This window comes from Vanacampus margaritifer, chromosome 15 (assembly GCF_051991255.1).
Source record: "Vanacampus margaritifer isolate UIUO_Vmar chromosome 15, RoL_Vmar_1.0, whole genome shotgun sequence".
Classification (NCBI taxonomy): Eukaryota; Metazoa; Chordata; class Actinopteri; order Syngnathiformes; family Syngnathidae; genus Vanacampus; species Vanacampus margaritifer.
Window position 1 is genome coordinate 3,830,316 of NC_135446.1, and position 144,179 is coordinate 3,974,494.

General features: G+C 40.0%; 3 protein-coding genes across 8 annotated transcripts; 2 read left to right on the forward strand and 1 right to left on the reverse strand.

The window, feature by feature from the left end:
* The first annotated feature begins 1,607 nt into the window (after nt 1-1,607).
* etv6 (ETS variant transcription factor 6) lies at nt 1,608-19,651 on the forward strand. Of its 2 annotated transcripts, none has more exons than XM_077544176.1 (8): nt 1,608-1,961; nt 4,340-4,499; nt 11,187-11,351; nt 14,573-14,707; nt 17,431-18,000; nt 18,800-18,942; nt 19,012-19,112; nt 19,199-19,651. In XM_077544176.1, exons 1-8 carry the CDS (start codon nt 1,932-1,934, stop codon nt 19,299-19,301), a joined length of 1,407 nt encoding a protein of 468 aa, XP_077400302.1. In that variant the 5' UTR covers nt 1,608-1,931; the 3' UTR covers nt 19,302-19,651. The 2 variants fall into 2 exon arrangements, with proteins under 2 accessions (XP_077400302.1, XP_077400303.1); XM_077544177.1 differs by having other exon boundaries at nt 1,610-1,961; nt 4,343-4,499.
* A 401-nt stretch (nt 19,652-20,052) lies between these two features.
* Nucleotides 20,053-68,334, forward strand: LOC144035528 (chemokine-like protein TAFA-2). 3 transcript variants are annotated; one of them, XM_077545285.1, is made up of 6 exons: nt 20,053-20,363; nt 54,533-54,627; nt 60,596-60,751; nt 63,339-63,463; nt 63,976-64,023; nt 67,624-68,334. In XM_077545285.1, exons 2-5 carry the CDS (start codon nt 54,534-54,536, stop codon nt 64,003-64,005), a joined length of 405 nt encoding a protein of 134 aa, XP_077401411.1. In that variant the 5' UTR covers nt 20,053-20,363; nt 54,533; the 3' UTR covers nt 64,006-64,023; nt 67,624-68,334. The 3 variants fall into 3 exon arrangements, 1 of the variants encoding a protein (XP_077401411.1); XR_013288453.1 differs by having other exon boundaries at nt 63,339-64,023; XR_013288454.1 differs by having other exon boundaries at nt 60,599-60,751; nt 63,339-64,023.
* Nucleotides 68,335-111,407: 43,073 nt separating this feature from the next.
* On the reverse strand, nt 111,408-134,531 carry LOC144034769 (monocarboxylate transporter 2). Of its 3 annotated transcripts, XM_077543808.1 has the most exons (8): nt 134,159-134,531; nt 132,312-132,403; nt 126,699-126,939; nt 122,981-123,124; nt 119,770-120,558; nt 117,882-118,152; nt 112,248-112,513; nt 111,408-112,142 (listed from the first exon to the last, which is right to left on the reverse strand). In XM_077543808.1, exons 3-7 carry the CDS (start codon nt 126,913-126,915, stop codon nt 112,465-112,467), a joined length of 1,470 nt encoding a protein of 489 aa, XP_077399934.1. In that variant the 5' UTR covers nt 126,916-126,939; nt 132,312-132,403; nt 134,159-134,531; the 3' UTR covers nt 111,408-112,142; nt 112,248-112,464. The 3 variants fall into 3 exon arrangements, with proteins under 3 accessions (XP_077399934.1, XP_077399936.1, XP_077399935.1); XM_077543810.1 differs by lacking the exons at nt 126,699-126,939; nt 132,312-132,403; nt 134,159-134,531 and adding an exon at nt 125,252-126,657; XM_077543809.1 differs by lacking the exons at nt 111,408-112,142; nt 112,248-112,513; nt 134,159-134,531 and having other exon boundaries at nt 115,479-118,152; nt 132,312-134,054.
* Nucleotides 134,532-144,179: the final 9,648 nt, after the last annotated feature.

The window sequence follows — 144,179 nt, forward strand, 5'->3', positions numbered from 1 at the left end:
TGTTGATCGCTGTCACTATATTATTTGTGTGTGTGTCTGTGTGTGTGTATATATATATATATATATATATATATATATTAAAAAATATGTTTGTGGGTGGGTGTATGCCGTACTTGCTTCTGGCTTGCTTTTTATTTTGCACCCTTCCTTCCTTGGCTTAAAGCTGCTTTTCTCCTTTCCTTTGGTATCTGTCCAATACTGCTTGAAAATTTATATTTTTGACTCAAATTGACATATTCACCAAGCCACATATTTAAATGTGAACCTATAATTGGGTTTTTGCTGAAAAGTGCCCAAAGTTGAATGTAAAAATTTTGTTTTGGCGCCATCTGGAGGCATCCTGATGTCATGAAACTATGTTGCTCAGGGGAGGGGCTTCATCTAGTCAGACCCTATTCTTGTATAATAGAAAAAAATGCTTTGCTAACATCTTGTAGGCAATATGACCGTTTTAGGGTGGGTGTCAATTATTTGCCTATCCCATGTGCATAGAAGGGCTTTGCTGCACTTCTTTCCTATTTAGACAGGGCTTTCACACCATCTTATAGAATCTTAGGGCATTTCAGAGAGAGCAAAAACTTTTTTGATTTGTTTTTTGGGGTGGGTAAATGTGTAAACAGTGTAGTGTAAATATGCAGAGATGACTGTATATAGCTTTTGACCTAAATAAAATACATTAGGAAGCAAATAATTGTATCTTTCTAACTACATTCATATATATAAATGTTTCCTCCACTTAGGTAAGTGAATAATGTAGTGTATGGTATAGCATATAAGGAAGAGTAATGTGTGGAGCTATTTCAGCTCCAAACACCCAGATGTTGTTTGTGGGAAAATGTAGGTAAGGAGTTATGACAAAGCAACAAACCTTGTATAACACAACAGGCTAAACAAGGCATTTATGAGCAGGCAGAGTCACGGACAGAAGAGGAGAGCATAGATTTGATGCTTCGGTGCTGCAGGGAGAAAATATAAACACTGTTGCTGATGGAGATGTTCAATTTTATAAATATGATTATGCAATAAGTAACAAAAACAAAAATATATATGGCTTTAACTTCAGCTACACTACTCTATGACTATTAAAGTATACATGACTATTAAAAGGATACTTGATTCTTTTAGGCATTTCAGCAGAAGGAAGTTAATATTTTGTCTCCAATCACTTTCATAACTTCATTATTTTTTAGGTACAAAACACATTTCCCACTTGCTGTCGACTGAAAATGACATCACAGGTGCTCGGGTAACAACCAATCATGTCTCAGTTTGTGAACGTCACATGACGAACCCAGAAAACAGGTGAGTTACCCGAGCTTTGACTCTGCACCATGTGATGTCATTTTCAGTCTACAGCAATTAACTGGCAGAATGTGTTTTTAAAGGTATTAATTGGAGCCTAAAGTTAAAATTAATTCTAGACATATAAATGGCTAAATGAGTCAAGTATCCCTTTAAAGTTTCTATGTAAAACATTTGCTATTACTGCACTGCAAATGTTCATCCTGGTGTACAAATGTGCGCTTGTTGTTTCCCTTTAAAAGGGGGCAAGGCTCATTGCTGGGAATCGACGTCATTTCGCCGTTTTACACACGTCCGGATCAATGAGAGCGAGCGATCGTGCGTGCGTGCGCGCGCGTGCGTCGCTCTTCCAGGAAGGGATTATTTACGTGCGCGCCGCCGACACGTGAAAGGGAAACGCACGACAAGACAAAAGAAGTTTGTCTATTTTCCGGGCTGAGGAATGGAGCGTTGAGGCAGCAGCAGAAGAAGCAAAAGAGGCGGCGGCAGTATTGCAACGGCGGGGCTTGCGTGACCACAACGTGTCCACGCCACCCACGACATATAGAAAGAATAAACACTTTTTGCAACAAGACAAAAAACAAAAAGAGGGAGAATTTCAAGAGGAGAAGTTCACGAAACGGGAGATCATGTCTGAATCCCCCACGGCTGCACCCAAGGTAACGACGCGCACCATCGTGAGAGTCCATTGAGGGTCTCGCGTTTGTTGGGTTTGTTTTTGTTTTGGCCGCGCTCATCTGTTGCTCGCACACGCGTCGACTGCGCTTCATTGCATCTGCGCGTAAAGTCGTGACTGGCAACGAAACGGCGAGCTGTGCACTCGCTTCACATCACAACCACCTTTGACTTCTTTCCCAAAACAGAACATGAAATGAAAACTCAAAAAATGGATGGAATCCACGTGTTGCCCACGTTAACAGCTGGACTGTATCAACGGTCCACGCGTGTTGCCCACGGCATCGTGACAGAGTAGGAAAAAACAACATAGGGCAGTTTTGTTTACTATCATTTTATAATATCGAACCCGTCCTTGTATGGTCAAGGTTAACACAGGCGCTAATCCATTTTTGACTGACTTCAGCCAACGTTTAAGCTTAAATGTCACTCAAAACCATTACAATTTTTTTTGTCACTTACATAGGAAGCACTGCAAACATCGATCTTTATCCATTTTAGGTCATTTATAGCTCAGTGTCCTCCTCAATAGTCTTCAAGAATCCGCACTGAATTTCTACAAATTATGCAAATACAGAAAGTGACCCTTTCTGAGGTGGGCAAGCCGGTGTAACGTGTGATTGGTTTGGGCCGAGTACAGCCATGGATAGGTGCTACATGGATAGCCAAGCAGGCAGCAAAAATGGGCTGAATGTCCACATGTACTCACTTTATTAAAAGACACACACAACAAAATTATCGGTGCTATCGCGCGTCACAATAAAGCGTAATTCTGCACACAACCACTCACGTCCATGGCAAAAATACTCTGAAAGGCAAAACGTGACCCATTGGCATGGCAAAACAAAGGGGCGACACAATGTGGCGCGGTGCCACACTACGGATTGTTACACCGGTCTAGGCCTTTCCAACATGTCCATTAATACCATAACCTAAATGATAATGCATGTAAAGACAGCTTCCCGCCCCGTTAAGTGTTTCTGTATGTGAGTAATGACGAGTCATTAGGGAGTATGATGTCATTGTGAGGAATAATTGTCTGACAGCCCACAGCCCAGTTCTGTCACAAGCTCGGTGACCCCAAAAGTCCCAGCTGCCTGAAAAGGAAGACTTCCCCTTTTTTTCATCCCCCTTTGGATAGAAAAGTTATGAATTGTCTGTAAAGGTCTGTTTGAATGTCTAGCATGAAAGAGGAAATGGAAGACTGAAAGATTGCTTCTTGGGTTCCACAGGAAATTCCTGCTACATTCAGTTGGTACGCACACAGACAAAAATAAATAAATTAATAAATAACGTGAGTGGGTGCTGACAGCAGGCGGAGGAAAGAAGCAACAAATGAGCTTCATTTCCTCTAAAAACATTGGCTTCTTGTTCTGCTCTCACTCCGAAACGGAAGCACACGCTGGATCAGCTTAAGTTTGAGCCAATGCGATGCTGCTTGATAGCCACATCTTTCCTACGTTGTGCAACAAAACAGTCAAAAGAGAAATATACACAATTTGTGACGTGTCTTCTTCACGGTGGTCTTGGTTGTCTTGTCCACATGGGAAAATAACTGCAAGAAAAAGCGCTAAGGACTTGTAAACATTTTGCTGAGAGCGTCCAGTTGAAGCGTTTGGAACGAAGCCTTTTCTATGACAAGGCTTAGAGCGGCCCTGTCGTGTCATGACGACAACCTGAAGCAGTTCAAGACTGTGAAGAAGATGCCTGCTGTCACAATAGCAAGTGATGATAATGATAATGATGATGATGATGAAGGCTTATCATCCATAAATCCATTAAACATCCACAGCAATCTGCAAAAAAATTTGCATTGTTTATCTTCATTGGGCCACAACATTAGGTAAATTAGGAATGAGATCCAAAACGGCAGCTGCTGCCTTTCCAATGATATTACTCAGTTATGACATTGCTACAGAGTTGTTATTGCAGTGTGGTCAATTCCAGTATTGTATTAGACGCCGACAGCCTGACATATGATTTCCGGGCAGGTATAGGAGCCATGTCAGCCGTGTGGCGATACTTTAAGGTAAACACCAAACTTCGCTAGCTGACCGACTGCTAATTATGCTCTGCAAATTGGATGGCCATTTTAGAACTTGAGGTCTTGGATTTCTTTGTACCTACTTGACAGTATTTGTACATTTTTGGAGCCACAGTGCATTTCTTTTAGCGTAAAAGCATGTGTGGCATAACAAGCCCATCTATCAGTCATTGCCTTACTGACTGCTATGGTGGCTTCATGACAGGCAAGGCGAAGCAATCCTGTTTGTGTGGAAAGGGGAGGGTGGGTGCTGTTTGGGTTTAGGTCCGGTGGTGGGCTTGGCACGTTTCATGAGCTGTCATGTCTGTCTATTCATAGCAGGAGAGGCGTTCTTTCAGTCCTTCCTCGAACCCGCTGCCAAACTCCACTTCCTCCCCTGTCCATGCTCCCACCCCTGTCCATGCCGTCCATGCCCCCGCCGCCGCCAGGCCAGCAAGCCGAATGGAGGACAAGCCTGCCAGGCTGCCCGCGCACCTGCGTGAGTATCACACACACACACACACACACACACACACACACGCACACGCACACGCACACACACACACACACACACACACCGGGAGGTGTCAAAGCAGATGTTAGCTGCAGACATCCTCGAAATGTCACCGGGTCAGAACTGATAGCGCTGGCTGACCCACAACAGTCTCACACAGTTAATTTGTCACACGAAAACAACAACACAAAAAAATGAAAGCAGAGGTGTTTTTTTAAGTGCTAAAACTAGGTTATGTAATTTGAAAAATTCAATGTTATGGACAGGGTCTGTCATCGCCATGAGTGACTAAGGTAGACAAACCTGAAAAGAATTGTCAATACGATGAACGAATTAAAAAAATTACCGGCAAATGAATGGCTGGGACCAAGCGCTTCATTGTGGCTAATGCTTTCTCTTTTTTTTTTGCCATTGGAGATATTGAAGTTCCGTATTTATTGATAAGTGAACTGCAGGTAAACAATAGGAAAGCAGGTGTGCTTGGTGGGCTGCCAACAGAGAGTAGGCCCAACGCTCAATGAGTAACAAAATGTCCAAAACTGCCGTTAATGTTTAACTTTTTTTTTTTTTTGAGCTGAGGACATTTGTCAGGGTGTTGACTGACGTTGACAGGAAACTCTTCAGACATTGTTTTAGAAAAAAGGAAGAAGTGCTTTTGCTTCTCTTTCCTGTCACGTGAAGGAGCTGGGTCACTTCCACATGCTTTGGCGGAAGTTTGCCGTTGTCACATTTGAAACACGCTTCGTCACGTGGACCGTGCAGGAAATGAGCACTTCCGCTCATCCTTCCTATGCAAACATCCGTGTGGTGGGAAACCAGGCGTCCGCGAGAGTGAAGGAAGAGAGGAGGGCTTAAAAAAACGACAGAGAGAGCAAGAATGAGGGAGGAAATTGCAGTGCGGGCAGAAATCCGCCTTTTCCATTTCCTGGAGAGGAAGTGGATTAGATGAGGGAGGGGGGAGGGGGTGTTAGTCACCAACTGTTCCCCACACTAAAGAATGCTAGTATAGCATTATGAACTCAGAACAAAAAAAAAGATTTAAAAATTCCCATCTGATGATGGGAAGTGACGTCCATGGCAACAAGACTGCCTGTTGCCTTAGTATGTGTGTGTACTCAATACATGCGTGTCTTTTTGTGTAAAGCGTGTGTAGGTGTAAGCTGTGAGTAACCGCATTACAGTACATGATTAAATGAATGCCCTTTTGCTATTTTTTTGTTTTGTAGATCACACATTGGAGCTAATAAGTGTGTGTTAGTGCGTGTGTTTGTGAGGGGAAATTTCCTGCCCCTGGAAGCAGCTCTTGTCCTCAGGAATTTCCTGAGTGGGCAGACAGAGCTTCCTGAATAAATGTTGTTGTTGTTGTGTGTGTGTTTTAACTCGCTCGCTCGTCTCCTGTGAAAGGGAAACTGTTCTCACATGCCAGAGTGCGAGCTGAATGCAGTCCCCTTCTCTTCCTGCTCGCGACACACTCCGCATGGGAGGGGTGGGGGCCGAGTTGGGGGTTGACGCTGAATTTTCCATTGAACACCCTCGCACCACAATGTGATCAAGCCGATCTTTGCAACAAACAACAACAACAACAAAACACACACACACGCACACACGCATACACACACACACACACACACACACACACACACACACACACACGCACACACACACGCACACAAAAATAGCTTTTTGAATGAAAAGTGCACCGTGGCCTGTCTCATCCTTACCGGATAGCTGAAGAGATTTTTGTATTGCTGGTAAAGCATGACAGTAAATAAGCAGACTGCGCTCACTTGTCATATTTCATGTCAAGTGAACAGGATTTGCAGGAAGTTTCCTGACACTGGCAACGGCACCAAAGAAAAAATTGTAGAGTGCCACTCAAATGATCGAGTGTTTTGCTTGATTTATTTTCCATGACCTGAAAAAGGCTTTTTTTAAATAAGCAATAGACTTAATTAATAGGCAAATTGCATTTTTTTTATGAGCTGGGTTAAATTAACAATCGTAACCATCCACTTTAAAAAAACACACAAAACACACTGGCATCTTTTTCTTCCTTCCCTACCTCAGTTATTTATTTATGTATTTATTTGATTATTTATTCTTGCATCCTTCCTCAGCTTTTGCCATCTTTCCTTTGTTCCTAGCTTCCCTCTTTATGGACACTTTCCTGCCATTCTTCCCCTCCCTCCCCTTTGCTTATCAGCTTTTCTTTCTGACCTCCTTCCTCTCTTTCTTTCCTCTTTCCTGCATCCTTACATCTTTCCTTCCTTTGCTGAAAGCTACTTTTCTGTTTTCTTTCCTTCCGTGCCAACCTAATACGGCTTTAGGATTGGCCTCTTGACATTATGTATGGAAGAATGCTAGTCAGTCAATTGAAGTGCTGCATATGAAATTGGAGGCTGGTGTCAATCTTACACAAGTTGCGCCAAGCTAATAGTCTCACTAAAGTGTAGTTGGAATGACATCAAATAGGGCTGCACGATATTGGAAACACATGTGATATGCGATATAGCTGCTGAATAGTGATATAGATATTATTGCAATATTTAACATGTAGGCCTACCTAAATAAATGACATTTTTATTATCTAATGAAAGAATTACATTTTTTCATGTTGCAAAATAAGCATACTCAATGTATTCTTAGTTAATTAATTGTAATTACCTCTCGATAATGTTCAACTATTGTATGGCGGTGCACATTGTAGTCAAATTCAGATAAAAGCATTAAATTCCATATGAAACTTATTGCATGTCTTTGCGACATGCATATTGCATGGGCCAATATGGCAATATCGATATTTTTTCCATACATTGTGCAGCCCTAACATCAAATGCGAAATTAAGTGCGTGAAAGATTTTGAGGAATAGACGCACATTCGGACCTTCTTGCTGTTGTCGATGTTTGCGTTTAATGTGATTGTAGAAAATACTGACTGGGCTTTAAATATGTGTAAAAGGGAGGTGAAAAAGGACAAAAGTAAGCATATCAAGCATGGAAAAAAAGAAAAGTGAATAAGAGGAAGAGTTGCAAGGAGCCAACAAGAGCTGGCTTGCTCTTGTTTCTTGACAACAAACGATCAGGAACAGGTCGTGCTACTTCCTGACCATAAAAGCTGCACGTGATTGATGATGTGTTTTATGTTTGTTTGGACTGGTTGCAGTCCAGCTCTGCTGGATGGGGACATGCACATGCCTGCTGGCTTAGGAAGCAGAGGATGACGCTGTAAAGATGACAAGAGTGGCTAAGGGAAGAAGAGGGAAAGTAAAAGTGTGCGTCTGTCATTGGGACGGAACGAGTAGAGCGGATGTACGCCGGCCGGTGAGGAAATGAGCACATGTTCCTGAGTCAGGGTGTCAGAGGGTCACAGCTAGACCTCCTTATTTCGTCCTTCCGCCTTCTCGGTTCAGAAAGAAAAAAGTCTCTCGTCTCCTGAGATAGCGACGCTAACGTCCGCCTACTTGTGGCAAACATTTACCAGAGTTTGAAGCAAAGTCCCAGCAGCTCGATTGATAGAGGCGTGTTTGTTTGTCTTTTGTCAGCCGAAGCCGATTGACTGTGTGACGGCCAAGGCACATACTGCACATCAAGTATAAGCGCGCGTATTTATGCAATGTTCCACTGATTAAAGCCAACGGGAGATACTTCCCATTCAGAAATGACAGCAAATTTGTGTTGGAATTGAAATGTTTCAGAACAATCAAAGAAATGGGCAGTGATTATTTCACATACAAGTAGCACACTTTGAAAATGTTATTATTCTACTTACTCTAATTACTCTGTGTCAGATGAGAGAACAACGGATGAAAAGCAACACGCTATTTTTCAGGCGAAAATTTGAAGGGATACTTGACTCGATGAACCATTTTCAGCAGTAAAAAGTTAAAATTTTGTCCAGAATTAATTGAACTTCATTATTTTTATGTACAATTAATACCTTTAAAAGCAATTTTTTCCACTTGCTGTCGACTCAAGATGACATCACCTGTGCTGAGGAACAACCAATTACGGCTCACCATGGGTTTGGTCAGCAAACTGAGCCATGATTGGTCATTACCTACTTCCTCAGCACAGGTGATGTCATCTTCAGTCAACAGCAAGTGGAAAAAAATGTTTTTAAATGTATTAATTGTACATGAAAAATAATGAAGTTATCAAATAAATTCTGGGCAAAATATTACCTTTATACTGCTGAAAATGGCTCAATGAGTCAAGTATCCCGTTCAGCTTCTCGGTAAGATGAACCTCATTAACCCGTCTGGCTGCCAGCGGAAAGTGGAGGGCTTCCGTATGCCGACAACGAAATGAGATAGCGGTGATCTCATCACGCCCGTTCATCCCCCGAGCGCTGAGGCGTTGCCTCGGCAACAAGCGCGCTTCTGCATCCGTATGCGTCGTCAGCGCGGGGGCCTGAGACACCACTGAGAGAAACTTGCGTGTGTCATCGCAAGGGGATGGGGAGCCCACGCTTTAGTCGAGGGTTTCACGTCCTGCTGCCATCGCGCTTTGGTGAGTCAGTCAGTGGAAGCACACATTATACGTGCATGTTCTTTAGTAGGGCTCGACCCCTTAATTGGTTAAAAATCAGGAAAAAAAAGTCAGACCCCACTCCTGCGTATTGTTAACTTGTAAAAAAAATACTGGTGACAAGGCACCAGAAGTGGAAAATCAGAACACAACCTGTGGCGTAAGTCTCAATTCTTACATTTGCATGGATTTGCATGCATTCTGTGCAAGAAGTATTTTGTCCATTAAAGCATCAACTGTCATCAAATTAAATTCAAATGACTTTGCATTCACTCATTCGGTGACCCTCTTCTGCATGCCCACCACTTTTCTGTGGGTTAGATCCCAGAATAGATACGACGATGCCCCCACTCTGGACTCCATCACACGCTCGAGCCTCGTATTGGTTTCCTTTTCTGTTTGTCTTTCTCTTCCCATTGAATGTCTTTTTTTCCCCTTCTTTTCCCTTTCATCAATCAACATCCATCTTTCTGACTTCACAAGCCTTCTACTGTTGCTCTTGAACCTTTGTGTGGTGAAACCAAGCTCGGGCTGGATTACTTCCTGCAAGCGTGTTGCGGAACGCATTATTTTGTAACTGCCCCCTTTTTCCTCTTCTGCCCTCGCCTGTGCTCTCCTCGTACTTCCTCCTTTGGGCTCTGCGCAGATGGCCGAGACCGACATACCGGATCTAAGAGGGCTTTTTTGGCAGAGCCAACAGCGCCGCTCGGTCTTTGGCCTGCTGCGGCCTGACCTTGTGACCCGCTGCCGCCTACCGGGCTTTGCTGCTCAAGCAAGTTGCCGTGAGAGACTCACATGCAGCTCACTTGGCAGTAGTCTTGAAAAAGAAGTTAATTGAAACTTTTTTTCCCCCTCAATATTGTGATTTAATATGTGATTCTTTTTCTCCAAGGTCTTCTTTTGATTTTTTTTTTAACAAACAAAAGCAATGAATTAATCTGTATTACAAATAACAATATTATATATAAAAGTTTTGGTCGATTATTTTTATATTTATATTTTTATTTTTGTTTAGATAGCTTTTTAAAATGTGTCCAAATCCTCAGAATTTCAGCTTGTCAAGAGTATGTATTCTCTGATTTATGTTGTCCTGCATGAAAGCGGACTGATTATCTTTGTTTTGAACCAAAATAATACAATAGCTTTTATTTTGCAATACAGTGATTTCTGCCCATGTTCCTCCCATTACAGAGCAAACCATTAACTGAATCATAATTAAATATTTATTTTGCACACTGTTGACTTGAAATATCCTGTTTTTGAAAAAAAGGGATGTAAATTAAATTTTTGTTAAATTACTAGAATGAGCTCCAGCATAATAGCGAATGTGTTTAGTGTCATTCATCAAAATGTTAGTTTCACATCTTGGGGTTGTTCAGCAAAAACTTTCAGAATTCAGTTGCAATCTAGATGTGCTTTCATGTCATATTGAAGACTCGCTGTGAAAACTGCGTTTGTGATGGCTGGCCTGAGTGTTCCATTTACTGACGTGGACAACAGCTGTCTGACGCCCAGAAAGAACGTTTGAGAGGGAGGGAGAAGTGCGAGATGACGAGATGAGAAGGTCAGCCTGAGTCACAATGCCAATCATTGAATTACGCACAGGTCGAAAAAATGATGAGATGGCAGGAAAGGGTCGAGAATAAATGAGGGTGAAAAGAAGAAGAAAAAAATGAGTGAGTGAAGTGAGTACAAGACGGCAGAGGCTTACATGGTTTTGATATCCCCTCACCCTCACCTGCACCACCCCCACCGTGTGACTTTTTCCATGAGCTGATCTCTTTCTTTTTTTCAAGCTTCTCCTCTTGGAATCTTTTCTTCCAACCTCTTCTGTCTGTCTGAGTGACTTTTCTTCATCATTCCCGTAATCACTCCCTCCTTTTATCTCCACTTCCTCAATTTCCTCTTTACTGCCTTAGCCTCCTTCCTTCCTGCCCCCACCCCCCTGCACCCCTGCCCCCGTCCCACTCACCCCTCCCCTCCATCCGGCCTTTCCACCTTCCTTCCTTCCTTCCGTTCACCCCCTCTTCCCCGCTGCGCTGATTTCACTCAGCCTTTTTTTTCTTTTTGTCAGCTTTGCTGCTTGTTCCCCTTTTTCCTAACTTGCGCGTGTGTCCCCCCCCCCCCCCAAACCACACCCCCCAGGTTTGCAGCCGGTCTTCTGGAGCAGAGAGGACGTGGCCCAGTGGCTGCGATGGGCCGAGAAGGAGTTTGCACTGCGGCCAATCACCAGCGGCTCCTTCCAGATGAACGGAAAAGCTCTGCTGCTGCTCACCAAGGAGGACTTCCGCTACCGCTTGCCTCACTCTGGTACCATTCCCCCCACCCTACTTTCCTTTCTCACTCTTTACTAATTTAAATGGAGCCCATATTTTCAAGTCATGGCTGGAAGATTAATCGAAATTTAAGCAGAATTTCGATTTTGGCTTCTCTTGATCTTTACAACAATTTGATGAATGGATGAGAAATAATTCATGTGCAAAGTTCCCTACGTTGTGAAAGTACCCTGAATGCAACATGTTGCTCCATGCACTGCAAGCATGGCGCGTATGCCATTCTGCCATCCCTAAGCATCCTTTAATTCATGATATCCCTGGTGGAGTTTACTGTCATGACACTATGCTAATGATAAAGTCAATGAAGGATCCCATTCAAATGCTAACAGGAAATTAGCATCGACTTCAGGAGTGATGTTCCTTCAAACAATGAAAATTCACACAAACGCATACACACAGGGAAGATAACACTACTCACAGGCACAAACTGTAAAAAATGAATAGAGCTGAAATGCAACTTTCTTCTATCTCTTTGTGAGTGTGTTTTCCATGCATACACGACCCCACACTGCCCCTAAAACGCCAACATGTGCAGGAATAGCCATTATTTCAGTATATTCTTACAAATTTAATTTCCCAATGTCCTATGAAGTTATATTTCCAGTTCAGTTTTTAAGGATTCAAGGAATTTTCCTTTCCGCAAAAGTCAAGGATGCAAATATCTGTTTTTGTCATGCCAACACACATTTGCACATAATATGGCACAAAAATACAATCCCTGAGGTCTCAGGTTCGCAGACTAAGTCTTGAGAGATTTGTGAAAAACATAAATATGATAAAGAGATAAGGGCCATGTAATGCTTAAGAATGAAAATTGCAAGAGGCTTGTATTTTTATGCTACAAGGTGATTTTGTACTTGACAAGTAATACAATAAAATGTTCACCCTGCAAGGATAAATGAGCATGAGACTATAGGTGGATTTCCATCCACCTATTTTTATTAGAATTTTCAAGAATTGCAAAAAAGAAACTGAATGGAAATGCCAAAAATAAATTTAAAAAAAAAGGCCCAAAATTCCCAAAAAGGTTTTTACGCTTGGAGGGGGTGGTTTTTGAAGCGTATTGAAAAAAGGAAAATGTGCATTTTGGCGATGGAAACAACAAGACCGGTTTGTAGTCACAATAAATGGTGGATGATAAAGTAAGAAATGTTTGGGGAGACGAAAAAACACGATTCTTTTTTATAATTAATTAAAGAAAATAATAACATTAATACAATTTTAGATGGCTTTATTAACATCAGCTCTTAATGTAACGACACACTTCACTTACATACGGGAGGGAAGCCAACAAGACAAACTACTTCCATTCAGTCCGTCAAAACCAACATTCCCACCTGGAACTCCCCAGTGTCCCAAAGTTCCGTCACTACAACGTCATCTCGTGACGCATATTCGCAAAAGAAGAGCAGATGGGGGCTACAGGTGGCGGAGTGGTACCGTCACTTGCCTACGATGCAGGTTGCCATGGGTTTGCTTTCCCGCCTTGTAGACCGTGTTTGTATGTATGTGTGCGTGTTTGTGTGAGTGAGGGCAAAAAAAAAAAGAAGAGAAACGGGCATAAGTCGCATGTCCGTTTTGCGCATTTTCACAAAATTCACATAAACATTAGAAACATTTGGATGGAAACCTGACTTCTGATGATAGTTTTAATTGTTGAATAAACTCTTAAGTTTTAAAATGAATAACTAATTATTTTTTCAGCATGATTTCAATCTCAATCAAAAATAATCATGATGATGATTTTTTCCCATCATCGTCCAGCCCTAATTATCATACAATACACCACTTATAATAAATTGGACTATTATGTCAAGAAACAAATGTGAAGGTCAAATGAATATGGTGAGAGCAAGGCTGCAAAAGGGGGCTTGGAGGAAGTAGCGCACTGTTGATCAGGAAGTACCAACCTTAACTGTTGCCCCCGGCAACATTGGCAGCCGGTCGGGTTCAAGCAGAGAGCTGTTTGTTTGTTGTCCCCCCCAAGCAGACTGCTGGATTTCTTTTCAATATGAAAGCGGAATTGAGAATACAGTAGATGACGCGTGTTTGGTCACGTCAAAATTTTGATGCATACAGATAAAACCTTCCACATTGAAATAAATGTTTTGCTTCATTTGATAAACATAAATTACACTTCCACTTCTTTTGGGTAATTTATGATTCCACTCTTTTTTATGGAGTGAGATTCTGCCAAGAAAATGTGATTTATTTATTTTCACAGCTTTTATCAGTCATTTCCTGTTCCTTTGCTTCATGTAATCTGCCACTGCCTTTTCAATGTTTCCCTAAACTAAAATATGAGGTTGTCTACAGATAAACCGATGATTGATTAGTGCTTTATTTTCCTTCAGCAGCAGGGCAGCTGCCATATTTGACTACAACACATGAGTTTTATTTGTTTAATGTTGCATTTCCCAAATGGCAAATTGACATTTGAAGGGATCCAAATCATCCTCAATCAGGAAGAAGCAATTTTACGGGCACTGCGCTTAAAAGTGAGAACTGAAAGTAGTGTGTGTGTGTGTGTGTGTGTGTGTGTGTGTGTGTGTGTGTGTGTGTGTGTGTGTGTGTGTGTGTGTGTGCGTGTGTGTGTGTGTGTGTGTGTGTGTGTGTGTGTGTGTGCGTGTGTGTGTGTGTGTACATCCACCATAATTTCCTTTACAAGACTCATTTCCTTGTGATGGTAAATGTATTTTTTTTCTTTTCTTTTTTTTCCAGAGTCGTCAAACATTATGTGTGTGTTCCTTTTTCTTTATGTGAAGTTATTTGTTAAGCTTGTTTGGATCCCATTTGTCCGCCATCATAAGTAAACACAACGCTGTTAATCATTGAGTGAACTTCCTGTTCGAGCTTTGTCCCGTACTGTATGGCCAATCAAAGGAAAGTGTCAGGCTTGTATGTTTTATTTAGTTTTGTCAACATCAATTGAATGCATGCGACTTGTGCCAGCTCAATTTGTCCCAATAAATCCTCAACTGCACCAACATAGACTACTGTAGAAAAACTAAAAGCCACTTTTCCCCCTTCAAGAGGGAGTAAGTTGTGATTTTTCCATTATTACTCAAGCTTGGCGCTGCCTAGAAATGATAGAGAAGTTGTCATCTTCCTGAGAAATCTGCAATATTGACTTCCCCTTTTGTAGAATTCCATCTTGTACAGCGAGTGATTTTTATTTATTTTTTTTCACTGCAGGTGACGTCTTATATGAGCTGCTTCAGCACACCCTGAAGCAGAGGAAGAGCCACGTTTTCTACCCCTCGGCCTACTTTGCGGGAAATTCCTTCCACCTGCCGCCCGAGAGCCCTGCGCAGCACCTTAAGCTCGAAGGTCAGTTGACATTCTTGATGCTGATCACTGATGCTGTTTTCCGTCACTGATGTGAAGCCAACAAAGTTAGCAATAAAAACTGACTTGGTCATTGTAAAACCTGTTCCACAAGGAAATGTTGCCGTATTTAAACACGCTACAGTCAAGTGTAAAGTCTTAATTTTAGCTGAGGTTTGCGTCTGGCTGTCGTCGGAGAATACCTGCCAGGTTACTCATTTAAAGATGGTGATTTATTGTAATGCATGGTGTGCACAAACAGTACAAATCAAATGTAACCTTGGCACCACAGAGGTATTTACGGTAAATGCAGCAAACGACTTAAAACGATAATAGTGACACCTAGTGGTCAGTTGTCATCACATGACACACTCAGTAGACTGCAAGGCAATGTTTGACATTATTGATGTTTGTGTATTGTGATTTTCCCCACTCCCCCATCTTCTAAATTATTCAACTTCCATTCAGATCTGGACCTAATTCAAATTTAATCCCATTTAACTCAGGTTTAACAATTCATCAAATTCAGATCTCAAAGTAACAGAAAACAATTGTCAAATAGTTTTGGGGAAAAAACAAACCAAACCAAACCTGTGCTTCATCTTGGTCTTTACTTTTTGGAGAGTGGGCTAAGTAGTGCCATTTTTTACTTAAAGTGTCTTTTACGCAAGGGGATTACAGGAAGGCCTCCAACTAAATATGTTTCTCTAGTTTAGGATGTTGTGCATCCCTGGGAGCAATCATTTTGGATCTTCAATAAACTGTTTAAGAAATATAGATAAGCTTTAGGAAAAAAAAGTAGTTTTGTGGCACAACTTGCCCCCAGTGCTGGGTAGGTTGTGCCATTAGTCAGACATTCAGTGGAGTAAATTGTGCAATTGATAACGGAAGTAAAAAAAATATATTTTAATCTCACAAATGATAATGCTATATAAAATGAAGACAAATTCAATACAAAACTTTGCAGGTTTCAGAGGCCTTTTCTTCTTTCATTCTTTTGCTTTTCCAGTTCAGCCTTTTTATATTCTCTTTCTCCATCTTCTCAGGTGTGTTAGTCACAATTCTAGTTTTATTTTAATTTTTAATTTTTTTACAATTCTGTTCTTTCTTTCTGTGTATTTTGGCAAGGGAAAAATAACTTGTGAAAACACATAACCCAAGTGAGCAGAACAACCAGATTTGTCACTTGGTGAGTGCTAAACCTGAGCCTATTTTTTTCTTATCCCTATATTATTTTTATGGCCATCATGCAGATTTTTATCTCCTTTCCAACCTGACTTATGGTCTTCCCCTACTTCCAACCCTGCTTTCCTTTTGTATCTGGTGACAGGATGAATTTTGGTCAAAAATTAAGAATGACTTTAGTGATTAAATGTAAGAATACATTTTACAACAACAATAAAGTAATATAGAGTAAATAATCCTAATGCCATTGGCACAACTTAACCCAGGTCCTCTACCCCAAGCCCACCATTTTTGAAAAAAATGCATCCCCCATCTGTTTTGAGCCAGCATCATGCTAACCATATTAGACTCATGATGTAGCTTACTTACTAAAGCACTAAAACATGTGTGAACTGTTTTCAAAGTTGTCTATAATTGTTCAAACACACCAATCAAAAAACCTTAATCATAAAAATGTTACTTTCGAGGGTAGAAAAATGTTTTTTTAACTTATATGTGCTTACCTCTCAAGTCACGTGTCTCCGTTTTTTTTTTACCGGATGAGCAAAATGAATGTCCCTTCAAAAATATGTGGTCACATGACCGACTTCTTGTATGGGTTACTAAATAACAGGGGTGGAACTACTTGCCCCTTGGCACAAATTACCTCTCTCTCCCCTATATGTCATTTACGTATTCATCTATATATAGTCTTGACCAGTAGTTCTGGGTCCAATGCGAACCCCAGGCTTTCAGTGAGTCAGTCGCAGGAGTTCGGCAAAGGTCCAGACGCACATCTGTGCACACACATGTACAATATAACTTGACCTGTATAACGGAACATATGATGTTCCACAGGGTTAAATTCTTGTTTTCATTCTATCTGTTGCCCCTGATTATATCTTAAGAAAACAGTGGTGGTTGTTTGAAAGTGCTCTATTGTTGAGTTGAGTGATTGGAGTCAGTGTCCTAACTGTATGATTTGCAATGCCAAGTTGAGCAATTCGAGTCCAGCACATCAAGCATATCATGGAAATGTAGAATACAAGACTTTCTGAATTCAAGGTGAAGAGAGCCCGATTGGATAAGCAGCCGACTCTCCCTCGTTGTTTTGTCCACCAGCAAACCCTATACCTGTGTCTTGAATTCGGGGGGGGGACAAAATTTTTCAATAAAGAATTGTTTGCACATGTCTGAAGCTGGTGTGGTTGCGTACTTCCAACAAGGTTCAAAAGATGATGATTGGGATGATGTTGATAACAAAATAAGCAAAAACAATACAGCACTCACTGCAATGTTGTGCACTTGTACACCACTGACCAAGCCAGTTTTTTTTGGCACATTTGATGCCTGGTGAAAAGAGAAACGAGTTTCCAGGCATAAACCTGTGATTACCCTCAGCCTAATGAAGGAACTCACGCAGACATGAATCATAATGTTGAGCAGTCGTAGTAATTATCTCGCATTGTTGTGACAATAAAGTTAAGAGTTGTGTGACAAATTGCACACCGCATCGACCTCAATGTCAGCGTTTACCCTGTTGTTGTCTTCCGTCATCACAGAAACGGTACGACGGGCGCCATGCGCCACAGAGCCCATCCCCCAGCACCCGCCGACCATTGAGCTGCGACACCGCTCCCGCTCGCCCCACCACCCGGTGCCGCCGCAACATTCTCCCCCCGCGCCAAACCACCAACGGGTCGCTGCCGAGGACCGCATCCAGCACTTCTCCCAGCTGCCAGACAGCAACCACCACTTGCCCGAGGACACGTACCCTCTACCCGTTTCCCCGGGCACCCCCAACGGACGCTGTGCGACCGCCAAGGAGACGGCGTGCCTGGGCAGCCCAGGAGGCCAGGAGGTGGGCCCGCCGCGAGTCATCCAGCTCATGCCCGGCACCGTCATGAACCCTCTGTTCCCGAACACGAGCAGGAGTGGCGGCGGGACCAACTTGGACTTGGGGCATAGCCGCGCTGGGCATGCCGAGAACGGCCGCGTTGTCAAAGTAGACAAGATGACGGCGGCCTACCAGCCCATGCAACATTATCTTCAGGAGGAGGCGCTCTACAGGAGTTACCTCATGCCCGTGTCTCCACCGGAGGACCACCAAATGCCCATGGGGCGGATAGCTGGTAATGGAACTTCTAGTGAGGAGTATTTTCTAAATATTCCATGTTGGACACTTGCCATGGAATTGAACGAGAAAACATTTGTAAACTACACTTTATTTTGGGCTATACCAGTAAACGATTATGAAAACTAGTTGCACCCCCCTATACTGTTAATACAATTTATTTACTATATGACCATTTTTCCTAGGGCCCAACCAATTAGTCGGCCGGCCGATTAAATCAGACTATTATGGCCCTTCAAAATGTTTTCAAAATAATCAGCCGATTGTTTTTACCTTAATTCAGGGGACTTATTTTCAGCCCTGGAGTTTCAGGACTCAGACCGGCCCACTTTAGTTCACATTTTAATGAACATACACAATTTTACAGTTTGTTTATCAATGTAGAATAGATAAGATTTTAATTTACAATTGAATGCTATTACAAGAGCACAGTCAAAATAATAATCTGTATCAGCCTGAAAGATCCATATCTGCCGGCCCTAATTTTTTCCTATGTTCTTTTATCAAACACAAGCAATAAATGTATCTATTTTTAAGCATAGGCTACACAATGGCTTCAAAATTGTGACAATTCAAGTCTCTCTCCTCTCAAAACACACCAAGTTTAAATATTTTTTAAAAACATCAAATAAAAAATTGCCATGTCACAGTCAGATTTAATTGGTTTGGATTTTAAGGGGTCCTTGTAAAAATCCCAAAGGAGCATGCAGATCATATTTTTTCTGATGTCATATTAAAATGTCCAAATTTGTGGGATAGAATTTTATTTTATTTTTTTTGTGGTATTGTCCTGGCAGACTGCAGGCTGCTGTGGGACTACGTCTACCAGCTCCTGTCAGACAGCCGCTACGAAAACTACATCCGCTGGGAGGACCCGGAGAACAAAATCTTTCGCATCATGGACCCCAATGGCCTGGCCAGGCTGTGGGGCAACCACAAGGTAAAAGTGATGAGGAATTGGACTGTATGTGTCTGTTTTCTAACACTTTGCATTTCCATGGCCTTACAGAACAGGACCAACATGACATATGAGAAGATGTCGCGAGCACTGAGACACTACTACAAACTCAATATAATCAGAAAAGAGCCCGGACAAAGACTTTTGTTCAGGTAAGGAGCATCCGCGCGCGCGTTCTGCATGCCTTTCTGGCAACCGTGACAAACACATAACAACAGATGCTTTCTGTGTTGGCCAGGTTCATGAAGACTCCAGACGAGATTGTGAACGGCCAGACGGACCGCCTGGAGCACCTGGAGTCCGACACATATGAACAAATTTACATCAAAGAGGAGTGCTGAGGAACTCTGGGAACTTTTACTTTTTACTACTGCAAAAGCCGCCGATGCCTTTTACAAGCAGCTCAAACAATCAGCATCGAACCTCAAACGTCTCGGGCGATTGCTATTGGCAGTCACCAAGACAGAGATACGAAATATTTCCAAAAATGCCTTTGGTTCATTTACTGTAGTTTTAATTTGACTCATGGACAGCGCTGAATATATTTTTTGTCAACTGCAAAAGCAAGCCAATCACTTTGTGCTTCTTTTTTTTTGACATCTTCATATGCATTGTGTGTGTGTGTGTGTGCGCGTGTGTGTTTGCGTGTGTCTAGGATGATTTGACAATGGAATAAACATTTTAGATCAAATTCTTTCGTTTCTTTTTAGTGAGGTAGACTTGAAACGTTGAGTGGTGTAATTTACAGGATGTCCACTCGAGGACGCTAGTGTACAATTTAATGTGAAGCTGTTTTTAATACAGAAAATAAACGCATAGATGTTTGGGATAAAGTAAGAAAAATGCATTCAATTGTTGAAAAGTGCTAAAAGATTGACGTTGAAATGCATGTCCCAATCAACCCCCCCCCCCCCCCCTTAACTGATTCTCACAACTGTTTAAGGTTGTTTCAAATATAACCATATCTAATGTCTTTATTAAAGCAATTATTTACACAAGATTGACACCGGAACGTGACGTTGAGATCGGGGCGGGGGGACGCTTACGCGTGCTCATAAAAGTTAGTGCGCGCACAGTGGAGCTGTCAGACGCAGCAGAACCAACAAGAGGATTCCTTTGTGACGCACCAGAACCGAGGAGACCACGCACGCATCCAAAACCACTCGCGAAGTGTTCCAAAGACGCATGAGGATTTCTCCTACGCTAGTGGGATCTTTTCATCTAAAGAGGAGAATCGAATGTTGGCGTTGGATGAGATGCCATCAGTGATGCGTTAAAGGACCAACAATCGGAGCTGATAATTGAAGCCGTTCCGAGCTCTTACGCACGTCTACAGATTTGCAGCCCACCTGATGGTTTAAAAGCGTGTCTTAATGCGTGGGAAGGGAGTGGGACACTTCTAGGTAAGAAACGTTCGTTCATCCATCAACATCGAATCAATACTGAAACAATTAGCAGAAAAATGAGCGTTTAACTGTCAAGCCACAGCGAGAAAACTCAATTATTCACTCATACCTGCAATTCATTAGTTGTGGGCAATGGACTTTCCCCCCTCTCTCACACCAGATTATTTATTTATGGCAAATCTCGCTCTCAAGTGTAGTTTGATTTGCATTGCAAGTGACAAGCTTACACTTTACTTGCTTCTACTCACAATGTAAAATAATTAATGCATAGCAAATGCAGCAGGTCTCGTATAGAAGAGCAGAAATTAAACAGCCTGCTCCACTGTGGACAAATGTCACCCTATATAAAAGCATATTCATAGTTGGGTTGAATAATCTTTCCTTGGGCTATTTATTTGTTAGGTGTTTCAGACTGATGGTGGCTGTAAATGTCACGACGTGGAAGTCCATTCAGTCCAATTGTGATTTACTGATTTCACCTCCAGTCCAGTGTTTGCTCGCCTGTAGCAAATAGGAATTCTCTGATGATGAAATGTAGTGGCGGAGGCGCGCCAGACTGCTGCAGCTGCTATACTTGGTGTCTGCCACACACATAATAGCCATGATAAATAACGAGAGAGAGAGAGAGAGAGAGAGAGAGAGAGAGAGAGAGAGAGAGAGAGAGAGAGAGAGAGAGAGAGAGAGAGAGAGAGAGAGAGAGAGAGAGAGAGAGAGAGAGAGAAATAGGGACATGTATCCTGGTAACTATAAAAGCGTATGAGTGAAGGTGCTTTAATTCCTTGCATCCAATCCAATTTTATTCTGTTGGCTATTAGTGAAGCTACTCTGAATGAAGAGCACATGAAAACCAATGTACTATTCATACTATTAATAATATAACTTTCACTTGATTGTTGATTGCTCTGACAACATGCAGACTAATCTTTTGACTATACCCTGTGAAGAGAAAGCTTTTTTCTTAGCAATGAAATGTAAGCTACATGTAGTACTTCTCCCAGACTTCCTGCTACAACTATATGTTGTAGACGGTGGCAGAAAATAACGTGAAAACGTCACAGAGAAATCATTGTAGTTAAGTTAAGCAGCCTTAGTAAATGGCAACGTAAAGTGGCAGCCACAGGCTTAACTTCTCCCAACGGCGAGTAAGAGTCATGGGGTAGATGCCATGGACTTTCACACATCAGCGTCGTTTCCGGCCACTAATGGCTGCGCGTTCCAACACCCCCCGCAACAGACAGAAACATGACTACAAACTCGCACCTTCGATGACGCAACGTCGCGCAACCAAGGGCCACAAAGGTGGAAGCGCACGAACTGGGACGCGGTCCACATGCCAAACAGGAAACGGAAACAAACCTGACGTGTAAAAACCAGGAAGTCGGAAGTCCCGCCTTTACTTGGCATATACCCCATTCAGGACTTGTTGGAGGAGACAAGTTACAGAGTAGCACAAGCCCCTGATGCTTAACTAATAGTTGATCTTTTATTTGGGAAATAGTTGAGTAAAATCACAGACTAAAAGTCTTACAGCACCAACATTGACGCTGGCTAGAGTTAGCATAGAATGCTAAGCTACAGCTACAGTATTTGGTTATTTAAAGCATAACTCAACATTTAAACTTTTTTTTGCTGATAAACTGGTGTCTACAAATGCTGTCTATGTGTCCTAGTCATTATTTTTACATTTTAGGACATGTTTGTTTAAAGCTTGATTTGGGGGCAAAAACTGTGTGCTTGGTGCCAACAATGAGATAAACACAATTTGGCTGTTAAAAAACGATACATACTACGTCACTTGTTCTGCATGATGTAGTCGCCCCCACCACCCACCGGCTCATTCTCGTACACGCCTCCTTAAACGGGAATACCGTTGCGTTGCGAATGGGCATAGGGTTGGGCGCGGTCTGTCTGTAATTGACAGCAGCAACCACAAAGAAGCTGTTTAAGGAGGCGCGTACGAGAATGAGCCGGTGGGTGGCAGGGGCGACTACGTCATGCGGAACAACTGACATAGTATGTATTGTCTCGTGTAATGAGGGGACAAATAGCCAAATTGAGTTTATCCCAGTGTGATCCCTGAAGATGGCGCCAAACACACGGTTTTTGCCCCATATTTAAGCTTTCATGTAGACAGGATTTGTAGACACCAGTTTATACAGTTTAACAGCAAAAAAAAAAAAAAAAGTTCATTTAGTGTTGAGTTATCCTTTAAGTACACAAGGTGTCATTCTATTTGTTTGATATGTTTAGTTTAACAGTAAACTTCAACTGGGAGTGGCAATAAACAGCTTGAAAACTCTTTGTGAAAAAAAAGTTTCTATCCAATGGTTGCTTGGTGTGAATGAAGTGAGTCGAGTAGGTTAAACGACGGCTCATCTCGAAAACGACATACATTTTTTTTCAATGGCATTTTGGTTTGATAGGTTTGGAAATGACCCCTTACATCCATACAGAATGTGTGGGTAATTCCTAGTTACAAATTTGTGGCAGTGTCCCAATCTTTTTATCCCATTTGGTGTCCGATTCGCAGAGAACTGGCAGTCCTGGCGAGCTCCAATTAGCCGGAAGCGCGGCATTAGTAACAGCTCCTTGACTTTGAATGATGACGGCTTGAGCGGCGCCGGCGGCTCAGTGCCTCGGGCGGGTCACGCTGGTCCTCCTCCAGCTGGACAATACCAGCCAATGTCACCTTTTTTGGCATGACTTGCCAACCGCTCGTCATGTTTGCCGGCGCGTTGTGGTCGGACACTCCAAGCCAACCGGACTGGAAAACGAAGCCTGGAAACAGCTGTGGCATGCAGCGCTCTTTACAATTTATCCATTCTGACCTCTGAAGGGCTGGAAAATGCTGCCCACTGGATATTTACATTTGTGTTCATCCTACGGATAGTTATGTGTGGAAAAGACGAGGAAATTAGCAGTTGCTGCAATTCTTCGGCACTTTCAAAAGTCAATTCAATCATCTTTCTTAGTTTACACTCGCTTTGCAACCATTTTTCTGAATCAAGACCAGTCTAAACTGCTCATTTACAGTCTCAAATAAACCATCCAAGATTTTACTTAAGATCAAATTTGCAGTAAGAGTATGAATGCCAGCTGTAAATTGCATGATGAAAACACGCACACACACACACACACACACACACACACACACACACACACACACACACACACACACACACACACACACACACACACACACACACACACACACACACACACACACACACACACACACACTCACACACACGCACACACACGCTCACACACACACACACACACACACACACACACACAAAGTTGACAGAGAAATGAGCCGTCGTTCAGCTGATTTTTCAACAGTAAACTTCATTCGCTTCACAACAAGCAGCAGCTAGGCAGATAGTGAACCATTTTTGAAAAATGAGTCTGTAAGCTGTTTATTGTCACTCCCAGTTGAAGTTGACAGTCAAACTAAATATGAAACATGTGGGTTACACCTTGTAAAAAAAACAAATAGATTTGTGTTAGGAACACATCTTTGTTTATCTTAATGCTAACAAACAATGTCAAATGTCATAGACAGGTTAAAGAATAGCAACATATATTTGAACACACACAGTAGAACACCACATATGTTCATAACATAAACGCTCACAGGCATATATTCTTGATCCTCTGCGAAAAATTAGTAAAATTACTGCGTCTGACTGAGGAGTTTTAAAGTTGCGCACACCAGCCGGAGCAGCACAATGTCCAGTCATTTAGAGCAAAATGTGTTTTTGTCTTTTTCCCATTGCTTGAAATGAAGTGTACATGATTTGCAGCCAGTATAATAAATGATGAGCCTATTTATTCTGCCAGGACACACGCATGCACACTTTGATAGTGGTTGTTCAGCATCATCTCCAAGAACGAGAGTTGAATTTCGGTTTGCGATTGTCGCCCGCTGTGCATGTGTTTAATGCAAGAAGGGAAGCGAGGTCTTGGTCGCCCCCAACAATCCGCTCTCACCCACATTCCGTTTGATCTGGAGCGCGCTTCCATCTCCTTCAGTTTCATTCCGAGGAAAACTGAATTCACCAGCAGCTAAATAAACTTCAGCACAAAGTCCAACGACACTCTTGTGATCTTAAAAAAAAGACAACATGACAGTGAGGGGAGGCAGGTTGACCTTGTATGTGAGCAGTGGAATGAGTTTTGGACGAGTCCTGAGAGCATATAAACAGGATTTTGAATCCCAGATGTTTTTTTTGGACTGGAAGGCTCACGGCTTCGCCCAAACTGCCACAGCCAACAAATAATATATATATATTTTTTTTAAGAAATGGGAATGCGTGTGAAGAGGAATGATGTGGCAGTGGAGTTTTCCTGCGTGACAGCTCCTCATTTATAAGACGCCTCGTGAGAGATGGCCGATGTGAGGTGTAGAAGTCATCTTCTTCTTCTTTCTTCCTCCTTTTGCATTCAAATGAATCACTTTTAACTGCAGGAGTGAGATCAGCGCAAGCAGTGTAGGATTATGGGATGGATACACAAAGAAGTTGGTTCATTCTGTAAACCTCCGTACGTGCAGTACATAGATTTATTTAAAATGTATTTTAGGGCTGTCAAATGATTAAATTTTTTAATCAGATTAATCACATTTTAGAATTTTGATTAATTATGATTAAATGTGGAATTAAATTGGCTTTTTTATAAACATTTTTTGAGTGCCAAATTTAAAGAGCACCTGTTATGTGTTAATTCTTTCGACATTTAATGTTATGAGGAAGTTTTTAAATTTTTTTTGATCCACTGCACCCGCTCATCCTCCTCTTTTTCTAATCAGTTAATTAATTGAATAATTTAAAATGGGGAAAAAAATGACCCCAATAGTTTGACATGAACAAATATTCTGAATGTCATACACAAACATTTATTGAATGGTTTACTTTACTCAAATGTGTAAAAGACATGTCTGTGACATGATTTCGTCAACATTGACTTTGGATCTAATATTTTTGCTTTCCCTAAATCAGCCCCAAAAAAACGCTCTGTTCAAAACAGACTATTTTTGGGGTGTATCACTTTTATGTAAATAGCTACACCAGGCCTTGCCTAGGCCATACCCTTCTCTTTTGAAGGGGCAGTGATTTCGGTCATGGTAGCCATGTGCTAATGTTGTGAATGGAAACGACTGGCCATGGGAGCAGAAGGAAAGAAAAATTCAGACCTGTCTTTTACACTTTTGAGAACTATTTTAATATGTGGAAATGTGGCATAAGAAAAAGTAGCATAATGTTACTAAAAAGAGTATGCTGTAGCGTTAGTTTGTTATTGTTTAGGCAATGATTATTTTGCAAATCTCCCGTGATTGTCTCCGATTTACCGTGAATGCTTGTAGACATTTACAAGTGGTTATGAATAACACTGATGTGCACATTTAGGCCACTGCGTCGTCGCAATGTGCAAGCCGTCTCGTCGAGACCACTTAGCGGCCGGTAAGCATCACAAAGCCATGTCAACTTGGTGGCGATTTGCCAGTCACGGCAAATTAACCACCGCAGATTGTATCTTGACCAAACAATATGCAACCGCTTCATATTATCCAACCACCCTCTTGTAACGAATATTGCCCGTCACCCTCAATTTTTTCATTTTATTTGCCTTTTTAAACATTTCCCCCTGGGGAATGTGTGTGCATGTCTTAACTCTGTGTTTTTAGTTCAAAAGGGACTCTTTGCGTTTCCCTCCAGCAGGGACTGGATTTCGTTTTTTAACTCCCAGGAAACGCATATCACAGCTCAGACAGACCTGAAAGCCTGTCTGATAAGCAGTCCCCAGACCATCTTTTATGGTCTGATCTCTCCACAGGAATTAGCCAAGTGTTTTTTTGGAAACTGAAGACATTTAACATTTTCAATTTATATTTTTACTGTTTTTGAATTTACTTATAAGCATATAGATGTGAGATAACCATGAGTAGTTAAAAGAATACAATGTGATAATGATTTTGTGAACTTCATTTGATTTGCTTACTCCTCACCAGCTCTTGAGATAAGAATGCGCATGTTGCAGAATGTTGTCAGAGTCTCTTATCATTATTCATTTGGTCGTAAAAACTGAAGGTCTGAGGTCAAATCCTGTTTACATCTGATGCCCGAGCTGGTAGGGGGGCTGGAGTAAACATGTCTGTTTATTATCATCACTAAACCTTTGTTCAACCTAGGAGGGGGGGAGAAACCTTTTATCTTTCATGGATAAAGAGAGTGGGTGTTTTCATATTCGACACACGCGAGGCTTAACATCACCTTTGAATGGAAGCATTTCTCCTGTGTCTTTAAGAGCTCTCAAAAAAATCTTTGCAAAGAAAGCTTCTTCATAAGATCTCAATGCAATTATTTTGAACACGCAAAGATTACACTTAATATAGTAATCAAATAATACCTTCAAAACAATGCCCCTTGGAAGTTATATGGTACAACAGTGCCCTCCAGCAGTCACTATCGGTTATCCTCAAGAATCCTGCCGCTCCTAATTAATCTGAAGTCTACATAATTCGGGACATACACGGATTCTATGTACTGGACTGACATCAAGTGACTCCTGTTGTTTATCTTTCTACTCAACCTGTATGTCTATCTCAAATGATTGACGTGTGTAATTTCTGTAGCCACCTAAGTTTAGCTAATTAGTAAGCTTAGCGGATTCAATAACTTTATGATCGCGGTAATGTTTGAAATGTGTTCAGAATGATAAATCAAGCATCTGGCTTGTCAATTCTGATAAAAAATTATTAAATACTATCCCAAAAGCTTGGTCTCAGTCGAGCAAGCCTGCTTCATGCGCACGGAAGGGGCGGGATCACACTGCCGGCCCCCTTGGGACACAGTTTTAAAGCCAGCGGGCGAAGGAATCTCGTTCTCTTCTCCTGCTCTCTTCCCCTCTCCTTCGCCCTATGAACTGTTCAAGGACTATCACTCTTTCCGCAAACTCTTCCGCCCTCTCTCCACCTCACGTCTGGCCCCATGAACTTTTCCTGATCATCACTAGAAACGTGGTCTGAGGGTGACCACGCGGCTTCTTCCTTTGAGCCCCGGACTTGAGCCACCACGCGCGCCCAAAGCACGCATTCGGCAAGTACTCGCAACCACCCTGCGCATCCCCAAGGCGCGCGTCTGTCCAGCCGTGAGCCCGAGGCACCCCGCAGCGCCCACACCAACTGACTGCGGCATCTCAACCGCGCAAGCACATCACCACCAACCAGGAAGTGCGCCAGCCAAGGACCTGCCACGACCTCTCCGACGCGCGTGCATCACCGACCAGCAGCCAGAGACTCCCGGGCAGCATTCCAGCTGGACGTGCGCCAGCCAAGGACCTGCCGCGGCCTCCACGCCGCGCGTGCACCTCGCCACCAACCGTAGACCTGGTGCAGCATTCTAGCATTCAACCGAGGATCAACGCTCGAGTCTCTCTCTCTCTTCCGTGCGACTGAACCAGGCCGTGAGTGCGCTGTCGTTGCAATCTGACCATATACTACTGGTGCAACACTTTTATTCAAACATAAAAGAATTGACAGGTCAAACGCTTTCATCTTTATCCCCTATCTACCTTTTTCATTCCTTTTTTATCTTAGTTACTTAGGTTGCATGTTTTCTTTTTATCTTTGATTTGCCTTTTTATTCATTAATAATTTTATTAATAGGTTAGGCTGAGACTGATATATATGTGTGTTTACTAAATAAATTTGTTGTCTAGAAATTAAATTTTTGTCGAATCATTTGTGTTTACTGAGTGGATTAGTAATTCTCTTAAGAAAGCAAATAACTCCATGATTAACTAAAGTAGCCACTTCAGATTATGAATACTTGATAATAGGATTTTTATCGTTTATTTTGCTCCTACAAACAAGCAAAGTCAACGTGGTGCCCCAGAGGTGGCTGAGGAAATTACAACTCCCCTCAGTGCCGTCTAAATTTCTAATAAACCATTACGGCAACCCAAATAATCGCTACACTCTGCTTTATCGTATCTGACCTCTTGTAACCAAACAACATCCACATGATAAATGTAGTTCCCACTTTAGGCACTAAAAATACACGAGCAATAATAAATGGTAGAAGGTGCACATCTAGGAAGGATAGGAAGGAAAGCTAAATCAAAAATGTTAAACTTACATCTTTCCCGTTTGCAGTCATGTCACACTCTTGGGACAGATCCATTATGTTCAAACGTGTTGCAAATTCAGCTCTGAACAGGCTTTCACTAACAAAACAGTCCTTTGGGAAATGATGTCGGTACACGTCCTTCAAAAATAAAATTAACCCAATGTCTTCGCAAAGACTTGGGACTAAGGAAGCAACCACTTTTTCCTGACCATTAGCCGCGTTTCCACCGTAGGACGTTTGGGTATGGGGAGGGGGGTAGGGACTTTCACAGGAACCGTCCTCTCAGCCGACCCGCTTGTGGCTGTGTCTCAACTGCGGAGTACGACCCATTTTGCAATGTCACGTGTTTTGATGGACACGTAAACGCCATGCGACGGTTTCTCTCGTGACGTCACCCAAGCACCACGCGACAAACGTTACGAGGAAAGAGGAAAACTTTAGGTGGTTGCTGTTTTTCTCTGCTTTTTATTTTATGTACTTGGCGTGGATGGATGGTTTGAGTGAGAGGAGACGGCGTCCAGATGAAGAATTTGAAAAGTAGAGTGGAACAAAAATGGGCAAAGGATTATTAAGAGAATTGTTTTGGTGGAAGAGATTTAAGCCGAGAATGCATCATCGTTGCGCATAAAGGTAAGACATTTTTTTATACAAAATAATTTTTAGCCAATCAACACGAAAGCCAGATCGGGAGTTTATCGGGCCGGCGGAGTACCTACCCTCGAGTAGGACCTCCGTTCGTCCCCGTAAATTCCTGTAAATGTGGCCCAATTGGGAAGGCTCCTGCAGTGGAGACGCGCACATACGGGGCTGGCCCCGTAAATTTACCCTGAAGTTCTTGCGGTGGAAACGCAGCTATTGTTTTTCCTCTCCACGGAGCATTTGCGAGCAGGGAGAGAAAAAGAAAGAAGCGGCCAGCTTCTCGAATTTCAGTGGGCGTGACAAACCTTTACCAGAGGTGGTGCCACAACCCGAGGGGGTTGGGTCCAATGCACTTCAGTGTCTTTTTGACGTCACAAAGTCACGGAAGTTTAATCTACCCGTTTGAAGCACACATTTTAGAAAGGAGAAGAAAGCTTTTTTCATACCTAGTTGGATTGTAGACAGGTCGGGGATGCATATTATTGATAGAAAACCCCACTAAAGTGCATTTTCAACTATGGGACCTTTAATGCATGTAGTTATGTTTATTGCTCAAACAGAACCTGTGCTACCTTTTTTTACCTAAAGGATCATCTTCACTCAAAATTAATAGTGCGATTAATCTGCGTTACTAGTATATATGATTAATAATATTTTTTTTACTTAATTAATTAGTTAATGTTTAACTTTGACAGCACTATATGCTGCTTCTGACTGAATGCATTTTATTTTCTATTATGCATGTATTGCTTGTCATGTGTTTCTATAAAAAAAAGAGATGAATGATATATTTCAATTCAACTTATAAGAGCAACCTCTTTCATCAAAAACTGAACTTGCTGAAACACACACAATCAGAATTGAACAACTACTGCCTTACATATACATATATATATATATATATATATATATATATATATATATATATATATATATATATATATATATATATATATATATATATATATGTGACCCTTTAAGGCCACCTTGAAATTCAAAAGGTGAAGTAACTTTTCGATAAGACAAGTTTCAAGTCAAGTTTGCTCGACGGTCCCGTCGTGCTCACTTTTGATTGACACTGTCAGAGAAGTACCAAGTTATCGCAATACTGCATATATGCATGGTTTATATTTGATTTGATGTAATTATGTAACCAACCTTTATTTATGCAGGTCAGGTATTTATTTGCAACGCCGCAAAAAAAAAGAAGTTCAAAATAGGCGATATATTCAATTGGATAACTGTGATTGAATTACTATAATTCCATTACAAAGCTGTGTGAGTGACTTTTAATTTTTTACGTTTGCATTTACAGGTTTCAGAATCCTTAAATGGAATATGATGAGGTGTGTGCGTTACACCTGTCTGTGTGTACCCAGCTGGAAAAGCACTTTGATGTGAGCACCCCTGCAAAGAAGTCCTCGCTCATTAGAAGTTGACGAGGAATATTTGCTTCATTCTTCCCACTCGGAAGGAAATATCTTTTTGAGGGCCTAGCTTGACAATCTTTATGTTTAAATATTAATCGGAGTGTGTTTGTGATGTGGAAAACATACAGCTTATGTATGTTTGCCCCTCTGGCGGGATTCTAAGCCCCCAGCTCATGTGATCCCGCTGAGCTGTGCAACTTATTGGCTGCACTCAGCCCCCCCGCAGGCCATTGGGGCGAGGGCGGGGGGGTCGCTAACCTAAAGACTTGATAGTGGCCGCCCGTGGCTTCCAGTATGACCACTCTCCCGCTCTTATCTGGAAAAGAAGCCATTTGAATTGTTTACACACGGAGCCCTTTCTGGCCATGTCGTGAGCGCAGCGATAAGGCTTATACCCAATCGGGCATTAGTAACAGGATGAGAGGACTGCAGAAAAAGAGAGCCGCAGGGGCCCCAGAGGAGCAGGAGTCAGGAAATATCCATAGCAGTCCTTTTCATTTTCAACCCGAGCTGCCATCTAGTTTACCGGCAGTTTTCCGTCCCCCTAAACTCAACTACTTTTAATGACATCTTCACAAGGTGATGTGCCAACTCGAAGCGAACAAACTGGAACATTATGCAGGTTATTGAGCTGAAAATGACCCATCGAGAAAAATGTGTTCGCTATTAATCCTGAATCCTAATTAATCCCGCCACAGGGAAGGTGCCATGCTGACACTGAGACAGAAATAAAACACACAACACATTTTCACCCCGGATGACAATAAATGAGTCATTGTGTTATAGCAACGCTTGCGTAAAGTCAGTTAGCAGTTAGCAGGAGAACACAAACTGTTCATCACACAATGGTGATGAATGTATCTTATCTCATTTGCTCCCAAAAATGTATAAATACATTCTATTTTAAATATTACAGTGCTCCCAAAAACATATTTATTTGTTTCTTTTTGTTTTGTTTTTATGCTAGGGCTTACAGAAGGCTTTGATGCAGCCTCTGAACTGAAGAGAAAGCTCAAAGCAATTGGTAGCTATTACAAAAACGGCCAGCAGGCAGCAGAAGAGTATAAGAGATCAACCAGGGCCATGTTGCAACAAAGCTCATTTAGCCACAGTTTTAAAACATCCATCCATCCATCCATCATCTACCGCTTATCTGGGGTCGTGTCGCGGGGGCAGCAGCTTTAGCAGGGAAGCCCAGAAGCCCGCGTGCCTTCGAGCCCCACCTCCAGGCCTGGGTCCAGAGAGGGGCCCCGGTGATCCGCGTCCGGGCAAGGGAAACCACTGGGAAATTATTGGGGTCTTTTGAGCCATGCTTTGTCTGGTCCCTCACCCAGGACCTGTTTGCCATGGGTGACCCTACCAGGGGCATGAAGCCCCAGACAACTTAGTTCCTAGGCTCATTGGGACACGCAAACCCCTCCATCACGATAAGGTGATGACTCACGGAGGAGAGTTTTAAAACAGATTTGTGAATAATGATGAAACTAAGCTATATTCTAATGCTAATTGCTGCAAAACGGAAACAGATAGAAATATGCTTTTTCTGATGAAAGAAGAGACTCTAGTCTTCCTTTTGGTAGGTTCCATGTTTTTATATCAATAGAACACAATATTCTGTGGGCTTTGCAAAATCAGTCAAAATTCAGTAAATCAGACAACAACAGAAGGGGGTTGCTTCAGTGAAAATGAGTTAATGGCAAAAACACTTTTTTGGGCATCTATAAAGCTACACAATTCAGCGTAGAGCCAACTTAGTGTTGTCCAGTTTTGCTGGAGTGCCTGTAAAAGCCGCACGCTGGCATTTTAACATGATTTGAAGTCAACACGCGAGTCCCTGCAAAGGTTTAGGGGACAGCTCACTGTGTATTGTTTTGACCCGTGCGGCTCGCATGAAGAGCTAGTGAGCACAGTGGCTGAGTAAATGTCAGCTCCACTCAGCTTCTAATGAGACCAGAGACTAAGAAGAGCGCTGACACCATCATAGGCTCGGTGCTGAGAGGCTCATTTACATTCTGCCAGCCGACAGCCCGAGTTATGAAGGCGAGGTAGAGATGGGCTGCGAAAACACATTTGCTTCTGGCCTGCGGACGTTTTAGGTTTGCCTTTGTTAGACCTGCAGTGGTCAAATCGGCGGCTTTGTGTATGGTTAAAGGGACGCTCATTGATATTCTTATATTGGCAACAGACACAAAAAATATAAATAAGCTAACCTTGTTGGCTGTCATATTAGTGCCTTTCAACTGACTGTTTAACTACTACATGATAAGTGGTTGTTAAAAAAAAAAGTATGCTCACCCCTGTTCAAATGCTGTTTTTTTGTGACATAAAGAAGGGAACCAAGAAAAATCCATTCAAAACATTTCCTATCATTAACTTTCCCCCACAACAAAAATATTTAAAAGGGGAAATAGAAATAAATGACTGAAATGATATCTGGGATGTAGCTCTCTTCACAGTGAATGTTCTTCAAATGCTCTAGTAGGCTTTTCCCTTCATTTATTTTTTTTGCTTTCTAGCAGAACATTGACTGATATTTCAAACTGTTCATAATTCCCTACTTTCTGAAAGTCCAGCTGAATAAAAACAGCTCCAAAGCATGACACAATCGCCATCTTGCCTCACTGTAGGTATGCAGATGTTTTGGTGAGCAGGGTTGTGTTTACAACAAAGAAACCTTTTGGAATGATGATCAAAAGCATCACCCTTCCATAACAGAAGCTCCAAAACATGTCAAAAGTGCTATACTTGTTCAGCTAGAACTATAGGGCTTTAGTCAAGAGGGAAAACATTTTGAACAGATCCAAATGGCAGTCAGCATTTAGCTACAAAGCAAAATAAATAAATAAATAAATAAATAAATAAGAATAAAAATGAGGGGAAAAAAGAAAGGAGAAACACATTAGAGCACCTGAACTTTATTTGAATTTAATCAGAGGCACACTAACTACTGGCAGGTGAGTTTGAACCTCATTGGTTAAGTCTGAATGCAGCCACATCCTCAGTATAGGGTGTGCACTCTTGTGCAACCACGTTTCAGTTGTTTATTTTTACTTCCCCTTTTAGAAAGATTTTTTTTTTAAATCGAATTCAGTCCTACATTAATGGTGGACATTTTGAAATTCTATACCACAGAGGGGTGTGTAGACTTTTCCTCATATACAATCCACTGTAGGCGCCACAATCATTTGTTGGATTCCTGTCATGAGATCATTAGCTGACGGATGTGACTGCATGGACGGGCCATGCTATCTTCCATAGCACTTTGGCAGAGCACTTGCGAGCCCGCCGAATATTTCATTTTCAGTCTCTGTCAAGGGCGCTTGGCAAATCAGGTTCTGCGATCATCAACTTGAACGAGTCGAAGGCCGAGTAAGCAATTACGCTGCCAAGCTCAAGGTGCAGGCAGCTAATTACCAAAACCTCGAGTGAAGAAACGCTGGCATTGGGCAGAACATTTCCTCCATTCATTGCAGTCGTCCGTGTGACTGTTAACGCCACTATTGAAAGATGCTTCTCAATGTGTGCCACACTTGGCTCGACTTTTTAATATTGTTAGATTATTTCTATCTTTAGGTAGGGCTTCTTAGCTATCGAACAATTGCGCCGTACCAAAACAAAAGGGCACATCAATTGAGCCTTATTAAAGAACACTGGCCACATTATGTCAAAATATTCCTTTCAGGGAGGCAACAGTGCAAGTCTTCTCAAAGTGCACACTGCACAGTAATAAGGCATCATTCTGGAACACAATCATTTGTGGCCAAGCGGTTTGCATATAACATACTTCTAATTGTACTGTTCAACTTGTCGGCTTTTAGGGGAGGGAAAGGGGCGGAATCATGCATACTTCTAATTTTTTGTCTAAAGTTGAACTTTCTTGAGTTTTAAACTTTGGTTTGAAAATTGGCTAGAAAGTTAACCATTATCTGAACTTGAGGAGAACATTTTAACATGGTTGGACAAAAGTCGATTATTGCAACCTGCTGGTTAATTTGTAGGGTTACGTGGTATATACAAATGTCTTCTAATCTTAAGTAGGGGTGGGAATTGCAGTTTAACTCATATTTTGGTAGGGATAGTATCACAAAAAATCAATTGATAAGATAATCAATTAAAAATGGCATTAATGGGTTAACAAATAATATTAGTGTCAAGGTCTAAGGAATAGAAACCTCAACAAAAACACATGTAATATGCACAATTTCTTTATCCTCTACAAAATATTACTGAGCAGTTGCGACTGGTTCCTTTGTGTATTTGTCAGTGTGAATGATATTGCCCCTGGTGGCCAACGTGCACAAACCCCGAAAGGAGCAGCACAATGTCTATTGAGCCGAACTAAAACTTTCTTTACATTCTATGCAATTATGAGATAAGTGCACAAAGTATAATATTATAGTGTTATCTTTCAACTTTAACTAAGTAAAACACAAGTCAGATTCCAGCAATAATGCAAACTAGTCTGTGGTTTTACCACTTAAACTTTTCATGTAACAATTAAAACGCAGACCAACCGAATTGAAGCAGTTTTTTTTTCTGTATTAAAACAAAGTAAAAACAAGTGGTTGTTGTTGCAGCTGTCAAAATGAGGTTTGTCAAAGAAGTAAATGGAGAAAAGACCTGAAATCTCCACTCAGCAACTATTCAGCTTCGGAAGGCGTTTTGAAGGACGGCCATTTGACACTTGTTGATGTATTGTTGGCTTATGGAAGCTGATCCTGTTATCTACTTTGTGCAATGAGGCAGCAAAACCCTGCGCACACTGGCTTATACACACTTCCATCCATTTTGACTATAAAGGCAAGCGCAAGCAAGGTCTAAGGGTCACAGGGAAATGGAGCAGCTTTCCATGATGAGAGGAGAGGCCCTTTCTGGCTGGCACTTTTCAAATGCAGGAGCGCTGTTTCTTCCAGCTGAAGTGCTACCCGCTTCCACAATGCCACCTATCCCGCTCTTTGTGTAACCTCAAATTTACGACAATTATTTAACAGGCCGCTAAACCTTGGGGGATACAGGACCTTTATTGTCAACATTTCAAGGGACTGGGCGCTTGCAGTTTTAGCAAATACGAAGAGTCATATTTGCTGCAGAGCTTTTTAAGGGGGAACTCTGAGTGATAGTAATGAGCTCCAGGAGACAAGAGCGCAGTGGTCGGCATGCCGGCCAATTATCCGCCGGCACCTGTCGAAATGGCTGCCCGCGCGTGCCGTCCCAGCTCACCCTCGGTTCTCAACTGCACGTCCTCTGCTTTACTACAATGAGGGGGTGTCACTCTTTTTGTCCTGTACCCATGAATGTATGTAGATTTTAGATAAAGGAATCCTTAAGGAACACAAAACAAATATGCTGCTTTTTTATTTATTTATTCCAAACTGCCTAAGGGGTGCTAACTTTCGTTTCCGTGCTTATTATGGAGCCTGTTGGACTGCACTGCATTATCCCGAGCGCCATTTTTCATTACCGTTGCCACCCCATTTGAGGTTTGAGTAATATTCCAGTATAAAATATTCCACACTCCATTTTATGAGCTCAATAACAAAGCCACAGTGCCGATTAACACTGAAAGGCTGTTGAACGAGAAGCTGCAATTGGATAACGTAAATGTCGACTTTTCAGAAAATGTCCATGGATGATGGCAGCAGATTATCTATTTTTCCACTGCAAGAGTTGCAAGGTCAAATACTACACCAAATAGCGATTCCTCAGGAAATAGTATAAAAGTTGTATCTCAGAAACAAAATTGCATCCATCTTCATTGGATTTGGGCAAATTATGTTGGTTAAGTATACACTCATGAATACTTTATGTATGCACCAACAGGAAAGCCCATATCACGCCAATCTTGAAGTCACTGCATTGGCTCCCTGTTGCTTTTAGAATACATTTTAAAATCCTAGTCTTGACTTTCAGATCTTTGCATGGACAGGCTCCATGTTACATTACTGGCCTAATCCAGCCATACACATGTGCACGGAGCCTGAGGTCTGCAATCCAGAACCTGCTCATAGTCCCTCGGGCACGTTAGAAAATTTGAGGGGACAAATCTTAGCAGTAGCTCCACGTCTCTGCAATGAAATCCCTCTGCGTTTCCTTTTAAAAAACATTTTTTAAACTTTCTTTTTTTAATCAGGTTTTCTAGAACTAATTGATTTTTTTATTGCATTTTAATCTCTTTTTTGTTTTTGTTTTGCCTCACTGCTCTTATATTTATGTTATATATACATACTATTTATATTTTACATGTTTTTCTATATCTACAGTATAAATATGTTTTTGTTTTATGGCATTGTATTTTATATTGCTTTGTACGAGGCTGCCCTCTTTTTGTAAAGCGCTTTGTGAATTCTGTCTGTGAAACGTGCTATAGAAATAAAGCTTACTTACTTACTATATTCAAATTGATAGTGCACCTAAATTTAGCCACATACATAGCCAAGTTAATATGCAATGTAATAAGCGACGTAAAAGGTAATAAAGTGTCTTTCCATGGCTCGGAAATGCAATAACATTGGAGCAAGCAATCAATTCTCAGGCATCACAATATTACATGATGCACTATTAAATCTGCATATTGCATACAGGCAAGAAAGTAATAGTAAGGTGAGCCATTAATACGGGCCAATAAAGTTAAATATCATTTCTTTCCAAACAAGCCGGGACATTTGAGGTTGAACCCACAAATAATATTGAACAGAATCGGGACAAGTATTCATGCGTCATCTCATTATGTATTTAATTGGCATTTATACGCTGCTTATCGCAGCCTGAATCATCCGCAAAAGAGAAAGCATTTATTGTCATATATTACATTTCCTGGACAAAAGGCGGATGCACTGGGAAAAAAAATCCTTTGGATTTACTTAATTTGAATGCGTACATCGGTCCCACACAATCATTTTGTGTTTAGCTGACATGATTTTATCTCTTCCTCCTCGCTTGATTATTGCTTGTCACATCCAAACGTTTAAATTGTGTTAAGATTGTCCCTGGGCGTTATTATAGTTTGATTAAATTCTTGTAATTTTTGCCAAAATCTGGCATTTCCTTTGAAGTGTGATGAAGTGTGATAACTTAATATTTTTTTCACTTTCAACTGCTCAAAATGTTCACTGGCATCAGACCTATCTATACATATATAGTTTAAAAAATTATTATTATTTTTTTTAATGCCCTCTATGGACAATAATAGCAGTATTATGCTAACAGCAAAATTAAGTATGCTGTATATACTGTATATATGTAAAATAAAGGTCTAATTTGAATATTTCATATGACATATTTAGAGGCTTGAATAAGTCCATAAGTCATAACAATAGAATTTTTTTTATGCATGCCCAGTTTTTCACAATGGCATTTTTCTGAATAGCACAAAACTCTTGTAATTTTGCCAAAATCAGGCATTTCCTTTGAAGTGAGATAACTAATATTTTTTCACTTTCAACCGCTCAAAATGTTCAGTGGCATCAGACCTATCTATACATATATAGTTTTTATTTTATTTAATTTTTTTAATGCCCCCTATGGACAATAATAGCAGTATTATGCTAATAGCAAGACTAACTATGCTGTATATATATATAAAATAAAAGACTAATTTGAATATTTCATATGACATAGTTAGAGGCTCAAACAAGGTCATAAGTCATAACAATAGAATTTTTTTATGCATGCCCAGTTTTTACACAATGGCATTTTTCAAAACTTGTAATTTTGCCAAAATCAGGCATTTCCTTTGAAGTGAGATAACTTAGTCATTTATGAATACTTTTTTCACTTTCAACTGCTCAAAATGTTCAGTGGCATCAGACCTATCTATACATACATGGTTTTTATTTTATTTTATTTTTTTAATGCCCCCTATGGACAATAATAGCGGTATTATGCTAATAGCAAGACTAACTATGCTGTATATATATATAAAATAAAAGACTAATTTGAATATTTCATATGACATATTTAGAGGCATAAATAAGTCCATAAGTCATAACAATAAAAAAAAATTCTGCATGCCCAGTTTTCACACAATGGCAGTTTTCCGAATAGCACAAAACTCTTGTAATTTTGCCAAAATCAGGCATTTCCTTTGAAGTGAGATAATTTAGTAATTTATGAATATTTTTTTCACTTTCAACCACTCAAAATGTTCAGTGGCATCAGACCTATCTACATATATATAGTTTTTATTTATTTTTTTAATGCCCCCTATGGACAACAATAGCAGTATTATGCTAATAGCAAGACTAACAATGCTGTATATATATATATAAAATAAAATAATAATTTGAATGTTTCATATGACATAGTTAGAGGCTCAAACAAGTCCATAAGTCATAACAATAGAATTTTTTTATGCATGCATTTTGTATTCATTTATTAGCCTTTGGCGCCACCTAGTGGATTTTTGTGTTAACACTCTAAACACACAAATTCCTCTATTTTCATGTTTATGAATTGTCAAAGAAGCGATTGCATCAGTAATCACAGAAAATGCATTATAACACATCAGGTTTACAGCATATCAAAAACTGTGATTTATAATGGGAGTCAATGAGCCAAAATCGGGCATTATTACAACAATTTTGTGTGAATCTCTCCCTCCTGTTTGGTAATAATTATAAATTACAGCATGGCGCCAATTAGAACTTCTACATTTTTAAACAATCCTGGTAAAATGTCAGGTCCCTAGTGTATTTTTTTCAAATGCTTTTTCTTTGATGAAAAACAGAAAAACATAAAAAAGCCAGAAAATGGACAAATAACGCCCAGGGGTTAAAAGAATCATGTTGATTCAACACATTTTTCTTTAACTACAACATCAATGTATTATGTTCGATCAAAGTGAGTCAATCACGTCCAAGAAACACTTTTAAAATTAATTAGTCCAAACGGATTTACTCATGTTAATGTAGCATGATTGTATAATGTACACTGAAAAAGAAAATGCTTTGAACTTACTTAATTTGAGTGTGTGCATCGGTCCCACACAACCATTTTGTCTTTAGCTGACATGATTTTCTCTCTTCCTCCTCACTTTATTATTGCTTTCCACATACAAATATTTAAATTGTGTTCAGATTGTTTAAAAGATTCATGTTGATTTAACACATTTTTCATTTACTGCAACATCAATGTATTATGTGTGATCAAAGTGATTTCATCCCATCCACTGTAATTTAAGCTTGATTTAACAAGTGTGTGTGCAAATACAAAATCAATGTAGAAAAAATGCATAAAAAATACTAAATAGTCAGATGAAAGCATTTTTATTGAACTTTATTGAAAATGGCATTTTTCATACATTAGTGCATCATTGGAAAAAAAGACAAAGCTGCAGTGCCATAACTCGATTAATTAAAAATGTTCAACAATTAAATTGCTTCACAGTTGTAGTTCCAAAACAGGACAGAAAATATCATTTGTACATAATACAACAATGAAAATGTTTGTTGCAGTGCCAAAATGGTATCAACATTATTTGTACACAAATGTCAACAATAACAATGGAAAAACTTAATTCAGTTGGAGAGGCCAAAATTGGACAGAAAATGCCATCAATAGTACACAATCTTCAACGATGAAAAAACGGCTTCACAGTTGCAGAGCCAAAACAGGAACGAAAATGGCCTTATGTGCAACAATGCAATAAATACATTTTCAAACAGACAAAACAACAAACAGTTAATCATTAGCAGTGCAGCTTCTCTGCTCAAAGAGCCTGTTTTTCCGATATTAAGTGAGACAGTTTACCTACATCCAGTTCTTTAGCCGCTGCCGGAATGGTGAATTCGGTACCACTCGAAGCCAGGCACACACCACTTGCAGTCTTTTTTCCACTTCTTCTTCTTGTCTTGTTTGGTAAACTATAGCCCCCCCCCCCCCCCCCCCCCATTTCCGGTGAAAGACAAAATAGACAATACATTTGACAAAATCAATTAAATCATGTTCGTCCAACGCATAAGAAATACATACATTCAACATCCACCAAACACTTTAACTGATTAAATCATGTTGATTCACGGAACGTAAATAAATTGGGTAGCATCTACTAAATTTATTTTTGTAAATTCAAAGACCTGGTATTTATCATTTTTTTAGTGTGGGGGCTAACGTGTTAATCTCTTAAATCCGCAGGCAATCTGGTTGAGCCATTTTAGCCAGGCCTGCAGATCCATTAGTCCCGTCTCATTTGTGCATGGGGAGCGCTGCCAGCCCATTATTTGCAATATGCTCCACTATATTTCCATGTCCTTTCATTTCTGCAACTTCGGCAAGAAAATGAAAAAAATTGGGGATTCATTCCAATTAATCTCACATTTTTCTATTGTCTTTAATCACTTGTTGTGGCCTCTGACACCCTGAATGGTCATTAGCAATAGGTTGACTTTGGATAGCACAGATGCGATTAAAGAAAGCGGCTCCAAAACACTCATACTTGGCTGAAGGGGGACGGCGCTCTGGATTTCCTTTTTCTCCCTCCACACAAACATACTTGGTTTTGATTTCTTGCTATTCATTTGATTGTTTTTGTCTCATCGTGACTGACCCGCCGTCTCCCTTTGATTGGTTGTCCCTTCTGCTGCCAAAGTGTTGTCTAATTCTCACAACTGTTTACCTCCATTTAACTCCTCTCCCTGCACACAAACACGGAGGTGGCGGCAGTTCCTCTTCACACACCTTCAGATCAATTGTGTTTTCCTTGCTGCATCCTGCAAGAAGATCGAACTTGACGGTGGAAATATAGCCTCTGAGGAGGCTGCCCTCACCCTTGTCCTGCCTTTCCACTTCAGTCACGCCAAGTATGAATGTGACCGCTGAGGCAGAGCAGCCTTTTCATAGCGCTAATATCCGAAGCGGGCCCGGACGACCTCAATGAAAGCAATCTAATATCACAAATTAGCCTGTCACTTAGCCGGGATTATAACCCTGGTGGGGGCCACCGCTGAAATAACTTGAGCCTTGTTGCTCAGTCATGTAAAACAGACGAGAGGGATGCAATTGAATATTCAATCAAAGAAAACACAATGTAATTAAATGGATCCCCTCACTTTCGCAACCTCTTAATTGCAGCCACTTCGGCTCAGGAGCCTCGTGGGGGGAAAACTGTCATCGGTCGGCGTGATTGACAAGTGAGCGCAGATAAGAAGACACCAGGCGCGGATGATTTGCTTGTCGCATCGGCCGAGCTTGTCAGTCATGACAGTTGCTTGTATTGTACAATACAGACACTCAAAGATGTAAATACAATATTTGCACAAGGTATCAGTCAACTGGTATCAAGATATCAGTTATGAACAAGCAGCAGGGCCGTTGCGCTTGCCACTGCCTTTAAACACTCACTTGTTTTTCTGTTGTGGTTTTCACTTGGAAACACATTTAGCCACCTGCCGGTCCCTCAACAGGTCAGACTAAAAGTGTAGTTGAGTGCAGTTTGTCTATAGCCCAACTACGTTCACACTGCAGGCAAATCTGATTTTTCTAGCCCAAATTTGAAGTCTGAACGGCCAGGTCATATATATCCTATGGATGACCAAACTGCCAAAATATAAAATAAATACAGACGCTCCCCAACTTACGAACGAGTTACGTTCCGAGCGATCGTTCGTAAGGTGAATTTGTTCGTAAGTTGCTTCAGTGCTATATTTTGTATTATAATTTATGTTTAAAGAGAATACGTACAGTACTGTACTACGTATGTTAGAGAGAGAGAGAGCGAGAGACACACAGTATGTACATGTACGTAATAAGATAAATAAAATGAAGTTTAACTTACTTTTGGAAGATGTACTCGATGCTTAAGGATTTGATGGAGGAGGAGGAGGAGGAAGAGGAGGATTTTATATCATGAGAGGTTCTTCGTCGTCGCTGGAATGGGCTTCAAAAGTTACTTCCTCCTCCGTAACTTCAATGTAGGAAGAAGTTGAGGGTCGCGGAGAAGAAGATGAGGGTTGATGAGTATCTTCCTTGGAGGATTTACTAGAAACTGGCCAAAAGAAGCGATCTAACTACGATTGCACAGTTTTCTTCTTTTTTCATCATAAATGATGCGGTAGCACTGTATGGCATCATTCAATTGATTTGCAACCTTTGTGCAACGTTCAATATTTGGGTCTTGCTGCTCGAAGAGTGCGATGGCTTTATCTATGAGCGACAGGCGTTTCTTCTTCTTCTTCCTCCTCGACACGTTGCTGAGCCTCCAATGCTGGGTGAGCTCTCACAGCGCCAAGCGTCGGTATTAGCGGCGGAAAGAAGCACTACAGTACTCGGAAAAAGGTGCGCAATACAAAATCTAACTTACAGCATCTCTTTCCGAACATTTTTTGACATGCGCGCATGCGCGCAGACATGTTCGTATGTACCGTTGTTCGTAACTCGAATGTTCGTAAGTAGGGGAGCGTCTGTACATGACTAAATAAATAAATGAAAGTGAAAAAAAAAAACTGATATAAAAAATATCATTCAAAAAATAAATACAAAAAATTTTATATTGATGGGAATAAAAACAACTATATATATATATATATATATATATATATATATATATATATATATATATATATATATATATATATATATATATATATATATATAACCCTAAATAAATCAATAAAAGTACAAATAAATAAAAAAAGAGATAAAAAATATAAAACGAAATATACAAATAAATGTCGAAATAAAAAAAAAATTGATTGATTGATTGATTGATTGATTGATTGATTGATTGATTGATTGGTCCCCGTGGGGAAATTCATTTTCACTAGACTGTACCGGAAGAAGACAACAACTTTACATGCATCACAGACAGATCGTAGACATTGCAATATACATGGCATATGACAGGGTGGCGGATTTGGATTGGTCAGCGGGGCCTGCTGTTTAGGGCGGCTATGGCTGCTGGGATCAGGCTTTTCCCAAATAAATACATATAATTAAATATCAATTAAAAAAAAAAACGCTCTGCTCTGGCCTCTCACATTTATTTATTTCATACTGCAGACGCTCTGTCGGGTCGAAATGTTATTCAAATGAGGGGGCGGTCCTAAGCGTGTCTTGGGTTGGACTTCGCCGTTGCAAACTGCCTTTCATTGGTCGAGTGAGTGGGTCGGCAAATAAGTTGTGGGTGACAGTGGACAAGAAGTCCATTGCTTGAGCTCTCCATGCAACTTGTTCTTCCTTGTTCGCCGACCCGCTCACTCTAGGCAGTTTACAACAGCGGAGTTTCCATTGATATTTGTTTTTTTTTGTAGTTAATTTTTGAATTATATATATATATATATATATTTTTTTTTTTTTTTACTATATATCTGTTTTTATTTTCACTTTCATTTATTTAGACATTTATTTATTTTTAATATCCGACCTACCGTATACGCGGGCGGGGGGAGTACTCGGGAGACGTACTTGAATCTTTTGACTTTAATTTAATCCCATTTGAAACATGAAACATAAAGTTGATATTTGTGGTGATATCTGTAGTCAAGCCATGCAGACAGTTCACGACGTCATCTTTAGTAGACATCTCCATGAAAAGAGGAGATGGAAAAGGCTCGCCTGATTTTCAAAAAATATTATTTCTACCTCCTCCGGCATGGCTTCTCTGTAGATATGAGATGATAAAAAGATGAGCCCTGACGACGGACTTATAAAAGATGCCCCAATAGTTCCTGAGTTTAAATGAATGGGGTAATGCCCATTTTTGCCAAAAATGTCACAATACTGCTCCAAAACCGCTGCTACGATTGACCTAAAATTTGAGATGTAGTGTTGTGCCATCACTATCAACAAGTACACAAAGTTCCATTCAGGTCAAAATCTGCTTGGTTCAAATTCTCAGATTTTTTGGGTGGGTTATTTGGCATGGAACTGGCTGGCATGGCTGATTCTGAAGCAAAAACATCTGATGAATGAAACAAATCAATGAAAACACCACCCATCATCGTAGCATATTTGATTCACAATCAATTCCCGTTTCTTATATAGAGCAATCATCTGTGAGAAAGTTGAAAGACCAATGAACAATGTGTCATTAACCATCACATGTGTGACATTTCAAGCAACTTTCAGTGAACTTTTCCATTGAGCAGTTTTTTTGAAGAGGCGACGCACACACATTGACATTTCAACTTCCATTCTAAGCTCCTTAGCGATCCTTTAATTACTTGTGCAACTGCGACTGCCTGTTAGAAAATGTTCTCAGTGCAAAATTAAAGCAAGCACCGAGCACATAGATTAGCTGTTATCTTCAAATCATCAATGAAACCGGACTTTGTCTCGCACTGAGGTGTTTTTCTGTTGTTGTGACAGTATACAGCAAATTGGCCCCTCTTTGTTTTTGTTTTTTTATTTAACCCCGCTTGTCTCTACAGCTCATGTCTTAGATCACTCTGTTTTTTTGCTCTGAAGTTTACTCTGAAGCTGAAAAATGTCCAGACAGAATGTCACAGTGTAGAAAGGAAACAAAGAATTTGTGTTGTTGTCTCAAAAAGCATTTATGCTCATCTTCTGCGATGTTGTGTTCAGCTCAGGAATATGCATGCATGCATAAACTGTATGAGTGTACGTCCTTGTCAGAAGGAGAGGGCAGGAAGCATCAAACTTGGCATTTGGTGATGATAATTGGCTAACAGAGATAGCATAGCTTATGAGCTAATTACGGAACGTCATAATTGCCCGTCAACGCGTCTCGTGTTGTCGCCGTGGCACAGGGAGGTTTCACTGCACGCCTTAAAATAGATTTCCCTTGTGCCCCAACACCTCACGCTTCACCTTTTCTTCTCATCATCGCGTGTGACAGCCGGAGCTCGGCACCCCCTACAACCCCCCTTCCCCACCCCCACACTTATTGGATGCAGTAATCTGATATGGGAATTTTGGGCGTTGCGATCGCACGGACTGAAAAGTTCACTCAGCCCTACAAAATATTATGAAGCACTACAACTATTGCCGTTTTTAAAATCGAAATATCCATAGGATCAAGAACTCAAACGTGTGTAAGATTCCAGGGAGACTTGTGTAAGATTGTCCCCACATGACAAACACAATGAAGCAACAATGTGAAGTAAGACTATTGCTCCCACAGGCTGCGAGACCACAGCCTAAAAAAAATAAAATAAAAAATCACACTAGATGAAGACAATGCCAATTGAACTGTAGTTACACAGAGCCTGCTTGCATACGTGGGACGTTAAAAAATGGAAATGTTTCAATCAATTTTTCTCCAATAATCTTGATTTTGCTAAAGATTGCAAAGTATATAAAATAACATATATGGATTATGGCTCCTGGCTGACTGTTTCACAGCAGACTAAAAACAATTCCCCATTTATGTTGCATCCATCCATCTATTCATCCAACACTCCATTTATCAGAGGGACAAAGTGACAGCACAAAGAGTCTTTCTTTTTTACAGCGAGCTCTTTTGGACCTTGGTGCAGCTGGACTGATGTCCTTCACAGAAATGCCCATGAGAAGTTGACAACAGTATATTTCCGTGCTGTGGTTATCACATCTTGCTCTTCAAAATTCTGTCCTCCAAAGTGGCACAGTTATATTTTTTCACTTTTATTTTGGAATATTTTGTACATTAACTTCAAGTTTACAAACAGCTGTCTTACAACTCGCTCAAGTGGCCTTATCATTTCTGTAAAGATTTTAGGATTCCAGTGAAAACAAAGGTGGAGAGAGTTTGACTGCTGCGGTTTGGATGAGGGCGACCTCTCGGGTGGCGTCTCGCTGTTTTGTTACGGAAGGTCGCCTTGGTGGTTAAACTCTCGGGCAGAGCACGCAGCGTCGGTGTCAGGTGACGGCTTCTCCGTCCAAATGGGATTGCAATAAATTTTCCTTCCATATGCGGCTCTGTGGATGGATGGGGTCACTGTCGCCTCACTACCTGATTGGTTCAGTTTAGCCACTTCTGTGTGGAGGTCCCAAAACATATATTTGTCATGACTCGCATCATTTTTAAACTAAAAATTCATGTAAAAAAAAAAAAAGAGCTGTGGCAGACATCAGCTTCTGCATGAGTGTGCTAATTGTACTTCAAAACTACTGTTGCCCTGGCGTTCATTAAACAGCTGAAATTTGCAATGGTGACTGTTGCTATCCTTTTTCACGTAGAGCATATACTGTACCTGTAAAACTGGTCACGTAAAAATATGCAAAAAGGGGAAAATAATAAACACTGAACATTTGGAATTTGGAGAGTGCACTTACGGGTGTACTTTCAGCAATTTATTGAACAGAATAAGTGCCAAGCAAACCCATAGAAAATGTGCAAAATCTGTGTTCATAGGTTCTTCACAATGTAATATCACCAACTACTGGCCTGGCATGCATATTATAATGTTTTGTTTTTTGCTGTTCTGTGAGAACAGGGATCATTTTGGCTCTTTCAAAAATATTCTTCTCTCACTTGATTATCAGAAGAGAAAATATCTCAACTCAAATGCCCAACTGCAATCTGTTAGAAAGTACAAAAAGCTCATCCTTGCAGCCGTCCATTCAGTGATTTGCGACGATATGAACAGTCATCCAGAAATAATCCGATATGAACAGCAGATCACAAGTGAAGGCCCGAGGAGTGGAGTGAGCCTCTTTTGAGTCGGCAGTTGGCGAGTGTTGCTGGAGGCTGCTGTGTAATGATTTGATTAGCAAGTCATCAGAACAATGCGCTAAATCGTTGCTCCTTTTATAGACTGGAGGTCATGCTTGAGAAAGCGCCATGACAGCTGTCTAGGCTGGCGATCGCAGCCAGTCGACACAGATTTTGCAGCACCGGTCTACACGGAGGCGGGTGACAAAGCGCCGGCCGGGCCGTCGTCTGGAGTGACGCGGTAGAGCGCTTCTGTCCTCTGTCAGATGGGAACATCTGTGTTTTGCCAAATGAGCCTGCATGTTTATTCTCAGATGGAGCAAATCGGCTCCCCGCAGCCGTCCGAGGTGACAGTCTCAGTCACGCTCCGAGTAAAGAGTGAGATAGAAGACGGAAGGGAAGGAAGGGGACGATAAATCCCTGTGTCGAATCTGGCTGCGGAAAGCGAGAAGGGAAAGTCCAGCTTTTTCGCCTTCTGCACCCGCCCTGCAATCTCGGGGATACTGCGGATTACCAACTTGCCTTGTGCATTTTCAGCGTTTCCATCCCTCCCCATTGAGAGGGAAAGCCAAAATTGAATCTTACACTTCTTAAAATGTTTACTGACTTGAGTCGAAAGCGCAAGAGGGTTTACTAGAAAAGCTGATTTGCAAGCAAGATATTTCCAGAGAGCGTGTCGTGCATGGGAGAAAATATCACAAAAAAGAAGGAAGACAATTTGCAACACACTCGGTTTCATGTGTCGAGATGACACTCAGTCCATAGAAAGAAAAACTCGAAAACAAACCACTATTCACCAAAAAGATCTCCAGCATTTGCAGAGGTTGGATGTAAGGAGCGACTTTTCTCAATTACATTTACTCAAGTAACTTTTTGGATAAATTGCACTTGTCAGATTAGTTTTGATGCCACATACTTTTTACTTTAGACCAGAATTTCTCAAACTTTACGTCTCACACTACACCAACTACCACCTCAAAAATTCGAACCCTTAAAATGTGGGTGCAAAGTGAGCCCAAGTGTTCATGTACAATGTGACCTACACACTGCTGAATGTACTCAGATGTGTCTTAAATTGCACCTAAATACTCATAAATATGCTGAAATGCTCCCTAAAAGTAATCTAAATTCGCTTTAATGTTCGCAAAACTCCCTAAAACCTAAAAACTCTATATCTACGAAACACTCAATAAAAGTTACCTAAATATACTCTTTAATCAATGGAGTCTTTCCTAAGTTAACAAAATACTAAATCTACTGGAATTCTCACCACAGGTTACTTAAATCTACTAAATAGTTGATCAAACATAGCTAACTATTCTTAAATCTGCAAAATACTTCCTAAATGTTATCCAAATACTTGTCGATGTACTCAGATACTTCTCAAGTTACCTACATACCACTTTAGGTATGAGCCCGCATGACACCAGTGGCATTCGTACCACATTTTAAGAATCACTCTTATTGTTATTTCATCAACGGGCATTTATTGTCACTTGCGTGATCTATTTTGAATTGTATCACATGACTCTGTTTTAGCAATCCAACATAACTACAAGTGAAAGTTGACGTCATTTAACCAATCAAATGGAGGCTGGCAGTCATGCGCTGTCATCTGTGGGTGCCTACAATGTTGACATTGCAGCCTACAAGAACTCCACTTGATTTGAGTATCATGCAAGAGGTTGTCACTGTCTACATTTGCAAAATCTTTTGCAAAGTATAGACAGTGGCATATGAATACAAATGCCAGTTTGTCAGCTCTGTTTTTTGCTGTTGAAAAGGTTGTTGGCATTCAAAAGGAGCCGGAAGGAAAAGCTATCGTCAATGTATGCACAGTACTGAAGCTCGTTTTTATCCATCTCACGGGGCGGCCATGTTGCCGCTTGCTGTCGACTGAAAATGACATCACAGCGCCCAAGGGCTCAGGGAACAACCAATCATGGCTCCCCTGTTTTCTGGGTTTGATCATGTGATGTTCGCAAGCTGAGCTTACCTGACTTGACTTTTCACTGGTTACTCAGTACTTGAGTAGTTTTTTTCAGTGTATGCATACAGTACTGACTAATTCAAGTAATTATATGGAGGACGACTTTTTACTTTTATATACAGTATTGTTCTAAAGTAACAGTTTGGGCTTGGGCTTAACACATCTCTGCTATCTGAGAAGTTCATGAACATCTTAATAAATATCTATAATAAGATCTCTAAAATGCAAAAACATTGACCAAATGTGCATTCCAGCCGCGTCTTTTAAAATAGCGACAAATGACTTACATCATGGATAAACAAAATATATATTTTTTTTTTTTAAAGAGCAAGGTAAAGGAATGAAATTTCCTCAGCCCTCACAAACATCTACTATTAATAGGCCAAGGTCAAAAGAGTCCGTTTCTGGCTAATGAAAAACGTCAGCGAAGGAAAATGTGTGACACAAATGGGACAACAACGAGAAAAGAGGTCACTCCTCCCAATTCGCTTTGTTCGTCCTAACCAAATCGCTTCAACTCACTTCATCCACAATGGCACACACATTCTCATTAATGTTTTAGTCGACAGTAGTGATTGTACCAGCTTTTCTCCTAATAACAGTGGGGATGTGTTTTTTTTTTTTATTCCACCAATGTCAAATGATATGGAAACTAAGCCTTGTTCTTCTGCCTCAAGTCTGAGGGCAGACAAACATGAAAGAAGACTATGACAGTGTCGATCAGACATTGGAATGTTTTTTGCTTCATTCTGCATGAACCACATCACATCTCCGTCATGTTGAAAAGAAAGACGCCATCTACAACACAGCTAATCTATGACAAAAGGATACAAGCCCAATGCCACATAAATGTACCGGCACTACAGAAGCAGTAGCAATAATAATTTAAAAAGAGAAAAGAAGAAAAGTTATTCTCTATGGAGGTGACGATTTGCATTTGAGCGTTCCCTCACAATATAGTGCAAAGGGGGAAAATGTGCTTCTGCTGGCAGCAAGAGGAATAAAACACTTATGATAATTACTCTTTTCACAGAATTTATTGCAGGTCATTTTTATCATTTGGTTCCCTTTGTGTTTTTGTCAATCAATTCACACATTATGCCTAATGGTATATATAAATGAATGGTGTTTTTTTCCCCAGTTATTTCATCTTGTTGGCAGACAACATCAAAACCATCCAGTATCCATACATCCATTTTCCGTACCTCTTATACAATTGAGTAAAAAGTAAAGAAACTCACAAAGCAATAAAGATGGGTTTTTTTCAATACGAACATCAGCAGAACGGATTACTGTCATGTGTATAATAACGAACATGTAGTTTAGTGAGTTCATTTTGATTGGCCTTGCAATGTATCCTATGTTCTGTTAGATCAGTGGCGTCCTGCAGGTTTTGGAGGTTTCCCTGCTGCAAAGCAGCTGATTTCAATCAACAGGATCATAACCAAGCTTATGCAGAGCTTGCTGATGAGCTGATCATGTATCAGCTGTGTTGGAGAAGGGGAAACATCCAAAACCTGCAGTACTACGGCCCTTGAGGACCGAGTGTGCCTCCCCTGTTTTAGATGCACCAATTTAACTCAAGGAGATCAGTGAGTCATCAAAACTCAAATCAATTTCATAGTTGCGGGTGTGACGTTTTTTTTGGTAATAGTTCTGTGCAGCTGTCTTTTAAGAACACTAATATATCCTGTTGTGTTTTTGGGTCCAAGCATCAAAGCGCTTAAAGCTCAAACAAATCCATAGTGAGTTGCTGATGCCACCAATGACAAAGCAAAACATTCAGGGACAATGTGAAGCCATTTGTACAACTGCAGCCTTACTGTACTTGGCATCGATGACCATTTTTTCACACGCACTCTCATTGCCCGAGCGCCATTACCAAGCTGCAAAATACCGGCTATAAATCTGTACATGTGAAGGGGAATGTCAGCAGCCAAACTGCTGCAAAGTCGCTATCGGCTGTAGATGGCCAATAGGAATCTATTTGAGCAAGCATCATTGTTATTATTATTATTATTATTATTATTATTATTATTATTATTATTATTATTATTATTATTATTATTATTATTAAGGTCTGCTCAGATAGCAGGGGCAGTAATGTGCACAGTATTGAAAATGATGACAAATTTGCCTTTTGAGCATGCCAAGAAACATGCTGGGATTCAGTCAAAGAGGAAGACCTTGAACGCAATCCATTTAGTTCAACAGGAAGGAAGCGCTGGAGAAGTTGAATACTGTTTGGGGTGTGAGGGAGAAGCGACGATACATTTTTAATCTCGGAAAAATGAATTGCGGCCAACCTCTGGTAAATGTCGCTGTGCAGTCCCAATGACGGATATTTTGCCTTCCGCTTTGGAAAGCACTCCTATTCAGTACTATTTTGACACAGCCTTGGATCTGGCGTCCAGTGAGACGCATCAAAAATCAGGGCTCAATTACTGGTCCAAAATAACTGTAATTAGCTACAGTATGCAAATAACATGAGAATCCCTGAGAGGTTCAGACAATCTATACGTCAATGAGCACGACGAGATAAGAGGCAGGAGGCGGTAAGTAAGGCATAAACGCAGCTTGTAACTTTGCACGCTCGCACCATTCGATACCGAGCCTCTTCCAGTAATTACTGTGCTGTTGCTGTATCCCGTTTTTTTTTTTTTTTTGGAAACATGATCCCTGTCTTACACATGCCATGCCAGATGGTTTATGCGCAGCGATCCAACTACTACTCTACATTTTGGAGTACAAAGGTACTGTTGCGAGTCGAATGAAGCCTTTTGAACACTTTACCTTCTGTTCATCTTTGTTTGGTCACCACAATTCATCGGAATTTAATACTATTTTTTTATTATTTTTTGGCTTCTCGGGAGCATAAGGCCCCTGAATGCAACGCGTTACTTGCAGCAAGCGTTTGACTTATGTTTGCGTATGCTCTTCTGCCTTCTCTGAGCGTCCTATAAGCTGTTTATTGACATCCCACTTGGAGTTTACTACAATCAAAACAATTACACACATTGCATGTTTAAATATAAGAAACCGTTTGTTTTACACTGGTTAAAAAAAACTATACCAATCTTGTAGGTTAAGCTCATATTGGCTTGATTAACCAATAGATTGGTCAGACATTGACCATTCCGGGTGGTTACGGGCATACCAATTTTTGGGGTTAACCAAACAATGAATGGAATTGGTTATAATAGAAAGTAAGTCTTGATAGATCACTTGAAAATATATTTATTGTATCAATTTATTGTGAAACCAGTTCAGTGTGTACCCCGCCTACTGCCCGAAGCCAGCTGGGATAGGTTCCAGCGCCCCCCGCGACCCTTGTGAGGACAAGCGGTTTAGAAAATGGATGGATGGATATCAATTTATTGTATTCTAAATGTATTTATTATGATTACAATATATTATAATATATCATAAATCATTAGGCCTGACTAGCTCAATCCAGGGCCTGCTCATACCAAAAGATATAAGAATGGGGCCCATTTGCCTCCCTGCTTGATACTCAGTATTATGGGTTGGAATTTGGGGGTTAAATCACCAAATGATTCCCGAGTGCTGCCCCTGCTGCTGCTCACTGCTCCTGCTGCTGCTCAATGCTCCCTCGGGGGATGGGTCGAATGCAGAGAATGTGTTTCACCCCACTTTTTTTCAGGATTCCCGTAACCCGCGTGATTCCCGAAAAAATATCAGCCTCTAACACAGATATGTTGCCCAATATCTTGGTCAGAATGACCAATTTGTATCGGTTGGCCCAATCACCAATATATATTGGTTGAAAACACCTACCATTCTAGAGTGGTTGTTTTAACCAAAGGATCTGTCGAACACATAACTACTAGCTAGATTGGTCAAATTTAACCTTTTTTTTGGGTCAATTTACCCAATCTGTTTTTAGGGTGTAGCTACATTGCCATCTTAAAAGGAACACCGACAAGTAATGACAAGCTTGCTACATATTATTTATTTGGTTGTTATTAACATGTTATTAAAGAAACAACATGCGATTGGGAGAATCACTCTCCCTCATGCTGTGCTCTCGTCATTCACCAGACGCATTCAAGAGTTTTGATCATCCCTTTAGGAAAGCTACTGAGACTTTCTTTGCTTTCTTTATAGACGTTTCACATAGCTCGGCAGAGAGCCAGCCGACTACGTCATTCTACGTCACTACGCACTGAATGCGTCCAAATAAAGTTTCTACATAAGTATTAAACTGGAAACGATGTTTGAAAAATGAAGCTCATAGTTATGTTATTAACAACCAAATTAAAAAAAAAAAAAAGCAAACTTGTCATTGCAGTCGGGGTTCCTTTTAAAAGTAGCACTCATTGGAAAAACCTATTGACCGGCTAGCAAAAACTAGCATTAGGCATCATGAGAGGGTTTTATATTCAAACAAAAAATATTCACACACAAGCGTAACAATACTCACAGGTATAGATTCTTACTAATGTGCGGGAAAATACCCCACCAAATGCTTTTCACTAATGTTCGATACTTTCTTCTTCTACTCTTTATGAACGTCTCATAATTGCCCCTAAGAGGCCAAAACGTACACTGCAAAAATTTATTAAGTTTGAGTTATGGTATGAATGCAATTTTTTTAAATGAATGAGTGATTGTGTTTACTAATCATGATTTCAATTAGGGGTGTGAATTGCATAGTACCTGGCAATTCGATCCGTATCACGATTCATAGGTCACGATTCGATACCGATTAATCCCGATACGAATCTATAAATTGATTACTGCCAAAAAAAAAATACTCAAATTTAGAAAAGACTAATCAGTAAACTTGTACATGTACACTGTAAGATTTGTATGAAAATGTATTTATTTATCTGAAACTTCAGACTTAGGACTGTGAGCCACTGTATTTAACAAACAATTTGTTGCAATCAGTTTCATGTTTGAACAGCATTGAAATAAAATATTAAGGCTTAATGTTTCATTATTATAACATTTTTAAATACTTAACGTGTGAACCCTTACCCTAAGTAAGACATTTTGTTGAATATTTCCATTAAAAAAATTATGTTTAAACATCGATTCGGCCACATATTGAATTTATTCGAGAATTGCGCGCTGTAATATCGTGATATGTTGCCCAAATTTTTTTTAACACCCCTAATTATAATATCAATCAAAATTATATTATTATTAAATACTATATATATTTATAATTATAATGGTGAGTGCTAGTAAACAATGCTGAAGTGACTTAAAACAATTGGAAAATGTCCTGTGGGATACATCGTTAGTAGTATGTTAATGTTTGGGTTATAGTTTTGGTTTTCTAGGTGTGAGTCGCTGATTGTAATTTGATGATGAACAATTTTACTATTTAGAGTCAATAAGGCACCGTTTCCGTTTTCCAGGATGAGTGAGCGACACGTGCAGGTTGGAAGCAAAGGGCTTTTACTCGTCATGGTGCTCGCCGTCAGCCTCTGGGACATGTCCGTGGGCTCCACAGGTGAGTGCACTTGCCATTTTCCTTCTCAACACATCACCGTGGAAAACATACAATCTCATTAGACTTAACAAACAGCCATGTCTCAAATTGGAGAAAAGCTGCTTGTAACTTCTCCATGTAACAAATGTATGAACGCAACATTATGGTAATCCTAAATATAGTTTTGGTCGTCAAATCCTGATGAAGTGGCTCTGAGTGTGTCCATTGTTAAACATTAATTTAAAAAGCATCACCGAGTCACACTATTGAGCAGGGTGACTTTGCCCTTAATGATTATAGAAGACAAGGGCACTTGAGAGGATTTTCAATCAGTCTCACATATTCTGAGATTAGACACAGCAGAGTTGCAAAATGGGGACTCATCTAAATGTAGTTCCAAACAAAGGAACGTAGGCCCTATTTTGTTTCAAAAGTGTAAGCACACGTGACATTTTAACCACAAACAAAGACATAAAAACATTCATGGTGCATGCTTGAAGATTAGCAGGAAGCAATTCAGCCTCAGGGCTAGTCGTTGGTTTTCCTTTTTGGATGATGTGGTGCTCACATCACTATCATCCTGGCGGACTCCACTTACAGGGCTTTGACTGATTTGGTAATAATGAGACTCGTTATGATCTACAAGTTATGTTTGGAGTGTAGAGGCCAACGCAGGAAGCGGCCTCCAATTATTACACTTTGTTTGCTTAATAGCAATTGTTTAAGTCTTTTTTTTTTCATTGTGACTACTGTATATAACATTTCTGTTAGGTTTCCGGTATAACCGAAGAGTGGATCCCAGAATCACAGAACACAGAGGAAGGATGCGAGTGGTTTATTCACCAAAACACGTGAATACAAATACAAAGCGCTGGTCGAAAGCCATTACAAATGGTCAACAAAAAGTGCTTGCAAATGTAAGTAGGGAAATTAACACAAACACAAAAATACCCAAAGGCTACAAACCGCAAACACAAGAAATCAACACAAGTACTTTAGCTATGAAAACGCACCACTCAAAGGTGAGAACAAAGGCTACGTTCACACTGCAAGCAAATGCGACCCAGATCGGATTTTTTTTTGCCCAAATGCGACATGTATCTGACTTTTTTTATGTCAGTCTGAACGGCTCAATTCCGATTTTTTCATATCCGACATGGGTCAGTTTCATATGTGGTTCTAGATCAGATAAATTTCCAAATTTTTGCAATGCGACCGCAGTCTGAACGGCCAGGCCGTATATATCCGACCTTGTCGTCATCAAAAGTCCAATATGCGCTCCGCGCGGGCGGGTTGCGTTATAAGCTTGATTTATGCTTGACACATCCACGAGGTTGTCACGGCTCGGGAGACGTCACATACGTGAATCGGCAAAGTTGTTTTGAGATGGTAAAAATATGAGCCCCAACGAAGGACTTGACAGGGGCCCTGACATGCTGGACCATACGTATTTACTTCCGCAAACACAGCATTGTGAGTGACGCTGTATATTCTTCTGCGCATGTGGGTCACAGCAGACTGAGGTCGCAAATAATAGGTAATGTGAACGCTTTCTCCAAAAAATCTGATTTCATCCAAAAACCGGAAGTGAGCATTAAGACCTGCAGTGTGAACGTAGCCACACAAAAAAACACTTACATGTACCCCAAACGAGCGCTTTAGAATTGAACTAGTAGCGAGAACCAAAAAACAGAGCATAACACTTGGCTGTGGCTGTGGCTGTGGCTGTGAGCAAATAGAGTAACAATCCGACAGTGGAAGCTTGGAATCCCAGTCCTCTTATAGTCCTAATGGCTGATGCGAAACAGGTGGGCGCTACGTTAGCTTCACAGTTTAGCTCACCATTAGCTGGTTAAACTATAACTAAGTTCATTATTGTCAGTTATGGGTTGAACTGAAAAGACAATATATTAAATAGACAATACAGAGATTGATCTGGAAACTGTGATGTTACTGGGAAATTAAGACTCCCACCTGTAACACATATAGGTATAAAGAAACTCTTCAACACACGAGTGGTGCTTTACAAAACACAAAGAAATACCCCCCTTCAGTAATTTCAGCTAATTGTATTGAGTCCAATTCCACTAAATCCCTTCCTCATTAAAAGTGTTTTCAAGCTTTGTAAACCCGGCGAGATCAATTACGGCAAGTTGCTAACACTACAAGTGGAGGCCAAGCCACATGTTTGATCACTCCGTCGCCGCTACCACCGCACTGACAACACACGGCCGCGTGTAATTGGTGGCGTGCAGGCCTCGCTCCTACTGGACAGTATGTCCATTTGTGAGCATGATAGATATGCACCTCTCTTCCCTTTGTCAACCAATTAGGCGCTCTCCTTTGACTGGCAGGGACGCATACTCGAGGCGCTCATCATTTTAGCAGGAAGTGGATGCAAATAATCTCACATCCTATTTCTTTCTGATAACCATCGCGGCCCTCTAATTTCCCCAGTGCGTTGTGTCTGTGCCTATAAACCTGTTGTAATTCAGGGCATGAAATCAGACCAGCGCAAATCCAAAACACGCCAAATTCATTTGTTCCCCAGAATAAATAAATGAAGATTTCCCCTTCTCTGAAAAATCTGTTCAATGCATCTCTAACTGAAATGCTTGGAAATGTATACATACATATGTAAAGGATGGGATTTTTACAACCAACATATTTGGATCTGTTGTTAATACCACTGTCAAGAATGTTTTGTTAATCTATTTGTGTGGATTGATACTACAACTGCAACTCCACTTCCTCCTACCCCTTTTGAACTCTTTTCTTTCTTCCTATTTTTGTTTTCTTTTTTGCTTCAATTTATATTTGAGACTTGTAATGTGTTTTATTTGTGTTTATATGTTCAATAAAGAACCAAACCAAAAACCAAACTCATCACATTGTAACAGACTACAAAAAAAAATTAAAAAAAATTAAATCTATAGTTTTAAATCAGCCCTTAAAGTTGAGCAACAATCCACACATTGATGATTCCATTACATTTTTTTTTATAGCAATTTAAATTGTTTGTCAAGCAAATCTACTTGAAACATGAAAAATGTCATAAAAATACAATTCCAGCGCCATAAATTGAGAATACTGGAATAAAAACATTCATTTACAACAAGATACAAATAAAACAGAGGGATTTTAATTAAGCATGTGACAAATGTTTAAGCCTTGGAAGAGATCTGCGCTGTAGCACTGTTTTCATAAGAATCTGAATTCCAAATTTCCTACCATTCTTTAATATCATCATAACATTTAATATCAACTTTGTCATCTCCAAAGCAACACTTAACAATATTTGTTCAATATTAGCATACATCTACATGCATTTGTGAATTATTCATAGCACCATGCGATGTGAGTTGTAAATGGCACCACAGTGTTTATGATTCCATTATCATTCCTATCAGTCCCTGTGAACAATGCTAAGTTCGCATCATTTGCAATTTCCTCGCCTTCTCCTGGGACCAAACCGCACGTACGCCCAGTATTGCCAGCCCCGCCTGGCTAAAAAAGAAAAAAGTACCACCACGTCTCAATGAAAGCAATCTGAGTTCAAGGGATTCACTGAGACAACATCTTCCTCGTAAAAAAAACAAATACGTTCACAGTGGGTATTGAGTTCACACTGTGGTACTTCTCAGGATCTGATCAAAAAAACCTAGGTGAAAAATTAGTCATAGTGACTCAGTGAGGCATATGAATTTCACTGTGACAAAAATTAAAGCTGAGGAATGCTTCATTTAGACTTTTAAATAAAAACACACTAAAAGAGGTCGAGGAGAAACTCAAATCCTCACGTCAAAATGAATATTTTACATTGCCAGCACACAAGGCGTCCGTCCATTATGGACCCAATTTTTTAGCCTGCGGTGCTGTACTTGTGTAACAATGTGACTTGCTTACTGTTTGCATCATTACATCATCATATCAATAGTAAAGTTGCCTCTTTGTTGTTAGGTAGTTTTACCCTGTCTAGCAAGTATTCAAAGGTTTTTAACGATGAGCATGACAAGCCAAGCTCGCTAACTCTCCTTTACATCAAACTTGTGGCAGGTGGTCTTCCCAAAGTTGCAAAATGCTTATTCATGCTGTGCCCGCGAGGCGTGAAAGACAAACGCACCCGGAGCAAGTCAAGCGGCTTAAATGTTTGCTCGACAACTATTGCCAGGTGAAGGCACGCTGAGAGGTTCCTCATTGGATATGGGAGCTCCTCTTGGATTGCCCATTCAGCTTTTCTCCACTAACAGATGCAGAGAAAAGCAAGTATTTGGCAAACACAGTTTGAAAGCCAGATGAAAATTCATGGACAATCCTTAAGAAATGCAAATGTTAAAGTACCCACACATTTTTTAGATTGTAAGGCAATATTTAAGCAGACTTTATTAGAGGATGAAAAAAAAAGTAGACCTACTTCCTGTCTGTCTCAGATAACATTGTATTTATTGATATAGAATTGAGATAAATTATGAATTAATAAATTTAATTAATAAATTAATTAGTTAGCCACAGTGCCTGCATCATAACAGCCCATGCCTGTATGCCTATATACTAAAATGCAACTACTGTAATTGCCTCTTGCTGATGTTTCTGGATTAAAGCTGCCAATCCACATTTTCGCTCCACTGTTCCTTTGTGTTCTGACCGACACCCCAAGTGAAAAAAGAGAAATACTCCATTTGAATCAAACCTATACAGTCCAAACCTAGCCTCTCCAACAATAATAATGATATATTTATTCATAGTATGAATCATCTCCATGCATGCTAGTTTTGATTGCATCTCTCATTAGTCTCAAGTGCTTGTCCTGTCTCCTGTCTTCTAAGGGGTTAACATTTTTCCTGACAAAGGAGAATACATTGAGATGAGATCATCATTATTTTTATCATATTGTATGAAAATGATTTTTAAAAAAAAAAGCTTAGGGAAGACTGTAAGCGAATACTATAAAGTTCCATTTAAAAGACCTCCGAAGCGCAGCAGACAATTAGGATGGCTTTCGGAATCTTCAGTTTATCGTGGCGGAAGTATCTGAAGAAGGACGCCTCATGAAAATGTCACAAGCAGTTAATAGAGGAAGGAGCCATTGAGGCTCTAAATAATTCAGACATTGGAGCGGGATCTGGAAATTGGCTCCAAGTTTTGCAGCGCTGCACTTTTGCCGTCCGCATATCAGGCTGCTGCTCGGGCAGAATTGCTTCTGTTCCATAGTTACTGACTAGATTAAAAAAAAAAAATGAATACAATTATTTGTGCAACAATGATTGATCACATCAATTACAGTTACTTAAAGAGCTACAAAGTTCATAGAGTTAAAGCAGCAGTTTGCTACTCATAATCAGGACTGAGGAGGAAAAAAAAGCACAAATATGTGTACATAAAATGCCTAATCTGGAAAATTTTGATTTTGCTACTTTTTTTTTTGGGGCAAAAATACGTACTTAAGCATTTAGTCTGTACTGTAAGTATAAAGTACGTTTGTCATCTCTGCTCATAATTAATGGGACCTTGTTAGCACAGCATTGACCAAGCTGCTCATCCTCCGTATTTACAAACCAGCACACCATCCAAAGCCCTTTGAATGACTCCATTGACTTGATTGCATATTGTAGATTTAAAAGGCACAGATGAACTGCTCGACTTCTCCGCTAAAGGCCTGATCATCTGTCAGTCAGAAAGATGCGCAAGTATTACGGGAATTAGAGCTGCTCGCCATTTTTATTGAATGATGCGTACAAAACAAGAACGAAAACTAGGCCTAGTACAAGAGGAGAGTCCTTAAAAGAAAATGGGTTGTCTCATTTACTGAGTATTAGCACTGAGAGAGATGAAAGAGGTGTTATAAAGGCCCCAGAGAGTTTCTCTTATGGGACTCAATCCAAGGCCACGAGTGGAGGGTAATAACTACAGAGCGTAGGATTAAACACTGATTGTCCCTTCCCCCCTACTCCCTCCCCATTTTTCCCCCATCTCCATGTCATGTGTGTAGCAGCGCAGCATGTTCCCACGGGCACCTGCGAGGTGGTCGCCTTGCATCGCTGCTGCAACAAGAACAAAATCGAGGAGCGCTCGCAAACCGTCAAGTGCTCCTGCTTTCCGGGCCAAGTGGCCGGCACCACCAGAGCTGCCCCCTCCTGTGTAGATGGTAAGATTTGTCTACGCTTATATTTTGTTGTTGAGATATGATCCTGAATATTATCCACAATAATCACGTGAATGCAATCTCAAGGACAAGAGCTATCAAATTATTTTACAATCGAGTATTCTATCAATTATCTTATCGATTCATTGAGCAACCACCAGCGCATTAGACACTATAATATTTGTATGTCAGGTGCAGGTATTATTTCTGTCCACTTGGAGTTGCCTCCTCACATTCTACTGGTCTGGTGAGTGACATGGGTGTCAGAGAATGAGAGTGTAGAGTCGATTGGCTGTTTATCATGCATTTCTTTTCTGACTGTCTGTTGAATAATATAACTGGCTGACATTGATACATTGGCGACATTATGTTGGTAGCATTAACATTAGTCTGAACAAAACAATCCTTGCAAATCTTTTAGGCTTAAATTTTGCTTTAACCACATTTTTTTTGTAATTGACTTATTTCATTGTTTGTTGCAGCTCTAGTTATTGTCATATGGAAGAGGCTAGTTTGCTTTTTTCCCCCTTTTTTATTTATTTTTTTATCACATGGTAGTTAGTTTTACTGACATTGGGTCCAGTACACTATGGCTCATCAAATGCAGCAGATAGAACTAGCGTAAGAAAAAAGAAAAAAAGAAAGAAATGCAATGCACAACTTAAAGGACTGATATCAGCTTTAATGGTTTCCTTTAACGACAACTTGTGTCTCTTAACATGCTAATTTGTCCTACCTCAAACTCAGCACAAACGGCAAGTGACTTTGCTTTGGTTGAGCTTTCTTTCTAAAGTACTGGATCCAATCGTGTCTGACCTATTCCTTGACATTTTAGTATTGACATTTTCTGCAAATTAGAGCTGCGAGACACCGGCATCAGTTTAGCGCTCGACGGGTGTTCTCAGCAAAAGTGACCAGCACTTAACCTTTTAATTATTCCTTTTTTCTCCAAAATGGAATTACCTTTAACTGCGCTCTGTGTGAGACAGCCTCCTCCTGATAATTCATCACATGAGAGGACTTGCGTGGATTTGAATAATGCTTTGAAAATAGTGATTTGGCTTCCTTACATTGTGAAAACAATTAAAAGAATCAAAATTACTAACATATCCAAACCGCATTAGCTGTGTTTCTAAATCCAAATGGGCCAACTTGCAAACAAAAAATTTCAACTCAATGATCCACCGCTCATTACACAATGTGCATCTTGTTAATGAATGAGTTGAAGGTCGAAGCCATTCTTGGGCTTCTCTAACGGCCACAGTGAAAATAAATGAATCAACAACACACTTCCAGATGTTTCCAGTCATCATATTCACATAATTGAACATTAACTGACACACATGCAATGGGCTCTTTGTAGTTACCATTCGACAAGGAACCTTTTTTTAATAGCCATCTGCCCTCCCGCCATTGAGCCTGTGTACATTTTCCACTATACAGCGCTGCTACATAAGCTATAAAATGTGTGTGATACAAATTGATTTCAGTATCATTTCAGTGCAATTGACTCTATTGAGGTTGTGGTGTTATGTGCAGATTACAGCAACCATCATCATCCGCTAATGCTAAATGAAGGGGATGTGTAATATAGATAATGGCCTGTGTAATAGGCCACATCGCCACTGGACCAGCAGCTTCACACTGCGGCTGTACATCCTATTGGATTGTGTGATTGTTGCGAGCTGCGAGTAAGTTATTTATGTACGACCACGTTTCAAAGAGCAAAGCTGCAAAAACGGCATTCAATTTGTAGAGTAGAATGTGACGGAATCGTACTTTTACGCAACACAAAAGTTCATCTAAATAAATACTGGCTTATTTCAAACCATTTGTGAAGTATGTATAGGAGCGACAATCGTCATTTAAAAAAAAGATACGTTGGATTTTTGCTTTAATGTCATCACTTGTTTCAGCATGGTTGTGTTTAAATGCATTTCTTTCCAACAACTTTCCTGAAGCAAAATGGTCACCACAAAGTCACAAAGTATCCTCTTGGGCAGGCGTTCTTAAACCTTTTAAATATTGAGCACTCCAAGTGCTATTGCTAGTCACTGTAACAATAAATAATAAATACATATAAATACCAAATATATGAAAAATGTCCTAAAAATGAAATAAAACTGAATGGATGCAAATGAGCCTGTCTACCCTGTGTGGTGTGTTTACATGCATGAGTCCCATGTGATAGTGGTTTGTGTTTCACTGTTCTGATATTGAATCTTGACAAACTTTGCATGTCCTCAAAATGGGTATAATGTGAACATATCCAAATATCAATTGTATCAATACCAATGTTGGCCTTGCTTTTGATCGATATCATTGTCATGAGAAGGTTACTTGCAGTGATGTTTCTGTTCCTGTGCTGTATGAACTGCTACCTTACGCCTTGACATTCATCCTACAGAAATATGTCATTAGTAGTAGTAACGGTCATGCAAAGTCATTTTGATTTATTAATTTAATGATGTATCAACGTTAATTAGTAAAAAAATAAAAATAAAATAAAATACCAGCGTCAATATCGGCCTGATATTCACCCTAAAACCCGCAAGCCTAAAACTGAAGTCAAGTCTAAGGTGTGTTGCAGCCTCCATTGTGGCGCAGAAGTGGTGGTGTCAAATGCACCCGTGCCTTGATGGCGAGGAATGCAAAGTCCTTCCTGATCTGAAGGGCTGGAGCTGTGCTACAGGGAACAAAATCAAAACCACAAAGGTAAGAATTTGGAGTCTGTTGAACGGCAATTCACTTGTCGAATGTGACCTTAGGCGCTTGGTCAAAGTCAACAAGCTTGTCTTGTGTTTCTGTGGGTTGAAAATGTTTGCAGGCGGGCCTCCGGGGGCGTCTAATCAATCGGCTGCCACGTCTTCTTAGCACTTTCAAGACACTTTGATCACCCAAACTGACCAATTACTCACTCAAATGAGCTGCTTTTAACGTTGTTACATGATCCTTCAGTGTGTTATGATGACCCATAGACTTGGCTTCTGCCTCTCTCCATGTACTTAATTATTTAAACTGTCCACACCACACCTGCCTGGAGCTGGAAGCCTGGAGCCTGGGGCTATTGATTCAGGGACTTGTCGGGACCTAAAAATGCCATATATATTTATTTTAGGCTTGTCACAGTGAATGCACAAACAAGATTTGCAATTGTACTGCACTGATGATCAAATCTGAATGATTTATTTATTTATTTATCTTGTTTTACATGGATGATGGGGAAGATTTCTGCGGATAGGGACCAACTTTGGTAACATCACATACTTCACCAGGTGAGAAATGTTATTGGCTCATTGACACCCCTGTAATATTTATAATGACACTTCACAGTTCCATTTTAAAAAGGTGTTAATACAAGTGAGAAAAACTGCTATCAGATTTTCCTACCTTGAATAATTCATTTAGAAATGCAAATATGATCATAACGTATATGCTACACTATCCATTGGATTAGTCGACAATATTTAACACTCAAAGTTGACTAAGCGCTAATCGTGTGCTTTTTGACATCTCGTTTACCAATCAGCCAATAAAGAGGAATTTTGTCTTGCCCGTTCGCTGCCATGGATGGGCTAAAGAGGAGCTCTGAAATATCTATCTGTCCCTATCTATATTCCAATGTTTTGGTTTTACAGGTTAGGCTTAAAGGCAAATTAATCATGAATTAATATGAAATCCAATTTTTTTTTTACATTTACTCGCAGCCATTTTGACTGAAGCAACCCCCTTCGCTCCCAGCTGTTTTACTGGATTTTGACTGATTTTGCAAGGCCCACAGAATATTGTGTTCTATTGCTATAAAAACATGGAACCTACCAAAAGAAAGATTAGGGTCTCTTCTTTCATCAGGAAAAAAGTATATTTCTATCTGTTTCTGCTTTGCAGCAATTAGCATTAGAATATAGCTAAGTTTCATCATTCACCAACCTGTTTAAAACAATGGGGAAAAAGAGCGTTTTTGCAACATGCCCCTGGTTGATCTCTTATACTCTGCTGCCACCTGCTGGCCGTTTTTGTAATAACTACCATTGTATTAAGCGTCCTCTTTGGAACAGAGGCTGCATCAAAGCCTTCTGTATGCTCTAGCATAAAAAAAAAAATAAAAAATTCAAAACACATTAGTTTTTTATTTAAAAAAAAAAACATTTTTAAAAACACATAAGTTTATTTTATTTGAAACAGAACATTTATAAGTTTTTGGGAGCAAATTAGTTAATCTACTCAATTAGAGTAGTTAACATACTAAATTGTCAACTTTACAAAATTCTACCAAAAACAAGTGTGGCACAATCATATTCAAGTCAGTCAGTCAGTCATGAATCAGATAATACAAATAATGCAAATTAATCTGTGGCTTTAGCATTTCATCTTGTTTCATGTAAACACATTTACTGTATTTAGACACAATACAATTAAATACAATAAATATAAATAAACTGACCAAAATGAAGCAGATCATTTTTCAAATTGCAGGCTTTGCAATTTGAAAATTGTATTCGATAACATTGTGTTGACAATCCCAATTCGATGAATTGTTTAGCACTAATTCTCATCCACCACCATCCGAACTTCAAGCTCTCAAACCTGCACGTTTGATAATTCTGTCATTACATTTAAAATCATTTGTTTTTATTTTTTTCGATGCATGTCCATCATCTTAGTGAAACGTCGTGTCAACAAAAAAAGGTTATTCTGTCTACTGCATATCTGAATCGCTCACATCATCCATTAAATGTTTACAGACACATGATGGGGAGAGCGGTTTGTCAGCTTTCCCTTTTCCCTTTGATATTCCAGGTGTATTATGGTCTAATAAATCCAGCACATTATCATAAACCTAGTAAACGACATAAGCACACGCTGCACACCTGCTCTGTTAAATCTTGCAGCCAGCCCTACTACACACACAACACAGTGTGGAAAATAATCCTTTACGCGTTAAACTAGCACTTGTCAGACACCAATTAAGACCCTGCAAAGTGTTTTTCTCTCTGTAATTTTACTGTTTTCTAAACAATCACACAAGGACTGTCATAATTATTTGCACCCATCCTGACACAATGCCGCACAGCCACTACAAAAATATTAGCCTCTCATTTATATTATATCATTCACTGCCAATGATGGCTGTAGAAGTCAAAGATCAAATTTAACTGGGTGGGCGGTGAAAGAGTTTATGCTCGCTGGCCAGCTCCATGCTGCAACGGCCTACTTTTAGTTTCGAGCCATGGATCTGCTCCATTTTATGGAGGACCAAGAATGCCAAATAAATAAAAACTGATACAAAATTATCATTTAAAAATTAAAATACAAAAAAGTCATTTAGGGCTATATATAAATAAATTTGACTTAACATTAAATACCGAAAACTATGAAATATGAGTGCAAAAACTAAACTATTTTATATTTCAGTTTTTCAAAATTAAGCATGAATTATTTTAACAACTGGCACTTCATTTACATAGCGTTTTTCCACCTTAAAATGTTCTTTACATTCAATGACTCATTCACCTACTGATGACGCAGCATCAGGAGCAACAGGGGTTTCAGTATCTTATCTCAAGGATACTTCGACATGGTCACAATAGCATGGGATCGAACCCACAACTTCTGAGTTGGGAGCTCACTCTACCACTGAGCCACGCCGCCCCCATGGTATAGGTGCATAGGTTTATATATTTTTTCCCCCTAAAATGGATTTATTGTATGCATCACAAAGTATTTTTTTTCCATATTTTATTAAATTAATTATAAATAACAAGTTATTTGATCATTAAAATATGATAAATATATTTAATATAAGACCTGCCTAATCTGTCCCCTTTCAATATGAAATGTGGCTGTTGCACACAAAATTTTGTGTCGCGCTGGTGCACATATTTTATGTGTGGGTTATCTGTGTATCATCGGTCTTAGAAACGGAAACAAGATATTCTCACTAGGCAGACCAAATACCCAAAACAAAACAAAAACATCCAAACGCAAAGTTATGCATAAATAACAAATCGGACAATGGCTTCTTGGAGTCGGTCAATTGTTCATGGCAGCTGACAGGTTTGAATCGATGGGGGGATCAATCACAAAAGGTTGCTCGGTTGCACGCTCTTGTTCTTGTTCTTGTTCTTTTGCAGCGAGAGCAAAGGAGCTGCCAGTCAACTGACTTAGACGGCATGACAGGCAATTTCATCTGCACAACTTTAAGTCAGAGGCGCACCCGTCCAACTTAGCAGCATCTTTATCCCAAGCGCCAAAAACATTCCGACCTTAGAAACAGGATCCGTTAAATTCACCCCTGCTGATGCTGCTGATCCTCTTTAAATTCAAAACCAAAGCACAAAAGGAAAATGAGAATTCCAATCAGGTGGCTGTTTGTTTCACCTTCTACTCAGACAATGCTCTCTTCTTACCATAGTGCACATGAAAAAGTCAACTGCAAGAATATTAAATGGCCTCAAGAGTTAAATCATGTGAATTTTTCTACTGCTTTGCCAACATTTTGTCAGGATGCGTGGGCTGAGGTCTCACGACTTCCTCTTGGATGTTGTTTTAGAAAAGTTGAATATTAACTCTGCATTGCTCCTCATGTTCTTTATCACGACTCATTCTGTAAACTTTCTGCTAGATCAGGGGTTCACTATTTCTTTAGGTCCACCAACATCATAATACTAACTACCAAGTGTACTGAAAGAATGCCAATAGATGTATGAAGTTGCCTACTAGAATCTGGGGGGATTGGGGTTAGGACAAGTATGTTGAGAATGGGGCTCATGCTAATCCCTATGGCATGTGATCATTTTATTTTTGTAGACATTTTGTCTTCTCATTGTTAACTTTTAATGTTTAATGAAAACATTTCATGTTTTCAATCGCAGGTGAATGAAAGCAGAAGAAGCTGATGCAATGAACTTTTCTGTAAATAGACTGCAGTGAATCCTTGGAAAAGCGAATCCCTCATGAACTGGATTGGACATCCAATCAGAAAAGTGGATTTAAATAAGAGGACTCGTGAAAGAAGCCTTTGCAGACAACAGGATTTGTTCTCTTATACCGTACTGCTTGTAGTGGATTACAATGGTGAACTTTGCCTAAATGTTGAATTCTTCGAGTCATTCGTCCTTGACGGGCTTCGTTTCTTCGACTGGACGACGGCAAGCATCGTTGCTGACGAACACAGTAGTGTGATGAAAAAGATGTATTGTAGCTGAGTAGCACATATTCAGGGGGATTTTCAAACAAGTACACAACCACACTGACGCGTCTCTGGTTTGATATCATTATGCAACATGTTTCCTTTCTACATTTTAAAGTAACTTGACAGAAGGAATTGCAAACAAATGCACATTGCCGCAGTAAAAGCTGCATCTGCAATCTTTAAAACCAGCAAGCAGAAAGTAGTTTTTTGTCCTTAGTATCTGGAAAATACATTTTCTGGCAGTTCTTGCTATTTCTTCAGCCTATATCAGATCCCGGGGTTTACGTCTGTCTATCCAGACATTAAATAAAATCCACATGACCGTTTTCAACCCAATTATGACATTGTCTAAGTGATGACATCAGTAATAAATTGTGGTTGTGTCATTGATGATTTGTCTTATTGAGTATTAATATTTGACATTGAGTTGAACATAACCTATAGATACAAGTCTTATTTATGGTTACTGTTGGTTACATTTTTTTTTTAACTATTTATATTTACTAAAAATTATTTTAGTGCCAAGTTCCATCCATTTTCTTAACCGCTTATTCCTCACTAGGGTCGCGGGGGGCGCTGGAGCCTATCCCAGCCGGGGTACACCCTGAACTGGTTGCCAGCCAATCACAGGGCACACAGAGACAAACAACCATTCACAGTCACAATCACACCTAGAGACAATTTTAGAGTGTTCAATTAACCTGCCATGCATGTCTTTGGAACATGGGAGGAAACCAGAGTACCCGGAGAAAACCCACACAGGCATGGGGAGAACATGAAAACTTCACCCAGGAAGGCCGAAGCCCGGACTCAATCTCATGTCCTCTGCACTGGAAGAGGAATGTGCTAACCAGTCAGTTAATGCTAAATTTCCCCTCCAAAATACAAATACAAAAAAAAAAATCATAAGCAACCTTACAGTAAAAACATTTCAGTATGTAAATGTTTGCTCTCTATTAATAGGCAAAACTTCAAATAATCTTTCCAGCATCGTTAAGACTGACGCACTAAAACTAGAAATGTTGACAAAACAGCTATAAAAAAAAATAATAAGAAAGGGAAAAAAACAAATTCAATGGGGAGACATTTCAGGCCTCTTATTTTCCTAAAATAATGATGCTATGTGGTTTAACCAATTAAACAAATTTATGATGAAACGGGAATCGGCGTGTCCATTTTAGAGTGCCTCATTGTCAGCCACGTGTATACGTCTATCGCACAGAGAAAGATGGAAGACGGAGGAGGAAATTTTTACCAAAATTTGAAAACCGGTGTATAGAGCTGGGTTTCGGTCTGGCATGTCCATGTAGAGTGCCTCATTGTCAACCATGAGTGTGCACACATCACACAGAAAGGAGGAAGATAGAGTAGGAAATTTGAGAAAAAAAACAAAAACTGTCTGATTTGATGGCCAGTGTGTATTGACTGTTTTAGAGTGCCTCATTGTAGCAGGGAAGAGAACGTGATTTTTCATGATTTGCAAAGCCTAATTTTTAGCCAATATTTTTTAGAATAAAAATTGTGTGAGATTAAAAACAAACTTCTCTGCAGTGTGCTAAATTTGCAAGAGGTTTATATTCACTTTCCAGGGACTTTCAAGTCATTTTCATCACATATCCAATTTACGGCTATATTTGTTCCACTGAACCTAATTTTCTGTGGCGTTTGCCAATTCCTGCATAAATGCTGCATTTCAAAATAGCGCACACGCCCGCTTGTGAAATTGAAAGTCACATGCACAACTTTTAGACTCTGACAGCCGCAGAAGAATCCCAGAGACTTCAATCAGCTGCATTGCTGTCACGGCAAACACCACAAGCTTTGCCAGCTTGTCACCTCAGAGGGGACAGCCATGAGGTTTGCAGCTCTTCAGGAAGAAAAAACAAATTGTGCCGCTGCCGCCACCGCGATGGGAGTGAGTCGATTTAAAATGCACACGCCATCATCGCCGCTGCATCCGAGTTTCTCCAAAGGAAATTGTCCGCCTTCCACCATCCTGCCTGTGTCACATTGACCTCCTGTGAGCCCAATATTTTCTTTAAAAATGAATCAATCCTTTGAAAAATGACTTGATTTTTGGTTTGTCCCCAGAGGGCACATTGATCCTCCTGAAAAGCGCGCTCCGAAATAACTTGCTGATGAAGTGGTGAAAGGGCTTCATTTTGAAAACAAATGGCTTTCCAGCAGGTTGTTTTGCCTGCGGCTGCATCACATGTTGGGAGTGTGGGCTGTCTTCTTTTCAATCAAACGCTAAATTAACAGCAACCTCCATCAGTTCAAAAGCACACAAATTAGTGGTATTAGTTGGGTTTGATGATTTATTTTACAACAATTCTGTAATCCTCCATCCCTCCTGGATAGTTTGACTTCTCTTATTTCCACACAATCTTCCATGACAAAGACAACAAGACCTTATCTACACTACTCAGAAAAGGTTATGGAGATTTAGCTTTCCAGGGTGAAATTAATCTGAAAACCCTTTACAGGTGAAATTTCGATAAAAGGACAAATTGCATCTAGAGCTTGAAGACGATATTAGGCCGTATTAATATCAGTATCATTTCAGAACCTCGATTTAACGGATCCGGAATCAATGCAGAGAAAAAGTTCAATATAACAGTGGACCTCTTACCCCAAATTACTGTTCCTCTGTATTAAGTAGAAATTGTATCAATATACCAAATGTTTATTATATAATTCCACTCATGTGCCTCTACAGACACTTTTGTTAAGCCAGTACAGTGACATCAATATTTTATTATTCCCTTTGAGTGACATGTTAATATTAGTCATAATTCTGCTGAAAAGTATAGTTCATATATTATTGTAGTACTAAAGGGACATGCAGTAATTACAATCTTTTTGAACTTGCAAATACAGTAAGCAGACATTTTCTTTGTGCCAATTGGCTGTATGTACAAAACGTATTGTTGCACATGAGAAGTTTTGGTTCTCCGTTAATCTTAAAACATGTTGGCCTATTGCATGCGAGCAGCTCAAGAAAGTGGGAGTGTGTTCTAAATTACAGGGAACTTTGACATTTCATGAAAGACGTCAAAATTTAGTAAAGGCAAGAAATTATGGCATTTTTTTAATCCCCTGTGCAGTCATTAGAAAAGAACATCAAAAGAATTTCCTCTCTTACCAAATGTTGTGTGATGCTATAATCTAATGAGGCTTTCGTGTTTGCAAAGTCTAGCAAGGGAGGGGAGCTCATCGATTCTCTGGGAAAATAAATTTCATTACAGACACGCCATAGAGCTCCGTAGTTTAATTTCAGTATAATTTCAACATATTTCATTCAAATAGATACAGATTTTGTATTGATCTTATACGACTCCTGGATACATGACTGTCATGGCCGTGGAGGATGTTATATTTGGTTATTGGGAATTTGATAAGCAACAGATATCCGAGAGGCACACTGACCATAGCGGAGCTGATCAAGCCCTTCTGGCGCGATCCGAGCGACATGTCTCTAATTAGCACACACATGGATTATTTGACACGTTGAGTTGTGACTGTAGTGAACCATTCGTCACCTTGCAGGCTTGAATTACGTGTGCATCAGACAAATGGAGGACAGATTGAGACTGCTTGGACATATGACATTGGAGACCCTTTACTCCATATGCCTTACCATTTCCTTTTCTTTCATCAACTAAACATCACAACACCCAGCGGGACTGCTCAATAAATAAAGGCTTGTAATCGCAGGATAACGTTACTGCCATTGTTGTGCGGCTGATACGAAAACACAGTCCAATTCAATTGGGAGAGACAATAAAGCTCCAATTAAAGGTGCCCGGTGGTGGGTTACTGTAAACAAACTGAATTGCACTAATGCTGACTGTTCAATTAATTGTATTTGTTGTCATACATTTGCAAATGTTTACTGTCTTGCTCAAAGGCATGCTAGAGCACGTTTACGACAGACAACCCGTTCCAATTTCCATATTTTAAGTCTGCCTTCTGCTCCCTGAGCTAAATCGCGACACGCTGCTATTGACTTTATGTACAAAAAATAATAATAATAAATGACAGGGCTGCATATCACATCAAAAATGTGAATATGCAAGATAATAATAAAGGTCGAATTGATTTTTAAAAATGCTCTTGGTCACATCACATTTTATTGGCGAGATAAAATATTGCACCTGAGGTGCTCTCAGGACAGCATAACATTTGTTTTTGTGTTAAGCACCAAAAAAAAGAGATAAAGCTCTAGAAAAATTACAGTAAGTACTATATTAGTAAGCACCAGAGGAAGAAACAATATAGAAGACAGAAATTTTATGTGTCCAAGTTTGGTCAAGTTCATTTTTTTTTTTTTAAATGAATACTATTGGTCAGTTTGGCTATTTTTACAAATTAATAACCAGCCTAAAGTGGTACAAGTGTCAGACACGTCATCTGTCTTCCTCATACTGTGGGAGCATTGCAGCATTTTATCACCTAAATATTGAAAGTTGCAACAACAACAACAAAATCATTGATAGACAGTAACAAATTAAAATAAATTACTACATTTCACCAGGCCTGGTTAGGCAAGACTCAAAATATGTCACTCTTTCCTCTGTCAGCCACAAAGGTAAGTTTGTGTGAAGATTACATCCCCCCTATTCAGCTCAACAATATTTTACAGTCGGAAATTTTCACGGCACACTTCCAAACAAAAATCTCACCAAAAGTATGAATACTGAAATAATGATGATCTCACACCCATTATTAGTAATTAGCCATAGCTATTTATTTCCTCAGTTTGAAATTTGGGCCTGTTTCGTGTAACACTCAGCTATTTATTTTGTTGTATCAATACCAATGGGTGGATACATAGGTTAATTTACTTGTACCATGTACCATTTAGTAGAAGAGCATTTAATTGTTCTTCCTGCCACTACATGTCTACAAAATACTTTTTGGACCGATTAAGGGAAATTGGGCCATTTCGCCACCGTTACAGTATACATATTTTGAGGTGGTTCTGATATTTGGCAGTATAAAAGTCTGATAACTGATTAATCAGTTGGTTATTTAAGAAATAGATAATGAATTAAATTAATTATTTTTTGGTGTCTTTATGTTTATAACAAACAAAAAAAATATTTACGGGAAAAGAAAAATCGGACAGAAATTGCCTGTTTTTTGTTTGTTTTGTTTTTTAACTATTTTGGGGGGATGTTTGAATGTAATCATCTTTGTTTTATCTTGTAATTTGATAATGTGGGAACACCCCCCAAAACATTTTTTAAAGATATTTTATTGATCAATTACATTGGCCAGCCGAGTAATTTCACACGATACACCTGGTTGGTAATCCCTGTTTAAGTATTAAGAGTTTGTCTTGGTCCACTCTTTGCAGCTGTCACAGCCAAATTTTCCAAACTGAGTCGGACAAACATCTGAAGCACTTGCCTCATTAAAATATCTACACACACATTCTTGTTGGGCACCACATGAAATCCCAGGCTGACAACAAGATGGCCATCGTTTTGCGCCAGTACTCGCCGCTTCCGCCTTAGTATGCTGGCGAGCTTGTGATTATTTTGTGCCCAGTTTGATGACACATTGCGTCTATCTGACTATGATGGCAGCGATTGTGAAAAGCAGATTAGAGGGTAAAAAGAACAATTGATCCCACATTAATTCTTCTCAAATCTTAGCTTTCAGTCAAGTGAGCAGCTTTGCATTATGTTTTGGGAGGTTTAGCAACCGGCAGGAAAGCGTTACTAGCACAATGAACCCACAGGCATTATGCCGGCAAAAATCATTTCGCCTGTCAAAGCCGTGTTGTCATTGTCCACCCCGCCGACACACATTTCTCATCCTATTGTGATGTATAAAGTTGAGCTGGAGCGGCTAAAAGCGAGAGCAAATGAGATGCCGCCGAGCATTCCATCTAGCGCCACAAAGCGTCCACAACTACCTGGGAGACGTATAGAAGGGCTGCCAGATGCTAGATTACGCACAGGCTGTGTCATTTGCTTTGCTATTGTGCCGAGCCGGCGACAATTTCATTATCAGGCCAACCTGGGATGGATCGACTGAGATGAAAGAAAAGCTCTCACAATAAGCAAATAATATGAAAGAGGAAACTGGCTTTCCCATGAAAGACAGTTATTTGAATAACTGGCACATTTGTCAAGGCACATCACAAATGAACAAATGTCTTTTATTACTTTTGTTAGTCTTTTTGTTGCCTGACAGCGTCTTTATCGGATTGATCCAAACGCGGTGCAAAAATTGTGCCTGGGAGGTGACTTGCTTTTGTGCTTTGCTTCTTCTCATCCAATTGGGACAAATGAAGCACACTGCACCCACCTAACTTGAATACAATACGGCACAATAACGCAAATGAAAGTTGGCATGTAATTGCAATTTTATTTTTTTTAAATGCACGTGAACAACAGATCACTCAGTGAATCTTAATTTGTGGTGGAATTTTTTTAATCAAATGTACATTTTCTTCTTTCTGGACACTTTTCATGGTACATTAAGAAATTTAGCATTTCAATAGAACACACTCGACACTTTATATATTATATTATATATTATATTAGAGACAAAAAATGTACATTTTGTCTTCTGGTATCTTCACATATAATTATTTGTGGATTGATTTACTTACATGTTAAGCTTTAACAATACAGTCTGCTGTATAAGATAAGACAAAAATGACAACAAACCTGCCATATGAAAAAAAAAAAAAAAGCTGCCTGTAATTCCAGCTTGGAAAATTCCAAGTAAAATGAATGAAAATATAAACACAACACTTGTGTTTTTGTTCCCATTTTTTTCATGAGGATTTAAGACTTTCTATGCACAAAAAGGCTAATTTTGCTCAAATGTTCACAAATCTGTATTAGTGAGCACTTCTCCTTTGCCGACATCATCCATCCATCTCACAGGTAAGGCATATCATTATGCATTATAAAGACAGCCTCATTATGGCAGCCACACCAAATTCTGACCGCCCCAAAACAGGAAAAAAAAAACATTTTTCAAGTGGCCTTTTGTTGTGGGCAGCATAACCACCAAAATCATGGAGGTAAGCATTTGTTGCATGCATTGTATTTTTTTGTTCAAATACCATCCATCCATCCAGTTTCTTAACCGCTTGTCCTCACAAGGGTCGCGGGGGGTGCTGGAGCCTATCCCAGCTGGCTTTGGGCAGTAGGCTGGGTACACCCTGAACTGGTTGCCAGCCAATCGAAGACATTTTCATTTTACACTTTTACACCCACGTTAATTATCCAACTACAGGTGACGGTGTTGGGAAACGTCACGTATTTAGCACAAAGAGAAAAGCGACTGTTAAAAGGTATAGGAGGAAGAAAAGCTATCCCCGGTGTAACCCCAAGTTTGCAGCAATAGACCCCGTTTCATCTAGGCTGTGCTTTTAACAAGATAAATCCTCTACTGACAGTGACCCGAGATGAAAGTAGGAGACACAAAGCCGAGGAGAGTTCAGGGAAAGTTCTCCGATGCCCCACCTACCCGCCCACTCAAACCCCCCTTGCAAACCCACAGCTGATGAGTGGAAAAGTTCTCTAGCCTCCATTACAACTTTGTGGTTGATCCCACGTGCAGGCCTCGCTTGTATCCTGAAAGACGTCAGGAAAGACAGCTCTAATCTCTCAGTTTCTCTTAATCTCGCTCTGACTTGGACTCTTCTTTTGTTTCTTAGGCCGCGGAATCTTCCACATCTCAATTCGGACGACACCCGGATGCTTACTGTGTGTCTCTGTCTCTGTCACACCCCCCCGGATATAGGTTCAACTGATGCCAGTTGCAGATTTGGTCAAGTGCAAGAAATGAAAGTATCGTCATATCACATTACAACAAATCTCAAACCAGCAGTGGGTCTCATCAAGGAATAGTTTTTACCAGGGTGATGCAATTAGCAGCCTGCAGTGTCAAGATGGCGACAGAAGTGGCAATTTAGGCACTAATACGCCAAAAACATCTGGACACATTTGTTTCTGCTTGCATTTGCACTATATTAGTGTTTACTAGTATTTGTACAAATAAGGTGATCTAAGAGTTGTTGATTTCATAGTTCGGAGCTCAGAATCGTCGCAAGACATGAGTCCACGGCGCAATGTGTGTTTCCTAGTTCCTACATCACAAAATCCCCCTGAGTGTACTTTAAAGGGATACTTGACTCATCTAGGCATTTTCAGCAGTAAGAAGTTCATATTTGGTCTATAATTCATTTGATAACTTGATTATTTTTCAACCTTTAAAAATACATTTTTCCACTTGCTGTCGACTGAAGATGACATCACAGGTGCTCAGGAAACAACCAGTCACAGCTCACCTGTTTTCTGGGTTTGCTTATGCGACATTAACAAACTGAGCCATGATTGGTCATTAGTACCCGTTGCCCGAGCACGCGTGATGTCATTTACAGTCGACAGGTTGAAAAATAATCATGATTTTAAATGTATTTATAGTACATGAAAAATAATGAAGCCATCACATTAATTCTAGATGGAACATCTTCTTACAACTGAAAATTGTCAAGTATGCCTTTAACTTGATGGTGATGACCCATTTAGTACTGTAAAACAAAACACACAACAAAAACAATTATATACATCGTGTATATATAAATACAAGACACACTGTTTTTGTTGGAGAGGCTAGGTTTGGACTGTATAGGTTTGATTCAAATAGAGTATTTCTCTTTTCGCCCTCAGGGTGTCGGTCAGAACACAAAGGAACAGTGGAGCGAAGATGTGGATTGGCAGCTTTAATCCAGGAACATCAGCAAGAGGCGGTTACAGTAGTTGCACTTTAGTGTACAGGCATACAGGCATACAGGCATTGGCTGCTATGATGCAGGCACTGTAGCTAACTATGGATGCTTGTAATCCTGAAGTCCTGTGTATGCATGGTCTGATCATCTATGTGTGTGTGAATGTATGTATGGTTCAATGTGTGGTTCCGCAATAAACAGAAAAACAATACAACATATGGGTGTGAATACTTGACTCCTAATAAACACAAATACAGTATTGCATTACTTAACAGCACATATTGATTGGCTAAATAACTGGGCTGCAACATTACTAATTCACATGAACAAGCACTATGTTAGCTGTGCACATGAATGACTATAAACACACATAAAAGTTGTACAACATACTAAACATGAGCAAATTACTCAAAAGTATGACGCACGTAACGAAATTACATCACTAAACATTATCGTGGCCGACTACGGCCGTGGACGTCGCGTAATGGCCCAAACTGACGGGAGACATTACGTGCAAAGTGGGACAAAACATGCAAATAAGCACACAAAACGTTAATGCACTTCTCTACTAATGTCTAACACACAGAAGAGAACACATTTATGTAGTTAAATGGTGTTTAAGACACTTAGTAGTGCGACAAATAAACACGATACAAATAAACTAAAACACTATTTAGTGTACTCACTTTTGGTCAAAGACGCACACGATCACCACAGCTCGCAACACATTCTGTCATGGCGGCGTCCAACTGCACAATAACCGCTGCGCAACAAGTAATGGAACCAGAATGCAATGCGCGAGTCCTGTGTGGGATAGTCCTTCAAATAACAAATATTCACACACAAAGGGTGTAGGAACACATGCATAAAAGTAATATAATAATAATCAAAGGAATACATTCTTCCTAACTTGTGAAAAATGAGATATCAATAAAGCTGAATCGCACCTTTCTTCCTCTACTCTTATCTAAAAATGTGTCGTCATACATGCATGCACACGGCACCACACTGCCTGTAAGAGGCCAAGATGCGCAAAGCAAGAACAGTCCTTTTTTATTTGTATTGTTTTTTTCCCCATTGCTTTATTTTTAGTATATTATTATTTGACCATTACTAATGTATTTTGGGGTTGTTTTATCCAGTTTTATTTAAAGTTGACTTTTGGTTATTGAATACTAAGTTTTGAAATCAATGAATAATTGTGTTTGCAAATGTTGATTTCAAAATTAAAATAATAATAACAATTGGGATTTTTCTTTTATCCTAATGGCCCAGTCCTTTAGGAAACTTTATAAATATAGCAGATCTCAAACGGTCCTTTCCAATGTGACTGCCAAAAACGCACGCGCTTCCATCCAGGCTGAGCTTCTTGATGCCCTTGGCAAACACGGCAATATTCAGAGGACGGATTGCTTTGACTCGCACAGTCAGTCGGATCTTTGGAAGACTTGGTGCGCGAGTGCTTTGTGTGATCCGAGCGTCGGTGCCAGGCAACAGGAAGATTCCGAGGCTCTCACAGATGGCATTTCGAGCCGCTGGCGCTCTGGAGTCAGTGAGTTTCTCTCAGGTCTGACCGCTGTCTATATTTTGAGTGAAGGCAGAGCAAGACGTCATTACAGGGAACAGCACGCGTTTCAGAGCACCTGGCTTCAATTGTCTGGTGTCGGATGGGGTTGAGATATCAGGGCTTGCTGCTTTTCAAGGACAATTGTTCCATGATGTGACTTTCAGGATGTTAGAAACAAGGAAAGGCAATGACAGTAAAACACAAGGAAGGAGGAGATTCCCTTGTGCCTTTATCATACATGCTGCCACATCATGGGACACAGAGTCAAGAGGGTTCAATAAGTATGGCGGCACCTCACGGAAACCAATTATTCACAGGCTCCTCAGCCTTCATTTCTACGCGGCAGCTTTGATATTCCATGATGAATTACCATGACCAAAATGAGAACGGAAGAAAGGTGGGGGGCTTGCAATAAAGCGAGAGACTAAGAGAGAACATTCCAGGAGAATTCTTTGCCTCAACTCCCTCGGGGTGATCCGTGTGTTGGTGGAGCACCGTACATTTTGCTGGCGAACGTTTCGCCTTCTCTTCTTCCGCCCACGCCAGGCTCCCGAAACCAATCAAGTCCCCGCGGAGGAGTTCCTTCATACAGCCAGAGCGTGTGTGCTCGTGTCTTGCACACCTCCTCTTAATTAAACAGTGGCAGTCAGTGAAAACATTGTTTGACAGAGGCTGAGGAAATGAGCTTTGTCTGTGCACAACGGGGGCATGGAAATCTCACAGGATGTGACGACTGTTAAGACTAAACAAGCGCTTACTTGCTGTCAAGATTAGTTGGTTGGTTCCATTGATTGGATTGTAATTTAACATATTTTTATATAGAGCCAGAATTCTGTATAGAGTGGCTATAGAAGGCCTGCACACCCCTTCTCGTATGCCAAACGTGTAATATAAAAAAAATTTAACCAACATACATTAGTTCCAAACTTTTTCCACCATTGTTGTGGGTTACAGTATATTACCAACAAATACCAGTTATCAGTACTGTTAGCCAATTGAAAGCAAAAAAAACAAATACAAAATCAGGAAAAGCCTACTAGAACATCTTAACTTTATTTACGGTTAATCCGATGCTTTAAATGGTGGCAAGGTGTGTGCTGACTACTATATAACATTAGTTTGAATGTAATACTGTAGGTCATTTCTGAACATTGTCCCATCCTTAGTTATGAAAGGGTGTGCACACTTATGCAACCACATTATCTCAGTTGTTTACTTTTCCTTACCATCTCAGAAAGATTTATCATTTTCCTCAAATGAGTTGTACATATAGGTCACATTAAAGTTGGGAAATGGTTACATAACCTGGCATTTGGACAGGGGTGTGTAGACTTTTTATATCCACTGTACATGATCATTCGGAGCAGAAATGTCATTTTCCAAAGAACGTTTTTGCATACAGCATCTGGAAATGACTACAATGAGTTGTGCTAATAGTGAATCTTAATCAAACTCACACACGCACACATATTTTGTGTGCTTTGCGAGATGGCCTCAAATCCCAACAAAAGTTGTCTCAAGGACAAAGCCCAATACATTTCCAATGAACCTTTTACAGCACTGAAGTAAAAACAACCCTCTAACAAGAAAAAAAAAGCATGAGACACAGCTGGATAGAACACAAAGGCTCGCTGAAGTCTGGCAAACGAGGCTACGACATCAACAATTTTGTTAAAAATACACAAACAAAAATAAAATAAAGTAACAACAACATGATGCAAATATTGGTGATTTTTTTTTGTTGTTGTTCTTATTTATGCTACTTGTGAAAATGATGAGAATATTGTAACACGTACACAGCGGCCAAGCTGCATCATTTAATGATCCACAAATGGATGACAACAATCGTGAGCACAAATTTCGCCAATTGCTTTCATTGTAAACTTGACCAATTAGAGTGGAGTCTCTGTGTTGCACTTGCAGTGGCGCAAGCAAAAGCTTTGACAATCCAAGAAGGCCAAAAATTGTTTGGCATACTGTCCAATTAGTGGACTTGAAAGTGCTGCTCACAATGTTGTGCTGCACTAATGAACACATGAAGCTCATTTGTGGAAGGCTCGGAGAAGTTAGCGTCGCTAAGGTTTTATGACGAGTGCTCAGACAACAGACCCCAGCGGGTAGGTTATTACCAGTATTGCTATTTCCACAATTACATCTTGTATTATTATTTTTATTTTGTATTTTTACGTACCCCTTTAACCTCTTCTGGTAGATTTTTACCACCATTGTTGCAAATGTGATTCATGCTCCCAAAGCGATAATGAACCTCAGGCAAGATGTGACAATGAAAGAAGGCCGATAATTGCAATTTTCATGCAATTAACGTGGGGGGTATTTATTCATTTTCAATTAATCGTTTGCACTTTGACAAGGGGACGAACAAGTTCAAAAATGTGACGCAAACTTTTGAGCCTGTGTAAATATTTCAACATGGTCACTCGTGTTTTGTCCCACAAATCAATATTCCACTTAAGGTAAGGTGCAGCGCGGACTCATTGATTACAAATTTCAAATCTATTTGTTTACCCTCACAGAGGTCCAGTAACATAAATCCAAATCCCTTCCATCGATTCCAGCCTTCATGTCGACTTCCAAAGAAGCTTGACGAAAAAAAGGTCCTGTGATCATGAACTCATTTTCACTTAATTACTCAGCAACTTAATTGATTAGCAGGAGTCATCAATACGCATATCTCCACAAGGCTGCCTCAATAATTTGATGTTTGGGGGTCCACATTGAGACCAACAGGATGACAAGACGTGGCAGATTTAGGACTCAAGCGCAGAGATAGGAGTTTGCCACCAAGGCAGATATTTACTAAACATAAAACTCCTCGTTTAGAGGGGAAAACAAAGGCTATAAAATGTTAAACTAAAGGCGCTCCAAAAGGGAGGATGTTTAATCTACAAACAAAACAAAATCACTCCTAAACTAAAACTATACTGTGGCTATACAAAGTTACAAACAAAGGTTCACACAGAAGACAGGACAACAAGGCTGTGGACTACGACTGTGACTAGCTAGAGTGACCCTGACGAAAACACTTCGGCACAAGACAGGGGAGACGCAGACCATTTAACGCATGAGGGTAATGGGAAACAGGTGGACACAATCAGGAATCAGGGTTGACACTGATACCACATGAGGAACAGCCTGACCTGAAACGAAAGGAGAGTCAGAATTTTCAAGATAAAACAGGAAATGACAAGACAGTAAAAGCCCAGACGAGACAACCTCACCACGGTGTGACACAGGACAAGTCAAATGACGCAACTGGCTACTGTCAAAAGTTTTTTGTGATTTACAACAGAAATTGTGGTCAGACAATTGACAATTTGTGCACAAATTCAAGCTTGACGCTCCACATTGAACATTCAGGATTTTCAAATGTCATGCAAACTCACTTTTGGAATGTTTCATTTCTCGTTCACAATTTTTTTATGTAATGTTTGGCTGGTTGTTGAGGTTTGGGTAAACTTGAACAGGATCTACTTTGTAAGATACAAGATGGGGCTTTTTTTTTTTTTTAGGAGAGGGTGACAGGGTGGAAAATTACTTTCTTCGTAGAAGCTGAACGTTACTTAATATATATAACGCCTAAAAAACATTTTCATAAAAAAATAAAAACATGTTTAAAAAAAACAACTAAGTAAAAATAAATTTTACTTTTATAAAACTAATGTATAACTACCTATAATTTTAGTGAGAATCCCCATCATTTTTATTCATACAGAGGAAGGATGTTTAAACAGTTGTTTGGGAATTGTAATTTATGTTTACGTTTATAATTACTTACCTTTTTTTTTCCACTGGAGAAATAGTCACCACATAAAATAACTAAAACAAATTCTAAAACTAATACAATTTAAGCTAAAGCTAAACGTTTTAGAAAAAATAGAGCTAGAATTAATTGATTCATCAACAACTAATCAATTATCAAATTGACAACTATTTTAATACACGAGCAATTGTTTCATCCATCCATCCAATCACAGGGCACACAGAGACAAACAACCACTCACACTCACAATCACACCTAGGGACAATTTAGAGTGTTCAATCAACCTGCCAAATATATCTTTGGAATGTGGGCGGAAACCGGAGTACCCGGAGAAAACCCACGCAGGCGCGGTGAGAACATGCAAACTCCATCCAGGAAAGCCGAAGCCCGGACTCGGTTTCACGCACTCTGCACTGGGAGGCGAATGTGCGCCACCCAATTGTTTAGATTGCAAAAAAAATAATCAAAATCCTCCAATTTCAGCCTCTCAACTAATAACAGGACAAGCTGTAAAACAACCTAAGAAATTTAGATTTTTGCAGATAAAAAAAAAAGGAGCCTACCTGGATCAAAGCACAGTACAGGATTCATATTGGGTGCGCTTTCACTCGCTGGCGTGCGGTCAAAGACGAGGGGAATTTCCTACCGACGCTGCCTTTGCAAGGCTCGGCTCTTTTCCCGCTGGATTAGTAGGTAGCTTTCCATGCTCAAATCAAAATGACTATGCTAATGTCGGAAATTTGCGTGGTAGTTACTAATAGCCATCACGATCTAGGTTGTTCTTTACGAAGTGATTGTGAATGCATCGTGGAAGGTGGGTGGGAGCGTATGGAGTTCAAATCATGCCAAACCCTCGCAAACACACAAAGCGTGATTTACGCACACAAAACGTGATTTACGCACACAAAACGTGATCTACGCACACAACACGTGATTTAGGCAGACAAAACATCATTCACAAACTAATGCATTTTGTTCTACAGACACAAAGAAGCATATCTTCATGCATCCATCCATTTTCTTAACCGCTTGTCCTCACAAGGGTCACGGGGGCGCTGGAACCGATCCCAGCTGGCTGAACTGGTTGCCAGCCAATTGCAGGGCACACAGAGACAAACAACCATCCACACTCACAATCACACCTATGGACAATTTGGAGTGCTGAATTAACCTGCCATGCATGTCTTTGGAATGTGGGAGGAACCCTGAGAAAACCCACGCAAGCACGGGGAGAACCTGCAAACTCCACCCAGGAAGGCCGAAGCCCGGACTTGATCTCACGTTCTCTGCACTGGGAGGCGGATGTGCTAACCAGTCATTCACCATGCAATTGCAAAAAAAAAATCTTTCAAGTGCAAAATAAAATCCTTCACGTACGTAAAAAGCAATTCTACAACTACAGAAAACAGTCATGTGACTTTTGGCACCGAGCAGATCTACGTGCCCAAACTCCAAGATTCACATACGCAGTGACAGTAAACTTTACATCAGTGGGCGCCGTTGAATCAGTGCCGACCGTATAAAGAGAGAGAGTTTGGCCAATTTGTTTCAGAACTACTACACTGTGATTGGTCAAATGCTGGTCACATGACATATGGATGCCTTTCTTTTTTTTTTTTTTTTTGCATCCACTCACACAAACACGCACACATACAAACATGGTGTCCCAGGCGGGGAAGCGAACCTACGTCAACCCGCATCATAGGTAAGTGACGGTACCACTCCGTCACCTGGAGCCCTGACATATGGATGCCTTGTTGTTACCCTGCCGCTGCGATTACGTAATGTATTGCAATAGGAGTTTCCAGAGCTGTGAGTATTTCTATTGTTGTCACTTACATATTGCAGTTATGCTGTGTTGCTCAGCATGGCGTTGTTCACAATCACAACTACAAGGCAGTGGCATAAGAGTTAGGGTTAAATAAAGTAAGTAAAATAACACAGTCTGATGTAGGTGGGACTGCACAATGCGTCAAATGAGTGGAGTGCAGAATATTAGTGCCAAAAGTCACGTGACTGTTGTCCATAGTTGTAGAATTGCTTTTTACGAATGCAAAGGATTTTTTTGCACTTGAAGGATATTTTTTATACTTGAAAGATTTTAGTTTGCGCTTGAAATATTTTTTTTTGTAATTGAAGATATGCTTCTTTGTGTGTGTAAAACTAAATGCATTAGTTCGTTAATGACGTTTTGTGTGCGTGGATCACGTTTTGTGTGTTTGCAGGGTTTTGGCATGATTTTAACTCCATAGGAGCGCTAATTGAAAAACGTCACAGTACTGTACAAAGAAAAAATATGTAAAATAGATTAATTACCTACTGTAATCACTATATATCCTTCACACAGCCACTGCAGACAGAAATGTATTTCAATCCAATTCCAGACTACCGTGAGACGACACTATGCACTGGTCCTTTTGGGAAATGTGGTCTTCATTCAAGGCAAAACACTACCGGTTTTGTACATATGGTGGCCCATAATCAACGAAAACTGAATGCTGCTAAGCCTTGCTTTAATTGTTAAGTCTTTTTTGTAAATTACTCAACAATACTAAATAAACAGTTATAAAACAGTGATTGGGGGGAATGTTTTGTAATGCATGTTATAATAATATTGCATCAATTAATCAATTGAATTATAGAGTGTAATATAATAATCAAAATGCAAAACTATCATAGCCCTGATGACAGCAGTATGCTGCATGCAACCATCTTAAACCATTGAAGGGACAACAAAATATTAAGCTAACAAACAAGTCAGAATGTGTCAATAAGGTGTGGCTTTAGGACCCAGATGCGGGAAGGCAGAGCAAGGAGGCAGAGGTGCAGTCCAAAAGAGGTTTTAATTTCAAATCAAAAAAAAAGCTAACTTCAAAGTACAAAACAAATGGAACTAACAAAACCTGAAGCAAAACATGAAAAAACAACTAAGGCGAGACTAACAACATGACATGGATCCGGATAAGGCAAAGAGGTCAGCGTGACGTGGCGAAAGACTTACGAACGTGGCAACAGCAAAAATGAACCGACACAGACAGGGGGGAGACAACCGACTAAATACACCAACACTAATGACATGACAAGACACACCTGGCTGAGGGCACTGATTGGATGACACATGAGGGTAATGGGGAAAGGTGGACACAATCAAGGTTGACACAGACACCACACGAGGAAGGGCAAGTGACCAGAAACGAGAGGAGTCAGACTTTTCACACTAAAACAGGAAATGACAAGACAAGGGGAAAACATGACAGGGAGTAAACAAGACTGAAAGTAAACATGACAGAATGTCACATTTCATGCAACATGCCACCTGCCCAAACCGAATTTCAAGACTTTCATACATTTTATTGTTTTGCTTCCACTTTTATTTTGTCCTATCGTGAAATTAAATCTCAAAGTAAGGGCATGTTGGATGGACCAATTCATTTCAAGGCAGTGAAATCTGTTTACGCTTTTTTTTTTCTCAAGCTCTATCACCTTGTATACAGCTTTAGCTTTTCAATTCTGGTTTATTCTCCAACAAAGGTCACAGACTAAAATATAAGATATTACACACATGAATGATCAAACTTGTATCTTATGGCAAATGAAGACAGGCCTGAAAACAAACCATAAAATAGTGAGAAAGCAAATGAGATCCGACTGATGGTAAAATGTCATTTCTACGGAGAAAATTATGTCATGTTTTTGTCTGCATCGGGCCTCCTGAGAGACGCGGTGTACCCTCACCTGATTGTTTTTCACCTTGTTTATGGCTGGCCCGGCCTCCTTCTCCCAGCCTGCATGGACCTGTCTCATTACGTCCATCTCAACCAGTCACTCAGCTGAAATCTGGAGTGGGGGGGGAGGGGGGTCATGCGTAAAAGGTGCAGGGTAGGTTAACCAAGGACAGGTACGGAAAGACGATACGAAATAAATGAATTTGGTATGGCGACACGGTGTAAATCCATCCAGACAAGAGACGAGAAATAGTGCGGAAATCACAGGCGGCCTGTCAATTCATCTGAAGCGGAACAGGCAGGGGAAGGGCAAAGTAACATCTGACAAAGTGCACCCCTGCTTGAAATCAAGACTGATGCCTTGCTAGAGAGCAAACTGTTTTGACAGGGCAAGTAAGTAACCCCATTTGTGCCGCTCCACGGCCGAAATATGGCTCGTGTTGAGTTTAAAAAGCTTGGCAGCGGAAGTCCGAGACGCGACCGCACAAAGGGTCAAACGGAGGAGCGGGGAGGTGCATTCGAGGGCCCGTGCCCTCCATAGCCGAGCCCCCTGAGGCTGGCTGAGGGAAACTACACAGCGTGTCTTGCAAACGCTTGCAAAATGCACAAGTAATGCAGTGAAGGGGAAAAGGCACAACAAAAGCCCCCAAAGCTGAACCAGACAAACGCAAGCTCGCTCTCCTTCAAGGCCACCCAACAACAACAACAACAACAAAAAAAAATCAGTTTGTCTTCTGTTTGGAAATAATCTGAAAGAGCCAACTTCATATAGCGTCTACTTTTTACTCATGTCATGTGGTTTTCATCTGGATTAGTCCACTTCATCCTCAAGGCTAAAAAGTTTTGCTAGATTTCTCTACTTTATACTTGAGGATTGCTTTAGTATTAGCTATGTACAGTAACAAAACCCAAGATGAATCATTCAAAAATAGCCACTCATCAAGTGAGCGAAAGTATCGGGAAAAGATCTGGTGATTGACTCTGTCCTTTGTTGTATTATCAGTTGAGCTCCTGATCTTGTTGCAAAATGAAGCTTGTCCCGATGAGTTCAGATGCCCATTTTGCCAGTCAAATGGGTCTTGTAGACTTGAGAATGCATTTTGCTGCTGCTATCATCAAGAAATACGAGTGAGCTCTTTGCAAAAGCAGCCATGCAGGCCCAATCAAGCCATGACGTGACCTCCACCATGCTCCACAGGTGAGCTTGTGTGTTTCGGATCAGAAGTTGATCCTTCCTAACGCCATATTTTGGCATTTCCATCACTTTGCTAGAGGTCAATCTTGGACTTTATATCTTTGGAAAAAACAATCTGGTCCAATCTTCATTTACACTCGTGAATCAGCAAAATATGGGAATACAACAGGTTTTTTTAGCGTTCTTGTAAACTGAAATGTGAACATTTTTAGGCAGACAGATGACAGCGCGTGACACCCTTGTAATATTTCCCCTTCACACACACATATGGAGGCATAATGTCAACAGTGTGACACCACATCAGTGTAGTCCTGACCTTTATCAACGAGCAAGTGTTTATCAACACATAACACGTGCAGGACGGACGTTGATGATCCGACAGAGGCGACGCGGGTTATCTCCCTCAAAGTAATACCACCGACCGCCACCACTTGATCGCATCATTAGACACTGCTCCATTTGTCCTGGGTGCCGCCTGACTCCGTGCGTCATGTCCACATTGTTTTTGGACGGCGGCGTGCATCAGCTGCCGTTTCCGGGCCCGCAGATCATCGATCCGTCCTTTGGGTTCCTCGGAGGCCTTCGCTCAGCGCCGACACGCCTGCAATTAGCTCGTCACTCTCCACATTTCTGGAGCAGAACTAATCAGGCTGCAGAGGAGACTTGCCCCGCCCGCCCGCCGCTTTACATGCGTGACTCGTCTTTTCAATGTAAGCAAGAGATTAACGCGGTCCCAGTATCCATCCAGAATTTTTCTGCTGTGTTAGTGTGGAGACTTTTGGGGATCATCTGTTTTACAATTGATCTGATTGAGTTGAGTAATAAGTCATTCCATGATAATTATTCAGCAATAAACCTGTTTAGACAGGTGCAAACATGTAGCTAGATAGCTGTCTAATCACACAAAATTTAATTGAATCGCCTTTAGACTGCTTTTTTTGGGAGGTTGAACACCAAAATGTGGTCATGATACACTTGCTTTGATACTTGCTACTGCAATGCGCATATATAGACAGTGGAGCCGATTAATCAGCCGGACGATTTATCTGCCGATAATAGTTCTTATAAAATAGGCAAAAATTTCTAGTTTTTTTTTTTTTTAACACAATAATACATTACAAGAAACAACAAAGATAAAGATATTCAAACATTCCCTCCCAAAAGTAAATTAAACAATCAAACACTAGGGCACAAATTATTGTATAACAGTCAAATGTTGTGGCTGTAATTCATATCTTTATTGTTGTAAGTATTAGTGATCAAAAGTATTCATTATTTTTAATTAATCTGCAGATTATTTAGTTATCTAGACTTTTATTCTGCCAAATATCAGAATTGTCATCGGGCCCTACGCAAAACATTCAAATACAGTTTTCCCACTAGAATGGTTGAAAAGGCTATTAACCGATCCCCCAAAAACATATTTGTGTAATGTTTAAAACAAAAACAAAAAAAATAAAAGTAAACTAGCATTGTATACCTTTGTAAAAACATACATTGATGGATTGTAAAGAATTGAAAATCTTGTCTATCATGATTCATTCATTTTGGTGTATAGCTTCTTGGAGTGTGCAAGCCTTGGCCACCAGGGGGCAGTAGATATAGAGATATATGTCTATACATTGAGGCGACGGTCACAACATCTCAGTCAGCTGTAGTAGTATTTTTTTGGTCTTTTTTTTTTTTTCAGACAATATTCACCTGCGAGTATTGTAATATTGTAATATTGTCCGGCTAGCCCATCTTTGTATCATTTGTTAGCATGAATCTAAGTAGCTTTTCCTATAGCAAATCTATGTGATTTTTTGAAATACAAAATTCTTTGTTGCATGTTTAATTTGACAACAAATCTCAACTTAGAGTAGCAACAAACACAATTTAAAATAATTGTTTAGTTTATTTAGCATATGGAGAAAATGTGAAGCAATACAACAGCCTTTTGCCTTATAGAGAAACTTTTGTTTTGATGATAGCAACAGCAGCTGTTATAATTATGTACAGTATGTGTCACACTGACACTCAAGCAATCTGGGATGCATTTATAAATTCAAAACTCACCCCCTTGCTGGCTTGGCTCCTAATGCCATGCAAACATTTTCTTTTGGAATCAATTCATATATGGCTGAATGAAATATTAACTTAATTTAAATATTTTACAACAAATAATGAGCGCTTTTGACCTCTGTATTTAAATTTAATTTAGCGCATGCACAATTGATTAGTTGCATTTCTCCCTTGTCTGTCTTGGAAAGTCTCGTGGTGATTTTTAAAAGAAATGAGAGTGATGATGACTGGCCTCCCGTATTCAATGGACATATGTGAGAAATCACAAGGCAGAGTGCTCCTAAAGTCTTTGGGGGGATCCATGTAAATAAAGACTTTCTACAAATGTGATGGCTTTTCCATCAGAACATTTAATCATATTTAGATTGTTGCGAAACAAACAATAAGGCCAAGCATGAAGCGTCTGACAGCCCCATCAGTGCTTGAAGGTCGACCACATTGCCAAATGCCGTCTCCATCGTTCGATATGTCTACATTATTTGCCTTTGCTCAGAAAAGTCATTTGGCTGCTGCTTGTCATCCTCAGTCCCAGCTGATATCAAAGCGGACATGCGGCCATCGGTCGAGCGCTTATCATCCACAACCACGATCAAGTTCAATGCATTATGCAAGAAAATGGAAAATTTAAGCAAAGCTAATATAGTTGCCATGATAAAAACAACATTTTTTCCTTCCACCGTCATTGTGACAGGTGACACCGTGGCAGATAATTCTTTATTCCGCGGCAAAAGCCAGAAAGCTATAATAGGGACCACTGACAATGAGATAAAGAATAAAAAAGTTCAGACATCTGGCTGCAATACACACACACACGCGCGCGCACACACAAAAAAGACAATTGACTGAATAAATTCAGGTCAAATACTCAACTGTGCACAAATATGCAGTCCAGCGGAGAAAGTGACAAAAATATTCTTGTTTGTTATGTATATTTATGATGACAAAGCAAATATATGCAAATTCCTCAACTTCTTCTTTGGTTCAAGTTGTGATGATTAATGCAACATCTCTAGCTTGGCCATCTTGAGCCTTTTGCCGCTAAATAAACTGCATTAGGCAAACTAAGCCCGAGTCATCACTTTTACACAACATCTTGCACAAAATGAGGTAATCCTTCACAATAAACTAAGAGTTTGTTTTGATTCTTATTTGATTCTTAGTTGGAAAGTATGACTGTGCCGTATTTTGATGCAGCACATAAAGTCATTTGGAAATGAACATATTACATAATACTCAAACTGCTTCAGATCAATTGAAATTACACAAGAAGTCATTTGCTTTTCAAATCAATTCATTTCAACTCTTCCTGTGTTTAGTCAGACAAGTGTTTCATTACAGGTGCTATCTACCAGTTTCCCATGCGCATTCATCAAACTCTTCTTTACTGAAAATGGAAGAAAAAAAAATATATATATATATATTTATTTTTTTACATTTTATTTATTTGTTTTCAATTTCAACTAAGATGGAAGCCAATGAAAACAGCAGAGGCCCCAGAATGGAACCCTGTGGAACACCATTCATTCTGTTATATACACGTGAATTCATATTGCACATATTCGTACCACCGCTTTACTTTCTTTGCTTGACGTAGTTAATATGAAGTCACAAGTCGACTACTGAGCTGCAGCACAGATGCCAACCAACGTAGCGTGATCACCTGCAGCCAATGACGGCCAAGCGGGGCATATCATCTCAAATCATTTGAGTCGGGTGTGTGTCTTGACCTCCACCAAAGCCCGAGACTGACTCAACTCCAACCCAGGTTAAGAACCATACATCTTAAGCATTCAATGAAGCTTTTTCCTTGTTCGTTTCATCACGAAAACGACCTTGCAACAATGTGAACGTCAAGTCACAATGCAAAACCATTTTAGCATCTCGGTAAACATTGTTAGAGCACTTTTAGCGCGATGAAAACGAACGGCAAAGGAGTGCAAAATAGCTCAATAATGAGACTTAATCAAAGTTTGAATGTCAAATTTCTAATTACTGTATTATGTTTGCCACTTCCCTTCTTGGGAAGGAATAATAACACTCATATTGCTGTATTAAATCCCATATTTGACTTGGCACTGGCGCAAACAACGATGAGAACACAAATCAGGGAAAGGTCAACTACGTTGAATATTTAACCGTTTTTTACTTACTGTAAAGGTTGACATATTCTCTTTTATGATGCTGGATTGTCATTTTGAAAAACTATATAATTGTTTTTTCGCCTTGATTTAATATGCAAAAACCCTCTTACCATTATTATTATTTTTTTTTATGTTTTACAAACAAGCAATACATTATTCAGTATTACAATAAACAATTTCAGATTGAATTCAATTAATTCTTCTTCACCACTGCATTACTCTTGTAGAAATATTAAACTTAAATGTTTAAAATTCAGTGATTGTTATGTTTTGGTTTTCTGCTTTTTCCTGTTTCTGATTTCTCCCTTGCAGTTGCTGGGGATACAGCTGGAGGGCGGATCCTGCCGACACACCTGCTGCCCATTATGTCATCAGGCCGAAATAAAAGCCTGGCAGCAACAGAGAGGAGTGTTGGGTGATGCTACTCACTATACCTGACGTTTTGATACTGCTACCTTTTTAACGGCAATCTTTCTTGGTGTTGTGGACACCACTAGTAATTAGACTAGTAGCGTTTTTCTTTAATCAACTTTGTATGCTACACTCAAGGAATATTGACATTGATATTGAAAGTGACGATATAATTTGTACATCTGGATTAATTGTTTTTGCTGAAATTATTTCCTGACAAGCCCCGGTGCAGATAAAATCTTATTTTTCGCCGATACCACAGTCAGCCATGCGAGGGGGGGAGAAAGCACGGCGGGGGGAGATTATGTAACTGACTGATGACACGGGCGGGGGGGGTGGGGGTTGCTGCTGCTGGTGGTGGGGTTAGTTATAAAGCCGAAGTGTGAATATCATCTTAATAACAAATCTCAACGAGTTCAAGCGGACACCGTTCCGCCTGTCCTAAACTCATTTCCATCTCAATCGGCGTGACCTCAGGCCTCACATTTCTAATCCATGGCTTCGGAATGCAAAAATAGACGTGATGGAGTGGGAGAAGGGGAGGGGGGAGTTGGGAGTTGGGTGGATGAAGTTGTACGAGAACTACTGCAGGAGACACAAGCGTAGATTAGTTTGCTTTTAAAGGGATGCGCGCACGAGGAATTTATTCAGGATGTCTGGACTGTCTGTCGCATTTGCTGTCCTGACATTAAATGCAAGCGCCCTTTTGAAAAAAAAAAAAAAGATTGTAAGCAAATGTAAGTGCAGTTCAGGTGTGTGTATGTACTGTATTGCTCCTCTGTGCTGCTCACATGCCAACCTCCGACCTCAAGAGGTCAGCCATGCAGGAATCCTGTGCTTTCCGGTCTGTCAGATCCAGCATCCACTCAAGCGTGCTGCAGCAAGCGGCAGGGGAAAAGAGCAGCGCACGTTCAAACTACAAAAGCTCCCCAAAAGCATCAGCGTTATTTGCAATCCCAAGCCAAGGTTCTCCCCCTCCTGGCAGCCGTTTACTGGGGTTAAACTGATACTCTCCGAAGAGGCCAGGCAAGGCAAGGGGGCCCCAACTGGCGGGAGTTTCAGGGGATGCAATTAATCTCGCTCAAAATTCCCCTTTTAGCTGTGAGTAGAAATGAGCCGTTAAACCTGGGAGGCAGAGAAGGCAGATCATTTGTCCCACAAACAACCATGTAACAATATTGATTAGGATGCAAATCATACAGCACCGCTCAAACATTTTTCTAGCGTAAATCATAATTAGGGCCCCACCAATATGATTTTTTTTAAAGCCGATGTCGATTCCAATATTTGTCAGAAGGAAATTCTGATAACCGATTCATCAGCCAATTACTTGAAAAAAAAATATACAACAAATAAACCTCTTTTTTTGGTCCCAAAATTAATTACAGGCAGTACATTTGACTGTTTTACGATACTTTGTCCTTTAGTGTTTGACTAACTTCACAACAGAGTGAAAAATCAGCAAAGATCATCTGATTTTTTGTGTGCCTATTTTGAGGGTGAGAGGAGTTTGAAAGCTGCTGTCTTTAATTTGTGTTGTAATATGTTTAAAAAAAAAAACAACAAAAAAATGTATCCCATTTGAAAAGAGCTGGCCGATTAATCGGTCAGGCCCTAATATAATCAAGGCTGACAGTCCAATATCCTAACTTGGACAGTTTCTGCTAACCAGCACAGTTTTGTGTTTGCTTGTTTTTGTGACAAAATTCAAAATAAATACTAAAATGATCTGATCTGGTGGGGGGGTTCAACCTCCGACTGAAGTGAACCATCACAAAAAACATTACAGCTGCTGACGCTGCATCGAAAACTATGAATGTACAGTATTGTACTGTATTGTTTTTTTTATTGAACCGGAAAAACATGGCGTGATTGTCAAGGAAGAAGGGCATAAATCTGCATAAGTGGAGTATAAATGATCACAGGCCTATGTGACTACGACTCCAAATGAAGAAGCCAATGGGGCGCCATAAACGTCATCTATCAACATAAAGATGTTTGCTTTACTTCATTTTTGTCCCAAGCGAAACACCGATATCCTTGCTCCCTAGCAGTCGCCTCTCGCCGCTATAATATGATGTTGTCGTTTCCCCTCATGCCAAATAGCATCACTGTTGCTTGTGCAGCAGCCCAATGCCCCTACAGGGATCAATACACTTTTATAGCATCCAATGATGTGTTTGGATAATTGATTCAGCACAGCAGAAGTGGCGGGAAGAGGCTCAGGTTGCTTGGGCATTATGAGTGGGAATCTGCGATAAAGGGCCAAACCGAAGCCTCCACTCACATGAAGTTGTGCCCTCGGCTGAGCCACGTATGACTTGCAAATGAAGACGAGCGCGGGACGGTTTCAGCCATGAATAGGACATTCTGTATCATGAGCGTTAAGAATCCATTTGAGAGGGACCGAAGAGGTGATTTCAATGCAAAAAGAGCCTTTGGCCTTTTATCATTAACCTAAACGTTCATCATTTCACTGTCAGTGTTGTTGACGTTACATCTCAGGTCTTACAGTGACTTCATAACACGAAATTTATTGATTCCTTTCACCTTTTTAAGAAACAAGATATAGGATATCACACAGTCAGTTTGCAATTCCAGTGTTTTTTTTCTCTTTTTTGCTAGATTCCACAGGGAGATCTACACAGGGAAATAAAATCTTTTTGGGGTTTAAATTCAGATTTTGAGACATTTGTGCAGTTGCAATTGCAAATTGTCCCGAGATGGATTATCTAAGGGCACAGACACATTCAATATTCTGTCTTAAAATATTCAAGATGTGACAATATACCTGACCTCATACCATGATAAATATCCCTAACCAAACTTCATGTATAACTGAAGGTTACGGTGTTCCACATGGCTCAATTCTGGGGCCTCTGTTGTTTTCATTAGATCTGCTGCCCCTGGTTTACATCTTAAGAAAACAGCAGTGGTTCTTTGAAAGTGCTTTGTAAATATTGTAAATATATTTTTATAACTAAAAACTGCAAGATGTTCTCTTCTTTACTCGTAGCTTTTTGAGATCTTGCGAGGTAAAGGGCGTTATAAATAAAATGCATTATTATAAGTATTATTATATTGAGATAAGTTGAGTGATGGGAATCACTAACATGCATGATTTTCAACGCCAAGTTGAGCAATTCTAATCCAGCACAGTGAAAGGATCACTTCCTTCATCTTAATGGAGATGGAGAATACAAACACACGTTTTCGGAATTCACGTGTGTGTATGTGCGTGCGTGCGCGCGTGCATGTGTGTGTGTACATTTTACGACGCCTGGATTCTGCTGTCAATGGTTGTGGATCAATTCTGGAGATATTCCCGTGTGAGGGACATGCGTGCTGAATTGTTTGTGTCCCTTTAAACACCATATGTTGCAATTTATTTGTCACTTTAATTAACCTTCTAGTTGCATCCAAATAATTTCAATGCATTACATGTCAGCATTATAATCGCCTTGCCAGGAAGTCTAATCTGTTCTTGGATCTCTGTAAAATTTTCGACGGATGTTAGTACTACTACTTAGTACGGGTTCACTTATACTTTGTTGTGGAATCTATCTATCTATCCATTTGCTGAAAAACTCTTATTTGTGGAATTTTACCATATTTTTGGGGCTCCCTTTGTAACACTTTGACAAAGTAATAAGATGAGTTTTTACAGATTGTTGACCAATCTAATGTGTTGAAAATGGCTTCCTCTCTTCCATGATGTAATATTAATGGTTGAAGGTTTTTGGGTTAGGGTTAGGGTATTTTGGAGGTACACAGTTTCAGCCCGACGCCAGTGATATGGTACTATTTGGGCTATTTTCTGAAAAATCTCAAGTCCGGAAAGTAGGTCAAATATTGTTTCAACTGCCTATTCATGTTTGAGGCAGTAAAAACAGCCCCACATAATAAACACAGATTAATTAAAACCTTGGATGAACTACCTTAACAACTACAGTGTACTGTAGTCTTAAAATATTAAATGCAAACATTCTATTTATAGTCATTCCAATTGTCTAGCTGTGATTTGTCCTGCACACATTATACCCAACAAATGTTACATTCTTTATTTATTTTTTACTTTTACTAGACCTTGAACCGCCTGATGTGTACGTGGCAACAGCCGGGTGCATCACTTTCCATGACAAGATCAATGGGCCGGGCCAGACGAGGCAAACGGTGGAGGCCGAGTCCAGCCGGAGACGCGTGCTGTTGAAAGGAGACCCGATCCCGACAAACGTATTCCTGTCAACATCGCACCCACGTCTGTTTAATTCAGGCACGAAGAGGCCAGAGTTAAACTCCATCCGTCTGCACTAAAGAAGAGACGTGACAGGGGCCTAATGCAGGTCTGGGACAGTCATGGACTGGCTGGCAGCAACGAATCACGCTGGGCCGAGACAAGCTGTGACATGTCTTTCCTCTTCTAGATTTATTTTTAATTATTCCTGCATGGGTGATTAAAGCCAAGCTAGCCTCACAGGCCATGACATGAAGTTGTACACAATTTTATGAAATTACCCTCTTTCATTACACGAAAGGGACAAAACATATGCAAACTCAAGCGACACCACGAAACTGAATTGGGGCTGTTGCGGCTTTGGCAGATTTATTTGCTTATTTTTGAAAGCCGCTGTTGGGCAAAAAGTGTTCATTCTCTGACTACAACACAGCTGTCATGTTATTTTCCAAACTGCTAATTATTCGCCAAGTACAGTCACTGTCTCCTGAGGCTCTCTGTTTTGCAAAGTTGAAATGACGCAGTCCCAAATTGCCTAATTAGTTCAAATATGATCCAGTATCTCAAGCAACTAAGTTTCAAGATCCGGTTTAACATATATAAAAAAAAAACTTTTCCCTGTACAGTATTCCTCCAAAAGTAATCCAGGTTAGAAGAATTGCATTTAATACATCATGTCTCTTTACAACAAATGATATGCTGACAAATCATGTACACAATGCCAATGCATTTACATAGAAATGAAAGCCGCAACTGATGCATTATGAGTGAATATGTTAGCTTAATGACTGTACAGCAATGAATGTTGATGTTTTTAGGACAGTGAGATTGCTGATAAACGGCATCAAACTAAATAGTGAGCTTCTGTGGAACTTTTTGTGTGAAAAGTAGCTGAAATATATCCATAAAAGTGATTCTTAACCTGGGTTCCATCAAACCCCAGGGATTTATTGAGTCAGTCTCAGGGGTTTGGCCAAGGTCAAGACACACACTCCAATCCAATGATTCATGATGATACATGTATGGTGTTCCACAGGGTTCATTTCTGGGGGCCCTGCTATCTTCATTGGCTGCCAATTTAAGAAAACAGAGCTGCTTGTTTTCAAGTGCCCTTTAGATGGAGTTGATTGATGGGAGTCAGCGTTCTAACTGCATGGTTTGCAATTTCAAGTTGAGCAATTCTAGTCCAGCACAACTAGCAAAACTAAATGATCACTTCCTTAAGCTGTATAGTGATGTGGAATACAAGAAGACAACGCTTTCTGAATTCAGGTGAAGAGAGCCCGATTGAACGAAAAGGATTCTCTCCTTGTTCATTTTGTTCACCAGTAAACTACAGTTTGTCTTAAATTTGTGTTGGAAAAATTGTATAATAAGTTATCACATGAATAAGCACTTTACTATTTGCTGCAATTTAAAAGCCACACACACACACACACACACACACACGCACACACCAGATGCAGAGCAAAAGGCAGTACTAGTTTAGTACCGCCTTTTGCCTTTTGCTCCGCCTTCTAAACTTTGTGAATAAATATGCAGAACAAAGAAGTGGGACCCAGGAAGTCCTTTGGTGCTGAGTGCATCCACTTCCTCCTTTCTGTAGAAAGACAAACTTGGGTGTGGTCCTTGAATCCTTTCTCATGGAGTTGCATGATTCGAGGATTATTTGAGAAAAACCCTGACAATTTGAAAACATCATATTTGATTTTTCAATAATAATAAAAAGGGATTGGTGAATGCACATAGGAAACTGGTGGAGTTCAGGACCGAGTTTAAGAAGCACCACTATATTAAGTATACACGCGATATTTAATGCTATATCAAAACTTGTCAGTTTACAGTAGAGTAGAGTTGGCATAAGAACTTCCAATCTGTACTGAAGTCGATTTAGAGATCAACTGCACTTTGAACAATTCTCATATATACTGTACAGAATGGCTCCTGATTTGATTGGCTCTTTCAAAGGATTTTCCCGCCTACTCCCCATCAATTGCACCTTCCATCACTTTGTTTAATGTCGGTCTCGCATCTATTGTTGTTGCTTTCTGTACAGTTCCAAAGCGTCGAGTTTTCCTCGAGAAATGAAAAACACGCCGCAACAGTATGACTAAAGTGTGGGCTGTGTCGTCACGTCAGTAAAAAGGGATCAAACCGCCCGGCCCACACACTTGCAATCACACACATTCGCTTCAGCTCGCCAAAGGCGGCTCGACTCGTTATGAGGACCTAATTGGCAGAGTGAGGATGAACATTATTCCGCATTCAGATCTAAGACCACTTCAGGTGATGCAGCCATTGGTATGCTCAAGCTCAGAAGAGAAAATAGCAGGCAGGGATGCAAAATGTGACAACAACTGTAAGACGAATGTGCTAACCGCTCAACCATCCATTTTTAAAACAAAATTTTAAATCAACAAGGATAATGTGTGAGAATATTTTGGTGATATTCCATCTGGTCCACTCACATTTATAGACTGCTGACTCATCGATAAAGTCTCTAGTCGCATCTTTCTTTTGTTTCACTTTTGCTGTAAACCCTCCATGGGACCTTCACATGGCCACCAAAGGCAATCGTTAAGAGCCAGTTTTTTGTTTTGTTTTTTGCTCTCCATTAAGGTCTAATATATCAGCTGCGCAGTCAATTGTGCTTGACAGGCAGCTTCTTGAACTTGAACTCGGCCACCCGGTAACAGATAACGCGGCCTGTTTGTTCAATTTCCTCCCCGAAATGCTGTCGCTCCACAGTGAGTTATTATAAATCACTGCGGATGCGTTCATCATGTAACTTGTCAGGGCGGCGGCGGCGGCGAATCTAAAATGGACAGTAAGGACAGAAACAAGAGGACAAAAAGGACGAGCAATAACTTTAGCAAAAGTCTACCTTGTTTTTTGATGATCCTGTTCACTTCAACATGACAGGTGTTTTGGATTTTGATGACATTATCCAAATCACTTGTACCACATTCCACGCGTATGTTCATGTAGCACTCAACGAACTTCTGACAAAATAAATACAATTTTTAAAAAATCACCGGTGAAAACAGGCTTCTGACCTCTACTGTATATTAGGAATTTTGGCTTACCTGAAGATTAAGATGCAAGTTGGCAGAACTCTGATGGAATGAACGAGCCCGTCCAGACCTCAGCATCGATGAAAATAAATATGTATAATCAATATTTGACTTGTTCTGTTTAATTTGACTTATATGATGACAGTTTTTGGATCCTTTACCCATCTCCGGTCATAGAAAAAGCTCAAGCTCCCATAAGCTCCCATCACCACATGACACCCATTAAAAGGTCAATGAGCTTTAATGCAGCAGTAATGAAGACATAACCGCGTACCTGCCTACTGGATGTAATGATATGTTCATTTTTAGCAACACTACAGGGAACAAGCACATCCCTCAACTATCATATTAGACATGAGGAGAAAAATGACAAATAAGGTAAGTGAAGCTAGTTTGGCTGTTAAGTGATCATGTTGCGACCTGTCCATCACGGCAGGCCCGGAGTGAGCGAGACGCCGATTTGTCTTGACATCTTAAGTGCAGGCTCGATCCGATTGCAGTCATTAAGGGAGAGTTTGTCTCACCACACCAAAGTCTGGCATTTGTTAGCCCAACAGAAAGAAAGAAAAGACTGTGACCTTGACGGAGTCAATCCTAAAACTGTTGAAAAGCTTTATCGCAAAGAGGAAAACGTAAACGGCTTTTCACTTGTATGGTGCTTTTTCACCTATGAAGGCACTCAAAGTGACAGTCGCTGACACCGACTGTTGGCACAGCATCACGAGCGACTGGGATTTCCGTAACTTGCTTAAGGACACTTCTTAATCATATTGACGCCATCAAAACATACGTGACCTTTTTATATGGTGGCCAAAGGGGCAAATGTGATTGGATGGTTGTCCTGTCAGTCATGTCCATAAGAGGCCACTTCAACAAGTACTTTTCAAATGTGACATTTACACATTTACACTGACACATATTACAAAATAATGGTACTTGTTAAATAGTAGTCATGTCATACAGGTACTAATTTCACAAATTGCAGCCATGAACACATACAAACAAATATTATGTGGCAGGTGTGTCTTAAAACCTTTGACAACGGCGTCAGTGAATATTATTCTTACCATCAAGATAAGCAATCCTTGCCGAAGTGTAAATGGTATAAAAGGTAAAGGGGGGCGCCGTGGCTCAGTGGTCATCTCCCAATCCAGTGGTTGTGGGTTCAATCCCATGCCATTGTGACCATGTTGAAGTATCCTTGAGCAAGATCCTGAAACCCCAGTTGCTAGGTGAATGGGTAGTCGAACGTAAAGTGCTATATAAATGAAATACCTTTTCTAAGCAAAAAACATTTTGAAAAAGGAATGAAGAATTAGCTCATGTTGTCAAGCCCTGAAGTCTCTCTTCATTCAAGTTCTGGATTTTGGCTTTGCCAAGTTCTGGAGAACATTTTTCTTTGAAAAAATTTAATAAAAGGTCAATTTGTTGTCACATTTCTCTTTTAGCTTCTCGGCTTATATCAATTTTTATTAATTTACCGGCACCTACTGGTTTGGTGTAGTTATTTTCACGTTTGTATAGACGGATAAGTAACGACGCAAAGTCGCGAACCAAACGAGGAAATGTCAATTAGGTAGGGTAGTCTACCCCATGGCCTGGCTGCAGACTTTTACTACGCTGGCTGTTCTTGGACCAATCAGCTCCCATCGTTGGCGTCTCAGCCAAACAGCGGTTCACCATGCGCCCTTTGTTCACGTCAATAAAGTTGTTTCGAAAAGTGATCCTTGAATCACTCAGAATTCATTAGCAGATAATGAAAGCAAAAACCTATTTAAACAAACAAACACAAATTTCATATCATAGGAACATCGTTTTTCCAATTTCTTGTGGTCCACGGACATCCGAGCATTTCAGCTATTTAAATCCGTGGTACTTTATTTTTATTTACTTTTTTTTACTTTTAAAGCAACACTAAGGAACTTTCAATTTACGTTGATTATGGCGACACCATATGGACAAAAGCGGTATTGTTATGCCTGAAGGAAGACCACATTTCCACGAGGACAAGTGCATTGCGTAGTTTTTTTGGGCTTATTCAAGTGAGTGAAATCCAGGTCAATGTTGATCCTTGAATGTCCTTTCATCCGGGGTAGCTTTTGACGTATGCCATAAAGCAATCAGCACATTTGCAGGTTTTTGTGTGGCAGTGTTCCTACCATCCTCCTCAAAGTTGCTTCGTGCCAGTAAAAATGACCCCCTCAAGCCATGGCAAAGGTACCATTCAAGTAGTTTTAAGTCGATGTTCCATGAGAAGAGTTGTGAAAATATTTTATTAACTCTTTGACCGCCAAAAACGTTTAATAACGTTCAGTAAAATCCAAATGAGTGCCGCCAAAAACGTTAAAAGACGTTAACTATGTTTTTTTTGTGTGTTTTTTTTGGAAAAAGGTGGAGGAAAGCCTTGGCCTGCTGTGCTCAAAGTATCAAGCAGATCGAGTTAGTATAATGACTATTTATGGGCACTAGATGGTAGCGATGACTCTTTTTGGACAAGATCGGGTAGGAGTCAGTAGTAGAAGACGTGAGGCGGAGCTAGAGTGTTGAGGGGAGAATGGCTGAGGAAGCGAAAATGGCGACCGGTTGCAAGCAGCTCACGCTTGAGTATTTTTTTCAAAGACGAAAAGCATCGACCAGTGCTAAAGAGCACATTGATGATGATGATGATGATGATGGTGACTCCGAGGTTGACGCCGAAGTTGGAAGCGTTGACGCAGCGGTTTCGATCACGTCGTAAAGCCTCACCGGCTAGCGATGCTAACGCCGGAAAACGTGGTGCACAACCGAGCACTTCTGCACAGGCGGACGTTCAATCGGACGATGAAGAGTACCCTGAGTCCAATGCATATTCATCGGAGGAGTGGGTACAGTCTGATCACGGAGAAGACACTGGTTCTGGACTACGATACCATCATGAATGGAGTGGATAAGATAGATCAGAACGTCTCTTACCACCCGGTATAGGAACTGAAGGACATGAGGAAGCCAGACGTAGCACCAGGTCACCGTATCATGATCCTGAGAGTAGACTTGATGGCAACATGGCCAAACACACACTGCAGTATATACTTGCTATTCCCCGGAAAAAAAGGCCGGCAAGAAAGTATAGGGTCTGCACGCGAAGGGGCAATCGCAGTGAAACTAATCTGTGGTGTAAATCCTGCTGCGTCCCCTTGCACGCGGGGGAGTGTTACACAATATACCACACAAAAAGAATAACTGTGTAGTTGAAACATCCAAACAATTGTAAATAGTACCACAGTTGCACACATTTGTAAATAGTTTGCCAAATTGTTTTGTCAAATTGTTACACTGTTGAATGTAAATAAACTTATTTTGCTATCAAAAAACACTTTTTCATTGTTGGTGGTAGTGTTTTACAGAAGTAAAGCACTGTTTAGGTGTTTGTGGCATCATTCATGGGGAAAAAAAAAGGTGTCAAATTCACTAGAGTGCATGAAATAATATCGTTTCACAAAAAGCTTGATTTCTCCGTATTTTGGTCCAAAACAGAGCATTTGGGTGAAATTAACCTATTTTCTATTGTTGAGTACTGAAAAACTGAATAAGGTAGAAACAAACTTTTTTTTTCCGATGAAAGATGAGAGTTCAATCTTTCATTTAGTCGTATCTGTGTTTCCATAGTCCAAACACAAAATTTTCTGTGGACCTTGAAAGATCAGTCAAAATGCTCTAAATCAGCTGGCACCCACATGTTCTCTTTTCTGAAAATGATTGGCAGTCAAAGAGTTAAGGTTGAAAAGTTTCTTAGTGCTACTTTAAGCAACGCTTAATGTCCACAGCGTATTGTAACTTATTGCTTTTGTCTGTCACTAGTATACAAACCAGGCATATTGTTGTCAAACAAAATTTTATCACACTTTGAAATCTAAATAATTCTCACAAATCAAATGACAACGATCCAAAGTCCTATGCCTTTCAATGAGCGGAGAGCGTTTCGCAGAGGAAAAATGCTGCATTTGAGGAAAGTGGGAAATCAGAATCTGCCCACTCAGATTGCGTCAGTTCCAAGCTCAAAGCGTTCGAGGCAAATGTAAATACAAGATATAAGTTCACAACGTGATTTCGAAGGACTGCGTTAACCAGAACAACAAACAATTTATCGGAATCGGCCAAATTTGCCGTTTACATTAGCCTCAAATGGTTTGATGGCGGAACTGAGACACTCCAAATGGGATAAATCCGACCTCAAACGCTCATCGAATGTAGCATAAGATTGCTATTTTTGCAAGGGAGGTTACACATGCTCTAGATTGCGTAACAAGATAGAACCAAATATTACAATACAGTATAGCCCTATCTTCTAAGGTGACGTTCACAAACAGCCTGTTTTAGGACCAATCAGCTCTGTATGTCAGCAAATAATTCTTTGACTTTTGGATTCGTTTGTTTGCTTTGTTCAAGTAATTTGGAACATTTATTGATATAATACTCACCTCACTAGAATAATATATATATTGGTACTTGAATCATAATCATTTACAAATAAAATAAATAAAATAATTGTTTTAAATATTTGTGACCTTTTGGGGTCCACACCTCTGCAAGTTGGCATTCACTAAGGAGCCATCGATTATTTTCCCACATTACTCATGTTTGCAGTATTAAAAAAAAGAGAGACAGACAGACAGAGAGAGAGAGAAAGAAACAGAAAGAGAGAGAGAGAGAGAGAGAGAGTTCACACAAACAGCTTGCCAGGAAAACAAACTTTATTCACATGGAACATTAGACGCAATGCAATGAATGGTAAAATGTGAGCAAGGCACAAACGTTGGGAATAAACAACATTGGCGTAAGTGTGAATAAGCTCAGACATGATTTATTGCACAGTTGCACATTTGGCAGTTTTTACCAAGAAACAAAGCAGTTATACTTAAATTATTCACACACTATAATAACAGAGGTTGAGGTGCAGATGAGAAGAATATGTTGTTCAAAGGGAATTTTTCAGTCGGATGGAAAATGTCAGTTCAAGTAAGGAAAGTAAAATTCCACCTTGAATTATTTTGTGGACTAGTGAGTCCTTTTGCCTTGGCTCGCTTCAGGGATCCTGTTTGTAGTGCAATGTTTTTCTAGCTGCTGGACATGTCTCATTCCACCACAGTAACAACCAAATAAATAAATAGTTGTTGTTGTGTGTGCGTGTGTGTGTGTGTGTGTGTGTGTGTGCGTGTGTGTGTGTGTGTGTGTGTGTGTGGCAAAGGAGATGCCTTCAAACGGCACATGCAATGTCTCCTCTGTCCGTTTCTGCAGGGCTTCTTTCTTGAGTTTGTACCGAATCTGCGGGCAACTGCGATAATTAGACTGCCAGCGCAAGTGTCGAGTCACACTGTATTCTTCCCTGCTGTAATGCAATCAACGGGTTCATACCCACCAATCGCAATGTGAGGAGGAGGTTCAACACCTAATTAAATTGTGCAATGTTAAACCAACACTCATATATATCAATATGAAAAGGTTCTACTCTCAAAAATCGTGTCAACATGAACGATTTCCGAATCAATTCAAATGAGTTACTTGTACTTTTGCCGAAAAAAAAAATAAAAAACACATCACAGTCCAAACTGTGAAAATCAAATGTAATCAAAAATGGTACATGGAGTGCAGCACTTTATCTCCACCATACGTTGTCCAAAGCGTTTTGTTGGAAAATGGATCTTTAGTGGCCATCAGCATCATCTTACAGAAAGGTTTTCCTTTTTAGTTCAAAAGAACTTACTCTTCTTGAATCCATGTGTGCTGTCGACTCGTAGGCCCAGCATCTAAGTTTGCAAACCTTCACACTGTTGAAGGCCTTCATTGAGATTCAAACCCCAAACCTCAGAACTTCAAAGCAGACATACAAACCACTAGCACACTGTCCTGGCATGTTAAACAGATGTCACTTTTTTAATGAATGAATAGCTGTCAGTGTCGCTATCACATGATGGCGTTTTCTTTTCGTGTCAATGAAGAAGATATGCAGATGGGTTACTTCTCTCAGGCAAGCAGGAAGTGGATTGATTATACTTGTTGTGTGTCCTTGATGAACTGCAACACAATCAGTTTAAACTTCAAACAACGCTGCCGATCAACTGACTAATATTGCCATGATGGAACAAACACATTCACAAAAGTACCCACAATGCAATAGTTACATTTCCCCTCAAATCTCCCATCATGTTGCATCATCGCACCTTTTCCTTAGTTACTTCCTGTTGATGCCACTTGATACTACCCACCCCCAAGCAGGATGTCATTCTCGGCTTTTCCGCCCTTGCCGGCTTTGGAAGCCATCCGAGGGTAAACAACACGTTCAGTCGGCGCGAGTCGCCCAAGTACAGTTGACACCGCCCTGTGAGCGGCAGCTGCCTTGTCTTCTCCTTGGTCACTGGTGTGAACACTAGATGCTCCTCTTCCAAGGCAACATTGCGGCGCTAACATGCTGGAATCCAAAACTGGTTGTTTCGAGACATGGAAAGCCACAAGAATAGAAATAATTGAAGCATGATGGTGCAAATGCAATTGAGCCATAGTAGGTGAAATTGGAAGGAAATAAGGTTGGTTTCCTCTTTTGCAACTACACCAGCTTGCTCTTTTCTGGGAAGACTTTCTACATGATGTGTTATGTACTTTATCAGCTCCTTCCCAATTAGCCTCAGTAGGCTGTTATTGTGCATTTGAAACTCAAAATGTGCATAAAGGGAAAAAAATATGTATTTAATAAGTCTGTTGGATGTTTTTAAATATCTATTATGAACCACTTCCCCCAAACTAGCCCTGAATAAATAAAATGAAAAAATATTTGTAATTAAATCGGCCTTGGTAGACTGTTATTGAATATTTGACAATCAAAATGTGCATTTCTTTCTCTATCTGACACACACTCAAGCTGGCATGGCCACACAGTTGCAATAGAAAAGGGTCTCAAAAGGCTGTTATTGTCCATTTTAAATGCCCATAAAGTGTTTTCCAATGCATTTTTATGGACTTGGTTTTCCACACACTTTCCCCCTAAACTTGGAAAAAGTTATTAACCCTACTATGGAGACCGGGGCTAATTGTATCACTTTTTATACTTTTATCTAGTTCTTGGAATCAATACATCATATACAGTATAAACAAAATGTATACCAGAAGAAAGACCAACATCTTAGGTATATTTTTTGTCATGCCAGTTTCATACTTTGTGCCAGTGCAGAGTTATAAACCATCAAATAGAGGGAGTGAACATGTAACATGTTGCCCCACCAATGGGTGAGTTGTCACACTATATGCGGTAAGATGTCACACTAGATTTTGCAACTAATAAAATAAAACAAGGACAAAATTATCAATTTTCTCCAGTTTTTTTTTGTGTTATTTACAGCTAAAGAAATTGTTTGTCATTGATCTTGAAAATTTACTATAGTCATCGAGCAAACTTTACCATAAAATATTATGAAATAGATTAAAGTCCTTAGGAACTGCTGCGATGTATAAAGCATTTCGGTTAATGGATGGATGGTTCATTATGAAACTTAAACCAGTCCTGACATGTGGGCATGTGGGCAGTTCCAACAACTGGAAAATCCATTTTTAAACAATGGAACAAAACCTGGCAAACTAATCCTCACTCTTCAGACTCATCATCTGAAGGATAATTTTGGCATGCGTAAACAGAGTTGCCAGAGGTGCATTTTCATTGGCCCATTCTTTGCATTTGTGACAACAAACCCCAAAATAACTGAGACAAGTTGCCCCAAACTACAATGTTGGCTAATAACTTGCTCTAGTTTAAAGTTAGCTTAAAAAAGAGCAGTGACTGAGGCATGGCAAGATACCTGAATCTCTCCCCAAACAAGTCCACAATAATTGCTGCTAGAAATTTGACTATCTGTAACACCTGTTTCAAAATATATGAAGTTGAAATTTTTTACTTTGGGTTGTACAAAACAGATAACTGGCCCTCATCTCAGCTGGCAATGTGCTATTCTCTTCTCAGACAGTACACAACCACTTAAGTATAGGAAAATGAAAAAAATGTAAATGTATTGCACACTAAAGTCTTATAAGTTAAATACAACTGAAGTGTACTTGCAATGGTTTCACCACTAAAGGGAGACTTTGGGAATCAGTACTAGATCCATCAAGATTGTTCAATATGCCGAATTCCAAATGTTAATGTGTGCATTTCACTATACAGATAAAGGGGGACAGGTTACAGTCTGAGTGAGTGCCCAGCCCGGTGACCTTTGAACCCCACGTCCTGGCATGAAAGACGCAACCTGCCACTGGATGAATCCTGCGTAACCTCGGCTCACAGACAGGACACGTCTGCCGGCAGCGGGAGAGGTCGGAGGCGGTTTTGGTTTTCACTTGAGCAAAAAGTCATGCTGAATTCATTGCCAGCGCACGGTCACAGGTCAGCGTATGCTGATGCGAGCTGACGTTAAGTGAAAAGCTGGAGGTTTTAAGGTAGAAAGAAAACGGTGGCAAACACGAAGGCAGGCAGGCAGCTGAGCCTAAAGTGAACTTGGACGACGCTTCTGATACACACTTCAGATTTCCCTTTGCTTAACTAGGAGCTACCATCATTCATACACCTAGGGGCAGATTTAAGAAAGTTGGGGCCCTAGGCAAAGGTAGGCATGGGGGCCCTTTCGAAGTAGAAGACTGATACATATATTTTATATAGGGATGCTCTGTTGAGTAGTCAGATACTGATACCATATACGATACACTAGTACGTAAAAATTCCCTCCCAAAAAAGACAGATCATTTTAAAGGCAGACCTATAAATCCCAATATAGTACTTTTCCTTAAAATTGCATGACATAATTTTGTAACTCTCACAGCACATCCCAGTTTCATTCTGAAACAAACACGCACAACACTGTATAAGGCTCCTTTTTTCAGTAGTATACTCAAGTGCTAATGTAGAAATGTGAGGATTTTGTCTGCTCCGCAGTACCTCTGAGGCAAATACTGCACTCTCTGCTCCACTATTGTACAGTGTTCAGCATAAATGAGTACACCCCCTTTGAAAAATAACACTGAACAATATGTCAAATGAACACAAAAACAATTTCCAAAATGACAAGACTAATTTTATATAACATCTGTTTGACTTATAACATGAAAGTAAGGTTAATAATATGAATTAGAGAACAAAATTTCCAGTTTTACTCAAACAAGGGTGTTGCAAAAATGAGTACACCCTACAGAACGTCTCTGCAGCAAAGCCCAAATTTTAGACTACAAGCGTCTAAAGGTGAGTCTCATTATTCATTACATAGGTATCAAAAAGACAGTTGATTATAAATGGGTGTTACTTAAAGAAAACACTTTCCCATTTGTTTTTGTATTCATTGAGATATTGTTTAAAATGTTACTTTTCAAAAGGGATGTACTCTTTTATACGCTGAGCACTGTACATTATGTTGCTGGTTACATATTAACCCTTCCTCCTCAGCGAAAACCATATACCCCCAAAATGATGATTTAAAGTGAAAAATGCATCATGACGAGCCTAAAAACAGACTGGCTGCAATTCACAGCAGTAACAAGTGATGCTACAAAATATATGAACATTGTTTAAACTGTCCAACAGCACATGAATTCTTTTGAAATTAGCTTAAAAATGTCATGTAGCCAGGGTAGTGACGTACATGTCCTAAATGTTCGAAAAATAGCAACCGTCATGCGGGGCGGTGAGCTGCAATGATAACGGGCCCTCTCCCAAGTTCAATGAGTCGAAGTAATACTTATCAATACAGGGGAAATGTCACCAGCTAAACAATTATTCACTACTTTTGCGTCCCCAACAGGCGTCGATCTTGTTGCTGCTACAGGCTGTATGTCGCCATAGACGCAGTGAAAATATTTGTCATTTTTTGTAACTTGGCAATAAACGTTTTGCTTTCCTCATTCTTTTTGGCCCCACTGGGATAACTTTGTTTAATTTTTTACATTTCTTCTCAGTCTCGCTAACTGCTGTCACTTCACGCCCCTCTGCTCTTTTTTTGTGCATGCACATGCACAGTTAGAACCGTAAGATGGACTGATCCATTAGTGGAAATTGAGGGGGGATCCCCAAGAGACATACGATACAAGAAGCCTTCTGCTGGCATTTTAGCAAAAAATTTTTGGATCAAAAACATAATTAATGTGCATAAATAAGTAAAAACTATATTGGCTATTAGTGTATGAAGAATTATATGGGGCCCTCTAGTAACGTGAGGCCCTAGGCAACTGCCTAGGTTTGCATATTAGTAAGTCCGCCTCTGCATACACCCCAAAAACAGTTGTTCCAAAAATAACCCAATTATGGATCAAAAAGGCACTGGCTCCCACTCACTTTTTGGGTTATTAATATAACCCAAGAAGTTGGGTCAGATGATTTGCCTACAATAAGGGCTGGGTCAAAAAAAAAGAAAAAAGGAGGATTAAAAATTGGACTGACTGCATAAACGCGGGTCAATTTGTCCCCTTTTGACCCATAAATGTGTTATTTTTGACTGAAACTTTCAGGTGTTTTTCATTACCTTATCATATCCATTGGTGGGACAAATATTTTATTATTACTTTAATATAGTAATGATTTCATATCATCAGAAGCCTACCTCAGTATCACATCCAACTTAATGACATAATGCAAAATCTCTTATAAATCACTTCAACTAGTGGCATATAACTACAGTAGATTTTTTTTTTTACAAAAAAATTATATAAAAATTTAACTTAATTTGCTAGAGTCCTGTTTGAGTAGTACAAGTCCACATACCAAAAATACAGGCATAATTCATGGGCACAAAGCACTACTTTTCTCCAAATGTAGTTCCTCAACATAGTATAATAATAATGTTGCACCAAAGTCAAGCTTTTATGGCTTTGGCCTGAGCACAAACAACAAATAGGTGAGAGGATAGAAAAAGATACAGGGACTCACAGTACCAACGTTTTAAACCTTCAAACTTTTGTGGTTATATAATGATATGCTGAAAATATATAACTTGTTTGGAAGATGCTCCAGTCAGTCTACTAAAAACACCAAAATGAATCACATAATAAATTTGGACTCCCACTCACTCACAATTTCAAGTCTGACTACAAATAGCAGCCTACTTTTTTACAGGTCAATCTGAACCCTCCATCAAAATGAACAAATATTTTAGAAAGACTTAAACTTCATCTTTCCCTAATTACCTCTATGGAACTTCCTCGCTTATGGAGCATGTCAGTCCCTATAAATAGCATCCCAGTGGTGCTAGGGCAAGGAAAACTCGAGGTAAGAGTGCCCTCTATGTGCAGTTTTTGCACCTTGCTGGAAAACGTCCTGCAAAACAAATAAACAAGCTCTCCAATTAACGAGCAGAGGTCAGCAGCCTCCAAAGTTGTAATCGTGAATTTATGACTAAAGTCCCCACTCCAAAAGGGAACAGATGAAAGGCAGAGAGCCGATCTGTGCCGTCTAACTGGTTTCGAGCTCAGATGCTTTACAAGCAATTTTTTTCTTCTGCTAATTCCGGATGACGGTACAATCAGCAGTCACGCTCGCGCGGGCCAAATGAGAAGCGCTCCGTTTGAAGTCCTGTTCAGTTAATAAGTCCATTACAGAGCATAAAAAACGCAATTAGATGGAAAATCTGCAGTTAGAGTAAAAAAAAAAGAAAAAAAAGAAAAATGAAAAATCCCTGATGTTTCGCCATGCACTGCAAGACAACCATATTAGTCCATCACCTGCACTGAAGTAATTAAGAGTCCAAATCAAATGACGCCGTGTACATCACTGATTTGCATGCGCACCGTGTACACCAGCACTTGTAATTATGTTGGCAGAAAATGAGTTTAAGCAGGCTCATTAGGTTTTTGACGATATCCATATGGATGGATGGCAGGCAGGACAAAATTAATCTTTAAAAATAAATCAATCGAATTCGAATTGAAGGGGGGGAAAAGTCTACACACCCCTGTCCACATGCCAGCTTTTTTGTGATATCAAAACTTGTCCCTTCATTAATTTGACGTACAACCTCCTCTTGAAAGGGAATTCATTAGAAATGATAAATACCATGGTTGCACAAGTTTGTACAACGAGATGTATTATTTATTCATTTTATTGGGTGTTCTATAAAAATGTCTTCGTGAACACAGGAAAAAAGGTAATTAAAAAATGCTGTTAATTTCATGCAATTTTAAAGCTACTGAAGCAGAACAATTCAATTTCGAATCGCTACTGCCACCTATTGATGAAAAATGGAACCTTACACACCCTTCTTCACGTACACAATGGCACATGACGTCACGTCCACAGACAAGAGGACGGAATATTCAAACCCGAATCCAGTCTGAAAACAATTGGTCAGAGGGTTTGCAGGAGTGGCCATTGCATACCTGTCAACCTCTGCCGATAACTGCCCTTATAAATGATTATGATTCCCCTTACAAACCCCAAAAAAACCTTACAAACACCGTACGACGCATGTTTACTCGCGGTAACCAGACAGTGTAATAGAAATAACAAAGGTAATTTGCATACAAAGTCTTTTATTCAATTTAAAAAGTTTACAATGCAATAAACTGTGCCTTCAGTGCTTCCTATTGTAAGCCAATGTGCATGATTTAGCAGACTTTATCTGCTCTAATGAGGGTCTCACTTGTGAGCAACAGTTGTCACAGTTCAATTTCATCTGTAATAAAGAAGTAAGAGTGTCTGTTCCCATTGTCTTTCTGTACTCTGTATGAATTTTCCTCACATGGCTGAAAACCCGCTCGCTATCAGCATTACTGTGAGGAAGGCTGAGTAAAATTAGATACATCTTTCTCATCAGTGGAAAGCGATCCAGCCCCAAACCAGTTTTCATTTTGAACACATGAGGCCAAAATCTCTCTGGACGAATTGGTTGTCCATCCTGACTTTTCTGAGGGAGAAGATCATCAGGTATTAGTTGATAGTCTTCCCATTCATCTTTTAATTGTTCCTGATCAAAGTCTGGTGTAAACCTTTTTGCAAGCTTAACAATACTTGTGTAATCCAACATCTCTCTCTTTCTTGGGTCCAACACCACCAAGTCCCTCAGTATTGTATTCTCAAATGGAAATTTTTGTATCATTTTAGTTACAACAGCCTCGTAGAAGGAGCGAACAGAGGGAAAAAAAGTTGCTTGCATGGCTGGTGTGATGCTTTGCCTGATTTCATCCTCCTCATTGGTGTCTTGGTCTCCTTAACAATCATCGTAGCCTTGGTCCTCCGACATGCAAACTCCTGCAAAAATATATTAAAATATAAAATTTTAATTTTTGACACGGTGCCATAAATGCTGATTCATTGTAGATATGAATGATAATAATAATAATAATAATAAATTACCTTAGCTGTCTGTGAATCCGGAAACATAACTTTCACCAAATCCGAGAAGTGGTCCGCAGCTGTGAAAGCAATGTTGTGCTCAGCAAGAAAATGGCAGAAGAGAATTTCCGCATTTGTCGTTTTGTGGGATGCTGCAGGATTTGCGGTAGAGACGAAGTGCTTGGTTAATGGGACATGTGAATTGTTTTTTTTCACATTCTCCACGTGTCCGGCAGTTTTAAAGTGGCTCTTCAGATCGTAAAATCCACTCGCAGCAACTTTCACGTCTTTATTGCAAGGGACACAGAATGAGAATTGAGTGCCTCTTAACGATGCTTTAATCCAGCCAGCATATTCACCTTGAAGTAACTCCCATTCTTTCTGGTGTCGACCCGATCCTTGAGTTCTTCGTTTCTTACTAGGTGGCTCCTCCATGCTTGCTTCCACGATATTTACTCTATGTATATCTACGCATGCGCATGTCAGCGCATTTTTTTTTCCCCGTACAAAAGTCGGTGTACGGCGTACATGATTTGAAATGGTAAAAAAACGTATAAAATACGTATAAAACGTACAAGTTGACAGGTATGCAGTTTGTCAACAGCTCAGGGGTTCACCTACTAATTACAATGTTTCCGTCAGAAATAGTCAGAAGGCTATATTGTATATAAGGCTATAAGATATTTTGGGCCAAATTGTTAAGAGAACAGCTTTAAGGAAATTTGCCATGTTGGAATATATAGGTCTTTCTTTAAAAAGATCTCTCATTATTTTTTAGGACATTTTATGTATCAAAAGTACTTGTGATATTGTGGTATGATATTATTAAAAAAGTACAATATTATTAAATTTATAATTTATATATTAATATAAATGTATCATAAAATTCATAATAAATATTTATAATTTTACATTAATATACTTTTGCCAACTGGACACTTATTTAGGTACATCAAACGCGGCCCTATGCAATAAAAGGCTGCATCAGTTTGCTTGTGGAGCGAAAACATTCAAACCAAGTTTCAGCCTGAAGTTTCCACCTGTGTTGGAATTTGAGGCCCTTATGTCTGGAATTTTGTTCAACTTGTTGCAGCCAATGTTTCTTGTTGACAATATGCATGGAGAGCAGCGGCGGCAAAAGAACAAACCAGTCTCCAACCTGGCCACGGAACGCAGCAGACAGATGTGCTGATATGCCATCTATAGCCGCGGGCCTTTTGCTGACTTCTAAAGGCTTCCGCTGTCAGAACGGCTTGCTTGGGAGCGCATGACACAAAAGTTAAATGAAGGTTAAATGGAGGCACTTCAAAGTGGACCGTCTTTCCAGAAGAAGAAAAAAAGTCACGGCGGAAAGGTTAATGCATGTCTTGTTGAAACACCTGCTTTTGGGCAGAACAGTCCACTTTGGGTCACAACACCTCGGGGCTGCCCATTTATTGGCTTTGTACGCACACTTTTTCGATTGTGGGACCAGAACGGGAAATGTGAGTTAATGCTTTGACTCAGCAGTTTTCTTCTCTTTAATGCATGGGCAGCCACTGTGTGAACGGCACTTCTCGCTCACTGCAAAGATTATTTTATTGCCCCTCTGAATTAGATTTGCCACTAGAACGAAGAAATCAGCTGGTTTGCATTGATGGGCCCACATACACAATTTGAGTATCATCATTCAAATCAACATTGTATTTACCACAGTAGAGGTCAGTGTCATATTTTGCCATAAATAAATATATATATATATATATATATACATACATTAGGGGTGTTAGAAAAAATCTATTCGGCAATATATCGCAATATTACAGCGCGCAATTCTCGAATCGATTTTTAAACATCCATTTTTTTTTATGGAAGTATTCAACAAAACGTCTTACTTAGGGTTAGGATTCACATATTAAGCATGGAAGAATGTTATATTAATGGAACATTAAGCCTTAATATTTAATTTCAGTGCTGTTCAAACAGACTGCAACCTGTTTGTTAAATGCAATGGCTGAATTTTCAGATAAATACATTTTCATACAAATCGTACAGTGTACATGTACAAGTTTACTGATTAGTATTTTCTAAATTTGAGTTAAAAAAAATCGCAATAATCAATTTATAGATTCGTATAGGGATTAATCGAATCGTGACCTATGAATCGTGATATGAATCGAATCGCCAGGTACTAAGCAATTCACACCCGTAATATACATATATATATACATATCAATATATACATATATATACATGCATATATACATATATAATATATATATATATAATATATATATATAATATATATAGAAATACTTTATGTAATTATTTTTTCAATACTTTTATTTGTTAGATTTGCCTCAATGTCTAAAAAGAACACAATACAAATAACATTTTCTTTAAAGCATTATTTTTCCTTGAGTCAAATAGCAATTTAAATAAATAAAAAAATCCTTAAAAATATGCAAATAAAATATAAGGCATTCATCCCGACTAAAGTCGTTGCTACTTTTATTGGCTGGCTGGACTGTGACGTAAAAACATTACATATAGCTGACAAAATTTTGCTGGCATATTTTCAAGGTAGGGTGACGAGGGTGCTTACATACTTGTTTTTGATCATATTTTAAAAACTTTTTAAAATAAACAATATGTAAATTACACTAATGAAATAAGAGTTAATTGAATTTTGTAGAAAATGTAATAAATTCTTGCTACATTGCAAGTAAAGATTATTGGGTATTTTGACACCCAAACTTTTTTGATAATTTTTACTAAATCTTGATCCTGTGAAAGCAAACATTTCCAATCATCCCATCCGACTTGCACTAAATTCTCTTGTGCTGTGTTGTAAGTCCATTAGTGCTGTTATTGTAATCACTGCCTTGCAGAGCCATGCAGGGAATAGAGATGCTGCTTTGAAGGTCATATTCATGCACTCCATGCCCACAGCTGGTATCCCAACCCACCCACTCCGGGGGTCCGTGGTCCGGCTGATCACATAGACCTGCAGAGGCTTATAGTTCTCTCCTCCCCAGTTGACCCCTTCTGTCCCATTAAAATCTAGCCTCAAACTTCGCCTGAGGGTCTCCAGCCATCATCGGCTCGCCAAGGCAGCGCATACAGATGAGGAAAGCAGTGCCCTCCCTTCATCTTTTAAAATGTTAAGTGTGGCTGACGGAGGTGAGGGGTGGTCACCGGGCAGAATTACTGACAGACTAACGAGAACGCACGACTCCCACGTCCACGTTATGACTCATGGTGCTAACAATATTATATCACAATTGGGACTTTTATTTGCTTGATAATCATAAATTCATCCGATATCAACATGTGATACATTAATACTGCTGAAGTATTTCAAATGTGATAGATCAACTAGCTTAGCATTTATTGGCAGGATATATACTTTATTATGTACATGTGACATAGAAAAAAAATCTGTTCATTTTTGTTGACACCCGTGTTGTATATTTGCCCTCACTCAGTGTGAAAGGTCATTTGCGGAGGTAGTGGAAGGATACAATCTGAATGGCCATATACAGAAAGTGACACAAGAAGGTTGAACAGTGCATCTGCTACTGGTCGGACACCATGAACACCATTGGCAAAGATTTGCTTTTAGCTATGTACACACAAGGAAACTCAGGTAGGAAGCCGGATTCAAAATATACGCCAAAGACCAAAATTGGACCAATGCAAGTGCATAATATAATATAATATAAGGCACCAGAGAGTAACGTGAGAAACTCCCTGTAGCAAACCAGTTTGTTCACAAGCATTCTCCAAGATTTTTTTTGATCCTGCCAATTCAACCCAAACGAGAAAAAAAATCCTCAAAAATATACAGTAGATTCCAAATCTGTTTCTAGTATCATATTCTAACATCTGTTTTGTTCAGAGAATAAATATGCAAGCTCAAATAAAAAGAAATGTTTGACTTTGTTCTCTGTACAACATGGAAAAGGAGGAGATTGTCACATCTCCAGCAGCAACTTCTTTTCAAGCGCATCACAGCATGGACAATTCTCAAACTCTACAGCAATAATCTGACAAGCTGACACACCAGCAGGGGGCAGTGTTACAAAGTCAACGTGTGATGGTACAGCTTATTTCCCCCTCCTTAAAAATCAGCATGGAAAAATAAGTTTGCATAGTGATTTTCATAGATTCAACGAGAAAACATTCAAAGTCATACAAAGCACAGTGAAGGTGGACTTTTGCTAACATATCAAAAATACTGTGTCACAAAATATACAATCATATATTTCACTGGCTGTTTAGGGAAGAATCTCAGTTGGAACGCAATGAAATAAAGTGCGCCATTCAAGAATAAATGTACAATTTTGCTATAATTAATGTGAAGCAGCTGTTTTATGTTGACACACAGGCCAACTTTCATTAGTAATTTTTGGAACGCAGATACTTTGGAAAAATGACATGAAGATGTGGACGGACGGTATTGGTCAACGGCACTACCGGCCTTGGAGAGATGCAGCACTAATTAAATTATACAACCAAACTACTTCCCACTTCATTCCTTCCATTACAACAAAGGCATTGCTGAACGCGTAATTTCACTTGCATTTTCCATCTAATTGTGATAAGATAAAAGACAATTTGATAACGGCAAAGGATGCAATATCACCGGTCAGTGGAAGTTGTCCCAGGTCACATAAAATTAAGTAAAATTCATCATAAATTCAGCTCCATGTGGCCAAATGTTACTTCTCATTTAACGAGAGGATGCTTTGGGGGAAAAAAGCATGACATATTATAGAAAAGAAAATCCAAATTGGACAAATATCCGAAATCATTCTGCCCTGATGGCTACTCAAATAAACGGTATGACTGTGCACTTCATTAGGCAAAGAACAAAATAAACGTGATACGCTTCAAGTTATGTGGGAACATAATCAGGTTTTTGTTGTGTCCATTCTGTGTATATTGTTGAGTTTGACGGAGATGGTTTTGGTCATTATTACCCTATTATTAAGGCCCGCGATGGAGAGTAAATTCTTACCTACACGAGTTGAGTGCAGCTTCAACAGTAGCAGTAGCCCCCAGCGGGATTGTTATGCCCCGGGGTTCTCTAGAGGGCGCCAGAGGGGGACATTGAGGCTGCCAGTCAAGCTGAACAATGAGAAGCTTGCATTCCATTTCCTGCTCGGCGACATATTAAAGCTAAATTCTGTCGTTGTCACGGACAATAACCAGTCGGAGCAGTTTTAGATCTTGAATGGTCGTCCGCGCCTTTAGACGAGAACGACTTCAGGACATAGTCAAGGACAGACGATGGCCGTTTGTAACACTGTTTTATTCCTTCCTCATCCACTTCAACGCAGGATCTTTATGGAGCTGCTTCTCTTCTGAGAAATATGGCAAAGCACTTAATGCCACGTTTGGATCGAATTGGAAGACGTAAATGCCTACGACTTGACTTTTCCACACTACATTTGTTGAATTTCCACTATTTGTAACTCATCTGTGATATTTTAGAACATTTTTAGTCTACAGTGAATCCGATAAGAGTTTTGATTCATTGTTCCTTCAGTGTTGAGGAGTTGCAGAGGCCCCTGAAAAGAGCCAGATGGAAAACCGCAAGGCACACTCTCTTAGCTTGAAGCTCGGTTTGATGGTTGCAGATTTCGAAGGAAGCGTCGAAAAACTTCTTACATGTTGGTTTCCCGTTGCATGGGTTCACTGCCCACCTCCTCATCTGGCTCTGTGGCCTCCCCCATGGCCGGGTTGTTGGCTTCTGCCTGCTTCCGGAGCATGTCGGGATCGTCCGACCCTGCGGGCTTGTACTGCTCAAGTTTGCGCTCGCGCTCCAGCAGTCTGTAGTTGATGAAGTTGCCGATGAAGAGCCAAATGCTCGCCACGGTCACGACGGCGCCACAGCAGAAATACATGATCTTGTAATTCTTGGTGACGTCTACTATTTTCCCTGTGAAAACATGAAAACATTGGTAAAAAAAAAAAAAAAAAAAAAAGTTAGCATCTTAATAAAACACTGAAGCTTAATAAAACACTGAAGCTAAACTGCTGATGCTGCTGATTTGTTTTTTAAAGGTATTAATGGTACAAAAAAAATAATGAAGTTATCAAATTCATTTTGGACAAAATATTAACTTTTTACTGCTGAAAATGGCTCAATGAGTCAAGTATCACTTTAAAAGCAGGACATCTGTTAAAAAAAAAAAGAAGTCAGGTTGATTTCCATTTGTGCAGTCCTGTTCAGTTTTTTAGTGCAGTTTAATTTTCACAAGGCACGTTTTAGCCCTTCTATGTTTAAAATCAAGGCTAATTGTCATATGAAGGAGAATGTAATGCGCTTGTGAACAGAATCAATATGTGGAGGAACTCAATGTGTGCGTACATTAGCAAGTAAGTGCCTCAATATTAAGTGTTATTAGAGATTGTAGGTTGTTTATATGCATTGTTGTTACGTACAAAAGCACAATATTGTGCTTTTTTTTTTTTAGTATGAGCAAATTTTCTACAGTATTGTGACTTTTTTATATTGCCAACACTCCCGACAATATCGTGATAGTTATCATATTGTGAGCTTCATATTATGATAATATCGTATCGTGATGTTTGGTATAGGGATAGACCGATAATCGGCCAGGCTGATATTGGGCATTTTGACAAATATCAGTATCAGCCTTTTTTAAAAATCTGACAGCCGATAAAAGGTAAATCTAAAACCATTTTAATCTCAGGAAACTTTTTTTTTTTTTTTTGGTAACTTTATAAGAGTTGCTGCTGTCCCTGGGAACTTTTGTTTTTGTTTGACATTAAAACAAAGAAATGTGAAAGTTTAAGATTTCAGGTATTTTAAAATTTTGGAAAAATAAATATTTACTGTAGAAAACTATAAAGAGCTTATTGCATTCACTTGTTTAAATTGCCATTCAAACTTTTAAGCCGTTTTGATAACCTTGGGAGCTCCATGAACATTTGAACATCTGAACAAGCTAAAAATAGAAAATGTGCACCAATAGTTTTAGAATGTGTATACCTGAAGTTGTCATGGTCTGTGTTTAGGTTTCGTTTATGGGTCATGTTTTTCTTGTGTGTCTCCCTTTGTCAATGTCTTGTCAAGTTTTATCATGTCCTCCTGTGCTCCTGTTATCCCGGTCCCTGGTGTTACCCAATCGGCTTCCCAAGCCACGTGTGTCTTGTCTAGGTGGCTCTCTACTTATGTGTATTTAGTTCCCTGCTTTCTTGCAGTCCTTGCCGAGTCATTGTCGCTGTCACACCCATGCCATGTACTATCGTCATCATTTCCTTGCTTAGCCGTGTTCCTGTTTTGGTTTGTTGCTTTGACTTGTGTTTTTGGATATTGTTGCTTTTGTTATTTTCGCCAAGTACCTTGTTTGCCTATTTCTTAATTAAATCCCCTTTTTGACTGCATCCTTAGCTGGCTGCTATTGCTCCCTGCATTTGGGTCCTCCACCAAACTACATCCTCCTGACAAAAGTATTTCAATCTAGACTGGCCTTGTTCACGTTTTGTTTTTTCTTGGACGTATTGATGAAATGTAAGCCGGCGGTAGTACCTGCAATCGGTGGCCCGAGGAGGACGGGGCAGCATTCCACAATGGTGGTGAGTCCCACCGCGCTGGAAAACCTTGGCGCCCCGACCAGGTCCACAAGACTCTCGAAGAGCACAGAGCTGACCATGCCGAATGCAAAACCAAAGAACACCGCGTACACCACCAGGCCGGTGTAGGAGTCGGCCAACGGGCACAGCATGTGGCACACGCCGTTGTACAGCACGGCGAAGCTGAAGAAATACTGAATCTTGGGCCTGACCCAGCGCGAATTGGCCAGCAGGCCCATGGAGGGTCTGGCGAACATGTCCACGAAAGCCAGGATGGAGAGGAGGAAGGCGGCCGAGTACTCGTCCATGCCTGTGTCTTTGGCGTAAGCGGCCAGGAAGACGATGGGTGCGAAGAAGCCGAGGAACATGATGACGTTGCCCGACAGGTAGATGAGGAAGCCACGGTGTTTGAAGAGCGACAAGTCCAGGTACTTGTTGACCAATTGCCACGGCGTACGCGTCTTCTTGGCGCTCACCACCTCGTCCTTTTTCAGCTTGGATGGCGGCGGTCCCAGGGGCCTCATGAGCGAGCCGGCCACGCAGCAGTTGAGCAGCAGGCCGGCCAGGATCAGGAAACTCCCCCTCCAGCCAAAGTTGTTGAAAAGGTACTGGTTGAGCGGAGCCAAGGAGCTGAGGAACACCGGGCTCCCGGCCATGGCCAGCCCGTTGGCAATTGGACGCTTGGCGTAGAAGTATTTGCCAATCATGGTTAGGGCGGGCTGCAGGTTAAATGCCAATCCAAGCCCTAAATGGAAAAATTACACATGTTTTCCTCACATAACTTTGTCTTAGTATTAATAACCAAGAGTTAGGGCTGGGCAATAAATCGAATGAATTAGATTAATCGTCGTTTAGAAAATCCAATCGTTGAAAATGTGCTAAATCATGAAATTGAATTTTGCCTTCTGGACTATTAAAATCTGTTCTTATGTTCGGTTACATCCAGATGTTAACTCTTTGACTGCCAGACGTTTTCAGAAACGGGATGTCGCCAGTGCCAGCCGATTTAAGCATTTTGACTAATCTTTCAAGGTCCACAAAAAATGTTGTGTTTGGACTATCGAAACACACATACTACCAAATGAAAGATTGAACTCTCACCACCAACAATGAAAAAGTGTTTTTTGGTTGCAAAATACGTTTATTTCCATTCAACAGTGTAACAATTTGACAAAACAATTTCGCAAACTATTTACAAATGTGTGCAACTGTGGTACTATTTACAATTATGTGGATGTTTCAAATACAGTTTTTCTTTTTGTAACGCTCCCATGCGTGCAAGGAGACGCAGCAGGATTTGCACAACAGATTAGTTTCACTTGCGATGGCTCCTTTCGCGTGCAGACACTTTCTTGACGGCCTTTTTTTCCGGGGAATAGCAAGTAGCAGACTGTACCCACTCCTCCGATGAATATGCATTGGACTCGGGGCACTCTTCGTCGTCCGATTGAACGTCCGCCTGAGCGTGCTCCGCGTTTTCCGGTGTTAGCATCGCTAGCCCGTGAACCTTTATGACGTCGTCATAGCCGCCGCGTCAGCGCTTCCAACTTCGGCGTCAACCTCGGAGTCACCATCATCATCATCATTGATGATGATCATCGTCGTCATCAATGTGCTCTTTAGCATTGGTCGATGCCTTTCGTCTTTGAAAAAAATTCCCAAGTGTGAGCTGCTTGCAACCGCCATTGTTTGCTTCCTCAGCCATCTAGCTCCGCCTCACGTCTTCTACTGCCGCGTCAACGCTTCCAACCTCGGAGTCACCATCATCATCATCGATGATGATCATCGTCGTCATCAATGTGCTCTTTAGCGTTGGTCGATGCTTTTCGTCTTTGAAAAAAAATGCTCAAGCGTGAGCTGCTTGCAAACCGGTCGCCATGTTCTCTTCTCTTCCCTTCCCTAGCCATTGTCCCCTCTAGCTCCGCCTCACGTCTTCTACTGACGCCTACCCAATCTTGTCAAAAGAGAGTCATCGCTGCCCTCTAGGGGCCAAAAATAGTCATTAGGCTCACTAGACCTGCTTGAAACTTTCACCACAGCTGGGCATGGCTTTACTCCACCCGTTTCAAAAGAAAAAAAAAAAATGGGTGGACGTCTTTTAACGTCTTTGGCGCTCCGTAGGTTTTTGCAGAACGTCATTTAATGTCTTTGGCAGTAAAAGAGTTAATGTGAGTCGTAATTTTGCTAACTATGAATGTTGAGTTCATGTTAAAACTGATTTAAAATCAGTATACATTATTGTTGTCTGAACATTTTGCAGAGGAATTATTTTTTAATAAATGGAACCTTTAAACGTTTGTGGCTTTATTAGATTAAAATCGCAATCGTCCTGACTGACTGAAAATATCAAGATTTTATTTTTGGGACATATCGCCCAGCCCTACTAAGAGTTACAGAGTTTCTTTTAAAAGCTTTCTTTAAAACAACTGTCAAAAACATTTTGGTATTTTTTTAGACAAGCAAATAAACATGAAAATTCATTTACACCAAAGTTAAAATAATATTCACAAGGAAATTTCATAACAGAATGAAAAAATATTTGTAAAAAAATAAAATAAAAAACTTATTTATAATCGATTTTAAAAGTAAATTCGATATTTAAATGGATAAAATACTCCAATTCATTGGTCTTGCTGTGTTTTTAAATGCATAAATGGATTATAAACACTAATTAGCTACAATATTAAGAACACCTAGTCACTACAGTACAAAAGCTGTTTAAATAAAAAAAATGACGCTCGATTTTAATTAATACAGCAACGAAGGAATTCATTTAATTGTTTTGGTTATTTTAAAAAAAAATTGATTATAATACAAGCAAGTGTAATGGGACATTACAATGAGTCTTCTTTTAAAATCATTTCATTGGTTAAATATTAATTTAATCAGCACTTGGTATAAACTCCTCAAGAGTTGAGTACTTTTAATAGTATTGGTCAGAAAAAAGTGGAATCAGACTTCCCTATGAATAACTCATTGGGTTCAAGAAAATTGGAAAAGCTGCCTATGTTCAAATATGAGTATGACATTATCAGCTAGAATGAATGGTCAGTTCAATGTAAAAATTGAACCTGATCACATGAACCTGACATGTCAACTCGCTTGTTCCTGATCTATTTCAGACGCTCATCAAGGGAAGCCAGTTAAGTGGATTGCGAGGGACTTACCGCCAATAACGCCGATGCAGATGTAAAGCTGCACCACGCTGGTGCAGAACGAAGCCAGGGTCATACCCACGGAGCACAGGCAGCCCCCCATCATGACAATGGGCCTGCAGCCGTAAGTGTTCACCAGGATGCTGCTGATGGGACCTGGCACACAAAATGAGAAGGATTCAATCTGTTTGCAGGCTCTTCTTTTGTTTGCCGTCAATCACTTTCCCTTAATTTGCATTTGCGGCCAATGATCAGAATTCCTGCGGGGCTGCACATGAACTTCCTTGGGGAAAGGACACTTATCTCCTGGCCAGACACACAGCGGAGCAAAATGTCAATCAATGACCTGGATCCCCCCCCAAAGAGGGCGACATGTGGCCAAATGCGTGGAATAATAAAACTTGCACAACAATTTCAATGTGTGGCATGATTGATAAAAATGCAGCCAAAAGGCTGACATCATTTAACTTATTAACTGTCGGCCATTTTCCAACATTTGGACTTTTGGATACTGTGTTGAATTACACTGAATTTACCAAGTTAAATAATCGACTATCTTCCAGGGGGGTAAAAAGTAAGTTGTATTCTGCTTTTTTCCTGTTCTTTTATAATCAGTCGTAGAACAAAGGTAGGTTGAACTAAATGCAGGTGTTGCCCCCATATCGAAAACGGTGCAACACTGCCTTCTACTGGTGGTTGTGCATTGGCAAAGTTGCTTCCAAAGTTGTCATTTAAAATGGCGTGGCATCAGACTCATTTCAGTAGAAAAAACAAGTGCTGTATACTCTTCAATAGCGGTGAAGGAGTAGAAATTATGTTTCATGTCAAAATAACACAAGCAGCCGGGGAATGAATTATCATATATCTGACATAAGACATAAGCACTATTGTTTTGACGGTACATCCCGTCAACTACCAGACTTCGCTTTGATGCAGCCTCACCCAAGGACAACTCTCTCCCTCCCCCTGCCCCCCTCTCACTCGCTTGCGCTGGATTAACTACACTAATCCCACGCCGGCGCAGTTTGCAGATTGAACACGTCACTCGTGAGCAATGCTTACCTCACACAGCTGCCAAGAAGCACTGCATGCTGAAATGTGTCCAACACGTTTTTTTTTCTTTTTTCTACTCTTTTGTCTCTGTCAGAAGTATCCCATTAATATGCTTATTATCTTATTCGGATGATTGTTGTTTGCAATCATTTATAACGACACTTGAAGACGGCTGCTATTAATATGAGTTCCCCCCCCCCCCCCCAGACCTGGACTGTGGTTATACTGGTGAGTGAATGTATAATAAATGTGTAACTGTAATGTGTCTAATCACATTTATAATCTTATTTTTGGCTCTCTAATGCAAGTCCACATCTCCATCATTGCATTTCGTGCAATTCTCAGTTAAATCCATTACACGGGATTACCATCTCCCCATCCATTTTCTATACAGTTTGGACTCATTCGGGTCGCGGATGAGCTGGTGTCAATCCCAGTTGACTTTTGACCAGAGGCCCGGTACACCCTGGACTGGTCGCCAGTCATTTTGTCATTTATATTTATAAGGGTGTCCAAAGTCCGGCCCGGGAGATATTTGTGGCTTGTTGCATGTTTTTAGTTTTTTTTTTTTTTATTGACTGCCTGTCATTTCTAACAATTAATTAAAAACATGGCCCACATCAGATGCTGTGATTGTTTTTTTGGTGTGTTTTTTATAAATTAAAAAAAAAAATTAATTGTAAAAAAAATAATACATTGATTTCAAAATATCCCACTTCTATTTTAAATGATTGAAAATGAATTAGAATGCTATTTTTTGTTTTAAAATGTTGCAAAAAATTAATGTCCATTTTATTCAAGATTTATTGCATTTTTTTTTTTTATGAGAGTTTTTTCTTTTTCTTTTTTTACCATAACTAATGTTGTGCTTTGTCACAGCTACAGCTAAGAAGTGGAACATTGTTCCCCCTTTCAATACATTTAACTGCTTAACATCTGTTAAGCTCCAGTATATGAGATTGTTTTTCAGCACTTAGTGGCAAATTATGAACATCGCTACTTTATATTGGGCATGAGTGTTTCCTGAGAATCTTCTGCATCAAGACGGAAGTGAAATACTTGAGTCACAGTCGCTCCAGCTGACTCATAATGCTAGCTGGTGTCACAAGACATGACCTGAATTTGAAATAGGCGAGTGAACCATACCGCTCAATCAATTAGAATTCACATCACTGACTTCATCTGTGTTGGTCAAAACATGCTTGAGTCGGTCTTGCGCCGTTTACCTACTGTATTTGCCACTATTGGCTGAAGGCCTGCAGCATTGTGCGAGGCGCCGCCACGGCTACCATCTGGACACACTGTAATCCTCCTGTCACTCCATCTACTGCCGTTATTATTATCGCCATCTGTACAGATCAACAACGACGACTCCCCATGTTGTGCATTAGCGTCAGTTGCATATGAGCTGAGAATCAATGTCGTTCTTTCTGACCCATCTATTGATGTCAGTGTTCAGTTTCTTGTTCCGTGTGCAAGTATGTTGACACAACATCCCCGATTACAACGTGGCCATGTGATAACGAGCAACAGCATTTGACATCTAGTAACATGAATAGAAAATGAGACAAATTAGATCATCCCAATGATGGAGTGTCACTGTGAAAATGTGGAATGAAATCATGCTAACGACATGTGAACACTTTATATCTCTAATATTAAAACTGCGGCAGCGAGGCCCTCTTGTCCAATCGATACTCATCATAGCGACTCACAGCTGATCAGTTGATAACTGCTGTTTAAAGCAGTGGTGTCTAATCTCTATGGCCTGGGGGCCATTTATGCCCCGCCATCCAAATTTAAGCGGCCCATGGCATAAACTAAAAATGACATCTACTACTAATGAAGTTTTATATACTTTAGAGCTTTTCTAAATATGCAAATTAACTGTTTACAATTAAACAAGTAACGCTTCTCTTCAAAACACTGTGGTAAATAAAGATATTTTTTACACGCAACAATGGCTTCCTCCACTTTGTTATCTGTGTCAAAGTCCAAATTGTGAAAATATATAAACAATTCCCATGTAACTGCTTTAAAAAGAAAAATGTGGCTACTGTTTAGTGCAGTAGCTGATATTTTCTGGTGGATTACAGGATCTTGACCACCCCAAAATCTTGTAAAATCTTAAAACTATTTGCCTTATAGAAAGTGTTGCAGGTAGCAGATTTTCAAAAAAACACTACTATATAAAGAATATGCTTCTGAAAGCAGAGAAGCGGAGCTTTATGTGGATACCACATATATTACGGTAGCTAGCAGATTGTCACGTGTGAAGGAGGGGGAAGTCCCGCGTCATAGAGAGGAGTAACTTCAAAGTATCGTAACTCCGGAACTATTTGTGCTAGCAACGCAATTTCAATGGTTTCTGAGAGGGGAGAAGCAGAGCTTTGCATCAATTCCACATACATTGCGGCAGCGAGCAGATTTTCATGTGTGGGGGAGGGGCAGGAGACAGGAGATGACGCATGCCTTACAAATCAACGTATCCACGGAACCATTTGCGCTCGCAACGTAACTGAAAGGGTAAGAGTGTAGCTTTACGTCAAGAGAAAAAAAAACTAAAAACAATAAAAACAGGCGGACTGCTATGATGATAGTACTAAAAGGGTTAAAAAAAAAAAAGTTTCTCTCTGCCTTACTGAGTGTAAATGGTCCTGAAACGTCTGCGACTGACCTGCGGCGTACATGACGGCAAGCATGATGGAGGAGATCCACGCGATTTCGCTGTACGAGGCATCGAAGATTATCTGGATGTCCTTGAAGAAGATGGTGATGGCTTTGGGGAAGGCGTACGAGAAGCCGATGGAGATGAACGAGCCCACCACCACGGCCCAGCCCCAACCGCCGTCTGGCGGGGGCACGGCGGGGAGGCCAGTGACTGGGGGCGGCATCGTTGGACCGGCGCTGGCTCGTCACTGCAATGAGAAGAAACACATTAACTGTTTGGTGCAATGAAATACATTACATTAGTTGAAATTTCTGGCGGAGTGTTCAATTGACTATGGAAGTTGATCCTTTTAATTATTGGGAAATCATTTTACATAATGGTTAGGAGGCTTGCATTATTGCCACAGAATGTACACTAGATGGTTTGTCATGGTGCTATAAATAGCCTCCACTTGACATAAATTTTCCAAATTGTGACATAGTTTTAGAGGTTTTACAGGAAAACTCATTCACCAGAGTGTGAAGTTTACCACCTGAGAGTAGACTTACTGTCCATGGCTCTGACTTAGATACAGTGCTATTATTCATCATTAAAAACAAGAAAAATGTGTTTGTTTTGGGTTTTCTTTTGAAGGGGTTGGGGGAATTCAATTATAGTATGAGCTGACAATTTCCCGCTTCTGCAGGTTGTGTGTGAACAGGTGACGCGATTGCTAACTGATGTGCTCATTTACCCGGAATGCAGGGGGAGAGCAATTATTGACTTCATTCATTTTCTCCTGCCAACATACACGCAGTGCTCTTTCAATTGCAATGACTCAGGCCCCAAATGGCTGGCTGTTGGTTCCATAGACTTCGATGCCCTTCGAGAAGCTGCCAGCAGTGACGTAACGCAGAAGAGGGAGGAGGGGGAGGACATACCAGTAATCCTGTATCCTGGTGCAAACACCGCACAGTTATTACATGTGCTCGTTCCTACCGCGACTCCACCCACCATTCACCTTGAGCCCGCCCCGTGCTACCCAAGCCCTCAGGGGCAGCAGTGGAAAGCGGTCAGAGGCACGCCTTTCAGATGTGCGCAGAGCAAACCGGCTAGCCAGCGAGTGTTTGACAAAAGCAAGCCAAAAAAACACACAAAAAACAATTGTGTGCGGCCTCACATGCCGTCGTTGGTGAACGTGCATTTATTTATTCGATCAACACAAAAGTCTGTAGCTGCACTTGAACTAAAACAGCAGCACTTTCACCTTCTAATCAGCGTTTGGCTTGCTGAGTCAGATGTGTTGAATCATGTTTCCACTAAAGCGCCACAAGATGCAACCCAGGTTGTCAAAGCAGCACATACCGTCTACTTCAGGGGTGCTCAAGTTCGGTCCTCGAGAGCCCCTATTCAGCTTGTTTTCCATGTTTCCCTCCTGCAGCACAGCTGAATCTAATGATCAACTAATCGGCAAGCTTTGTAGAAGCCTGATAACGATCCTGATCATGAATCAGGTGTGTTAGTGGAGAGAAACATGGACAACAGGTTGGATAGGGGCTCTCGAGGACCGAACTTGAACAACCCCTGGTCTACTCGTATTATTTTTATTTTTTTACTTAAAAAAATAGTGACCACCCCGCCCCTGGCCCTACACTAACTGCCTACGAGCTGTATATATCTAGTAGGTATGCCGTATATTTTATACAGTAGTCTGCTCGCGAGATGTGAAGAGCAAGATGGCCGCCCTGTGACTTCAACAGCTTACTCGCCGTGTATGAGCTATCGGCTATCCAGTCATATTTTCAGATCAGTGGTCACTACGCACTGAATGCGTTGCGAAGTAAATAACAATAGCGGTGTATGTCCAAATAAAGTTTCTAAAAAATCTATTAAACTGGAAATGATTTTTGAAAAATGAACCTCTATAGTTATGTTAATAACAACCAAATAAATAATATAGAGCTAACTTGTCATTACAGTCGGGGTTCCTTTTAAGTAACAACAATGTGCATCGCCTCAAACTGTTTAAGAAGCTTAAACTGATTAATTTTGCCTACGATTATATGGGAGGCTCAAATTTGGCTTCTGGTTCCTGATCACGCAGATCCTTTAAGCACATAAGTAGTGAACGAGGGCGAGCAAAGTCACCGTCTTCAAAAGTCACAAAGTCAACATGGCTCACGTTGTGTTCTCGTCCGTTACCAGCCACAAGCTCATCCCACTTGGAACAATTTACAGCCACAACATCAAGAATAGGCTATTTTGAAACCCTCCAGTCAATGTTAAAATGTTAAAATCTTACTTCATTAGGACACAAAGTAAGGAGATACAATTCTTAATTGTCCTCTTAAGGGACATTCAGATGATTAACTAGTAAAAGGAGCTATTTAACAATAATACTCTGGCATATTGTGCTTCTTACATGTAGTTAGTTAACAGAAACGCTGACCTAAATAAGGGCTCCCTTATATTGGCTCCCTACAGACGATGTAATGGACCTCCTCCCCTAGCTAACCATTCAGTGAAAATAGACATGCTAATTTCTTTAGTGATGTGTCATAGTTGCACACTATAAATTGAAAGCAAGAAGTTGACAGAAACGCAATAATATCAAAAGAGTCTCTTGACAAAGCAAATCATGTAACTGCCAGTGACTGTCGAGGGAAAAATTCCAAAAGAGAGCAGCAGTTTGCCCTACAAGGACACGTTTTAGGAAGTGGTTGAGCGGGCGAGAGGACGTTCAGCCTGCCGCTGTGTGCTTTTAGCAGTCTTCAAAATGGATTGGGTGACTTTACTTTTTTTTACTCCTTTGTGAGTGCTCTGGCCTTCATTTACCTGATGCAATAGCTCGCAATGCAACTTCCTGAAGTAACTTAACTCCATTTATTTATGAGTGTGGCATGGCTCACGTGAAGGATGGCTTCAAATGTTACAATTTGCCTAACTGCTACTAAACAATGGTGAAAGTTGACACCAGGTTAATGAGTGACAAGTGCCAGGTGGGCACATGACTGAATCCTAACAATAAAGACACACCTCAATAAGATTAATACATGACAAGCCCTTTCCTTAACTGCCATCCAAGCAAACAGGTGTTGCCGACCGACTATACAAAAGGAAACTCGACCTCTAACAGTAAGCGGCGGTCGGCATTACCCTCATCAACTCCCAAACAGACCCGAGGCCCCCACCCCCCGTTGGCCGCCTCCATCCAAGTCGCATAGCAGTGAAAGTTATGGCATGCTGGCTCAAAAGATCATCTCAACGTTTCCTTGGACTGGTAGTAAAAATTGTTGACTATTATGCCTATTAGCACCCCGCACTCACAGGCTGCGATCAAACATGACAGCATGACGATACAGGAAATAAACACGTTGGAATCATGTCCATTGGCCAAGGAACAAGTAGTACTTTAAAAAAATAAAATAAAAAAAATAAAAGGCAAATCCGCCTTTCCAAATCTAATGAAATAAAACAATGTCCAAACAAAGAGATGAAATTAAATAAAACAGGACAATCTGGCCCCAAGTGGCTATGATCATTCATTGAGATGTAATCAATGCAATCGGAATGATCAAAGCCAAAGTTTTATTTTACGACTGAAGTGCAGTATTGGCAAGTTTTGTATCAGGTGCTGGTTGTGTTTGCACAAAGCTAATTTGTGTTCACAACAAACCTAAAGAGGTCGTCATCTTGAAACCTGACCCCCACCCCTACTCTCCCAGTCTCAGAAAATAAAAATAAACACTACAGCCAGGTAGACGTAGGCTAAAATCAGCTGACAGGCAGCTGCTACATCAGGGAGTCCATAAACAAACACGCTTTACAGAATATAATGGCGATCATGAGGTGGAAAGTAGAGCTGTCAAAATGAATCGATTAATCGATTATCAAATTATTCGACAACTATTTTACTAATTGAGTAACCGTTTGGAGCCATTTTCTAATTTAAAATTGTCCAAATCATCTGATTTCAGCATATCAACAATACTTTTTCACTAATTTCTGTAGTCCTTCACGAAAGAAGACTGACTATCTTCTGCATTTAATCAAAATAAGACATTTGCAAACATCTGTCTTTACTTTTAAAAAACAATGACCATACAGGTAACAAAGTACATCAATCTCCCCCACCCACTTTTTTTTTTATCACTACGAATGCAAAGTACAAAATAAACACCAATCACAGGTTAATAAAGAGTAATGGGGGGGGGGGTTATGCTTTTGTAATAGACTTTAATGCATAATTAAAATGAATCCTATTACTCGATTGAATAATCGATAGACTAATTGAATCTAAAAATATTCGATAGTGTCATCAGCACTAGTGGAAAGCCGACAAAAGTACCCTTTGCTACTTTGTACAAGATTGAAAAAAAGTCATAAGAAGAACCATGAAAACCATCAAAAAGCAAAGACAGAAATTCAAGCCAAGTATTTCTACAACATGCTTAGTTAGTAGGGGTGTTAAAAAAAATCAATTTGGCAATATATCGCAATATTACAGCGCGCAATTCTCAAATCAATTAGATTCAAGAAAATTGTCGTGGAAAAATCCAAATGCACTCGCGAATGTACGGAGCACTTCCGGGAGTATTCACCCGCTGTGATTGGAAATGAGCAGCGCTTCGTCTCCACTACCGCAACGTGAACATTCGGCATCACTCGGCTTACCCGATCAAGGTACGTTCGGCTTTGCTTAGTTTGCGTGGGTGTTCAAACTCAGAATGAGGTCAAACTCCGAGGCATTTTTTACTCTGATTTTTTGGTCGAAGTCCGACTTGTACGAGTTCAGAGACGTTTGAACTCTGAGGTTCCACTGTAACTGACATCCAATGATTTGTATTGTAAATAATCATAAACAAGTGACTCAGACTTTCGTGCAATAAAAGTGACCATGACTACTAGTTAACATTTAGTGTTTCATTAGTATTAGGAACGCACAGATGTCAACAAGTGAACAATTTTGCCTTACTAGAAACATAGTTGGACAACTAGTATGCACACATGTCGTACAGCAGTGCAAATGCATTCTACTAGCGCACTAACTAGGGAGGACAACGAGTAGCTAGCACATAGACCTGAAAACTGGCTATCAAGGTCACGATTAAAAAATAACTTTCAATCAATACGTTGATTCAACCATTATTTTAAAGAGCAGACATCCTATTCCAAGAACGCTTTCAAGACTAAAGTCTACACTTCAAATCTGATATTCATCAAGCTGATAACGAGTCACAAAGACTGCGAACTCGTTTTAATCAAATCTTTACAATGTAATATAATGATCATAGCGTGCAACGTGCATATCTGAAACAAAGGAAAGGGCAAAAAGTGATGCAAGTAAGTCGATCATATGGTGTTGCTGATGTAAGGCTAGGGACACAAGCTAAGGCCTAGTAGTGGACATGAGCTCCAAAAATAGTAGCACTTAATCAACTTACGCCTTAAATGATGCGCTGGCCGGTGAGATTTTCCAGCACGAGCAACACGTGAACCCACCACACAACGTATTCCATCACCCACAGACAGACTTCAAACATTAATCCTCACTCTTTTGGATACATTTCTCATCCATACTGGCCCAAAATACTAAAACTCGCTTGATCTCGTGTTGAAAATCAAAATAGTTTATTTTACCTTTCAGGAGGATAAAGGCGCGTGTGTGCGTGTCCGGCGGACTGGGGGGCTTCAGGCTTGGTGACCTTGGAGGAGAGAGATGCCGCTGCTCTCTGCGAGAGAGGACATACAGTGAATGTGTGCGTGCTTGCTTGCGTGGGTTTGAATTTCCTGAGATGGCGTGACGTGGCCTGGTGGCGCTGCAGGGGGCGGTGCTGGCTGCCTGTTGCCTGCCTACGTTGCTATTTTCCAGCCACGTCACTCATTGCATACTTCCACTGTACTCTACTGTAGCCCAAGCAGCCTGTTGGCAATTCACATTCTAGTCTGAAGTGACCCAATTTCACCAGGACTAATATTTTGTTTGAAAATTTATTAAGGAAAAAAAACTTGACATTTTGAAGCCATAATGTTACCAAATGGAGAGGGAAAAAATGCAGTGGGCTGATGAGAAAGAAAGAATGAATGAATGAAAAGCACATTAATATACATCATAGCCTATCATCGGAATCCGGACGCTATGAAAAAGCGCCCCCTAGTGATAGGAAGAAGCATACGAATGACAACGTGCAACATATGCTGTATTTCAAGTACAGTAGTCAGAAAAGTGGAGATATGATGTGCATTTGATTGCCATAGATTGCATTTAAACAATCTGCATCATTACAGCCTTTTTATACGTTTAGGTTTGAACTGGGTTTTGGTTGGGGTTAGGACAGGGGTGAGCAAACTAGGTCCTTAAGGGTGAGGGACCTTTCCCTTCTCCAACACAGCTGATATATGATCAGCTCATCAGCCAGCTCTGCACAGTGCACCTGATAACGAACGATCCTGTTGATTGCAATCAGCTTGTGCCAGAAGAGGGAAACTTCCAAAACCTGCAGGACTCTGGCCCTCCAGGACTCAGTTTGCAATGGAGGACAGCCTGATCAGCGCGGTTTGCAGCGGTACGACACGGCGAGCTACGTGTACCGGGATCGGCCCAAAAAGGAGAATGCCTGGAGGAAGGTAAGTGTGGGGATTGGTTTATCTGGTGAGTTTTTGTTAGTTTAATTAAAGTGTAAAGCAAGCTAGCAATGCTACAATAAAGTTAGCACCACCAACCGAAGACAATATTGATACACAGAAACAAAAGAAGCAGAAATCCGAAATTGAAAATTTAGTACTTATGCGTCACATCTCAAATTTCACATTGAGATTGCTGATCTTGTTTTTTTCTGCTATCATTCCTGTACCTTTTTGCCTACTGCTTTGAACCAAAATCCTTTTGATTATTGCGCTTATGTCAAATGACACCACAGAGGAGATGGGAATAAAAGTGGCCATTAAATAGTCGCAGCAGTGTTTTTATGGCTGTGATAGATATTGCTTGTGCATTCCATTCTCATATCTTGAGAGATGTTCATTACAATAAAAAGCCCAATGTTGAAAGGTGAAAGTCTGTCCACGTGACCTCACAAAGTATGCCAAAGTATTTATAAGTTCATCTAAGATGAAGAGATTGTGTTTTCTGTAGAAAAGGATAAGGCCACAATCTCTTGCGTTTCCATCTTGGCAGGCCGGCTGCAATCGTCCCCGTGTGTCATGTGTAATTAATATGATCGTTTTCATGCTGCGGATAAAAAACACAAACATGAGAGTTGTTGGGAGCCCGCTGTTTAGTTCCAAAACAGTCCAATCAGACCTTTGGTGGTCTGGTTGGGGCTCACTCGAGGGACAACACCTAATTGTTGTTTATGGAGGTAAATATGGTGCAAAAGTAACTTGTACCTGTAAAAAAGAATTCAAACAATTTGTACCTGTTGAATTTGTATCTGTAAAAGTTGTGATTTGTACCTGGTAAAAAATATATACAGTATATATATTACCTGTAGGAAAAAGTGTACATTTGTACCTGTCGCCACTAGGAGTCACAAGTGTTTTTTCTGCTGCTGTCCAGTCATGTGACTTTTGCACCAAATATCTCGCTACAGATGGTGCAAAACTGATTAGTACTTGTAGAGCACCGTGATTTGTACTCGTAGAAGAAGAGGGTGGGCTCTGGAGGATTTGGGCGGGCTAAAGCTCAAACTCATTGGTTAAGCGAACGACAGTGGGTTGAACTCAAATGACGCCACGTTTTTATCATTAATATGCACAAGTCCGAAATTCTAAACAGAGTAGCCACACCAGTTTACGTGTCATTTTGGAAGAAGAGGACGTCCCAGGCGTGAAAATTTCAACATGGTTCAATATATAAACACCGTGTGGAACAGCTTAAACGTTGGTTGACATGCAGAGCACTCAAAGTGGGCAGAAAGAAAAGTTTTAGTATGAAGGTAAGATTTATTGTACGACCATAGCTCATAATCCGGTGCTAGCTAGCTCATCTCATGTTGTTAATTGTCACAAAAACTGAACACATTGAAGTCAAAAAGTAACTAGGTCAAATGTTAGTTTATTTTTAATTAAATGAGAATCTCATAAGTTTCAAAAGGTGGAGACACTGCTGAAGCATCAGTGAAAAGGATGACCCACTCCATTCAGCAAGCAGCCAAGAGACAGGAGATGACACCTGGGGGGTATTCCATCAAGCCGGATTAAGGAAAAGCCAGTTTTATTTCGCAGATCTTCTACTGATGTGAATGTAGCAGGTGGAGGTCCCCCACCTGTGGCAGTGGCCATCTTTTTTTCTGGTGGCTACAATGATGGGCAACATACTAAACACCTATTTAGTCTTATTTTTTATATATATTGTTATAGGCTACTTGACGACTTGTTGCCATGATCGCTTTTGGCTACTGTTCAGATGTAACAGTGAAGAATGAATATGTAGGTCAATTCGAAGTGCTTTACATTAAATCAATAATTAATAACACTATTGATGTGAAATACACATCTAAGATGAAACAATTATAACTTATACATTTAGTCTGTCGACTATTTTTTATTTTTGCCAATGGCATTTCCCTCGTCTTATTGATAGCAGCAGTATTGCCTTTTTTGGTGAGTCTTGAATTCCTCATACAGCTCCATCAATAACTTTTGTTCTGTTTGCGAGAAGAATACTGCTCTCTCTTTTGACATAATTGATCGCAATTTTGTCTATCGACTCATCAGGGCTTCTAGTCAACCCCGGGATCGTGTACAAAGCCAGGCTATGCAAGCCTGTCTTACGTTAGCCTTGATTAGACGCGGCTGAAATGGGTTAGTGGAACGACTTGGCGCTTTATTCGGAGATGGTGTTCACTTCCAGCCTCGCTTTTTTGCATGAGCCTCTCTTTCTTTAGCTGCGTTGATGAAATACCCCCCTGATCTTCAAATCAAGGTTGACACAACCACAGCAATGAATGCAGAAACGGCTCTTCTGGACATCAAATAAAACATTTAAAATGATGCACAATCTTGTTTATTGAATGATACATGTTATTTGATCTGACTATTTCAAATAACTCTCAATATGGATTAAATTGTACTCCATTTCGAACTCAAAATTGGAAGACATTTAGAAAGCATAATTTCTTCACTTTCCCAAAGGTGATTGCAGTGAAATTCTCTCAGAACAGTAACCAGTGTATCAAGGATTCTCATTTGTATGACTTCACAGCCACTTTGAAGCAGGTTTGATGTCACACCATGTGCCACCATCTAGAGATGGATCAAGAAGTAGCTTTGGTTGACTGCATGCTGGCATCCGTGCAAACCGAATGGTTGGGTCAGCATATTCATACAATAAAAATAATCACAGCTTCCTAGCTGGGTCATTATCAAAACACAGCCACTGACATTATACGTAATCGGTTAAACATTTAGCTTTATCTTGTTAGCCAGAAAAAAACAAAGATTTTGTCGCATCTGAATATCAGAAATTGTGGTAATGCTGATAGACACAGACATTGTTCATAAACATTTCCATTTGCATTATTTTTAATTTGGCTTCAGTGTTGAAGGCAAATGTGTATGTCTACAAGTGTTAAGAATGATAATTTGAATTTCACTGCAAAACTTGTTTTAACAACACATGGGATACTGTATGTACAGTATAAGCTTTTGAAATAAAAACGGCAAATGTGTCATCATGAACTCACATCATATGAAAGGGTGTCAAGCTTAATATATCTCAGTTTAAGTATACAGGTAGTTTTTGAAGACATTAAAGAAGTGCATGGACAAGCTATTGGATCATGTGTTTACACTGTCTCAGCTATGACAATACAAATGGCCCAGGTAAAAGGAAATACATTCAGGACAGAAAGTCACAGTCCAAAGGTAGGCTTCAAATCTTGAAATGAAAATCGTGACTTCAATGTGTTCAGTTTTCGTGACAATTAACATGAGATGAGCTAGCTAGCACCGGATTATGAGCTATGATCGTACAATAAATCTTACCTTCATACTAAAACTTCTTTCTTTCTGCCCACTTTGAGTGCTCTGCATGTCAACCAACGTTTAAGCTGTTCCACACAGTGTTTGTATATTGAACGATGTTGAAATTTTCACGCCTGGGACGTCCTCTTCTTCCAAAATGACGCGTAAACTGGTGTGGCTACTCTTTGTTTGGAATTTCGGATTTGTGCATATTAATGATAAAAACGTGGCGTCATTTGAGTTCAACCCACTATCGTTCGCTCAACCAATGAAGTTGAGCTTTAGCCCGCCCAAATCCTCCAGAGCCCGCCCTCTTCTTCTACAAGTACAAATCACGGTGCTCTACAAGTATGAATTAGTTTTGCACCATCTGTAGCGAGAGATTTGGTGCAAAAGTCACGTGACTGGACAGCAGCAGAAAAAACACTTGTGACTCTTAGTGGCGACTATGACTACAAGTTTGACTACATTTCTACAGGTACAAATCACTACTTTTACAGATACAAATTTACACTTTTTTCTACAGGTACCAAAAAAAATTGTACAGGTACAAATCATGACTTTTACAGCTACAAATTTGTTTTTACAGATATTTCTTTTTTTTTTACAGATACAAAAAAAATTTTACAGTACACATTTTTTTTACAGATACACTTTTTTTTTTTTTACAAGTACACTTTTTTTGTACAGGTTCAAATCAGGACTTTTACAGATACAAATTTATATTTTTTTCTACAGGTACAAAAAAAAATTACAAGTTACTTTTGCACCATATTTACCTCCATATGCTTGTAATCCAGTCGCGTTTTCTTATTGGGGCCACTAACATATACTGACAGCAGGGGTCGCTATAAGGTCACCACCTTTTGAAGAAAGTTGTCCTTGAATAGAGCCACAGAGGAGAGACTACACCACCCCACCCCCACAGTTTTTATGAGAGCAGTAAAGCTTTTCCAAATGGACCATAAAAACATACAATTCAATTTATGTTGATTTTTTTGTGTTATGGACCAAAGACAGCGAGCAGTGGAGTAGTTTGTAGTTGAAGACAATTTGCTAGTATAAATGCATCACGGCTGAATAATATACTAATAATAATGGCTCTATATGTAAAATACAATTTTTCTGCTTTTATTTACTTAACTGCAGTTGGGTGGGGTGTCTACTTAAGGGTGGCATTTTTGGAATAATATTAGATTATTGTCAATGTTGTGTCATAATTCATTGCCCTGAGAGAGGTTTTTTTTGTTTTTTCCACATAAGCAACTCAGACTTGATATATTTGGGTTGGGTTGAGTTCAAACTGTGTGAATGATCACATATATAAACTAAAACATTACAGTAACTATGCTGCAATTTATTTTGATGTAAAAAGCAGGTGCCTATATGAGCATGTATTTGTTTTAAGCGAATTACACATCATTTGACTAATTGAGGTTTGCCCACTATTTGGGGGCAGATGCACTTAAATATGGTTCGATGTTATAGTAACAGATTCAGAAGTACACATGTTGCCTATAATATCTAATAGAAAAAAAAGCCAAACTAAAGGATACTTGACTATTTTGCATACAGTAAGTCTATTTAAAGTCACTCATCAGTTTCTTGGATGGGGGTAAATTGCATTTGCATATCTTGAAAGCAAACCGTCAAGCCGTGCATGCATGACGGGCTCCGTCGAGAACCAAACAATAGGCAGCGGAGACTAGAGGGCAACAGCAGGAATTTTAGGAGATAAAACGTGAACAGGCCAGGGGTGGTTGAGTTCAGTTAAATTCTTCTTCACTTCTCTCACACAACTTGCTTTTCTAAGTTTGCCAGTTCCAACAAAAGTCATTGTCTTCGGGGCATTGTTTTACGTTCGAAGCCATGTCTGACACGGTTGTCATGTGATTTCAACGCAAACGCTTTGAAATGCTAATTGAATGACCCTCAGAATCGGACTTTGGTACTTTTCGGCCCTGATATTTCGAAGCCAATGTAAAAGTTAAGGGCCAATAAAAATGGAGATTTTGGAAAATATTACTATGGTTGAAAAGTATATTTTGGGCTAGTGTCATGTTTTTGATGCTTTTCAGGTGGTCTGTTGACGTGCACATCATTGATTTAAATATGCTGATGCGCCCTCCATCCAACTGTTTGAGCAGCTGTGCCTTCTTGATCACTGCTGGGACCTACCGGTGGTCTGAGTCGGCAGGAGGGGTAAAAGTGTGTGAAGGTGGGGGGGTCCTTGCATTTTGCAGGCTCTCAGCGGGGAAAGGAGGTCCCGCTGCGGCGTGACTAGCGCCTTCCTTACCACAACTCAGTTGTAGTGGAGGTAGACAAACACACCACCGCTGTGTGTTGGAAGATCTACAAAAGAGAGGCGATGACAGTCCAATTGTGACAACTTACAGCACACTCGACAATATCAGTAATGGAGGACAGTCGTAGTCAATAGATGGCCTTGAAAGAGCCTAAACCTACCCATGAAAAGGGAATTATGAACAGTTCCAAATACCAAAGTTAGCACAAAACATTCAGGTTTCCGCTAAAAAGAAAAAGAAAATGTCAGGAAAAGCCTACTAGAACAGTTGAAATTTTATTTGCCGTTAGTAAGAGGCATGTAATCTAAATTGTGGCAGGTTTGTGGTGATTCTCATTTAACATGAATTTGAATTTGCTTGGTTAATTCTGAACACATAATATATATCGAGAGGTGCAATGATTAATCAATTAGCAAATTTAATCACTAAATATTTATATTAATCAATCCTGTTTTTCAATAAATGAATGGAAACTAAAACATGTTTTCTTTTAAATTCATTGATTCATCGACAAAATAATTGTTAGTTACATTTTTTTCTTTTGAGTATGATTTAGATGATAATATTTGACTATGCTTTCTTAAAGAATGAGCAAAAACTACCGTCTAACAGTTTAGAATTATTTCTACTTTTTTCAGTTTTTATGTTACTTTTTATTAATTTAATTAGAACATTTTAATTCAATTGATTTAATTGAATAATGGACACAGAAATTAAAAGGCACATCTTAATGCTGTATTAATGTTTAAAGTTTGTCAAAACTTTTTAAAAGGTTTTGCAGCCCTGGGCAAGAAAAATTTGTGTTTCAATAAGGATCAAGAAAAACTTAGATTTTTATCAATGCCTGGTGTTTGTATACCACAGATGCCATCTTTGAGAAGATGAAAATGGGATTTGAGAAAGGTGCAAACACTTGTGCTTTCAATATAACTGAACGCTTTCTTCCGAACACTGTGGGCATCTTGGGAACCCTCTGTTCTTATTTTGAACCCCGTGACGCAATCAGCTTTTCAAGTAAACCACAAGGTTCACTCAGATGCTCTTTTGGATGATTTATTAATGGTTGGGGGAAAATAAACAGCAAATGTGTGCTTATGCCTTCCCTTTTAACAACAGGGAAATATTAACTCAAATGTGGTTTTGCTTTTGCCTTGTGGAGAACCACTGACACGCACTTAACCACGTTGCCAAGTCAATTAAGGTCAAGTGCAAAAGGTTGATTGGGAAGTTAAATTGGATATTGAACGGTCTCGTAAGCCTTTTGCTGGTGGGGTTATGAGTGACTAAAAAGCACACAATGAAGAAAGAGGATGATTGGCTGACAAATGAGCGGCAATTCTAGTTTTGGGTGAAGGATAGTTACAAACCTCAAGCATTGTGTGACCTTAAACGCAAGGTGGATGCACAAGTCATCATCACTAATGATTCCCTTATTAAGTTCTAAAGTCCTTCACACTGGAGTCAAGTGCAAGTCGGCCAAGTCAAGTCATCTGAATGTATTTTTTTGTTTGGTGTTTTTCAAGTGAATGAGAGCATGCATGTGTGTTTACAAGGGCCTGAAATGAGGTGAAAAGCAATATGTTGACAAATTATGGCCACTCGATGCGCGAGTCTGTAATGCCATGAATTACGAGAGGCAGACGACGTCCTTGGTGTGAGCGCCACACACTGCCGCGTTTGTGACCCGTTGGCACAGCAGACATTTTGTTTGCGACTCAGGGATTTGGATTTGGCGGCAGGTGCACAATGCCCACCTTAACACGGACCACTTTGGAGCTTTTCAGCTGCCCGTCAAAAAGTCAACCCCACCCATGCAAGCAGGCTCAAGTCCTGACAACAGCGACTCTCTCTCTCTCTCTCTCTCTCTCTCTCTCTCTCTCTCTCTCTCTCCTCTCTGTCTGTCTGTCTGTCTGTGGGGTCAAATGCAGCGTCGTGCTGAGCGGGGACGTTTGGGTATTAACACAGCTCATATTTGCAACGCATGCAAACATCCACCATGCGCTTTGGATATCAGAAAATATTCAAAGTGAACGAGACAAATGGCTTTTCACTGAACAAGTAGCATGTGAATCGTTTATAGGTCATGTTTGACCTGCTATGTATTGTGTTGCTAAACCCAACTTTTTGGATCACTCAAATTTATCTGCAAAGTAGAATGATAAGAAAACAGTGATTCAGTTATATGTGCTTCCAAGCCACAAATATTTTTTAAGGGTGCTTGGGTGTAGTTTGATAGCCCATTTTATTATGTTACACTGAACCCCACGATTAAAATTATCGACGTTCCCCAAAAAGGTTTGGAATTGCCTTTAAAAAAAACACAAGATGGCAGCAAAGTACTTTTTTCTTATTAGACAAGATTACAGTATGGTCTGACTAAATGAAGCGCCTCCTCTCAAGTTGACATCCCAAGACGGTGTCAAAGTTGTTGACATTTAAATCTCATTTATTAAGGCTCATGTTTATTTCTGGAGAGCATTTGTCTTCACATGATCAGAAAAGAAACAAATATTGCTATTATTTGAGTGAAAGTTGATGTTGGAATAAACAATTTGCTGGGGGGAAAGTGAATTAAAATTGGATTTGTGGCGGAGAAAAAATACTTAATTTTGAGGCCATATCACACAGCCCTATAATTTCACACTATAAACTGCAAACTAATTATTACTATGAATAAAATCTGCAGATCAGGTGGGACACTGACTAATCTTTCTCCATGCAGGCACTACTTTGGATTCAATGTTGTTTCACAAAAATGAAAACATAATTTTGGTGTTGTGTAATTTTCAAGCAACTTGCCCAACATTGCTCATGATTTAATCATTGCGTTAAAAAGTATGCTCTAATGTGTGACGTTGCTGATATTTTCTCAACTGTTAGTGAGGTTTACAAAAGACTCACAACATAACCTTGCCTACACTGTATGTTTGGACTGGAAGTCACCTGGAGCAAGGCATGCTGGGTAGGCATTTTTGTACACTGTTGCTATTCTCAGTATCATTTCTGGCAGTCGACCACACGCAGCATTAGTCGCCGCCGCCTGTGAGTGTGTGTGTGTGTGTAAACTTCATGCAGACCGCCAAGGCTCTGGCACACTCCAGGCTGCATATCATGCAAAGTATCCCAAGGGTGGTTTGGAGGTGCGCTGAGGAGAGGATCTATCAAGCAGCCGCCGCTGTGACCAAACAAATCCGGCACTGGTTACAATATAGGATTTTGCCAAGACATGAATTGGTTTCATTTATATGTTTCATTGAAGGTAGTGGAGTGAGGGTGTTGCAAGTCGGGAAAGGTGAGAGGTCAAATTAACACTATAATGTGGCAGATTGACACATCAGTGAATCATCATCTCCATCAGAAAGAAAGATTTTTGTTCACAATGTTTTGTCAATAAGGTCAATAAAATTTGCCATATCAAAAGTACTACAGGTATTGGTATTATATTTTATATCAGTGAGTATTCAACGAGTGAATACTCGTACTGGTATCGGTCTGAAAAAAAGTATTATTGAATGTCCCTAATTTATAGCACTTATGCTATATTCAGAGCTGGACTGGTCATCTGGCATTCAGGGCAGATGCCCGATGGGCCAGCCTCTTTTGGGGCCGATGCACACGCAATGTGACCCACAATTTAGAGGGACTAATCCAGTAATCCAGTTCGAATATAGACCATAAACTGAAACATCATCCATAAACATCAGTAGCAGAACTACATGTTAGGCAGGAGTCTTAGGCAGGAGGCGGGCTGGGCCAGGCCAGTGGACCTAAGTCAAAATGCCAGGGCTGATTTTTTTGGTGCCAGTCCAACCCTGGCTATATTTTCCTCATTTTTAGTAAAATCACAGGTTAAAACACTTCTAGTTTGCTGCTGACTGACCACCTGTTAATTTCACGGAAGTATCTATGATGTTAATGCCAAAATGCATGTAGCGATTAATCGACTTTAAGCTATAATAGCTTTTTGTGCAGTAGTAAAGCAGAAAAATGAACTATAGTTGGTTCAACCGCGAGTACCAACAACTTTGGTACAATAGTTGTAGTGTGGAGCGGGACACACAACTGTGTAAAAAAAAAAATAACAACCAAAAGTGAGCATTTACATAGCTTTAGAGGCTTATATTAAATTATTAAATTCTTCATTTTAAGGAGAAACTTGATCTATAAACTCTACTTAATGCCCAAAAGTGAGTTTGGAGCATGACCTTGCCTCCAATTGTGTTTTTGAAAATGCCACTTGCATTGTTTCCATGTAGAAGCTGAACAAAAATGTCGAGAGCACCTCTGAAAACAAGTGTCCCCGCTTACATGCTAGACAGCACTTTCAAAACAACGGGGGTTGTTTTCATTTTGGAAAAACTAATGTACCCCCCGATACTGTACGCCTAGTTCTGATTGTAGGACTCAAAGTAGTAAAGGAAAAATGTGAAATTACTTGAAAGTGTTTGTGGCTTCTCTGATGTTGCTGGCGTCTGAAGAAGAGGCCATGAGGAAGCAATCCATGTGGATGCTCTCCAAAATCCTGCAAGAGTCCATAGAGATCTAATCAATCACTACAAACAGGAAAAAATACTCCAGCATGCCTCCCATGTTTGATTTCTCCCAGCAGAGAGGTGAGCTCACTGAAATGCTTAATGAGTTATACCACTCATAACTTTGCACAAATGTCAAGCTGAAAAATAAATGTAATTATCTGAAAAGTGTTCCTCTCACAAATGTATGTCAATGAATAAACAAGTGTGGAAAATGACTGAGTGCAGTGGATAGATTGTTGAAAGTAGCACAATCCAATGTATTGATAGATGACAAGCAAGTGGAGCGTGAGAGAAATGCTGCAAGGTGTGGACACGACTTTACTTCCCATTTGACCCCACTTTTTTGTTTTCATAAAAATGAGTTTCTCACATGTCGAAGCAGATGTTAGCAAGGCAATAAAGCATTCACAAGACTTCCTCCACTACAAAAGACTAACTTATCACCCATCAGATGCTTTGTGACATAAAAAAAGAGGGGATAACTTCGCATCCACCAGGGCATGAATATCCGATGAAGGGGCCTTTTAAAGTGGAAATTAAACAGAGCACACACACCGTTTTAAATTGTAAATGTATCATTTCAAGCACTGCATAGCAATTAAGGCTCCTGTTATTGGACTTTACCTTTATAATAAGGTTGTTAAATTGGGGCTTGGGCGAAATATATCAGTCTATTAATGACAATAACAACCAAGTAATAT

What these genes read in the sequence shown, in the direction of transcription:
- LOC144035528 (XM_077545285.1), top strand. Translation starts at nt 54,534, where the DNA reads ATGAGTGAGCGACACGTGCAGGTTGGAAGCAAAGGGCTTTTACTCGTC. An exon ending in CATGTCCGTGGGCTCCACAG is followed by an intron (nt 54,628 to 60,595) that starts GTGAGTGCACTT and finishes TCATGTGTGTAG; the next exon opens with CAGCGCAGCATGTTCCCACG. An exon ending in TGCCCCCTCCTGTGTAGATG is followed by an intron (nt 60,752 to 63,338) that starts GTAAGATTTGTC and finishes GGTGTGTTGCAG; the next exon opens with CCTCCATTGTGGCGCAGAAG.
- etv6 (XM_077544176.1), top strand. Translation starts at nt 1,932, where the DNA reads ATGTCTGAATCCCCCACGGCTGCACCCAAG. An exon ending in CAGGCTGCCCGCGCACCTGC is followed by an intron (nt 4,500 to 11,186) that starts GTGAGTATCACA and finishes CACACCCCCCAG; the next exon opens with GTTTGCAGCCGGTCTTCTGG. An exon ending in GCAGCACCTTAAGCTCGAAG is followed by an intron (nt 14,708 to 17,430) that starts GTCAGTTGACAT and finishes CCGTCATCACAG; the next exon opens with AAACGGTACGACGGGCGCCA.
- LOC144034769 (XM_077543808.1), bottom strand. Translation starts at nt 126,915, where the DNA reads ATGCCGCCCCCAGTCACTGGCCTCCCCGCCGTGCCCCCGCCAGACGGC. An exon ending in TGCCGTCATGTACGCCGCAG is followed by an intron (nt 123,125 to 126,698) that starts GTCAGTCGCAGA and finishes TTTGTGTGCCAG; the next exon opens with GTCCCATCAGCAGCATCCTG. An exon ending in CTGCATCGGCGTTATTGGCG is followed by an intron (nt 120,559 to 122,980) that starts GTAAGTCCCTCG and finishes TTTTCCATTTAG; the next exon opens with GGCTTGGATTGGCATTTAAC.